This window comes from Spea bombifrons, chromosome 5 (genome assembly GCF_027358695.1).
Source record: "Spea bombifrons isolate aSpeBom1 chromosome 5, aSpeBom1.2.pri, whole genome shotgun sequence".
NCBI classification, from domain to species: Eukaryota; Metazoa; Chordata; class Amphibia; order Anura; family Pelobatidae; genus Spea; species Spea bombifrons.
Window position 1 is genome coordinate 89,830,501 of NC_071091.1, and position 141,796 is coordinate 89,972,296.

The window sequence follows — 141,796 nt, forward strand, 5'->3', positions numbered from 1 at the left end:
TCATCTATTTTATTCTCCTTATTGAAAGGTAAGACACATTACACTATTATCATTTTAACCAGCACAGAATTATGTCAAATTTTTACTTACATTTTTTTTATAGCTTAGTAATACTGATCTTTGTACACCAGTTCTTGGAAAATAGGACTGATTTTTTAAAATTTATATGTATTTTTTTTTTCTTTTTCAGATTCCAAGAAATCATTTTTTTCTTAAAGCAATCATTGTAAGGTCTGTGCATTGCCTTCCAAATATGATAGAAACATTTTCTATTGCTACTGCCCTTCTGTTTTGCTTTCTTTGTGAAACATGTGGTTTAGTGTTACCTAACCCCACAGACTTAACATTGCCTGCCAACAATTACACTGCTTCCAAGCCAGATGTAAGTGCTCAGCTGGACTCTGCAAATATCACAAAATCCAGAAGAAAGCGCTTTATTTCTCAAAATGATATGATTGCTATTCTTGAATATCACAACCAAGTTAGGAGCAAGGTCTTCCCACCTGCATCAAATATGGAATATATGGTGAGTTTGTTTTCATGATGCACAAATAGTGCCAATAGAAGGTAGCTAACAGGTAACTTGTCAACTACAACTCTCCACCTGTGCAAGAACAACTGAGTTGTATAGGACTTGTAGTTCCAGAACACCTGATCCCTACCCTTTAGCTATAATCGCATGTTATATTTAAAAACTATGTTTACCCGCAAATAGGTTGGTTTTAGTAATTTACAATATGTCAATAGATTTGCCTGATCCTATGTCTTTTCATGAAACATGTAACCACTCCAATGTTTATGTTCGATTGCTAGTGTTCTATTTTAAAAACATCCAAATAACCAGAAAATGTATACTTCAATAGTTGTTTGATTGTAGCCTTGATTGTATTGCATATGAATTTGTGACAGTATACTTCAGCAACACGTGCTTCCAAAACAGTGCGAATGATGACAGCAGTGTTGATAGCCAACTCAGTTGAAAGCGTATGAACCTGCTGCAAAAGAGAAGAAGCTTAAACTTATGTATGGTGCCCCATGTAACATATTCTATATAGTGAATCATTTCGTCTAATGTATTGATATTCATAATCCCATGCAATATTAATATATTATTATTTTATAGAAGGTATATATGACTATATTTCTGAGATACGTGACTGCATTCCTCTTCAGTACTAGCAAACATAGAGATCATTCCTCCCATACGATTTACCCATTGCTCTGTTGGATATCACTGTATGCCAGTGGATGCTGATATTATTCTAAGAAGAATAACAATAATGATACCTTTATAAGCAATTATCCTACCACAGTGTATATTTTTATTTCTCTCTGTACTATAAAGCTCCACCTTGTCGTATTTGCGTGACAGGTGCACCTTAACAGAAGAGGCATTGATAGAGATGGGTGAGCTGGCCTGGCACAACACAAACCATAGCTACGCAAACCAAGGGTCCATATGATTAGGCTGCACCAGGCATTCCAGTTGAATACTGGAAGCCCTCACAGGTGTCCATTAGGTGTCCATTAGGATGCATACAAACTAAGAGAAGATTCATTTTAAATGGCTTGGCTGCAGCTCTCACTCCCCCCCATTTTGATAATCTGGGTCAAACCAGGTTTGGTTTTAGCTGGCTCAGATCTATGTAGTAGGCTATGAGTATTATAAGGCAATAAGAATGCAGTGCTAGTACAACACTTGTGCTTGTGGCGCAGAGAGCAGTCATGAACCAATGCTTCTACAATTGTGCAATCATTCACTGAGCTAGTTTTCAAGCCATTGGAGCCACCAGTCTCCATTAGAGACATCTGTAATATTATGCTGTATTATTATTTTATTATTATGCTCTGTATTACCACACTAGTATTATAATCTTTGTAAATAACACATGACCAGCAGACACTACATTTACAAACTACATGGACTGAACTTTTCTTATATGCCACTAGATTATATTTTTCTAAATTAATTGGAACTTAACAAGACAAAAAACTGAATATTTTTTGCATCTCAAACAGTTAACTGTAATTAGTGCAAAAAATATTTAGAACTGGAAGGTTTGCCATGCAGTTTAAGTTTAGAGCCTTACATAATACTGGCCTCTTCCAGCTATTTATTGAAAGTCAAACTCAGCTAAGAGGGCATTTGTTATACACTGGTCAGTCTCGTCTGTTGTGCGCAATGACTGTTTTTCTTGGCATCCAAAAAAGCATGTTTTCCGAGCTGGTTCCTGTTTCCTGGACTTCATGAAAAGTTGCTTGCAGGCATATAAAGATGTTTACCTTAAACTTGGTTTCTTGAGATGAGCCACATTCTTACCTGTCTAGAAATGTTTTAAAGTTTCCTCTGACATCTTTACAATGCTTTCAATAGCAGTGTGAATTTGAATGACAACAGCTGGCGAACAGGCTTTAGAAAAAGTGGACCACCAACATGCCCTTTACACTACAGATGGTCAGGGCTCCTAATTGATTAACCATTTCCTAAGTATTTAGTCCACATTAGCTATAGATACATTGAAGTTTGTTTACTTTTAACTGAAACGGTTAAACGTCAGTGACGTAAACCTACCACAATCCTTATTAGTACGAGCATGGACAACCATGTAATGTTCATGTTTATGTGTTCAGAAGCAGCATCTGTTCACCTGACGTTTTCAGGCCTAGGTTGATTTACAACCGAAAGTGTTCAAGAGTAGCAATGGAAGTGTTTAGTTCCAACATGAACTATTTGGAGTTTATTTATAAGGCTTATTCTGCATATGTCATATTCCTATTCTTAACAGAATAAGAAGCTATTTAAAGGGAGATCTGAGGTAAAATGAAACCACTAATTCCATTCTTTAACACTGTATATAGAAATAACTTGCTAAAAAAACACTATATTTATACAATATAATGCTATTTAGAGAGTTCTATGTATGTGCCCAAAGTTACTATTTTAGTATAGATGTTCATACTGGAAAAGCCTTAAAATCTTGAGGTTGAAGACTTTACATCATCGTGTCAAGGTGTCTATGTAAACGCAAACCAAGTTTATTTTTATGTAATGACATCATAGATTTCCTTTAGCCAGGATCTATTTTGATGCATTTATGCTGGACCTATGTAGGGTAGGAAGAGTGCATGTTATTTTTTTTTCGTTATATTTATTTATTAAAAAAAAATGAAATATTAATTTTATTATTATACACAATTATCCAATAAGGCTGGGAGAGGTTTTCCTTTGGCTTTCTAGTGATATTTTCCTCAATTCACATGCGGGCGGATTTCATGGTACACAGAGATTAATAGACAAATGTAGAATAGCCATGTAAAGACTTGCAAACATGTGTTAGCATAGTTAGACGATTTGTAGTAATGGCAGATAGATAGACTGTAAGCTCACAAGAAAAGGGCGCTCTTCTCCTTCTGTAACCAGTATGTCTTCAGATATTTTAATCTTGTTGGCAAATTGTATATTATCACTTGTTAATTTTTACTCTACCCCTATTGTAATAGTGCTGTGAAATTTTCTATTGGCCTTAAATTAATATATCTAAATATTTTAGGGTGCAGTACAAGCTGTGGCCGTAAAAGTAAAGGACACTGCCCCTGTGGGCATTTAGCATTCAGGGCCTTTGTGCAGTTATTACATGGCTCAGATAAATGCTAGCTGTCAGTCTGGCACAAAAATAAGGCAGCAAAGCACTATGGTCATAAATAATCATGTTAGTGGATGTTATTAGTGTTAGCTTTGGGCACCCCCTAATAGTGTAGGGGTGGATAACATTGGCACAATGGATCGTCTTTTATGTCATCATAATCTACTTATGTTTCCATCCATAAGTAGCGTTAAATAACTAAATAATAAATAAATAACTATAAAATACATATTTATATTAGCGTACAAAACTGTTTGTACAGGCTGTACTGGATTTGATGTTGTGCAGGTCCAGAGAAGGGTATTGAGCTAAATGAATAGGCCCCGTTGTCTATAGCTTATTACAGTAGACTTATATTTTGTGCCACATTTCTTAGCAATGTTTACACTTTTGCTGGAAAACATCAACGGTTTTAGAAATGCCCAGACTAATTAACAGCGGTGAAACAAGTGCTCTGGAATAATCTACTTGTTCAATGATTTAGTCTAATCTCATTTCTTCTTATCTCTAACAAGGTTATGACTTTCGTTATTGTGTATGGGGATAAATGCCCTTATTGGGTCCGAGATCTTTTATAACTGTAGCAGCTCATGGTACCCATGGGAATCCTCAAGGAATAACAAAAGGAATGTTGTTGAATACACGTTTAATGTTTATAATAACACATTCCATGCACATTTTTCACCAAACCATGTGTCACAGGAAGCTCTTGCTTAGGTCAGTTGTTTTTTCTTTTTGTCAATGGGTTACTTAGAAGAATCCTGTAGGGTACCAAGCGAACGTCTTGGTCTGTCACAACACATATCGCTGTGTCTTGTTATGGGCTTATGAAACACAATGTTAGGTCATTGCATCCTATCTACTAAATGGTGCCAAGAGATCCACATATTCCTCCTCAGTACTAAGGAATACTAATAAATGAGAGTAATGTACCAGACTGTGTGTCCTATTATGGTTTTTTCAACTCTTGATTTATCTCTAGAACAAAAATTATATTTCTGATACAAACTATAGTCTTTTGATGAACAATAACAATACTGTAAATTTATTTTTCTGAGTAAGCATTTTTGTTTGCTTAAAACATCCTACTACAGTGACTTGTAAGTTAAACAATGGTTAGTAAAACATTTTTTTAAATAAACCACTAAGCCCCCGCAGAGTGGTTAACATGGAATGTGGAAGGTACAGGCTTACCTCCAACTCTTTATTCTCTGGATCTGCAAGCTAGATATAGAGATTTAGTTTTTTAACAAAGGGAAAAATAACCAGGAGAGTCCAAGAGAAACTGCCAGTCTGCCAGAACATCTATTCTTAATGTAGAGGTTGCCTTCTGCTTTTAGAGACATTAAACAGTTTTGCTTTAAGGAGAATTTTTTGAGGTTACATTTTATAGAGTAACTATGTTTGAAAATGTCTCCAGAAATAGGATGTATCAAAAAGTGTATCCATACCTTCATAGCAATTTAGATTGCATAGGTCACAAGTCCATCAAGTTCCACCTCACTGTTGGTCCAGAAGAAGGTAAAAACCCCACACTGACCACAATTTCCAGTGCCTGAAAAAGGAGACAAATTCTTCTTGACTCCAAAATCTGATTTCTTACTAAATCAACAAGCTATAACTAACCATCCCCATAAACATATATATGCCTTTTGTTCCATTCCTCTTATTAATTTAGTAGCTCTGCACTTTTACGAACTGTATAATGTCCTATTTTCGATCACGTTGCAAGATACTGTATATTCAAGATGATGTCTTACTATTGGCGTATACAGAGGCAAAATTATATTTTCCTCATGTGAGTCAACACTCCTTTTTATACCAGACAATCTTTTACATGCCATTGCAGCAGTTGACTAATATTGGACAATGCTGGAAATTTTCTATTCTAGCATGACTGTGCTCCAGTGACAAAGCAAGGCCCATAAAGACATGGTTGGATGAGTTTGGTGTGGAAAAACTTGACTGGCCCGCACAGACCCCTGACCTCAACCCCATTAAACACCTTAGGGATTGGAACTGGAACAGAAATTGCAAGCTGGGCCTTCTCGTCCAATATCAGTCCCTGACCTCACAAATGCTCTAATGGATGAATGGGCCAAAATTCCCACAGGAACAATCCAACATCTTGTGGAGAGCCTTCCCAGAAGAGTAGAAGCTGGTATAGCTGCAAAGGGAGGACCAACTACATATTAATGCCTGTGTATTTAGAATGCAATGTCATAAAAGTCCCTGGTGTACTGGTCAGGTGCCCGAATACTTTTATCCATATAGTACATGTGTGTATACCATGGGCATGTGTGTGACTATTCGTGCTTCTCTTTATTTATATTTATTTCATATGTTTTTATGTTTCTCAGGTCTGGGATGACACCTTGGCAAAGTCTGCAGAAGCCTGGGCTGCGGCTTGCATTTGGGATCATGGCCCTCCATATTTATTGAGGTTTCTTGGTCAAAACTTGTCTGTGAGAACTGGAAGGTATGCAAGTTGCAAAACCAAATCACAGATATGAAGATTTATTAATCAAAGATAGCATACCTATGATATAAAAAGAAAAATAGTTCTGTAAATTAATTAAATAATGCTGCAAAGTTGCATGCCACAATTTTTCTAAACAGAAAAATGCAAACAATAACGCATGCCAAAGAGCATATCTTCAATCAGGAGTTTTTACATATTAACGCCGTGTGATGAATTTATGGAGAACATGCATACTCCATCAAATATAAAGTCACTTAACTCTAATTTGAGACTTCCATCAATCAAAAAAATATAACGGGCCAATGCATGAAAAGCCATCCCTAATGATGATGAGGAGGCAGGCCATCCAAAATATGGTGGCAACATAAACAACTAATTATTTATTGGTATAAAACACAAACTCCAATACTGAGTAAAGGCTGCTGAACCAGTTAAAATATCTTTCCACACCATATTGATTTTTTATGTTCTGCTGTATAAGCAAAATAGTTGTTACATAACATGTGCTTTAATAATGTAATATGAATTCTATATACTTATTAAATAACTGCTACCATTATAATTATATGACATATATTCATAAATGTAACACATTTAATTAAAGTGTGTTTTTTCAATTTTAATTCAGGTATCAGTCAATACTTCAGCTGGTGAAACCATGGTATGATGAAGTAAAAGACTACGCGTTTCCATATCCTCAGGACTGCAACCCCAGATGTCCGCTGAGATGTTATGGACCAATGTGTACTCATTATACACAGGTTATTCAAAATCTACATTTTCTATTACAGTTGTATGGTATTAACTGTTTAATGAATGCTGTTTTGCTTCACTCTTTTTTAATGTATACATAGCTCCAGCCAGTACCTTTTGCTCTAGAATGATTTTGTATAACATTCTTCCCATGACACTATACTTGCAATTTTCTGATTTAATGTGAATCCCTCAAATACTCTTTTTTATGTTAGCATCATTTCTTCCAACAGCTAACCCATTGTTACCCAAAGTAACTCACTTATTGTTGGTAGAATGCAAATGTGAACACAAAATGCCAAGAAGAGTCAGCTCTTAAAGATCCCACTCTTGGAGGCTCCCAATTTTTAGCTGACCCATTATAGAGGAGGAATCTCTGCCTGATCATGAGAATTTTACTGCTCACAAGGGCAATCAAGATGTGTAAAGCAATGCAGATTGTCTGCACAAGGGAACCAACAACCCGGGACATGTGTTTGGCCTCTCCAGGGCCTCATCAGTGGGGTGCAGTAGGTGGCCCTCTAGATAGGTTGAGCAGGAAGATCCATGTCAGGACTTGGGAAACCCAAAGAGATCATCGAAGAAAAATATAGACACGCAAAGGGTTGGACTAGTGCAGTTGAGAGCTGAGAGCACCTAAATAGCCTGCCCTCTTGCAAATATCTGCTTTGAAAGCATCAAAGTTTAGCTTACTTGTGACATTATCAAGGAAAGATCAGCGTATCAAAGTTATCCTGTCCATCAAGGCTAGAACTGAAATACAAGGCAAATATGTTTTTGCCTCTTCTTGTTAGTGAGATGTGGTTGGTATCCCTATAGGCACAGTATGTAATGCCTCAGAATTTTTGTAAGATAAGGCAGTGGCCACCATTGCCAAGTATTCATAGGTTTCATTCATTTTCATTTTATCCATAAAAAATATATCAAGAAGCTGATTGTCCCTAAATGTGAGCGGGCGTTCAGTGAATGCAAGCGTGTAGGTAATATGGAATTCACCCAGCTAAGAGTTATATCACATGTAGTTGTGCCCTACAATATTATATTCAGCAGGTATTGATTATCTTTAACTCAGCTATATATTTATTTATATATATGCCTATTTTCAGATGGTTTGGGCCACCACTAACCGAATAGGATGTGCTATTCATACATGTCACAACATGAATGTTTGGGGAGCAGTATGGAGAAGAGCAGTCTATTTAGTGTGCAACTATGCTCCAAAGTAAGTTCTTCGGTTTTTCTATAGTAATAACCTAATTTGGTCTTGTTGTAATAATCACATAACAATGAATAATATAATTAAAATTCTTATATACTCAGAGCTAACATAAGTCTATTTGTGGTGCATCACTTTAACGCTTAATGTTGTGTTTTAGGGGAAATTGGATTGGAGAAGCACCATATAAAGTCGGAGTGCCTTGCTCTGCATGTCCGCCAAGTTACGGAGGTTCCTGCACAGACAACCAGTGTTTTCCAGGAGTAACATCAAACTATTTATATTGGTTCAAATAAACTCATCTATCCTTATTGATGTCCCAAAACATAGGCAAAGTCATTTTAATTTCATCTGCTATGTCCTGATACATGATTTGAATTGATATAATTCATATCTTCCTGGCTGCAAAAATGAAGCCGGTTTGGTGTGTTTGCTCCCAATAGCTGCTTTAAAAATCGAATTTCATTAACAGAGTCTAACTAAGGTGGAGAGTTATTATAGGAAAGAAATGGGTGTTGAAGAAGTGTGTTTATATATATATATATATATATATATATATATATATATATATATATATATATATTTCATATTGTGTAGATCTGGAATACCAATTTCATAGGCAGCAAATATCATTGTACTGTCACACTGCTGCGTCATAATAATTAAAATACTGTACAATCTATGAAAAGTTTGGTGCTGGACAACGTATTATGGTGCTATACCGATGCACATATTTATAACACTATAGTTCAAGTATACATACATTTATAGTGTAATCATCACATTTTATTCTTCAACACCTATTGTGGGGGGAGCCATTTGACTGAACATTTACATTGACCTGAGTGATAACTGTACTATAAACCAGATCTGACATCTGAACATAGGAACTGAACTCCTGTGGTTGAAAGTAGCCAAACAGCCAGATGAAAATTCCTTCCGGCAGCATGTTCTTTAATAACTAGCTTGTAACCTTGCCAGAAATCCCCCAAAACAGTTGGTCCTTATTGCGCCATAATTCCAATGGACCATGGTTTATGTAGCACACAGATTTGGTGCTAAAATATTAATACCTCTTCTGCCCTTTATTTTTGTTGTAAGAAATGTATTATAGATACCCTTAAAGAAAAAGACATACATTTCCGGTATATGATCGCCTACTTTCAATCATTCAAGAGCTTTGTTAAATTAAATCTTTTTCATTTTCAGTCTAGACACATGCCAAGCATATATATATATATATATATATATATATATATATATATATATATATATATATATATATATATATATATTGTTTAGAGAGCATGGATAAATGATCATCCAGTTTTTCCTATACACATCTCCATCCAGGTTGCCTTCACTCTGTGGTCTCCCTTAATGTCTTTTGATAGCATTAGTGCTTATATTTATCTAGAATGTAAATTAGGCCCTGGCTACAACTGCATACAAATATTGTGATTAACTAGCATATTTGTGTTATAAGTTCATCACATAAAAAAGCACTTTTACGGTTAATAATATAATGTATGAAAGTGCAGGGCTAATATTCTTAATTTTAGGGGTTTTTTTACCTTGAAAAGTAATGTATGATGTAAATAGTTAAAATTTGTAAGCATGTCTCATTTTTTGAATGTATAACCTACTAGCCCAGTCAGGGTAGCTGTCAGGGGGTTATCTGTGGCTCTGCAGTGGGCCACTAATTATAGGGGCTGGAGAGGGAGGCCTCACTAGTGCGAAGAAGGTGTCAGCCAATGAGGAGAGCTTGATTGGCTAAGAGTTCAGAAGCCTCTCCTAATTGGCTGAGTCACTCCACAGGCGCTTAGTGTAAGCTGCTGCCAGCACCGGGTAAGAAACCCATTGTGTGTATGTGATATGTGTGTGTATGTTACTGTATTTGTTTGTGTGATTGTGCGTGTAATGTCTGGTATTGGATGGGTTATGTCTGATAACGGAGGGGGTTAATTGTCAGACTGCTCATGTCTGGTAATGGAGGGGGTTAATTGTCTGAGGCTGCTCATGTATGGTCATGACTGTATATGATATTATAAATATATTATTAAATGTATTTTATGTGTATGTGATGTTGTGTTCATATGTGAATCAGTGTGTATGTGTATATATATGTATCTCACATACACACTGTTTATAGATATATTATATGGAATATAGGCCTATGTGTATAATCTCATCCACTCCATTCTGTGCCCTTGGATGGCAGAAATAAAATGTGTAAACAAATAAAAAAGATGCTCAGCAATAGGTGCATGTTTGTCAGTGCCCCCAAGTGACTTGTCTGTGCTATTTTTACGCCCAAGTGACTTGCCAAGTGACATCTAAACCCAAAGACTGCCATTTTTTTATATCTTCTATGGGGGACAGTGTTGAATACCTTACTGAAATCTACATAGGCTACATCAACAGCTCCTCCGTGGTCTATTAACTTACTTTGCTCCCAAACAGCTTGGCAGTGCTTATTAGCGCCATCTTTTCCACCAAACAAGATGAGTAGAAGATAAAATCCTGGTGGTGTGGAGAGGTGGTCATCTGGGGAGGTGGGCCGGAAAATTTGTTCTGTATGTGGCCCCAAAACTTCTGATGGCAGCCCTGAGTCCCGTAAACACAAATGTAAATTATTTATTGGGATTAGAACAATTTTTGTCAGGAATTTCAATGTATTTACTCATTTAGTACATGTATATTTGCTGTATTGATCCTTTATAAATGGGTGAAAGTCCTCTCTATATCTGCTTTATATCACTGTAGTTGTGTATATAAAATTCAAAAGCATATAAGATATAAAGGTGTTATTAAGGTAATATGTGAACAATGCATCAGTCACATATGTCTATTTATAAAATATATTTATACAGTGAATATATTAGGGAATTACAAATCATGAATCTATTAGCATTCAACTTCAATAAAACAATTTTGGTTGGAAAGTGTTTCACGGTTTATTTTATATTATATAAATATATAGTTTCTAAGTTTTTGTTGTTACACATAGAGGAGTCTGTTCCCTAAAAATCGAGTGGTTAGTTGAGTTAAGGAAAACATTGTTACTTATTTTTTTCAGGTCCCGTAATCAAAGCCATCGATTCTCATTAGCCCAAGGAAAGGGGTCAGTCAAAATATAAAAAAAGAAAGTTAACAAAAGTGATCTATTTTTACCCAATAACAGCTGGTTAAAAATGGCAGCTGATTGCTTGGAAGTGTGTTTATATACCCCGGTTAACCAACAACCCCCAGTATTTGTAAGTTGCATTGCATTGGGAGCCATTCAAGTCCATGAGGAGCTTCCACTGGGGGGGGCAACTGGTGCATGGGAAATATATATTCACACTCAACTCGCAGCAACTGTCCATGCTTCTTTCACCAAGAAGGTGTGTGGATGGACCCTGCCTCTCCTACCATGGGGTAGGTAGAGTTTTATTTATGATTTTTTTTGAACACTACTCCTCTCCATCCCACAGGCCTTCATTCCCCTCAAAAAGGGTTTAACTCCCTCACCACAGTAGGTTTAAAACCTCTAAAGGGATTCAAACTTTATTTAACCTCTCCCATTTTCTTGCAAGTAACTCATATACACTCATGTCTCCTGAGGTTTTTTGAGGCTATTGTAGACTATACCATCTCTAATCAATATTATACACTTGAATTAGTAAATCATATTAAGCTTCAATCTCACTACATAGTGCCAGTGGAATAAGAATGGGGTACATAATATTGTTGCTGTGGAACACCTGAGCCCTTCTCAAAGATAATGGGTTATATACACACACCTGAGAACGCAAATGAGTGCACTCACACCACTTTCAAATGTTGGCCATAATTATCAAGAACTTTTTAACAAGCAGACCCATCTCTTGCTATTACAAGTAATACAAGTAATGCTCCCAGCCTTGGATCAGAAATAATGGAAGTTAATTAAAAAGAAATGCACGCAGAATTGAATTTGATCCATATCTTAATGCATTCTGGGGAACTGGAACTTGTAATATACCTTAGGGACTTTAAGACGTGGATCTCACAACTCTTACATTTTTTTGGAAACTCCTGCGTTTTGAGTTCAGAATCAGGCAATAAAGAACACGTTATTCCTAAACACTGAAGGCAGTCATTCTGTTGATGCTGAAGTCAAAGTTTAATAAAAACATATTCTGTTGATGACCTAAAGCTATTGCTGATTTCAAATACTTAGGTGACAGACAAGTTGCTCTGTTAAAAAAAAATAATTTGCAGGATGCAAAAGCAGTAAGGGGCTGGTTTAAAGAATTGAGAATCCAATCTCCAGTGTATTGTAATAAACACATTATCTTGCAGTCTTTAATACTAATCTTTGGTGACATTGTATATGGCACAGCTCCCAAGACCCAGGGAACATTCTGTACAGTAACAGGTTTATTCTGCTAAGCTAGAAACATTGCTCATTATGATATGTTTGCTAAACTTGGATGATTACCTCTTTCAATACCAAATTTTTCTTTCTTAATCTCTAATAACTCTGATGGCCATATGCCAGAGAAAACTGGTACTGATTAGACTTGTGCATTCGGATTTGTACGAACTTGATTTTTGAAATTAGGAATATGAAAATTCCTGTTTCGTGTGTTTTGAGGGGATCCCCGACAAAACTGTGGAAAACAAATTGCAAAAGTGCTTACATTTCGTTAAGATTAATTAATTCGTTACTACATGTACCCTCCATTACAAGCCATTTTGGTGCCCTTACAAACCGTTTTGACCCTCCTTGATGAGATAGAGGGGGAAGGGACTGTGCGTAGGAGGAGTCATCAAGTAGCCAAAAAATTTGAGGTGGTCTCATTGATGGTTATGGCTGGGATTGATGGTTCCAACAACCTATGGGTATTTTTCCTTACATTTTTTTCACTCTGGCCAATCAGCATTTACAAGGGGGGGATATATCTTTTAATTACTTCTGTGCCTCTTTTTTCTGTGTTTTTCGAGTCCCTCTCCTCTTTTTCTAACCTCAACTTTTGTTCTGCCTACCTCTTTTGGTCTCTTTTCTCTTTGATCACTCTTTTTCTGTCCCTGATTCATGTACAAAAATAAGACAAAAAAAGAGGACAGCAAGAGAAAAAGGGGAGAGAGGCTTGAAAACCACAAAGAAAATAGGAAGTTGGGAGCAGAAAAAGAGAGATAGCAAATTAATTAAGAATCAAAGACAAAAAGAGAGATCAAAAGGAAAAGAGACTGCAGAGTCATGTCGCGAGGACAGGCTGTGGAGTTGTGTGTGACTGTGTGTGCATATGTTAATGTGACTGTGAGTGTCTGGGTATGTTGGTGTGTGTCTGCTTATGTGCATGTGTGTCTGTGTGTCTTAGTGTATGGGACAGTGTGTGTGTTAGTGTCTGAGTGTGTGTGTTAGCGTTGGTGTCTGAATGCGTGTGTGTCCAGTTGTGTTAGTTTCAGTGTGTTTGTTAATATGTCTGGATATGTTGTCAGTGTCTGGGTTGGTATGTGTGAGTGAGTGTGTCTGGATGTTACTGTGTCTGGGTATGTTAGTGTGTGTGACAGTGTATCTGTATGTTAGTATGTGTGCATGTTAGTGTTAGATGCCTAGTTGTGTTGATGTGCGTGATGGGTGTGTTAGTATGAGTCTCTGGATGAGCATGATTGTGTGTGCCTGTTAGTGTGAGTGTCTAGGTGTGTCTGCTAGTGTAGTTGTTTTTGTGTCTGCATATGTTAGTATGTGTGTCCAGGTGTGTTTGAATGTGGTTATATTAATGTCTCTGTGTATGTGTGTTAGTGTTGAGTACCTGGCTGTTGGTGTCAGTGACTGTGTGCATGTGAGTTAATGTGTTTGTGCTAGGTGGCAAACTGGGGCTTAAGTCGCCTTGATAAAGGCCCTGAAGGGTTGAATATATTGCTGGTCTTTTTTAATAGCTTATGATAATAAGGCTTAGAAGTACATAGAAGCCTGTGGTGTTACATAAGCTTTTTATACATTTAAGAAATCCAGAATAGCAAAATTTTGACACATGTACAGCATTCTTAAATATTTTACTGATTTATTTCATTTTTGGAGATGGTGACAAAATATTTATAGTTCATCACTTATCACTTTTTTGAAGTTTTCAAACATTTTACCCCTTAACGACAATTGACGTGCCTGGAACATCATGGTGTTAAACAAGTGTAAAAGGCAATTGGTGCTTTCTTTGCTCAGCTGGTGTTGCTGCAATACATCGACATTGAGGCATCCAGACTCACCATAAAAATGAAGGGACCCCATTTAATTGCTCTTAGGATGCTTTTAAAATAATAGAGCTCCCAGAGGGTCTCTCCAGACCCTCCTGAAAAGTTTGAGCAGGTACTGTAGCCAACCATGCAGGTCAATGGAGCCCAACTCACTAATTAGTGATCAGTGAAATAAAATATATAAAAATATAAAATATGTAAAAATAGTAAAAAAAAAAAAAAATGTAATAAATTTTAAATTAATAAGGACCCCAGTGATGTTGCTATGACATCATAAGGAGAATCATCCAGTTCAAAGTAAATATGTCCAAAACAAATAAAATGAAACATGGTGCTGTATATTACCAAAAATCCTGGCATGGAAAGAGTTAAAATACCAGCATTTGAAATACCTTGGAGAGTTTTCAAAAATGTATGGTTTGATGGGGTAACTTGAATAGGCTGGTTTCAAAGATATCTCAAGTAGGCCATAGACACAAACTGATGTCAACATTTTAGAAAAAAAAAATGTACTCCACCCAAATGTAACCTTTTACCCTCCAAACAACCAAACTCAGGAGATGTTTTTGAACACATGTTGGGGTGTGAAATATATCAGGAACCATAAATTCATACCTGAACTACTATGTGTGTGGAAAAAAATACCAAATAATTACTACTACAAACTTTGACAAAGGCTGGTGGTAGAATTAGTGCAAGGAAAAGGTTAAAATACCAGCATTTGAAAACCCAGGGGTGTTCAAAACAGTGGTATCTTAAGGAGGTTGTCTTTTCCTCAAAAACAACAAAATATAACTTGTGTGGGTTCAGTAAATAAGAAGGAAGAAAATAAGCTAAACACAAGCTCCGCACAAATGTTTAAAATAGCCATTGTCACAAAGGGTACAAAAAATAAAAGCAGCCATTGTCTGATTGGGGTTAAATCGTGGCATCAATATTTCCAAAATGCTAATCTTTACAGTGTGTTCATTACAATTCAGAGACTCCCCTTTTAAAGAGATTTTTAGCCAAGAGAATCTATGAAGGATTGTTTGAAATGAAAAATAATCCATTTGGTTTTAAAAATGTACACTGTGAAGCATGTTTGTGCCTATGCCTCAATAATGGAGAAATTCAGTCCTGGTCCAAGAGGCCCAGGACTCCTCTCTGACCAACGCAATACGACAACCATGGAGCGCATATAAATGGGGAGGAAATAAACAACAATCAGGGCCGGCCGAAGACTTAACGCCGCCTGGGGCGAAGTTTAAAACGCCGCCGCCCCCCCCCCCGACGTCGGGGGGGGGGCGGTTTTGGGCGCGGGATTTTAAACTTCGCCGACGCCATAATCTACGATTCCCCCCCCGGTACTTACCTTTAAACAGTCCTGCGGCGAGTCTCCCTGCTCTGCCACGGTGCCGGCTTGTAATGCTGAACGCCGGAAATTGACGTCACTTCCGGCGCTCTGCATTACAAGCCGGCACCGGGACCAAACAGGGAGACTCGCCGCAGAGGAGAGAGCGGGTAAGCGAAAACCACTCGGTGCCCCTCTCTCTCTCCTCCGCTTCAAAAAAAAAAACAAAAAAAAGCGCTTGGGGCGGCAAAGTGCCGCCCCTTCTAAAGTGCCGCCTGGGGCAATTGCCCCAGTCTGCCCCATTATAGGGCCAGCCCTGACAACAATAATAGTGCAATATGTAAGCACAACAAGAAAACATAAATGGGGTATCAGATCCACTCACAAACAAGCTGGATAAAGCAGGCTCGTCAAGAATTCAGTAGAACATCAGTAGGAATTTAATGGCTTCTAAAATCTATAAAAAACAAGGAAACCACAAATGGTGCAGTATCATCACAAGAATGAGTCAGGAAGTCTGGATACACTTACAGTTGGAAGAGGCACAGCTATATAGAAATAGTGTGCAAAAAACACAATGTAAACAAAGACAGTCCCGAATCAGCATCTATGGCGGTCTGCAGTAATCTCTCAACGCGTTTCGCCAATTGCTCGTTGGCTTCTTCAGGAGAATGTTAAATAAAGTTAAAACAACAACAACAAAAAAATGTTTTAATTTAAGTCCTGGACAGGGGCGCCGTGTGGTCTCTCGTGAAGTTTTCATCAACCGCTCAGTGCCCCTAACTCTCTGTGACTCCGTCGTGGTCCCAGCGTTTCATGCTGAGCACCGAAATATGATGACATATTGCGGCGCTCAGTTGTGAAGCGTCCACCGCGGCAGAGTGGGAAGACGGACGCCTCCCGCTCCCACCGCAGGACTCAACAAGGTAAGTAAGGATAATGAGAAGTGGGGGGGTCAGTGAGAAGGGGTAGGGAGAGGGGCAGAGGGGGGGCAGTGAGAAGGGGCAGGGGGGGCAGTGAGAAGGGGCAGAGGTGGTAGATAGTGAGAAGGGGCAGAGGTGGGAAAGGCAGTGAGAAGGGCCAGAGGTGGTAGATAGAAGGGGCAGAGAGGGGAAGGCAGTGAGAAGGGGCAGAGGGGATAGATAGTGAGAAAGGGGAGTTTTGTGACAAGATTTTTTCCCTTTCTTTTTTTGGGATGGGGGGGCGCCAGAGGAGTAGTCCGCACAGGGCGCCAGAACACCTAAGGCCGGCTCTGCATATACCTCTCCTGTTTTTAGTTTTTTTCTTAACAATTTAGCCCTCTCCATATGATAGGTCAGTGGTGAGGAGATCACAAAGGGCATTTTTGGTCAGTGGTGTTTGCCCATTATTCCGCTGATTATTCAACCTCTTAGTGAATGCATTCAATAGATTATAGTTGTACATTGTAAGTTCATTATGTTATGCTGCCACCTAATGGATGAATGCAACATTTATAATGTAAATACACCCTTCCCAAGCTGTGCTTTAGGTGATGAAATAACACATGCTAGCAGTTTTAAACTGTATTGGTACAGACCCGTTTAGTTATATTTGGATTTTTAAAAAAAACAAACAAAAAAAGCAAGGATTGTAAGTACGTTTCATGTGAATTACTTTAGAATGGGTGAGTTTGCTGACAGTCGGAAACAAGGATTGCTGCTGTGGGCAGACATGAAGTCTTTTCCAGTTGCTAGCTGAAAGTTAAGACTTTGTTCAAATCAGGAGAATCAAGCGACCGTCTATGCCATTTAAGTTGGAGACCAGGTAACAATCCATTATGGACGTGTATCAACACATTTTATAACTTTTGCTGGTCTTTTTTTGGATCTATGGGATGGTATGAACTTCAATATTCACCTTTTGTAGAATTTTTATGTATTGGCAATTATTTCAATAAGAGTTATTTATTATCATGATCTTCATCAGGCACTTTATCCACAATTCATTTATATGTATTGCTGTTTTTTTTCTAAATCCTTTATTGTGCATATATAATTAACTCCTATTACAGTATCTCACAAAAGTGAGTACACCCCTCACATGTTTGTAAATATTTTATTATATCTTTTCATGTGACAACACTGAAGAAATTACACTCTGCTACAATGTAAAGTAGTGAGTGTACAGCATGTAAATCTGCTGTCCCCTCAAAATAACAACACACAGCTATTAATGTGTAAACCCTGGCAACAAAAGCGAGTACACCCCTAGGTGGAAATGTCCAAATTGGGCCCAAAGTGTCAATATTTTGTGTGGCCACCAGGGCCGGCCTTTGGGGTGTGCGACCTGTGCGACTGCACAGGGCGCCACACTCCAGGGGGCGCTGCCACCGCGGAGTCCTCCTCCGCCGCCGCCGCAGGTTCCTCCTCCGCCGCTGCCGCGGGTTTCCTCCTCCGCCGCTGCCGCCGCAGGGTCCTCCTCCGCCGCTGCCGCCGCGGAGTCCTCCTCCGCCGCTGCCGCCGCGGGGTCCGCTGCTGCCCCCTCTGCACCTAAATGAAAACATTGTTGCTTTTTTTTGTTGTTGGTTTTTTTAACTTTATTTAACATGGAGGATGTCAAATAAAGTAAAAAAAAAACCAACAACAAAAAAAAACAACAATGTTTTCATTTATGTCCCGGGCAGGGTCACTGAGCGGTTGCTCGTGAAGTTCTCAGCAACCGCTCAACGCCCCTTACTCTCCGTGACTCCGTCGCGGTGTCGGCATCTCATGTTGAGCGCCGGACTATTCCGGCGCTCAACATGAAATGCCGGCAGGACTCCTCAAGGTAAGTTAGGATAAGAAGAAGTAGGGAGGGGGGGGGATAGTTTGAAGGAAGGGGCAGGGGGGTTAGTTTGAAGGGGCAGGGGGGTAGTTTGAAGGGGCAAAGGGGGGTTAGTTTGAAGGGGCAGAGGGGGTAGTTTGAAGGGGCAGAGGGGGAGTAGTTTGAAGGGGCAGAGGGGGGGTAGTTTGAAGGGGCAGAGGGGGGTAGTTTGAAGGGGCAGAGGGGGTAGTTTGAAGGGACAGAGGGGTAGTTTGAAGGGACAGGGGGGTAGTTTGAAGGGGCAGAGGGGGTAGTTTGAAGGGGCAGAGGGGGGTAGTTTGAATGGGCAGAGGGGGGTAGTTTGAAGGCACAGGGGGGGTAGTTTGAAGGGGCAGAGGGGGGTAGTTTGAAGGGGCAGAGGGGGGGTAGTGAGGGGGGCGCCAGAGGAGTAGTTCGCACAGGGCGCCAGAACACCTAAGGCCGGCTCTGGTGGCCACCATTATTTTCCAGCACTGCCTTAACCCTCTTGGGCATGGAGTTCACCAGAGCTTTACAGGTTGCCACTGGAGTCCTCTTCCACTCCTCCGTGACGACCTCACGGAGCTGGTGGATGTAAGAGACCTTGCATTCCCCCACCTTCCGTTTGAGGATGCCCCACAGATGCTCAATAGTGTTTATGTCTAGAGACATGCTTGTCCAGAGCATCACCTTTACTTCTTTAGCAAGGCAGTGGTCCTCTTGGAGGTGTGTTTGGGGTCGTTATTATGTTGGAATACTGCCCTGCAGCCCAGTCTCAATAGGGAGAGGAGCATGCTCTGCTTCAGTATGTCACAGTACATGTTGGCATTCATGGTTCCCTCAATGAACTGTAGCTCCCCAGTGCCGGCAGCACTCATGCAGGCCCAGACCATGACACTCCCACCACCATGCTTAACTCTAGGCAAGACACACTTGTCTTTGTACGCCTCACCTGGTTGCCGCCACACACGCTTGACATCATCTGAACCAAATAACTTCATCTTGGTCTTATCAGACCTCAGGACATGGTTCCAGTAATCCATGTCTTTAGTCTGCTTGTCTTCACAAACTGTTTGCGGGCTTTCTTGTGCATCTTCTTTAGAAGAGGCTTCCTTCTGGGATGACAGCCATGCAGACCAATTGGATGCAGTGTGCGCCGTATGGTCTCAGCACCGACAGGCTGACCCCCCCACCCCTTCAACCTCTGCAGCAAAGCTGGCAGCACTCATATGCAACCTCTGGATATGAAGCTGAGCACGTGCAATCAACTTCTTTGGTCGACCAATGGCGAGGCCTGTTCTGAGCGGAACCTGTCCTGTGAAACTGCTGTATGGTCTTGCCCACCATGCTGCAGCTCAGTTCCATGGTCTTTGCAATCTTCTTATAGCCAAGGCAATCTTTATGTAGAGCAACAATTCTTTTTTTCAGATCCTCAGAGATGCCATGTTGAACTTCCAGTGACCAGTATTAGAGAGTGTGAGAGCATTAACACCATATCTAACACACCTGCTCCCCCATTTACACTTGAGACATTGTAACACTAACGAGTCACATGACATTGGGGAGGGGAAGTGGATAATTGGGCCCAATTTGGACATTTCCAAGGATATATTGGTGGCTGTGTGTTGAGTTATTTTGAGGTGACAGCAAATTTACACTCAGAGTGTCATTCCTTCAGTGTTGTCACATGAAAAGATATAATAAAATATTTACAAAAATGGGAGGGGTGTACACACTTTTGTGAGATACTGTATATCTTCTTAACTTATTGAGGTAATGTTATTTTTGTATTTATTCTGGGATGGTATAAATTATCTTTATATTAGTTTTAATATATTGACACACTATTCTACTCAGAGTTATTTATAAATTATAAAGATTCCAATTAAGCACTTTATCCACAATTTATTTATTATTGTTTGTGTGCTAGTTCAATCTACTCAGAATTATATTTTTTCATTTAATTGTTACCAGACAGGTGAGGCTGGTATTAAACGTCTAGCTGCATTACTATAAGCTCACCCCTTTGTTTCTTTCTTTATAATTCCCGCCAGCCTTGTTGAATGTAAACATTAATTAAACCTGTCTTTCAAAGGCTAAACGGTCTCAAAAGGCAGTTCATGATACCACAATCTAAAGAAATTTAGTCTGTCAAGGGTAACAATACTTTTTTTCTATAGGGGACTCCAGAGAACCAATGTGAGATCATCATCTACATATGGAGAAAACTTGGAACAGTGGTGAACTTTTTTACGAGTGGCCAGCCCACCAAAATTCCTCCAAAAGCATACTCATCCTCTAGATCACAAAAGAACCTGGACTAACATGTAAAGTATTGCAGACCTCATTTATCTTTGTTTAGCTCAGTGTTTACAATTCTACTATTAGAAAAATGCCGCCCATGCAAGGTGAAAACCACTGCTGACCAAAAAAAAGGCTTGTCCCACATTTGCCAAAAAACATCATGATGACCCCCATGACTTTTGGGATAATATTCTCTCTACATTATTTCCACATGAGCCCCTGCCATGCCCGCATCAGGCCATATTACACCCCCATCAGCCCATGCTAAATCCCCATCAGCACCTGTATTATCCTCACAGTTCTGTCATGACCCCAACAGTCCCTGTATTGTCCTAATCAGCCACTGTCATGTCCCACCAGCCACTGCCAGGCCCCATCAGCCCCTGTTTTGTTCCAACCAACACCTATAATCACCCCCCAACTTGCGTACATTTATTCAAGAGAGGGGCACTGTTCGATCATGGTCTGGTGTAGAAGTCACTGCGCATCCCAGGCTACACCACATGCATCGCTTTTGATCCGGCCACGTTGAACCTACCGTGTCCTCACAGACTACAGAGTTTTTGAAGAAAGTTCAGAGCAAGCTGATTGTAAGCGTCATGAAATGTGTTTCCATGGCCTAGCAGCTGCACATAAGATGAAGATCTGTAAATGGACCAAAAATGATTCCGGCTAATTTTTTTGGTTTGTTTGTTTGGCCCATTTGTTTTTGGCAACAAATTTAGTTTTGACCATTCACCTTGGGCAAATTTTTTTTTTTAAATTGCCAACTACTTCCCACTTGTATCTTCTCCCTTCTCTTCAATCTGCTATCTTCTATCATCCAATCGGTGGAGAGGACGTGACCACAAGTGCCTCCATAATGCTCTCAGTTTAAGTGAACTTAGAATGTTACGTCTGGAACTTGTGACATTGCCTTCCACTTCTTATTGCCTGTCTTCAGAGATTTCGACTCCTTGTAGGTGTAAACTTTATCAACTTACACCACTTAATCAACCCACAACACCACTCAACCAACTACCACCCCACACACATCACTGCAACTAGTCAACAAATCACATGTTGTATCATCCCTTCAGTTGTCCCATTAAGTCGACCATGTTGTGCAACACCTCTGTCACCTCTGCCATTGCAGCCTATGTCTGTTAGCTCCCCCCAGCTATTATTGTGTAATCGGATACTCTACCCTTATTACTTGTTTATAGTACCACTTCCACTCTCAAAAATGGGGTTGAGCTTGCCCGAGTCGCATCGCAACCTTCTGCAATAGACTCTTATTCGCTCCAAATGTTCTGAATCAGTTGACAAGTGCTTAAACAATTATACATAGTAGCACCAGTCTCTCCACATTTAGGACACTCCTAAGACTAAGAGTCTCTGATTTTCATATTGAACTGTCATAGTGGGGACATGTATGTGTAGTGACTATGTTTATGGTGCATGCCCCTATATGTAGAAGCAGAAAAGAACTCTCAATGGCTTTGATTTTGTCTGCTGCAGTACAATGTTATATGCCTTTTTGCCATGAGAGAAAGTACATCCTCTTTGAACTCTAGGGTTTTAAGTATCAGGACATACTAATGATAACCTATTCCTTAGCAGGTCTAAAAATAAAGTAATTACAAACTCAGAAAAAAGCACATGACATATTACACCATGTCATGAATTATTTAACAAAAAAAAGCCAAAATGGAGAAGCCATGTGTGAAAAACTCAGTACACCCTTACTGCTTCCGTAGGAAGTAGTATACAGGTGCTATAATCAAATGCCCTTAATTCGTTGTTCATCAGCAACTGTGACCACCTTTTCTGGGACGTCTGCTCTTGGGAAGATTGGAAACTGTCTTGACTGCTTTGCACTTTTGAAAAACTGTAGAATGATAGACTTAAAGTTGTTTAGAAATTGCCTTATAACCATTCCCAGATTGATGGACACCAACGATTGCTTCTCTGGGATCATTGCTGATGTCTTCCTTTCTTGGCATTTTGTTAACACACACCTGAATGCTCTAGACCAGCATACTGCCAAAATGTCTTTTATAGAGGTGGTCACACTTACGGATGTTCAATTAATCAGGCCACATGATATTTAAGTGTACATATTAATTGCAAAGGATTTTGAATCCATAGACTAAATACCCTTGCCCCTCATTACCTGAATCAAAATTTCAACATGAGAAAGTTAACAAGGTTGCGAGTGTGAGAGAGTGTAAGTGAATGTGTGCCCATGTATTAAGGATAAATTCTGAGCTTTTTGCTTTGTTTTTTTCCAATTTGGGGGGGTCTGTCCTCGTTTTCGTGGCTTCATACAAATTGCCGGAATCCGAAAGCACAGGTCTACTATTTTCCACTAGGTAGCACTGAGCTGCTTCCCATTTCTTTTAGCACGCCTATCCAAGAAAAGTCCGTCATTTATTGTGGAGGCCCCTGCTGTATTCCACCTAGGCAGGGTAAATACAGAAATACAATAATTATGCATATTATTATTGCAAGACAAACAATCAACCTCCAAATATAATAACTGGCATCACATAAAACAGCTTACATCGCGGTGGTTTAAGAATCTATGGATTAATTCCTTTCTGTATAAGTGAAAATCACTCTCCAATATATTTTTCTTATTTCTTTCATATGCTTTTCTTTTTTCTTTTATTTTACATAAGCCACAGTCAATGTTTTTTTGCATGACAAGTAGAAAAGCAAATATAGTTCTATGAATACAAGTACTGTGGTTGTGCCACTGTGGGACTGCGGTTGTAGTGGTGATTGGTGTTTAATTTCACTGGCCAGTGTGCTTCTCTCACTACTTATACAAACAGGCTGATGTTGTGGTGGGGCCCACAGCCAAATGGTGCAAGTTAAATCCACTATGTAAAAAAGTACTTCTGTTTCCTAGCATATTAAGCTATAATTAGTCAAGGGCAAAAAAAGAGAAGCATTAGCTACAGATGACGCATTTCAGAGTTATAGTCGGCACAGTAGATTTCCGCACTTTTACTGTATTGTTATTTTATTTGCAATTGCCTTTCTCAGCTTTGACATGGTGTTAATTAGGTCAGTATGCTCTAGAGTCAATGTAAATGTTTAGCTTGAGAGTTAGGTTTTGTTTTTATTGTAGTATGTTCTACAAAGCTATTATTTCACCGTGACATTACATCTGAGAAGTTTACATCATTCAGATGCGTTTTCATTCATTCACCTAATGCATCCTTAATTCACCCTAATCCACTGGCCTCTAAGGTAAAATATACAGTTCTAAGGGAAAAAATGTCATGATTCACCATGAAAACCATAGACTGTGGGTGGTAAATAAAATTGCAGAGGCTGACAATATTGCAGTAAAACAAATAATGGTAAAAATATTCTACTGATTACATTCTGTTATTTTAATTATTGTAATAAGTGAATTAGTTTAAGACTAGGTGTAATAGAGTATGGAGCATAACTAAGTTGATCAGCACTTACAGTACAGATTTTATTACAGTTTTATTTCTGAATCAGAAATACAAGTATATTGGGAAATCTTTAACCCGGTAGGATTTCATCCTTTTTTATCCAAAGGCTGTTAGCAGCATCATTAACTAGATGTGCACATACCTATAAAACTGAAAATAAATACATTTTTAGTTTAGATTTGAAGTTATATTGCTATAGGGCTAATCATAATATAGTAAGCAATTTAGAAAGAGAAATGTTTCCTGGATTATTTTCTGTAGGAAATCTATAGGATTTGGGCTGTGGCTTCCTATTGTAGGTGTTCCCATTTAAATAGCTGCGAAATGACTTGGTCCTTGTAGACAAGTTTTAAAGTCCATATACTCCATAAAGCTGGCTGAGCTTTTGCAGGGCTGTCCCTGGGGTTTGTAGCACGCTAGGCGAAATACATTTTAGGTCCTCCCAAGTGCATGCACTCCATATTGGTATAAGAATAAACTCTATTAACAGAATTTTTAGTTGGGACAGTTCCCCAGTATATGCATAGAACCATTTTGTATTTTTTTAAGAAGCTATGAAGCAAGACAGTAATAAGATCCATCTAATGGTGTAATTATCTTGATTTTCAACAGTGGGGACTTCAAGAATGCACCCTTTTGCAAATGCGTGGTATGAGCTATACAGGATGGTTGGAGAAAAAGCACAAGTAAGGGTGTGACCCCATGAGTGAACTCAAATCCATAAGAAAACCAGGAGAAAAGCTAAAAGCTCAGAAGCTGGAGAAGTGGACAAACATCAGATCCATAGGGAATTAATGAGCGAGGTCAGGCAGGCCAAAGGATAGGACAAGCAACATAAACAAACAAGTCAAAGATCAGGAACTGCTGAAGCATGAACATGAAGAAGAAGGCTGCCACAAGATGTCTTGAGGAACTCTGCTGCAGAGACACCAGCTAAGGCATCAAAACATTTGAGAACCAGCTAGGGAACTCACTAGAGAATTACTGGGGAACTCTTATAGATGCCTGCAAAAGACTAGCCAGTATACAAAGATGCAACCACTCCCATGTCTGGCATTTTACCTAGGTAATGTCAGAGATTGTCTCCATTGTAATACATAGGTAAAAATAATAAAAATGCAACCTATTCTTTAAATGGAATATCCTTGTGGGAAACTACCAATGAGGAGGACATAGGAATGACGGTTGACAACAGACTTGACAATAGTGCCCAATGCCAGCAAGCAGCGGCGAGAGGGCCAATAAGGTTTTGGCATGCATAAAAAGAGGTATTGATTCAAGGGAGGAGGATATTATCTTGCCTCTTTACAGGTCATTGGTAAGACCTCACCTTGAATATGTGGTACAATTCTGGGCACCGGTCCTTAAAAAGGACATTATGGAATTAGAAAAAGTGCAAAGGAGGGCTACGAAATTAATAAGGGGATTGGGAGATACTAGTTATGAAGAGAGACTAAAAAAGTTAAAATTATATATGCTAGAAAAACGGCATCTCAGAGGGGATATGATAACATTATACAAATATATGCAGGGCCAATATAACGAGCTCTTCTGAGGTCACCCTCTGAGACTAGAAGAGCGGAGGTTTCATAGACGACAAAAGAATCTTTTTGGATCAAGAATAGGAAGGTTAGGTAGCCAGTTAAGTGGTGGTGGCCATGTTTCCAGATGGACATGTATTCCCTTGACTGGGAGAAAGGCAGGGTACTATCACTATGGAATCTAGCCAGCACAAAGCATGTAGTCTATCCACATCTAGTCTATAGCCTCTGTCAAATATTTTATATTTATATATTTTAGATGGTTGGGCTTCAGTGATCCTTATGCCTTGGACACCAGGGAATATATATATATATATATATATATATATATATATATATATATATATATATATATATATATATATATATATGTACTTGAGTTTCTAAGTATTGTTCCCATAGTCAGAATGTCTTTACATACTTGAAAGTATTGGTCTGTGATGAAATCTCAACTTTTAAACCAAAACATTACTCCTGATATATATATACCGTATCTATCTATCTATCTATCTATCTATCTATATATATATAGATATATATATATATATACACACACACAAATCCTAGCTCTATAAAACATCCATCCGTAATCAGACTATCCTATCACCATATGCGGTTGGAAAGCTCCTTGGCTAAATTATGTTTGCAAAGCACTCATCTGAACATTTTCCAGAAATTAAACAGAACTGATGGCATGAAATGTACTACTTATTCCTTTATGCATCTATGAAAGTGGTCAGGTTGACTCAACTCCAAAAATAAACTGTTCCTGTTTGAAAGAGACACTTATATATTAAAATCGACAGACACAGTACATTAATAACTTTTTCACATCAGTTATAAAAGATTAAATTTACATGCAGTAAATATTTATACACACAAGGGATGTAAGATCATCTGCTCTCTGTGAGCACTCATTACTACAAAAAGTATTGCCAAACCACACTGCTTATATTCTTTTTTTTTTTTTTAAGAAAATGTGGACAAAAAAATAATTAATTTTTTTCTTGAAAGGGGTAGATAACATTATTGTCTCCGAGATGGTATATTCATTAAATAAATGATTTTACATGTTTTTTAGGTGAAGTCAAAGCTTATTAGACTCCTTATCAAATTATGTTAATGTGTGAGTTGTAAAATGCAAGAACTATTGGAGTCATCTTCAATACAGCATAAAAACATAAATACAATCAATCAAACATATTACCTAGAGCCTCCAAAAGCAACATGCACCTCTTAGCCTAAATAATATAACATTAGCTAAGGAATGTTTGGCTCATTTTACTGCAACAAGAGAAAACATTACTAGAGCTCCAATACAGGAGTACGGTGTTATTTCAGCTAAGGAAGGAAGCGCTATTAAAGCAAAGGTGTTATCTCCAGCTCTTGGTTGCATACTTTACTCGATCTACTCCGTATTTAAATTTGGTATCTATTTGGCTAGAAAAGGATGACTGTAGTAAACAATACTGGAAAAGATACCCTGGCTGACATAGTTATTATTGGATCACTTTGTAGCTAATACACATTATACTAAGTATAGCGTAAATATTCTTACATATGTGTGATATTTACAGATTATTACAAATCTAACACAGAAACTAGTCAAGATCCATTTCACAAGTGTTGGCTCTGCTGCACTCTTATAGGTTGGGACTTTCAGAATTAGTTACCCCATCTAGAAAGATCTGTTAAATAAGGTGTAAGGTGTCAACTTACACTTATCTATTCCTCTCTCATGAAAAAGAAGGATCTGCTGATTATGAATTGAAGATTGCATGTTCTGTTGTTAGATGAGGTCAACAGCCATTTACAACAATAAAATGTATTATGTCATTTAGTATCTTCCCCTGCAACTGACTCTAAGACATATCGTATGTAAGTGATATAACATCACTGCAAGTTTCTGTCAGGGTCCACTTTTTCGCTGCCTGAACCATGGCTTTTTCATACCTGTGGTATATAAATCTGCTACCACTAGTGGCTACCCTCGGCCCTCTGGAACACTCAGAACTCACTTACCAGGATCAGGTGTACCTTATTACCTGAGTTAAGCCCTAATCATTCCATCCAGCTGCGCCTTGTTTCCAGGATTGAATCCTGGCTACTTCATCCAGCTCTGCCCTTCAGTCAAGGCCTTTGTATTGAAGTCTGTGGACCTTCCCGCCGTGGTTCTGCACCTGTACCATTCCTGGTTACCTGCTTTGTGCCCTTCCAAGTGGGCTCCATACCTTTCGTGCCCTTCCAAGTGGGCTCCGTGCCTTTCGTGCCCTTCCAAGTGGGCTCCGTGCGTTTCGTGCCCTTCCAAGTGGGCTCCGTGCGTTTCGTGCCCTTCCAAGTGGGCTCCGTGCCTTTCGTGTCCTTCCAAGTGGGCTCCGTGCCTTTCGTGTCCTTCCAAGTGGGCTCCGTGCCTTTCGTGTCCTTCCAAGTGGGCTCCGTGCCTTTCGTGCCCTTCCAAGCGGGCTCCGTGCCTTTCGTGCCCTTCCAAGCGGGCTCGTGCCTTTCGTGCCCTTCCAAACGGGCTCCGTGCCTTTCGTGCCCTTCCAAGCGGGCTCCGTGCCTTTCGTGCCCTTCCAAACGGTCTCTCTGCCTTTCGTGCCCTTCCAACCGGGCTCTCTGCTTTTCGTGCCCTTCCAAGCGGGCTCTCTGCCTTTCGTGCCCTTCCAATCGGTCTCTCTGCCTTTCGTGCCCTTCCAAACGGTCTCTCTGCCTTTCGTGCCCTTCCAAGCGGGCTCTCTGCCTTTCGTGCCCTTCCAAGCGGGCTCCCTGCCAAAGACTTATTACTGGTATTTATTTTTCCTGCTATACATCCGGTTTCTTGCTTACAAACTGTATTACCCTTATTTGCTTGCCCTGTCATATACATACAATACATTGCATTACCTAGATTTCTGCTTGTGGTGTCTTTGTTTGTATAATCATGCATCGTGGGTTACAGACCGAACCCCAAGTATTTACTGCTTTTTACATTTTAACAGGTGTGCGTAGACTTTTTATATCCACTGTGTGTATCAATCTTAATAGGTCTTTTGTATGCACTGTAGATTTTTTTTTAGCAGTGACAGTCTATATTCTACAATTGTAAACTTAAATTTAAACATGTCGTTAAACCGTAAATCACGCATTTTTTTTAATCGCCATTAACAATTAACATTCCAATTGTGCCGATATCTAACAGATGCTTATTTTTATACTTCTGGGACAAAAAACATCATATGTAATATATAGAGATGAAACTTGGGTCTGGAATGTAAAAAGTAATCTCTAAACATAACTATTCATCAAACTAGTAGGAGAAAGGAATTCTTTATATATGAAAATGTATCTATTTTACTCACCTTGAATGTTTCACTACAGAGAGTTACATCATCCATTCTGATGTTATTACTTTATAGTAAAAAAAGTATTTTCTGACATAACCTATGACTCAATATCCTTCAACCTTTAAATATAACATGTTGTTATGGCATTTTTGTTCCTCGCGTATCCTTTTTGAACTTAAAAGGAATATGAAAGTATTTCCCAAGTATAATTTTTTTCAGGTTCTTAGGCATCCTCACTTTTTCGCATAAACAATGTACCATTTTGTGCACTTATGGATGTCCTACAGTTATTTATTTTCCTCCTTGTGGCTTCATTAATCAGGCTTCCTACACATGACGCAAGTTGGTTAGCCAGAGAAGTTTATGAAGCCTCTGACATAATTGCTGTAGAGGTTTAGAAAGTAGGTAGTGTGTAAATGGCAGCAAAAGTTGTAAATGTCAATATATTACATTATAGTAACTGTATTATGTACGGTTTTCTTTTTATACTGCTTATATATTTTGGGAGAAAATATTAGCTGTTTTTTTTTAGAACAGTGCATTGTAAATACCTGACCCTAAAAAGGTTTCCCTAACATATTAAATCAGACTATTGTGACATATATATGGCTTCTCCCGGTCTAACATGTGAACTTGGCAGGATATCTTAGCAGGTTGGTTGAAATATATTTATAAAACTATCGTAAAACCTGCTGAACCATTTTTTAAATTGTTAACATTATGAATCTGAATATGCCACAATGTATATGATGACAGGTGCATTCATGTATGGATCACTGCAAACCACTCTGAAAGGACGACCAGCCTAATATCCCTACACTGTGAGGTATGTCTCAAATTATAGTCATCACCTAAGAAACTTTCCCTACATAATGCTGCACTACATCACAATTTACAACCACATCTCCACCTGTTTTCATTATAACCCCTATCTCATGGAGTCCAATGCATTTTGCTGCATGCAAATCAACAGGCCTGGAGTGGCTGTCAGCAAGCAGATTGGCCCTTGAGCACACTGGGCTAATGCCCAAAAGGTCAGTACCCAATGGTATATACAAGGTCCCTTCATTGACAAAAGTGTGCATGATGGTTTAAATGGTTTAGAGTGTTACCACCTGCTGGATGCACATGGCCACTGCCTGCAAAGGTGTAACAGCATAGTGTGTGGCTGCACACATATTTATTGGCTGCTGACCTCAAAGTGTTATAACCAATTTCCATTTCATGCAAATCAATGCATGCATTCCACGGTTATCAGAATTATAGAAGGACATATCGTCTCCTTTAACTCCACTGGCTGCTTCTACTGAAAGCTGGAAGTGTCAGCGGGAAGCATACTTTATGCTCTACCATTTATCTCATTGGGGGCTGCAAGCCGACAGGAATAAATATACCTCGTGTCAGCAAACTAGTTAAGGTCCTGAAATAAAATAACATCAGACACATGTTAATAAATATGATTTATTTTGTCAAAAGAACTTAATTAGCTTTGGTTAGTGTAGAAACATGGAGGTAACCTGTGTCGGCATCAGCCAAAGCCCATGATTGAGAGTGCCGAAAGGCTTGACATGAATGCACAGTCAGACATTACATGTTTTTATCCTCTCTAGATCGATGGCATTTGCACCTCAGAATGGACAGTGGTCCAAGAACCAGCAACCAATGGACACACATACTATGTCTGTAAAACTATGGACATGTACAAAGAGAAAAGAGAAATAACAGCTGAATGAGCACTAAACAGCCAAAGACAAAAACATCTTCCATCACAGGAGTTTAGCCTCCATTGAAATCAGTCAGAGTTGTAGCAGCCATCTAGCATACCATCAGGGTTGAGCCGCCATACATGCAATTTTCTGCTGCCACTCCTATTGATTTTTATAAGAGCGCAGTTCCCATTGAGTAGAATAGGAGCTACTAAGCATGTTCCAGGATTGTACTGAGAAATGCACCCTGTTTTCAGTAATGGCAGCCAGAGCAGAAGTTGAATGAGACTTTATCTAATTTTCTGACGCCGAAAGAATACATTAACTAATCTGCATGTGGTAAGATGCAAAATTGACTTCAATATGGATTTAACATAAAATAGGGCTGCAGCAGACATCAACTAAACTCAACAAACATTATTAACAACAACAACAAAAAAACGAAAAAAAAAAACATAAGGAAATGAAAGGGCACTAGCCAGCTAAGGAACATAGGGAAATTTACAAAAATGCACAAAGTATTCAAATACTCATGGTAAAAAAATACATAAAAACCTATTATTATCAGCCACTCAATATACTTTGAATGCAAATCTTTTTGCAAAAGTTTCTTTTTCTCTTAATTCAATCTCTCCTATAATGTAATAAGACCCAAAATAATTGTATGTTTTATACCGCAAAAATAATACAATGCACTTTTTATAGAAGTTATTGTTCTTGTAAACTAACTTGCATATAAATGTAGAATTATTTACAAATTCACATCACAGAATAACAGGAACCCCAATCTTCACAATTTGACTAAATAAAGTTATAATTATACTACCAATCACATACCACAGTCACCTGTACATAGGTTCAACAACTACTCTAGCACCCCTGAAACCAAATTGCTAAATGTCTTAGCTGCTACTAGGTGGCACTGTTTTCACAGAGACATAGAATATATTTCCATATCTTCATCTACTCCTTTTTTGTATGACAAAGAAAAAGACATTACTTTTGTGTTGCAGTAATGCGGCTAGTAATTCAATATAGGTGCAGTAAAGTCCAATTTTATTTTCGTTGATCAGAGGTCACTGTTCCTGTCTTCCTGCAATCTGAGCATTAACTTTGTACAGTTATACACCTGGTGGCTGTTGGTAGCAGTATAAACCACCTGTATGTGCACAGGCATTATTATTATTGTTATTATTATATACCTTATGCTATTAACAGCTGGGTTTAGCAATTATCCCAGTACTAAATCAGTTAACTAACTTGACAAGCTAAAGTGTCAGTGGGTGGAATGGGAATAGGTTTAAGGCATTAATGCAACAATGCTAAAATGTAAATATTGGAGGATTGCGGTAAAGTGACGTCCTCTTCCCAGATTGGAGGATCAGGGAGGACATCACTGGAGAGCCGCCATTTTAGCGGAAGTTGCCACCGGGTTATGGCCAAGGAGATGTGGACGAAGAAAGAAGATAGCAGTTGAAGGATGGAAGATAGAATTGTAGAGAAGAGAGAATGTAGAAAATGAAGAAGATGCAGTGGAATATGTGGAAGAGAATGAGAGTGTGAGTGGGAGAGAGTGAATGTGGGCACTGGGCAACACATTTTGTTCCCAAATCAAAAATGCCCCATACTTTTCAGCCGAAACGAATGGGCAGGGAATTAAATTCATTGCCCGAAAACAAATGGGCCAAAAACAAACTGAAAAATGAGTTTTTGGCTCATATATATATATATATATATATATATATATATATATATATATATATTTATTTTTAAGTGAGTGCGGTGCAACATAGGTAATAAACAGGTACAATAAGTAGGGACATATTGGTTGGTAAGGCAATAAGACCAATTTTCAAACTTTGCACCAGTATAACCACGTATACATAAACTCTATAGTAAATTAATAGACTCAAGATACAGCTGCATAGTGTTTAAAAAGGAACAAAGTAAGGGCGTACAAATGTAAATGTCAAATTATATACAAGGCAGTAGCAAAGCGGATATATTCTATACATAGAAAACTGTGCTCCACCCTTTTTATTCCAGCCTGTATAAAATAAAATGTCACTTAATTATAAAGTATACAAGAATTGAAAGTTGATGACAAAAATATTCCACTTTTACATATAAACAGTGACGATCTTTCAGCCTTGTGATTAAGCCAGTGCTGAATTATCCATTAGGCAAGCTGGACATGTGCCTTTGGGTTCTTGAGCTCTGTGCACCATCATCGGCCCCATAGCAGTAGCTGCACTGTGTAGGCTATGTTAGACATAAGGCAGTTGCTCGGTGGCGTCACGTAATATGTGGAAGCATGAGTGGGACCTGTCCACGAAAAAACTAAAATGCAAATCTTCATTGAACATTCATATTCAATTTGAAAAATGAAGTTACTCTGGGCACTAGTAAGAAGGCTTGTTTTGTAGACATATGAGCATGTCTACAGACTCGGGTGGTTCTTGCGTTAGATCCAAATAGTATACCTCAGTTCTTTCTGAATAGGCTTCAATGTGTGCTATGCAGTTTGTCCAATGCACTTTCCCAGAAGGAGAAGGCTCTAGAAACCCTTTAAAAAGTCTACATTATTATTATTATTATTATTATCTTTTATTCATATAGCGCCAACAATTTACGCAGCGCTTTATACAATACATATATTCAAAAGGTATGAAAAGACGAGAATTGACAGACTAAGACAAACTGATACATTAGGTGGAGAGTTTACAATCTTGAGAGGCAGTGTGGTGGTTGTATCAATGACAAGGATGTTCTAGCAGCTAAGATGGTATGCTTCTCTGAAGAAGGATCAAGTAAAGGTTGAATTGCTGTCTAAAAGTTACTGAAGACACCCTAGTGGTTATATACTGATTAGAAAGTAATATACAAAAAAACAGCTCAACGGGCGTTTTCCCCTTCTTTTCTTTCCTTGCTTGTCTTGCATATAAAAATATTGACAATGCCTTATAAGCATCTTAACAAACTATCCATCCCTACTTAACATACATAGTATAAGGTAAGAGCTTGGCACACTAGTGAGAGCAATCACCCAGTTGCCAAGAGGCTGCCGACCATTGGGTCTGCTGTCCAAAGCCTAAGCATAACTGGTCGAGGTTTTACTTATACTGCTCTTTTCTTCTTTTTAAAGTTACTAAAAAAGACTTTAAAAGTTCCTTCTCCTTCATCATTAAAGTTTACAAGGTGGTGAGAGGGTCATGACATCACCCAAAACTTTTCATGTTAACTCGTGGGCAATCCCGAAAGTAAAAACAGGTGCATAAACAAAATGTGGTCACCCAGAGAACACACTCCTTGTAAAGGGTCTGTTCATTCATTCACTTTTAGTTTAAACACTTTTGGTTGATGTCATATCAATTTCATCAATGTCATTTCCTTTAGGTAAGGTTCCTACATATGCATGCACATTATGAAAAGTAACCCTGCTGTTTAGAAATGTTCGGCGGTAATCTGCTCTAGGGTAAATATTTTTGGCTATGAGAATCTGTAATAACATAGAAGACTAATGGACAAATCATCTGATATTTATTCTTACAAGGATCTGATCTATAAGTCCAAAACAGCGATAGAAGCTCCAATTTACAAATAGATATTATGTGAAAAGTGTTAAATATCAAGTATTTATTTACCTTGGAAATCATTTGAACATTCCTGCTGACTTTGCCACGTTTCATACTTTGCAACACTATCGCTCTTATTACACAAGACCCATTATTTTAGGAACTCAAGTTATTTCTGGTATTCTTTCATAATAACATAAGCAGGAAACAGTAGTGTACGTACACCAGCCACTGCACTAACCCTGACCTAGGACAGTGAACCTAGCTGTCCTCTCTACATGTTAATTACTAAAATTTAGACCTAAAAGTATGATATTCCCAAAAAACAAGTCCCAATTCCAAAGGAGTTATGTGTAGAGGGATACATACCTTCTTAACATCCCAGTTTGTGTGGGACAGTTTTGAGTTCAGGCACTGTCGTTGCATAGCTGCCCTCATTTTGCAGTGGGAATCTTGGGTTGTTTGAAGAGATTCTCTGATCTCCTCTGCCCAGGGAGCTGTGCTATTGCACCCATGGGGCCACCTTGTGATACTCTATAGATGAGCACATTCTCAATAACCAGGAGGGAAGCGCTCACACATGTTCACTCTATTTCCCTTATACAGTCACTTACCTGGAAACTGTTGTATCTTGCATAGAATATGAGCAACCACAGGGTCATTTAGTTACGTGACCCTACCGTGCACTCACTTTCCATAGAGGGCTAAACCTGTAAGTAGTTGGACTGATCCAGGGAGAAAATGACCATCTTAGCCATACCACCTTGTATGTGCCATTTGTGCCCCCAAACAGCTTGTCTGTGCCATCTTTTGCCCTCAAACAGCTTGCCAATGCCATTTTATCCCCAAACAGCTTGCAAGTGACCCCCAAACAGCCTGGCTGTGCCTTTCCCCCCCCAAACAGCCTGCATGTGTCATATTTGTCTCCAACAACTGGTTGATCCCTTGAACCAGCTTGTCTGTGCTGTATTTGTCCCCAAACAACTTGTCTGTGCCATCTTTGCCACAGAACAGCTTTTCTATGCCACCAGTTTGTCTATGCCATCTTTGTCCCGAAACAGCTTGTCAGAGTACCCAAACAACTTGTCTGAGCCATCTTTGTCTCAAACAACTGATCAGTGCCTTAAAACAGTGTATCTGTGCCATCTATGTCCACAGCTTGTTCGTGCAATCTATGCGAGCAAACAGCTTTTCAGTGCCTCTGCCTGTGCCATCTTTGACCCCAAAAGTCTGCCTGTGCCCCTGCTCATACCCTTTATCTGCCAGAGTGGTGTTTCCCTGCCATCCCAGGTGACACTCAGGATAGACTCCTCCTCCGTACCTGAGATAGGGCAGGACTCAAAAACATAAAAGCCCCTCCCCTCCTACTAACCCCAGTGTTTTTTCTGCCCTACATCAGGTAGGGAGGACTCGTCATCCCTTTTATTTTCTCCGGCTCCAGGTGGAGCCGTGTTCCCTGGGCTAAGCCCCCTTCCTGGGGGATACCCTGCACCGTTAGCCGGATGGCTGGTGCTGCGCTGTCCAGCGCTTTTTACCTGTTCTTCCCGGCTGCTGGTTCCGAGCGGCGCCCGCGTCCCGACGGCTGCGGAGCCCGCGTCAAGGCTGCTGCGGCGCCCGCGTCCCGACTGCTGCGGCGCCCACGTCCCGGCTGCCGCGGCGTCTGAGTCCCGACGGTCATCCTGGTCTGCTGTTGCAGTCGCCAGGGCTCTACCGGTGCACCTCCTGCTTCCAGGGAGGCTTGCCGGTCACTGATTCAGCGGCTTGGTGCCGCTGTTGCGGCGTGCTGACGGCGGCCATAATGGCGGCGGCCTACTTCCGGTCCGGGCTCTCGCACTTCCTGTAGTGCGTTCCAAGCCTCGGTTTCATTCAAGATTTGAATTTCTGGCGCCAATCCTCCGCTGTTGCGGATTACTGCCTGATTTCAGCCTCCTTTCTATATATATATATATATATATATATATATATATATATATATATATATATATGAAGGTAGGTGATTTTATTTCTTTGTGTGTTGGCTTTTGGCTGGGTGCTCTTACATTTTCAGATATGTCAGCCCCAGATAACTCTGAGCCGCCCTCTGTTGAGGACAAGCCTAAGACAAGCCTAAGTCCAAGCATGCCCAATGTTCCGGATGTCACAAGGCTTTGCAGGATTCCAGGAAGAAGCTCTGCTCCGCTTGCCTGCGATTTGTAGCGGATTCCGAGCCGTCTGGGGGTAGAGAGTTCCTGACCTGGCTTAAAGAGGAAATGCAGTCTACCTTCTCTGCCTTCCGTCAGACCGTTCCTGTTCCTGCCTATCATCACCTTTCAGCAATGCAAGACCCCGGTCTTCTGGAACGTCAGCCTTTGTTTTCTGACTCTGAATTTGACTATCCAGAGGTTGAGGAAGGTTCCTCGGAGGAAGGAGAGATCCGGGAGGAGAGCTCCTTTTTGTTTCCCGTGGAAGAAATTGAGACTTTAATTTCCGCTGTTAGGTCAGCCATGCATTTGGAGGAGTCTTCCACCCAGAAGAGTGACCCTTTCTTTGGTGCCAGCTTCTCCAAACAGTCCGCCTCTTTTCCGGTTCATCCTGCGTTATCTGACATTATCAAGCAGGAATGGCACCACCCGGAAAGGAGGGTTAACCTGTCCAGAAGGGTTAAGCGCATGTTTCCCTTTGATGAAGACTTTACTCAATTCTGTGCTACCCCGCTGGTATACACTGCTGTTATGAGAGTCTCCAGAAAGACTGCTTTACCGCTGGAGGATGGCTCTCATTTCTCTGACCAGATGGAAAAGAAAGCCGAGGCTGCAGTAAAGAAATCTTTTGAGGCTTCTGCTGCTGTCCTTAAACCAGGTATTGCGTCTGCCTCAGTTTCCAGAGCTATCAAGATTTGGCTCTCCCAGATCGAGGAGGATATTGCTGCCAAGACCCCCATAGAGACTATTCTCAAGAATGTTGCTGCGGTGAGATTGGCCGTGGATTTTCTCTGTGATGCCTCCATTGAAAACATCAGAATGACAGCCAGAGCTTCGGTGCTTTCAATTTCAGCTAGAAGGGCCTTGTGGCTTAAGGCCTGGGCAGCGGATAATGCCTCTAAAAACAGGCTTCTTAATATCCCTTTTAAGGGCAAGATTTTATTCGGGGAAGATCTGGAGTCCCTTTTGGAGAAAACCACAGGGGACAAGCATTGGATGCCTCAGCGAAAGCCTCCTTCTAAAAGACGGCAGTCCTTTCGGCCATTCTTCCCGGGACAATCTAGGGGCCATAGTTCTAGGTTCTACCCCTCGTCCAGAGAACAGAACCTCCAAGGCAGATTCCCTCGAGGGAGGGGGAGATTTGACAGACTCGCCTTTCCCAAAGCGTTTCAAGACCCCAAGAACTCTGCATGACGCCTCTTCCATTCCGGTGGGAGGAAGGCTCCGTTTTTTCAGGGACAATTGGTTCTTGCTCACCCGAGACCCTTGGGTGAGAGCCATTATATCTCACGGCTATCGTCTTCAATTCAAGACCAGACCTCCAGACCGTTTTTTGATATCCCACCTTCCTCCAGACCATGCAAGACGGTCGGTCCTGTTATCCACCGTTCAGCAGTTGACAGATCTCAAAGTCCTGGTTCCTGTTCCTTGGCCAGAACTTGGCCAGGGGGTTTATTCTCCGGTTTTTCTGGTACCCAAGAGGCCCAGAGGTCTTCGTCTCATTATAGACTTGCGCTTTTTGAACAGTCACCTCCAGTTTGTCCGGTTCAAGATGGAAACCGTGAGATCCACCCTCGACACCTTATGCCTCAACGATTTCATGGCTTCATTGGATATGAAGGATGCATATTTCCACGTCCCCATCCATCCATCGCATCAATGTTTCCTGAGAGTGGCGATTCCTCGAGGTTCGACTGTCCAGCATTTCCAGTTTCAAGCCCTTCCATTCGGATTGTCGGCGGCCCCAAGAGTCTTCACAAAGCTTTTGGCAGTCGTGGCAGCGCATTTCCGGGTTCAGGGAATTTCAGTCATTCCTTATCTGGACGATTGGCTTATACATGCCCGGACAGCGCAGATTCTTCGGGTTCACCTTTCCACGGTGGTCGACACGTTACAAGATCTAGGCTGGATTCTGAACTGGGACAAAACCTGCACCATTTCCTCTCAACAACTAATGTTTCTGGGTCTTCACCTGGATTCCTGCACCGGGAAAGCTTTCCTTCCTCCTGCCAGGATCAAGGGGATTCGGCTCCTAGTACGCAGGGTTCGCTCTGCGCACCGAAGCTCCTTGAGGTTATGCATGTCCCTGTTGGGCAAGATGGTCTCCGCAAGGTATGTGGTGCCCTGGGCTCTGGCCCACATGAGAATTCTTCAAAGACTTGTCCTCAACCATCTAGAAGACAACCCTTGGGCTCTGGACAGGCTAGTCCGTCTTCCACCGCATGTCAGAGCCTCCCTCGCCTGGTGGCTCCAACAAAACATCCTTGCTGCAGGGAAAAGATGGTCTCTTGTCTCCAAGGTTCTTCTCACCACCGACGCCAGCATCAAGGGGTGGGGCGCTACGTATCAGGACCTATTCGTGCAGGGTCTCTGGTCTCCAGCTGCGAAGCTTCTTCCTTCCAACTGTCTGGAGTTGCTTGCAGTAGAAAGGGCTCTGCATCACTGGGAACATCTGCTCACCGGCAAGGACATTTTGCTTCGCTCCGACAATCAGGCTGTAGTAGCCTATGTCAACAGACAGGGGGGCACAAGAAGTCCTCGACTTCTCTGTATCTCACTCAGGATTTCCTTTTGGGCGGAGTCCCGTCTCATGACTCTGTCCGCTATCCACCTCAGAGGGACTCTGAACTCTCAAGCGGATTTCCTGAGCAGAACTCCTGTTCTGAGCGGCGAATGGGCTCTGCATCCGGCAGCCTTCGACCTCATCGTCCAACAGTGGGGCTTGCCCGAGATCGACCTGATGGCATCCAGAGACAATGCTCAGATTCCAGTCTTCTTTTCTCTCAAGCCTCAGGATCATCCTTTGGCAATAGATGCCTTCGCCCAGGAGTGGAATTTCCGTCTCGCCTACGTTTTTCCTCCGTTTGCTCTGATCTCCAGGGTCCTACAAAAGATCATGAAGGACCATGCCTCTGTGATCTTAATAGCACCAGACTGGCCCAAGCGTGTCTGGTATTCGGACTTGATCACTAGGTCTCTCTCCCCCTCTGAAGCTCCCGGCTTGGAGAGACCTTCTGCATCAGGGTTCATTCCTGCACCCAAACCCTGCAGTATTCCACCTGACGGCCTGGAGGTTGAACGTGAACTGCTGAGAGCACAAGGTTTTTCTTTTCGTGTGGCTGAAACTCTTCTGCAAAGTAGGAAGAGGATTACCTCTTTGCGGTACATTAAGATCTGAAAGAGTTTTCACGGTTGGTGTTGTTCCAGGGGAATTTTGCCATCTTCATGTTCCTCGGCCTCCATTTTGGACTTCTTACAAGAAGGATTCGACAGTGGACTTCAACCTTCCACTATCAGGGTGCATATTTCTGCCATCAGTGCTCTCCTGGGGTTTGAACTTATTTCTCTGCCTGCGGTTAGACGTTTTACCAAGGCCATTGTCCGGATGCGTCCTCGTTCTGTCACCAGAATGGTTCCTTGGGACTTGAATCTCGTCCTTCGTAGACTCACATTACCTCCTTTTGAGCCTCTTCAGTCGGTTTCTTTGTATTTTCTATCACTGAAGACGACCTTTTTAGTAGCCATTACTGCTGCTCGTCGGATTTGTGAACTTCAGGCTCTGTCTATGAAGGAACCATTTCTCCGTTTTTTTCCGGATAGGGTGGTTCTCTCTCTACCGCCGGAATTTGCACCCAAGGTTCAGTCGGCTTTCCACAAGAATCAGGAGATCGTGCTGCCTACCTTTTTTCCTTCTCCTGGCTCAGCTGAAGAAGAAGCTCTTCACACTCTCGATCTGAAGAGATGCCTCACCATCTATTTGGAACGGACTCTGCCGCTGCGTCAGTCCTCTCGTTTGTTTGTGGCCTCTTCGGGGCCCAACAGAGGTGTCAGCATCTCCAAGTCTTCCATCGCTAAGTGGATTGTCGCAACCATCAACTTGGCATATTCTGCGGCTGGCCAACCTGCTCCTGTGGGGATCCGTGCCCACTCTACTAGGGCGGTCTCCACTTCCTGGGCCGAAAGATGTTGTGTTTCGCCGGATCAGATCTGCAAGGCGGCTACTTGGCGAACTCTCCACGCTTTTGTCCAGCATTACCGTCTCGACCAGATGGCTCAGGAGGACTCTCTTTTTGGTCGGAAGGTCCTTGAGGCTGTTTTGTCTCCTTAGTTTCCCACCCTTCTGCTTTGGTACATCTATCCTGAGTGACACCTGGGATGGCAGGGAAACTGGAAGTTCTACTTACCGAGAGCTTCTTTTCCCTGCCAATCCCTGGTGACACATTTCCGTTCCCTCCCTTCCTTTTCAATAAATTTTTGTTGCATCAGATTGATTTTCCTGTGTGGTCTTTGGTATTCACTGGGGTTAGTAGGAGGGGAGGGGCTTTTATGTTTTTGAGTCCTGCCCTATCTCAGGTACGGAGGAGGAATCTATCCTGAGTGTCACCAGGGATTGGCAGGGAAAAGAAGCTCTCGGTAAGTAGAACTTCCAGTTTCTATCTCTTCCTCCACGCTGTGTCCAGACTGATACAGGATGCAGGAAGTCGATGTGATGTCACTTCCCACACGCTGGATTTTTCAGACACAGTATGCAGGGAAATTGTGTGAGAGATCGTCTGATCTCTACATTCTACACTTCCCGTGCCGCTAGTTGCGGGTATTATCAGCACCTAGCAGCTTTAAAGAGGTGAAAAAGTGGGACAAGGGATCGCAGGAGTCATTTGTTACCATGGGTGTCTGCAGGAGTTGTTCTAAGGCAGGCAAAATATCCTCCCCACCTTTCCCCTCCCCCAACACAATAACTGGTCCCCACTTTTTTGGCTCAAGAGAGAGGATTCCTGGTGGTAGGAAAATGTTAGTTACCTATTAATAGGAAAAATTATATGACCATGGTAGTAGTAGCAAACAGACTAGTAGGTACCTGAGCAACACGAGAATAATAGCGGGGCTGGTAACGATTCCTATGGTGCTCAGCCAGTAACGACTGACTCTATATCATGGGAGTTTCAGTCAACGACAAAAAGTTAATGTTTAACTGTATAGTGTAGGCCATCAATGACCTAGCAATGTTGCTAGCTCATCATAATGAGAATTACCATCAAGAAAAGTTAATGTTATGTAGTGTAGCTCTGTGATGTACAGCAAACATTTTGAGGTAAGACAAAAAGAGGACATAAAGGCTTGGAACCAAAATAGGACACTTGGTAGTTTTGCAACTGTTGTGGCTTACATTTGGCATTCGAAGAGCTTTAATTACATTTCTCATGATGTTCAGCCAACCAAATGGATGGCTGGTAATCAAGAAGTGTACATTCCACAGCAGCTGCAATATCAGCACATATTGCTATAAAAACTTACCTTTGGCACTCCTGTTGCTGAGTATTCACTTTTCCATGATGCTCAACATCAGACTGGCTGAGAGCATACCTGTTAACTTCTGGGCTCCGGCTACTGGGAGCCTTCCCTTGCGGGATGCGGCCAGAACTGCACGCTGACGTCGGTGGGTGTCCCCACTGACGTTGGTGGCGTTTCCGCTGACAGTAGTGGAAAATATTCCCATTTAAAGGAAAAATAGGCGGGGAGCGGGGCGTGTCAAGACCCCGCTCCCGCGACCCGGATGTCAAACCTGAAGAGTTCCCAGGTATGGCTGATAGTCATGGGAAATGTAGTCTCAACAGCTTAATTATTAACTGTAGCTGCAATATATATTTGATAAACTACCTAGTGTCTGCAGACTGTGTCTCTGCCCAGGTGGGGACTCTGTCTGTGAAGGCGAAGCTGCCAGAGTGAAGGGAAGGAGACTAGCTAGAGTGAGAGAAAGCGAGCACACCAAACCTGACAGCATAGGTTGTAGATAATTAACTCCCTTGACTACCAGGTGTTTTGCCTGCTCTCTATGTCCAGTTAACCTACTCTAAACAACCTACTGTTTCTTACTACCCTGCTAGTGCTCCAGTGGGCCTCTTTGAATTTCCGGAGGGGGAGCAAGTGCTTCCTCTTGCACCCCTTACTAGCACCATGTCTGAAATCCTTATGCCCCTGTGTTCAGACAATAATTCAGTAATAGTCAGCTCCGATTTGAAGGCAGGAACCATGCACACAAGCAACAGAAAAGTATTGGGATCCCAAATATCTTTCACATTAGCATTATTAGTCAATAAGGGCCCCAACACGTGCACCAACTCCTCATTTGTGGGTGGGACATTGTGGCTCAGCATACTAAGATTTATTCCCATTATTGTGTTTATATTTGCTTGTGTAACTGTCATGCTAGTAATATATGTAGGTGTTATCCTCCGCATGTGGTACCACTGTTATTTCTGACAGAAATATACCCCTACTCAGGTGGGGGCACTGCCATCCCCTCTTTTCATTTGGACCCCGACCCCCCAGAGTCAATCAGGCCCCAGAGAGACATCATGGAAAGTAAGTGTCCTGTGGAGACAGGAGAGGGCTACACAAGTACAGTAACAAATATAATACAAAAGCATACTGCTAATTTTCTCTAGGAGAAGCTGCATACATTTTCATACTTATTCCTTTCAGTGACAACTACATTTGAGACATGTGGTCGCAAAAATGGTAGTGGTGTCAAACACGTATTTGATTACTTTGTTTGTAGCTGCTGGGGGAGTTAATCTAAAAAAAAAACTGAATGTGAATAATTTAATGCCTCAGACCTCTTCTGGACAGAATTATCATGAGTCCTTATCGTGAAAGACATGACAAAAACAAGACTGTTCCAAGTGCTTCATTTTATGGTCCCTGTGTACACCTTGGCACAAGAAAGCAATATGTGATTTAGGATAACGTTTTTTCCTCCTTTCTTTTCTTGATCTCTCCCACCACCACTTTTCTCCTTTCTCTCTTCTCTCTTAGACCTGCTATCTCTTGCTGGCCTATAAAATCGATTTGTTTATATATCGTTTTCATTTGTTAAGATCACAGAATGCTTTTTACCATTATGACACTTGGCTTGACGCATATGCCTCGCTGTTGCGCATCTCTATTCTTTAGTACTGTAATACATTGCCTATGTTCTGTATTCAACTTGATTGTCATGAAGCCCACAGGGCTCAGAATGGGCCAGAGTGGGGCTTTGACTGGGTGCCGAGCAGGGCTAGGCCTTGGCAGTATTTTTTGAATAAGGCCGGGAAGGGGTTAATGGAGGATTATTTAAGGGGTGGGTGCCACTAGGTTACGCGCCATTTTGTTGTCACCTGTCCACTTCCTGGGGTATGTGTTTTTTGTCACTGTCGTGTGGAAGCTTACCAAGTATCTAGGGGGTTAATGCTGCTGGGAGAGCATTTGGTGGTACTTGTGGTGGGAGGTTTCCTGGCAGGTGGTGCTGGGAACCTCAGGTTTGGGTTTGGGCATCCCGGTATGTCCTTCCCTGTGTGGTACCTGGATAACCTTAAATGGTTAACCTTAATTATTCATGTTAATTGTTTGTTAATTTGTTATTTATTGGTTTTCAGTGTGTCCTGTTAACGCACCTATTTTCGGTTTTAGGTCTGCGTGGCAATGGCTGTGGCCTTTTCTAACCCAACCTTGGTTGTCATGTATTTATTGGGGGGGTTATGTGTTTCTGGGAAGTCTAGCACGGGAGTCAAGACTGCTGCAGTCATTGTCAATCCAATAAATTTCAAGTGATAAAAAACAAGACAGTTCTATTAGTAGCTCTGAGTGTTAATTTTAAATTGTTTTACTCATTTTACTACAGGAAACTAAGGGCTATTACAGAAATACAATATGTCAGGAAGAGTTACATGTTACTCAGAGTGCTGAAGTTGCTGAAATGTGAGATAATTGGCATTTGTTAGAAGTTACTGGCAAATTCTGACCCCTTGCTTTCCTCAGGTTAATGCAACATGTAAAAGGTCCTCGAAGGGGAACTTCAGCCATCATGTGCAATTTAATGCATATGATAGCTGCGTAATCACTTTACATTTTCACATGGTCTATTTTGCAAATGCATTGGGGGGGATTTTGCAGAATGTCCCCAAATCCTTGGACTCCTTTCTCCACCCTCCAACTAAATGTCCGACAGATGTGTTTGGTCAAACTTCTGCAACTTATGTCAGGGAAATGCTTTATTATATTTGGTTTTGGAAGAATGCATATCAAAGTACTCATTGAATACTTTAATATGCATTCTTCTTTAGTGGGGGTTTTAGAATAATGCACATTTTCAGCAGTTTTGTATCTGCTAGGACATGCACTATGCAAAAACAGACCTTTTTTTGACACTATATAATTAATAGGATGTTGGCACATAGTTTTTCCATTTGTTCTTAATACAAAAAAACCCACGATTGAAGGAATAAGGACCAAGCTTGGTTGAATATTGAGATAAATAATGTCTTAATACTTGCATTGGCATTCTTGAGAGGTCATACTGAATGTCAAGATACAAAATGAAATGTTAGCTGTTTACGTGTCTACAAAACACTAATTGCTTTCTTTTTTTCTCACATCAGCATTCGGCACCTTGATCTTCTTGCAGCCACCACCAGGTGAAAAAAGCTGAAGGAATTTGTATACACTATATGACCAAAAGTATGCGGACACCCGACCTAATTGAGTTTAAACTTTTCAGCCACACTCAATTGCTAATGGTATAAAAAAAAAGTAAACGCATCTCCATACACAAACCCTGGCAGTAGAATGGGTTGTACAGAAGAGATTAGTGACTTTAAACATGGCATACTTTTGCCACAAGTCAATTCATGAAATTACTGCTCTGCTAGATCTATACCAGTCCACTGTTAGTGCTATTATTGTGAAGTGAAAGCATCTAGGAGTAACAATAGCTCAGCGCTAGACCCCACACACAGAGAGCAGAAATATCACCTGTCCTGTGTAGCATCACTCAAATTGTCGGAGGAAGCAACATCAGCATAAGTACTGTGTGTTGAGGATGTCATTATTTGTGTTTCCATGGCCAAGCTGCTGAGCAGAAGCTGAAGATCACTATGTACAATGTCAGGTGTCAGCTAGAGTACTGTATTGCACATTGCCACTGGACTCTGAAGCAGCAGAAATGTGTTTCTGGAGTGATGAAGCACACTTTACTATGTGGAAGTCTGATGGACAAATCTGGGTTTTGAAGATGTCAAGAGAAGGCTGCCTACCAGAATGCATAGAGTCTACTATAAAGTTGGCTGAAGGAGGGATAATGGCCTGGGGGTGTTTCTCAGGGTTTGGCCATAATGGAGAGTTTGGAATCTGATTGATTGCTTCTGTGGACAGGTGTCTTTTATACAAGTGTATAAGACACCTGGGAGCCAGACATCTTGCTGATTGATAGGGCATCAAATACTGTATTTGCTCGATTATAAGGCGACCCTGATTATAAGACAACCCCCCAAAATTTTAATATTATACCCCCTTATATGCCACTGTGCCCCCAGAAATGCCTTATACCCACCTATATGCCACTCTGCATCCCTGATTTGCCTCTTGACCCCCTATTTGCCACTCTGCCCCCAGATATGCCTTATACACCTCTATATGCCACTCTGCCTCTCTATTTCTTTTAAACCCTGCCTCCCTAATATTCATTTTAACTCACTATATGCCACTCAGCCTCCCTGATATTCCTTTCAACCCCTTATATGCCACTCTGCCTCCCTGATATGCTTTTTAACCACCTTATTTGCCACTCTGCCTCCCTGATATGCCTTTATTCCCCCCTATATGCCACTCTGCCTCCAGAAAGCCCTTATACCCCCATATGCCACTCTTACACTCCCCCGACTTACCATTGCTTCCCTAGACTTCTCCCCGTGCTGCAGTTTCCTTGGTGTGCAGTGGGGGCAGCCAGTGAAGGTCTGTGCGATGCATTCAGACAACCTCCGCTCATGCCGGGGCTTCTATGAATGAGCACCAGAAGGTCATGTGACTGTAATAGAAGCCCCGGCAGAAGTGCCGGCAGCAGAGAAGGTTGTCTGCGCGCATTGCACAGACCTCCACCGGCTGCTGGAGAGAAGGATCCAGGTCCCCTGCAGCGCTGCGGGGGATCTGGATCTTAGTCTTGTAGTCAGACCTCTATTTGAGGTCTGATTAGAAGATGACCTCGAATATAAGACGATGGTTATTTTTCAGAGCCTTTGCTCTGAAAAAAACCTTGTCTAATAATCAAGAAAATACGGTACTTATTTCACCAGTAAAATGCAAATAATTTTATAACTTATTTGAAATGAGCTATTCTGGATTTTTTGTTGTTGTTCTGTCTCTCACTGTTCAAATAAATCTAACATTGAAATCATCAACTGATCATGTCTTTGTCAGTGGGCAAACTTACAAAATCAGCAGGGGATCAAATATCTTTTTTTTAATATTCAGAAAAGAAATTTGTTGCCCAAAAAATGTATCTCTTTCTGTCCCTCAGTCCTGTGTGTTCCCCCATGCATTGTACCTACCTCCCGTCTGCTCACTTATCTTCTCTAGCCTTTTTCTACTCTCCTCTGATCTCTCCTTGCAGAAGCAGAGACTATGCTGAGAGGAGTGGTAGGAGAGGAAATAAAGGGGATCAGTCTGTGAGAAAGTATCCTGTTTCAGAGAAAAAAAAAGACAGGTGAAAGGGGAGGGGATGTATTGTATTCAGTGTCTGCAATAGAGGCTGCCCTAAATTATAATATGACACTCTCTTGTCTGTGAAGGAAAATTCTTACTGACACTGAGATCATAATTATTTGCATATAAATTATGCCCCTGAGATTTTTACATTCTTCTTAATACAACGAAGGCTTACATTACTGCCGGGATGGTGAATATGTGAAATAGCTTCCCAGCAGAAGAAGCTTGAGGTCCCCTGTTATCTGTACTTTTATTTAATGTGATTAAGTCTTTGCTAATAGTTAATAAACAGCACCTGTTATATTTATTGGACAGCACCTGTTATATTTATTTGAACCTCAACCACATTTTTGGGGAATGCTTCCAAAAAATGCTTATCACAGCTTGTTTAAGCCTGCCTGACCCATCTTGGCAACGTCCCTGAAAATGTGTGAGTGTTCCAAACCTAATTAGAAATCAGAGCATGGGACAGAAAATCAGAGACCAGGTTGGAGTGTATTTAGAGATGTGTGAGGAGATGTAAATAGGGGAGCCACTATTAAGAGCTTTGAAAGTAAGAGTCCGAATTTGGAAATTACCGTATTTGCTCGATTATAAGACGACCCTGATTATAAGACGACCCCCCAAAATCTGAATATTAACTTAGGAAAAAAAGAAAAAGCCTGAATATAAGACGACCCTAAAGGAAAAAAGTTTTACCAGTAAATGTTAATTCATGTAAACTATTTTTTTTTATAAAAGCTATGATTGAGAAAAATATATTTTTTTGTTTTTATTTCTTGTATTTTCCAACCTGTCCCCCAGTTACGCACATCTGCCCCCAGGCTTGCCACACCAATATGGCACTGTGGCCCATGATATGCCTTTTAACCCTCTATATGCCACTGTGCCTCATGGTATGCCTTTTGACCCCCTATGTGCCACTCTGCCTCCAGAAATGCCTTATACCCCTATATCCCATTCTGGCATTTAGGGGGTTAAAGGGCATATTATGGGGCAGAGTGGCATATAGGGAGGTATAAGGCATTCCAGGAGGCAGAGTGGCATTAAGGGAGTTAAAAGGCATTATATAGAGCACTCTGCCTCCAGAAATGCCTTATACCCCTATATGCCACTCTGGCATTTAGGGGGTTAAAAGGCATATTATGGGGCAGAGTGGCATATAGGGAGGTATAAGGCATTTCAGGAGGCAGAGTGCACTATTAAATGCCCCCTTAACGCCACTCTGCCTCCTGAAATGCCTTATACCTCCCTATATGCCACTCTGCCCCATAATATGCCTTTTAACCCCCTAAGTGCCAGAGTGGCATATAGGGGTGTAAGGCATTCCAGAAATGCCCTACACACACACACACACACACACACACACACACACACACACACTTACTTACTTACTTACCGGCGCTTCCAATTTCCTGCTGTATTGCCGGGGCAGCGGGTTGACGTCTCATTCCGCGGCAGCCGGAAGGAGGTGGAGTTGGCAGCGGGGGTTTGTATGCGTCCGTCGCAAATACCTTCCCCGGCTGTCAGAGATCAGGAACTCTGGAACTCTGATCTCTGACAGTCGGGGAAGGTATTTGCGACGGACGCATACAAACCCCCGCTGCCAACTTCACCTCCGGAAGCACCGGTAAGTGGGGGGGGGGGGGCGACGACAGGAGGATCCAGGTCCCCTGCAGCGGTGCGGGGGATCTGGATCTTAGTCTCCTAATCAGACCTCTATTTGAGGTCTGATTAGAAGACGACCCCGATTATAAGACGAGGGGTATTTTTCAGAGCATTTGCTCTGAAAAAAACCTCGTCTTATAATCGAGCAAATACGGTAATCTTGAAGCATGCAGGCAGCCAGTGAAGAGACTGAAAGAGATCAGAGGTAAAGTGATGGGTGAGGAGGATAAGTCTGGTAGCAGCGTCCATGGTGGATTATAGAGGGGAGAGGCAGGTATGAGGAAGACCAGCTGAGACAGGGTTACAATAGTCAAGGCGGGAGGGACTTATGCAGGCAATGTTTTTAAGATGGAGGCAGTAGATTTTTCAGACTGACTGGATGTGAGGGGTGAATGAGAGGTCAAGGGTAACACCAAGGCAGCAAGTGTGAGGGGACAGGAACATTCAGTGATGTTCCCTGGCATATTGTTACACCCTCCTTGCTATTGATTTCTGCTTAGGCAATGATTTTGCACAGCAGCGGTTTGTGCAATTTTTAGGGGTTTATTTTCTTAGTGTACTTTATTTTTAGTTAATGAATTAGTCAAATTCATTTTTAATTAAATAAATGAAATATATATGTATGTGTAATCAGTACATAATTAAATACAATTAAAATAATGAAATAATGAATTTCAGCTGCATATTAACCGTTTGCATGTGTTTTAGCTATTATCTGAGCCCAATCTACTAAACAAACACAGACTCCTTATCATACTGTGTCTGTGGGAAACAAACGCTGACCCTATGATTAATGAAAGTCTATGGCATTAGCATTGCCATAAAGCATCATCTCATTGTGGTGTTTCAGAATGGAAAGTCCCCAAAATATCATAACTGAAAACAATGGTGTCATTCAGGTCTGCAATTATAGGAGATTTATTGGAACAAATTAAGATAAAAGCAGATGAGCCAGGTTTTTGTCAATGCTAACCTACATTACTATATATCATGGGCATAGGAACCGGGGGGGGGACAGATCGCCCCAGGAATCATGCGGGGGAACGGATAATGGAGAAATTCCCCCCAGATAAATTAGCAGGACTGTAGGAAGGGTGAGGCGAGAGAGGCGCTCGCCTTGGGCGCAGCTGCGAGGGGGCACACAGCCGCCCGATCAACAGCTGCAGCCTGTGACTGGTTAGGGAGATCACAAACCCCCTCTAACCGGCCCAACATTAGGGAGCGCGGGGTCTGTCACTTCAGACCTTCGGCTTCCGTGCTTCCTAATCACTACATGCCGGCAAATGATGCCAAGCCCGGGATATGAAATTGTACCCCCACGCTCTGCATTAATACCAGTGCATAGTGATTAGAGATTAGAAATTACAGACCTCGCGCTCCCATGACAGGATGGAGGATGAAAGATGAGAAAAGTAAGAAATGGGGAGAAAGGGGTGTAAGGGCAGTGTATTTGTATATATGTGTGTGTTTGTAAGCGTGTGTGTATGGGCAAGTGTAAGAGCAGTATAGGTATTTGTGTTTGTAAGCTGGTGTGTGTGTTTGTGTGTGTGCATATGTGTGTAAAGGCAGGGGTGTGTAAGGGCAATATATGTGTATATGTGTGTTTATGGGAAGGTGTGTGTAAAGGCAGCGTGTATGGGCAGTTGTGTGTAAGGGCAGTGTATGTGTACATGCGTGTTAATGGACAAGTGTGTATAAAGGCAGTGTGTATGGGCAGGTGTGTGTAAGGGCAGTGAATGTGTATATGTGTGTTTATGGGCAAATGTGTGTAAAGGCAGCGTGTAAGAGCAGTGTATGTGTGTGTATTTATGAGCAGGTGTGTGTAATGGCAGTTTAAATAAAATAACCTCTGCACTTCATTGAGGTGTCTCACCACGAGTTTTCTGCTCCTGTTGCTGCTTGATTTGCATGTTACCATGATAACGCAACCTGCAAAAACTACAGCTCATCGTGAGGCTCAAATTGCTTAGAGAAACACAGAGTCAGCGGCAGGATTGAGGAGACATCTGTATTACCACAAACCACAATACTTAGATTACATACCTGCCAACAGTCCTTAAAATAAAGTGTCTGTCTCAAAATATTTAAGTCATAAAGTCACATTAGAAGCAGCATTTAACATATACTGTAAAGAGGGTAATATTAAATAGAGAACAATAAACATAACGTCCTCTACTTCTGTACCAATATGTATTAATAAATGATTTACTGTTAAATTGCCCACTATTACAAATTAGACCCCCCCAAAAAATATGGTGTACACATACTGTATAATTACATACACTGCCCTTACAAATGCCTGCCCATACACACACATACAATGTCCATATACACTGCCCTTACGCATATACACATACACTGTCCTTACACACCCCTGCCCATATATGCACACATATACTGCCCTAACAAACACCTGACCATACACACATATATGCACTGGTTCCAATTTATACTACCTCTACTTGGTGGGCCAAGTCAAATACTGGACTCAAACTGCTCCACCAAAGCACACTTATCACTCAATATAACAATGAGAGAAAAAATAACTTTCTATATGTGTTTATTTTGAAAGTAACATTCCAGTTAACATCTACTGCAAACTGGGAGTTTGTTATGGTCTCTGAGCTGGACTCTATTTGCTTTCAAAACTGGCTACCAGAGGCAAAACTGGAGAAATACAACTTTTCCCAGCACGGATATTGCAACCTTCTAGCATTTAAAGTTTAAATACTTTTATTAAAAGAAAATCAAAATAAAGTTGTTTCTTAATATGTCTTTATTTAAAAAACATAATGCTGTTTTTTTTCAGCCCCAATATCTACTGAGATGCTCACCGGTTTTCCAAATTGTTCCTTTAATTTTTAACAAGCAGCTGTAGGACTAGAGAATACAGATCTGTATTTCTCCGATTAGCCCCAGGTTTGGAAAATGCTAGGGCTAATTCAGGTTATTTGACATGCATGGGGCCAGTTGAGAATGGAAAAATGTAGGTACTGGGATGTCCCTTTAAAGCCTAGAAGCCCACAGAGTGCATATTCTCACTTTACTTATCTGAATTGGTAGCTAAAACATATAGATATGTACTCCATCCATTTACTTTAATAAATGGCTAATATGCAAATGCTCTGAAAAATACCCCTCGTTTTATAATCAGAGTCGTCTTATAATCAGACCTCAAATAGGTCTGACTATGAGACTAAGATCCAGATCCCCCGCAGCTGCAGGGGACCTGGATCCTCCTGCCCCCCCCCAACAACGGCTGTCAGAGATCACCGGGGAACAACCCCCGCTGCTAACCGCACCTCCTTCCTTCACGTAGACATCCACACGCTGCCCGGACAACGCACCGGGAGTCAGCAGCACCGCTACGTTTTTTTTTTGGGGGGGGGGGGTTAAATAGGGGGCATAAGGCATTTCTGTAGGCAGAGTGCTCTATGATATGCCTTTTATCCCCCTTAATGCCACTCTGCCTCCAGAAATGCCTTTTAACCCTCTCTACGCCACTCTGCCTACAGAAATGCCTTATACCTCCCTATATGCCACTCTGCCCCATAATATGCCTTTTAACCCTCTACATGCCAGCGTGGCATATAGGGGTATAGGCATTACTGGAGGCAGAGTGGCACATAGGGGGTCAAAAGGCATATCATGGGGCACAGTGGCATATAGGGGGCTTAAGGCATTTATGGGGCAGAGTGACAAGCCTGGGGGCAGATGTGCATAACTGGGGGGCAGGTTGGAAAATAAAAGGAATTAAAAACAAAATATTTTTCTCAATCATAGCTTTTATTAAAAAAATAGTTTACAGAGTTTACATGAATAAAAATTTACTGGTAAAACTTTTTTCCTATAGGGTCGTCTTATATTCAAGCTTTTTCTTTTTTTTCCTAAATTAATATTCAGATTTTGGGGGGTCGACGGTATATAGTGTATATGTAGCATTTTACAATTGCCCCCCTACTTTGGTCCCTGTCCCAGACCTAAATATGAAAGCTGGAGACGCCACTGAATTGCACATCCATGCTCACACACAATTACACATCCAGGGCCGGCCTTTGGGGTGTGCGACCTGTGCGACCGCACAGGGCGCCACACTCCAGGGGGCGCCGCCGCGGGGTCCGCCGCCGCCGCAGCGCGGTCCGACGCCACTGCCGCCGCGGGGTCCGCCGCAGCGCGGTCCGACGCCCCTGCCGCCGCGGGGTCCGCTGCCGCCAGTATGGGGGCACCCGTACCCCGCGGCGGCAGGGGCGTCGGACCGCGCTGCGGCAGTGGCGTCCCTCCAGAGACGGACAGTAATGTCCGCCGCTGGAGGAGCAGGCTCGCAAGGGAGCAGTATCGGAGGTCTTTAACAGACCTCCGATACCGCTCCCTTGTGATCCCCGCGGCAACAGCTGCTGTGCGCCGGGGTTTGCTGTCAGATCCCGGCGCACAGCACTGAAGCCGCGCCCACCGGTCTCCGTGCCCTCTGACCCGGAAGAAGAGAAGACAGAAGAACTAAGAAGAAGAGCGAAGAGGAGGCAAAGAAACTGAAAGAGGAAAGGTAGGAAAGCATAGAGTGACAGTGAGAGTGGATTGGTGTATATGTGTGGTTTGGTATATATGTGTGGTTTGGTATATGTGTGGATTAGTATATATGTGTGGTTTGGTGTATATGTGTGGATTGGTGTATGTGTGGATTGGTGTATATGTGTGGTTTGGTGTATATGTGTGGATTGGTGTATATGTGTGGATTGGTGTATATGTGTGGATTGGTGTATATGTGTGGATTGGTGTATATGTGTGGATTGGTATGCGTGTGGATTGGTGTATATGTGTGGATTGGTGTATATGTGTGGATTGGTGTATACGTGTGTGGATTGGTATGCGTGTGGATTGGTATGCGTGTGGATTGGTGTATATGTGTGGATTGGTATATATGTGTGGATTGGTGTATATGTGTGGATTGGTATATATGTGTGGATTGGTGTATATGTGTGGATTGGTATATGTGTGGATTGGTGTATATGTGTGGATTGGTATGTGTGTGTGGATTGGTGTATATATGTGGATTGGTGTATATGTGTGGAGTGGATTGGTGTATATGTGTGTGGATTGGTGTATGTGTGTGGATTGGTGTATGTGTGTGGATTGGTGTATATGTGTGGAGTGGATTGGTGTATGTGTGTGGATTGGTGTATGTGTGTGTGGATTGGTGTATATGTGTGGATTGGTGTATATGTGTGGATTGGTGTATGTGTGTGGATTGGTAAGTGTGTGAGAGTGATGGGTGTTATGCTGTACCATTTCCAATGTATTTTTCATTATATAATTATGCTCTAAAGTACATCATAACTCCCATCACTCTATACTGTTCCATACAGTGGCAGAGCTGGGAGGCAGAGGCCTTGCACCCTCACCGCAGGACTTCTGAAAGGTAAGTGAACTTCAAAGAGGGAGAGGGTAGATAGTTAGGAGGGGGTAGATAGGGAGAATGGAGTGAGACGGGGTACATAGGGCAATCATACTCCTATCATGCCAAGTAGTCTACGAGTACATCCTGGAATCTGCGGGCATGATAAGAATGTGATTGCTGTTAATCATATATATATATATATATATATAAATATTGTTATTTAATTGTTTTGTTATGTGTTATGGTGTGTGCGTGGGGGGGTCATATTCGGTTTCGGCCAGGTAAATGCTGCACTTTTGGTTTCAGTCCAGAATTCGTTTCGGTGCATCCCTACTACTAAGCCAGACAATGAAGTGGTAGGCCTACACCACATCAATGTTTGGCGTAGTATATAGTGATTGGGGTTTTGTTACAAGTTTTGATTCCTTTCTTTTTTTGGGATGGGGGGGGCGCCAGACGAGTAGTCCGCACAGGGCGCCAGAACACCTAAGGCCGGCTCTGTACACATCCATGCTCACACAATTACACATCCATGCTCACAGACACACAATTACATACTTACACACTTACTCACACATACATCCATGCTCACACACATTCAGGCACAATTACACATCCATGTTCACAGACACAATTACACATCCATTACAGAGCACGGATGCCCAGGTCTGAAGTGACGGACATCGCACTTCCCTAATGTTGGGCCGGTTAGATGGAGATTGCGATCTCCCCAACCTGCCCTGTCTAGCGCCCTCCTCCTACCCGCACCGCTGGATGCGCACTGCCTCGGCCACCACGAGCGCTGATTTGGGTGGCAGGAACCCACAGGGATGGCCGCTGACCGGGGCTGTGTTGAGGAGATGACAATCTCGCACCTGCCCCGGCCCAGGGGAGGCGGCCTCACCACTCGCCCCCTCCCTATAGATACACTACTGTTCTAGGGGCTCCGTGGTGAACCATATTGCTGGCAGCCATGTGATTCACCGCGGGGCCCCTGCATTAAGACGGCGCTGTCTGCTATACACCATATGCTTTAGGTTAAGCGCATTAGAGAATCCATTACAGGAAAGGAGAGCCGGAAAACTTTTCGTACAACTTTTTTGTCTGCTCGCCCATCACCAGCCGGCGGGATAATATAACATCGCTGTCCCGTACTAACCGCTTTCGGTAAATTGCGGAGCGCTCGGTGCCCTTGATTTCGTATCCCCCGGTCCAGTCCCATCAGCACCAAAGCCCCGCCCCTCACACGGCTTGCCCTGTTTGAAAGAAGCGCTCCCTTGGCCGGTGCGCTCATTGAGTGACAGGCGCTCCTGCAGTTGGTGCTATTACCCCGAGCGAGCTCTGCGATCCCCCGGCACTCAGCCACTGCTCCCACTACCACATCAGCAGCAGTAAGTAGCAGGAAGCCGGTGATCTAGCATTACATTAAATACTCACTTGGCAGAAGCTACAGAAACTTCCAAGATTCTAATGCTTATGCTGTTTTTCTTTTCTTATTCCTGCGGTTACAAAAAAAGGTAATCAGTGTACTTCTTACAAATATGTGATTGCTGTGATTATACCAAATAATAAGCGTCCTGGCATTTAAAAGGTTAAATTGCAATATTGCTAGTTACACTTTTATTTTGTTTTTATATTATATTGTTATTACAGTTAATTGATTTCTTCAGGGGTTAATATACATTGTTTCTAAGTTACAGAATTATTTTGAATGCAAAAGAAAAGAAGAAAGCTTACTGGATTGTCTTTGCAGCCTGTGCTGCTCTTAGCACTGCATGCACATGAATTCTACTCCTGTGTTGTTTCATACCAGTGATCTCCTTGAATGTTTTTTTTGTCCTAGCTGGGATGTTTGATATTTCAGTTCTTTCTGTCTAGGTATCCTATTGCAACTGACTTTTTTTGTTTGTCTTGCTATCAAATCCAGGTAATTATGCTTAACATAATACCCTGCAGCAATGCAATGCACAGGACAAGTGTACTTCATATGTTCTTACAAGTAATTAAACCAGTCTGCCATATTTTTTTTACTTATTTTTTTTGTAAGATGTTGCTTGAATCTACTATACTTGTCTTCTCGTTCTTGTTTTTACGTAGACCAAGCCTGGAATTACCATCTTTTTGGAGCTGAAACCCAAATCCATAAGGACCCTTATAATGACTTGGAGAGCAGAAGAGTGGCTTAGAGTGACCGTCTTCCTATTTATAGCTCAAACAGTTGTTGCGATGGTTATTCCTAATGCCACACAATTAGAAGGGCTTCTGGAAAAATACATGGATGAAGATGGTGAATGGTGGGTTGCAAAACAGAGAGGAAAACGAGCCATAATGGAAAGTGATATGAAATTAATCTTGGATCTGCACAACAAATTACGAGGTGAAGTTTATCCACCTGCTTCTAACATGGAGTATATGGTAAGATAGCGTACATTTAGCTTTTTGTCATAGAGATTTTCTCTGTTGCATTAATAAAATTGTGCATCTACAGCTTGCTGGTTAAAAAGACTATTTGTAAATGTGTTTGGTGGGTAATATGTGACGCTTCTAAAAACAATGTATCAATGTATGTAGGACTGTATAACGCCATCTATGTAGGCCTTCTATGTTACAGGAGAGATTTAGTGATCTTTGGTGACCAGTAAAATGTCAATAAGACCCAGTCTAACTTTATGTGCCTTCGCACCCTTCAGCGGCATTAGCCAGTATATATCTTCAGTATGTCTCTAACACCCTGCTGAAAATTAACTCCACAAGAGACTGTTCTACCAGCTTCTTGGTTAAGTCTTTAAGGACCAGAACAATGCATTGTAACCCTCTGAGAAGAAAAAAAACTTTGTTAAGAATTCAACCAGCCTACAAGGCACCTGTTGATATGACATGGGAAGCACCGTGCTATGGATACATACAATATTCAGTTATTTGTTACATATTCTTTTGAAGCTAGGTAATAGAAAGGATAACCACCAGTTGCTTAGATATTACTCCAAACCCGCAGTGTATGGTTTGCACTGTATACCACGTGGATCATGCTGAAGGGGCTGTGAGGTTACTATGCTGACATGCCTGAAATATCTCTTCTATACACATGTTGCCTTTAAGACTTCTTAAGACTTCTTACATACGTCTCCCAAAAGCCAATTGGTTTTAAACTGTTTGATGTTCTGTTTGCTATAGTGCATTATTTCTAATAAACAACCATGCGATTGCCGAAGAGAAGTCATTATGAAAAAGTTGTTTCAGATGGTTGGACTTTGCATGTACTGAGTGCATAAACGTTCAGCTTTATGATCAATCTGTATTTGCTGGCTTATATTTGGTAGCATTTCCACTAGGAATCCAAAACACAACAGAAAAAAGTAAAAACCCCAGCCAGTCATTTCAGGGGTCAAGATTTTGACTTGTGACCCGTGGGAACGGTTTTGTGCCTTGATCAGTCTAGACTATTTCTTGTCCTGCTATAAAGTTCACTTGCAGCACTTTGTATTTTTAGTAGTCTGCACCACCATTGCATTTTCTTGACTTTGACATTGTATTCTTTGATTTGAATCTGTTTTTCCTTTAAATTGTGCATTTAAATGCTGTGTAGCATATAGCAATTGAGTAACTTTTTAGGATTTGTTAATTATTCCTTATATTTGGCTCTTCTACTTGCCTGTCAAACAATGTCTGCTTCTTCGCTGCTAAATCATATCAATATATCAAATTTTTGTGTCTTTGCTTCTTCAGCTATTTTAGATAGAAGTCAGTTGGGTATATTTTGCAAAAAGTAGGGTCATTGGTCAACATAAAGGAACACAGTTGATATGATAGGACTTAAGCCCCAATCACTCCCAAAATTCATCCTGTATGGCAACTTGAAAATTGAATGAAAAAGAGTTGCAGTTGAGTGGATGTGAGTGCTCGAGGGTCATTGACTTAAATTGAGAGTTTGCAAGTCACCATACAAATGATTGGCTCTACTTTACAATATAAGTTGCATTGATCTAAGGCTCGGTCAAGTCTTTGTGAGTCAGAGTAGTAACTCAGCTGGTGGTGAAATTGACATTGCTGACTATTTAGGTTGGCCATTTTATTACTACTCATGCACATTTGCCTTACAAACGCAACTGAACTGCCAAGTTGCGTTCATGTGGCCTTTGGTGAATAAACCTGAATGTGCTCTCTTTTGAGAATGGTGTCTTCTAGCAGGCTAGTATGCCAACAGGTCTGGTCTTACTGCTGTGGCGCCGTGCACTGTATGAGTAAACTCTTTTCCTCTATTCTGGTGGGGGGGGTGCCACATAAAGGATCCGCCCCCGGGTGCCAAATACTCTAGGTACACCCCTGATTTTAATATTAGACAAAGATAACAGAGTAAACACAAAATGCAGTTACTAAATCCACCAATTTAATTGATAATTGGGTTATCTTTCAATAGACGCACCCAGGCATGATTACTGCCAGCCCTGTTTAACTTAAGTATCATGTAGGTCTTGCAAAGTGAAGTAAGTAGGCTAAAAGGTCTCAAAAAGCAGCACACAATGTAAAGAAATTCATGAACTGATGAGAAACCAAAGTCATCTATGAGTTTGGAAAGTGTTACAAAGCCATTTCTTAGGCTCTGGGACTCAAGCGAACCATTGTGACAGCCATTATCTAAAAATGGAGACAACATGGAAAAGCGGTGAACCTTTCCAGGATTGGTCAACCTACCAAAATTTCTCCAAGAGCCCAGCGAAGACTCTTCCAGGAGGTCACAAACACTATCACGTAAAGAACTGCAGGCCTCACTTAAGGTCAGTGTTCACTAGTCCACAATAAGATAGATACTGTGCAAAAATTGTACCCATGGGATCGTTACAAGACAAAAACTACTGTTGACCAAAAAGAACACAAAGGGTTATCTCACATTTGCTTAAAAAATTCTTGATGACCCCCAAGACTTTTGTGATAATATTCTGTGGACTGATGAGTCAAAAGTGGAACTTTTTGGAAGACATGGGGAAACTGGCCAGCTTTTGCTCCAGTATGTCTTACAGACATACATAGTTTAAATGCAAAACACAGATTCATTTCTTTAGAGTAAATGGTTACATTTTCAACCAGAAAGTATGTGGATGATAGTCAACTTTGAAATGAGTTCTTTACCAAGGACAGGATATAATTTGACAGCAGATATACTGAGTCATATAGCGCATCTAGCCTGCCCATATTTCTGCTCTAAAAAAGGCAACCAAATTATACAGTTTTTCTGGAAAATCAGAAATGATTAATGTTTCTTGTGCATTGGTTGCTGCTTATTAAATACATTTTCTTCTTTTTCAATATATACTGTCCATATGTCTGTATGTATACATAGTACAAAAGCTGCCCTTGAATTTATCTCGCTGCTTATGATTTTTAAAAATAGAGTTGTAATCAAGTTCATGCAAGTTATACTTAACTTTGTTCTTACATGATATCAACTAGAACTCACTTTGTCAAATTGAATACCATCTCTAGTAACCAAACAGATATCTGCATAGGGTTGCCACTTCTTTTCTGAACCATTTCCTGAACACTCTTAGACAGGCTAACCCTGGGGTGTTGTCAGGTGTGTGGCTTTCCCAGTGACATCTAAGATGGGTTGTTTGAGAGAATGGAGAGGAGATAGAAAAGAGGGACAAGAAAGAAAGAAGAGAATAAAGAAACAGGAGAAAAAAGGGTAAGAGAAAGGAAAGAGAAAGATGAGGATATATATGGGAGTAGAAATTTGGGGACAAGATAGGAAACCTTAAGAAAGAAGAGAGAAAAAGTAAAGAGAGAAAGGACAGCAATGGGTGAACAGTGGAATAAGTGAGCGAGAGAGAAAAAAGAAGGTGAAGGAAGAAGAGCAAAAGTGAAAGGCAGAGGTGACAAAAGACAGAGAAGGTAATGAGAAACAAAAGAAGAAAGAGAGAGAGGAGAGAGAAGCGAGAAAGACGAAGGAGAGACATGATAGAAAAGAAAGGAGAAAAGACTAAAAAGAAAAGAGAAGAAAAACTGAGAATATAAAAGCAAAAGGGGAGAAAAGAAAAGCAAAAAGGTCATCTCAACAGGTCAGCCTTCTGCTAGCATGTGAGTGTGGCATACATGGAATGTCAGCTCTGTCCCACACTCACTCTGAACATTGTCCCTCCCGCCACATGTGTTCCACTGTGTTTCAAGGCCCTGTTAAGTGTGACAAAGCTGCAAAGTACCCCCTCTGCAAAATGTGAATTCACATGCATGGGGAGGACAGTAACATTCAGCCCAGCCATGTGGCCAAATAATAAAGCAGCCAAAGACATATCTGTCAGATAACACGCTGAATGTGTACTAACCAGTCCTGTCCAAAACAAATTTTCAGAAAGGGCATAGAAAGCCAAGATGGGAACAGAAACCATCCAGTCAGTATTTGGACGCTGCCTTAATTTGTTGTTGTTTTAGTGATGCTGGTGGCTACATGTGAAATCACAAGCAGAAAACAAAAACCCTTTATTGAGAAGCACCAACTCAGAGCAGCCCAGGGGGCAATTGCTCCTTTTGCCAGACCTGTCCTGCTCACATGACCACTGGCTCTGCATTTCCAGGGACATAAAGAGTTAAACCCTGGACTCAACTCTTTATTCCAGGACTGTTTAGTTGAAACTTGGACAGATACCAACCATAGTCCTATCTCTACTGTGTGTGTGTGTGTTTGTATGGGTAGTGGGTACTAGCAACATTTCTAACATGCATGTTTCTTTAATGCTGTGCCCTGTATTTGAAAATGTAAAGAAGCAAAATACATATAAACCAGGGAAACAAGCAACTTGTTTTATGTGCACTCCATCTTTGGCTGACACATCTTAAGCTTTTAGTTTTTCCTTTTTTATCATGACACTTGTTCCATTTGAACATGTGCATTTGATTTTGCAAAAATCTGGGCATAAGGGAAATAACACAAAACCTTCTCTTCCTTTTCCACTTGCACAATTTCAAGACATTTTTGATTACTTTTGGATCAGCTCCAATCGACATGTTTGCGACTGAGACCTCAAACCATTCAAAGTCTGCTGAAATTCTATTTCTAACAGAAAGCAACTTACTTTTTTATTTTTTTCTCTGTCACTTTCTCTTGCGTGTATATGAGTGTATTGGTTAGTATTTTTAAACATGTGTTTTGAAATGACATGTGTTTTGCATTTTATGCAGCTCCATTTGTCAAACTTGATAATGAGTGGAAAAATATTATGTTACACCCGTTGGCTGTTATTTATGGAATATATAGCGTTTCTGTTAATTGAAAGTGTGTTTAAGCATCTTTAAACTTTATTTTCTGTAATTCTATTCCCCTCTCTTCACTTGTTTTACTATTCACTGGGCAAATATTTAATTGAAATATACCTTTTGTGTTGATTGGGTCAGGAGCAAATTATTGTCTCGGTTTATATTGCTTTTACTTGGCCAAACATTACATTTTTCAATTCACATGCAATAATGTTAAAATATTGAAATAGGCGATCTATATGTATTAAAAACCCCTATTGTGTGCTTAGCTCCTGTTTCCAGGATTTGGATAATTATTCTTACCTGTTCTCCATGTTTCCTTTTCATGGTTCTGGTGGAGCAAGGGCCTTCACTAACATCAATTAGAAGTCTTCCTTTGATCTAATTGACTCGTAGGGGTTCAGAGGTGGATATCACTGCATGACAGGCTGTGATTAAGACATATACTCAGTAAATGTATAGGTGCATTTGAACAGATAGCAATCTTTTTTGGATTTGTGCCCAAGGAGTTCAATTTCTAACTCTTTCGTGTAATTATACAGTGCAATTTTTGATTTCAGGAAAAGTCTAGATTTTGGACAAGTCATTAAATAGGAAAGAATAAAGACAGTCTTTTAGAAAGTAATTCATTCTCTGCTTATCGTTCAGAAAACAATCATGCTTTTACCGTTAAGACTGATTCTTTACAAAATAGGGTCTTTTGTACTTGAGTTGTAATTGGAGCCACTTCTGCCTGCCAGCATCGGATTTACAGATGTCTAATGTGCAGCCCTGCTACTGAAGTACCATCAAGGTGATGGAAGTAGACAGTGGGGCATTGTAGTTCCTTGACAGTGGGCTTTATTTATAAGAAGGCACAAAGCCAATAACACAGCATTAAATCCCATTGTAAAAACTCTTTCATCCGAAATGTCTTGCCCATCTCCCTTGAAAATGTTGAAGCACACATTTCGTTGAGATAATTTTCTGTATTCTGCAGTATTATACATATTAAGATATATTGTGTAACCATTTCAGCTATTTGCTGTGCTACTGAAGAATGCCTGTGGCAAAATCGACAAACAATGTCATTCACGTTATGGAATTTTATTCGTGATATGGTGTTATCGCCATATATCATGGATGCCCAATGCTTGCACCTCTAGCACATTATGTATGTAGAATACACAAAAGGTACAACCTGTTAAAAAAAAAAAAAATCCTCAATGATTAGCATGTAACTCATGTTGAAAAAGGCCATCAAGTTCAATCCCTCCAAGAACATATACTATATCTATTCATCAAGAATAAAGCTAATAACATCTCAGAGGCTTTTATTTAGTTGTGTCCTAAAAGGGTAAAAAATATTCTTGGCTCCAAGTACAAATACACAATATAACATTTTTCTGTGTTGAAAGTCTCCTATTTTGTCTAAGACCCTATTCAGGTAGATGATACCCAGTTCCTATTTAAGGAGGAAAACCTTGCAAGTTCCACGTGGAAGCTTCGTCTCAAGTGAATGGAATTCTGCTGATCGGTCACAAACAGCTTCTGATATATTCAAAGTCTGATCCCTCTCTCTAGGCAGTGATCACCTTATAGAGCAAGGCAGACAAATGTAGCTAGTAAGAAAAGAATAGGGTGTATATAAGCGCAATAAGCTAATACCAAAACAACTCCACAATTTAAGTGATACATTGACAAAAGACCGTAAAAGACAAATGTAGCTGCTTGCGATCTTTTAACGTTTAAAAAGTAAAAGTGACAGTATGCTGCTGTCTAGTGTTAATGAAAAATGGCCTGATCCCTGCAAAAAACGAGATTTGTGATGTCACAAGTGCCCCCCCATAATAAAAAGGTTAAAAATAAAAGAGAATTTTTTTTTCTTTTCAATAAAAGATATAGGGTAATGAGCTTTTCTGGCCTACTACTCAAATCACCCTTAGCAAGGCTGGACTAGGGCTGCTAAATGACGTAAGTGTGGTTAGTATGTGAATCTGAACTTTATGTTTTTATAAATGCACTGTGCGGCTGGGCTTATCCACTGGAGCAGCAGATTAAATGCCGTTTCATTTACCACGTGTGCTAGATGGCTAGTCTAGCCCTAATCATCAGCCACAATCATAAAAATGAGGGTGATCAGAGTTGTAGCGCTTAAGAGTGGGTGAGCCAGAGATGCAAATTAGGGTGGCATACATATTACCACGTCCATTGGATACATGTGCTAAGGGGGGAGTAAAGGCTTTTTGGTTTGACATTCATGGGAAAATAATGGGGGAGTGAATGCCTTTTTTAGTTTGTATTTTTGTCATTATGTCATATGATAGCACATTTTGCCTTAAATCTGGTTTATAGGTATGATGTATAGGTTTTCCAAGTTTGACGGCAAGCACTCATTTACTTAATTTTTTGTGGATTATCTTTGATAGACGTTGCCTGAGATTATGGCTTCCAAACCCAGAAAATATTAGCTGCGAATGAGGAAGTATACCATATCAATTATTAATTTAATATATACAGCAATCGGCCTTCACATGACAGGTGAAGTGAATAACACTGACAATCTTGTTATGGTGGCACCGGTCAGTGGGTGGGATATAAGAGGCAGCTCTTGTGGGGTATTCCCGGTCTGCAGTGGTCAATATCAAAAGTGGCCCAACGAAGGAAAAGTAGTGAACCAGGGACAGGGTCAAGAGGGGCCAAGGCTCATTCATGCACGTGGGAGACAAAGGCTGTTCCATGTGATAAAATCCAACAGACGAGGTACTGTAGCTCAAATTGCTGAAAAGGTTTATGCTGGTTCTGGTAGAAAGGTGTCAGAGCACACAGTACATTGCAGTTTGTTGCATATGGTGCTACGTATCCACAGACCAGTCAGTGTTCCCATGCTGACCCCTGTCCACTTGTCAGCATAACAACTGGGCCATGAAGCAATAGAGGAAAGTGGCCAGGTCTGATAAATCATGTTTTCATTAACATCATGTGGATGGTCAGGTGCATTGCTTACCTGGAGAACTCATGGCACCAGGATGCATCCATGGAGGGTCCACCTCCCAACTTACAGGACTTAAAGGATCTGCTGCTAATGGTGCCCGATACCACAGCACACCTTCAGAGGTCTAGTGGATTCCATGCCATGCAAAAGGGGGACCTACACAATATGGAGCAGGGGGTCATAATGTTGTCGGTTAATATATATTACTTTATTATTTTGATATAATATGGCAGTTCTGCTTCTTAACTTTGCTGTCCCAGCAAATTCGAGACTGTTGGCAACTATGTAAAGGGAATCTGTCACATTGCAGATATCCCTGAGGCTAGCTTGTGCATCTCTATATAACATATTTACTATTAACCTGTTTTTGTTTTAGGTTACATCTGGAGTGTCTGTCTCCTTGAATCACTGCACAGTTATAAATAACTGTTTGTAAATAAAATAGAGTTATATGATGAAAGGAGGTTTGTGCATGGACAGAGTTTGCAGAATATGACTCCGAAACTCTACCTACTAATAAAGTCAGTGAGCAACAGAATGTCAGCAACTATATCATTGTATTTATGGATATTAGCGTTATTGGTCTAATGGATGCATGAAGTTGGAAAACAATTGTGTGGGTTTAACGAAAGGTTCTTAGACTTAACGAAATCAAACGTGATCCTATTTCCAAGAAAGTATAGAGTGGGCGAGCCACACATTTCAATCCTATTCCAGGGAATAGCAAGGGTTTGGCTTGTCTCTGAGGGCCAGAGCAAAAGCCAAGACATCAAAAACAATATCTTTCGAAAAAAAGATCAAATCATTTGGACTCTACATAGTTTTATCTTTTTTCCCTTCCCCGGATCATTTAAACATAAAGTGTGCCGAGTGCGTTCACCCATGTTAAATGGCAACAAATAACCAGATTTGTCTTGCTTGGCGTTTGGGGGGAATAATGAGGCTGGCAAGACAGTTGGGGACAGAACCTCACAATCCCTCTTAAAAAAGTGCTAAAAAAGTAACTATTTAATAAAACCGCATACCACTCCTCCATAGGGTCAGTGATTTCACAGCTGTCTTGCAGGCAAGCTTTTTCCTTCTGTGCTGTTTTTACTGGACCAACCTCCATGTGTTATTTGCTGCACTGGTTTACATTGCCATGTCTCCAAGACCCTAAATTAGTGGGCCTATTAAATTGGTTGGATGTCTCAGATCAGAATTGTTACATTTTTAGCAGCTGAGAATGCTTAGGTTCTATTATCTCAAGTTAAAAATAAACCAGTCAATCATGTTTGCTATAACATTGCTTGCAAAGCAAAGACTATTTTAACATGATGGCAAACATGTCTGCACGCTGGAAATTAAATGTATGAACATAGAAAACAGGAGCCGCACCTGGTAATGTTTTTCTAACCTGAATGGGTGAGGGCAGCTGGTTTTGGGTTTTTTTTTTTTTACACATTTTAGTGTAGTTGTGCTTTCCATGATGCAATTTACTAAGAAGACAAACTGTAAAAAAGTGAAAATGAAAAAAAAAGTTTAATTTTAGAAAAGGGAAAGCCGGAATATTACTCATATATGTGATCATGTAAGGTGCACCAATCAAGAAAAAACAAAACAATACTGCACTTCATGCACATAAAACATTGTATCATGATAGAGGCACTCTTACCCATTGGTAGCACTATACATATGAAGACGTTGGTGCACTCCTACCCATCAAGTGGGCCATGTGTAATATTCTAATAGCACTCAAACATCAATACTTTAAAACTGAAACCTCACGGTTATTGACCATTATCACAAATAGTACAGTTTTATGAGGTCAAATTCTTCCTTTAACTTTTCCACATTCTACCAGAGGCCCCCAGATCTGCTACTCTGATACAACTGATCACATTCACAGAGGGGAAACATTAAAAAAAGGGATTTCTAATTATTATTTATATTTTGTGGCTCCTGCTAATACTAGTGCCCGAATAAACGTTGGGAAGCTGAATTTGCCTTCCAATAAAACTCAAACAAACAGAGCACTCTACATGTTTGGAAAGGACACAGACCTCTCTTTGAAGCACATTGCAAGTATATAATTTGACCAGATATTTGCATGTTTTGCTTATTATTTATGTATTTGCCAATAGTAATTCTAGAATAAAGGGTCTAAAATATGAGAGATCTATAAATCTAATCCATCAAGTCATAATTAAAGATTTAATACCATAATCTTAATGTTTAACAGCTTCCTCTTATGTTCCTATTAATATAACTACATTTTTATTTCATTTATTTATACAACTAAAATGGTTCTGTCACCGAAAATTAACTTCTCTATTAAAAGAACATTAAAGACTTTGCCTGTAAGAAATTTGTGATAAATGTATCATATAGTCAAGAGACTGGAAACAAATATTTAAAGGCAATATCTATAAAGTGGTTGTATATAATGAGTTATAAAGTGTTAAAATTTGCAAAAAAAAATTTAATGGTTTAGTGAATGCTCCCTGTAGGCATTTTTTATGTTCTATTACTCATTGTGAAATTTTACAAAATGTTACCTAGAACCAAACTTTTATATTACAGATCATTTTTTGAATATTTTTAAGACTTTGAAAATAAAATACCTATGCATTTTCTTTTTATTGTATCAGGTTGTAAATATCGGAATGCGTGTTATGTGATCTGCATATAACATAACATCTGTGTTACTGTATAATGAAACAAGAAGCCTTTGTTTTTTTGCCTAAAATGTAAAACCATATGAGGACACATACTTTTTCAAGGTTGAAAGAACTCAGCTGAAGAGGTGAGAGAAGTTCCTCAGAGGCCAAGGTGGCAAGTCATATGTAAGGAAGGAGGGCCAAAATAAGTATAGAGGCGAATATAAAACCTTTTCCTGGATGAAGAAAAAATAAAACTACATGCGGGAAATCGCCTAAGAAAAATAGTGGAGAAAAGATTGTTTTATTTTAAGGTGATGTTGTATCATCCTTTAAAGTAGCAGCAAATGTAGCTGTTCAGCTTTTAACTATAAGGAAATGTTAAATCACCACCACTCAGTGTCTAAAACATTTCATAAAATGTGTGTTAATCGGTTACGATGATGTATTTTATCCTCCGACAAGCTTCCTGTATAATGAAAACTCAGGAAAAATATCTCACAGCTCAAGAAAATGGTGTTCATTGATGTTAAAGTTAAGTTTGGTCAACTTGTAGGAAGGACGGTAAAGAGGACCCTGCTCACAAGCTTACAATTTAGAAGGGTTTGGTCCAGAAAGACAAAGTATAGAAAAAAGGGAGATGCAGTGCCGTAGATGAATGTAGGAGTTGTATACGTGATAGATATGTTAGGAAGTCCTTAACCTATGAGAAGAGCATAAAGATCGAGTAGGGGAGTATTTTGTTATGAGGGCATTAATCTATGAGGAAAAGTACATGTAAGGCTTTATATATTAATATAAGAATTTTAAATGTAATTTGTGAAGGGCTTCCCAAAGTGGGGAAACAGAAGAAGAGAGCCAAGGTAGGAAGATAAGCCTAATAGAGTTAATTTGGATAGACTGCACACGAGTTCAGACAGAGGAATACCCACGAGGACGCAATAGGGAAATAGGGTATTTGTGGCTTCTTGGTGAGGGAAGAGTGGATACAAGAAATTGAAGGAGAGGTATGAATCAAAGATGACTCCAGTACTTAAGGCCTGGTTAGTTTTGGGTAGTGTTAATTTAAAATTGAGCGTCTGACTGAGCGGTAGCCTGCTTGTGTAGAGTCAGAGCCCAGCTTCTACCAATATTTTTTACTGTATTAGTCATAGTTGCCAAAAATGTTGGTAAGCGTATTTAAAGACAGGTATATTTTACCTCCATTTTTTGTGACTTGTTTAATAGGACCTTGAGTCCTCTCAATTCTGCTGGCTAACATGGGACAGCCCCTTTCCTAAATGCAAGGTATAGTATATTTGTGGGCTCTCAAGATTGTGTGACTCCCATATGGGTATCGTGTGTGATTTACAATCATGTCAGTAAAAAAAATCCAGTCTTCACCACAAGAAATGATTAAAAAAATGTAATGTTTAGTTTCATCACATACATGTTTGTCTCATTACCTTGCTTCTAGGTGTGGGATGTTGAGTTGGAAAGATCTGCAGAACATTGGGCAGAAGCTTGTTTATGGGAACATGGCCCTGCAAACTTGCTTCCATCTATCGGACAGAACTTAGGGGCTCACTGGGGGAGGTATGTTCCGTAGATTTGTTTCTTAATGTTACATTAAACATATTGTGAAGAAGAGCTTCATTAATTGAAGCTCTTTCCATCTTGCGGCCTACAGATTATTACATTGCAAAACACTCTGCAGGGCTACACCGGGCTGTCTAGCAGGCTAATGCTATTGCTGTTAAAGGGGCAGTCATGCCCAACATTTTTATGTCCTTAGAAAACCATTAATTATACACTGTAGTCCATAAGAGATCTGTCATGTTATTGTCACAAAAACAACACAAACATTTAAGAAGATGTTCAGTTTCTATGACAACAATCTGTCAATGGCTGCTTTTGTGTCGCATGCCATGCGTTCCCAATAAAACATGGATAAGGTAAACTTGTATATGATTAGAAAATTATTTCTAGTAAAAGTGCGGCATTCAGAAATAGTAGGAATGATATTTATAATGCTGCATTTAGTGATGATAGTGCCAAATTCAGGTGGAACAGCACCTTAAAGACAATGATATCAAATACCGTTTCTAGGGGTCTACTACTAATCAGTATAATAATAATGCTAATTAAGAATTGTGTAGTGACTGGAACTTAAACTGGAATAATTACAGCAAGCATACACTTATCAAGTATATAGTTATTTGTGAAAGTACTGTTCTTTTTTAAACTAAATAAATAAGTAAAAAAGTTACTAGACCTGAAACGATAAATATGCTGGAACCTCCTCTGTAATAAACAGTAATTACGTTTCTGTTACTTATGTGTTAATCTCTCCATAAAGGTACAGGCCACCAACTTACCATGTCCAGGCTTGGTACGATGAAGTAAGGGACTACACATATCCATATCCACAAGAATGTAACCCATACTGTCCATTTAGGTGCTCTGGTCCGGTTTGCACACATTATACACAGGTAATTGCCTGCAGTTTGATGGTTAAAAGGACCATTACTTTTGTGCATAACAGCATAATACTTTTTTTCTTCTTATGTTTTGTAGGTTGTGTGGGCAACAAGTAGCAGAATTGGCTGTGCCATAAACCTGTGCCATAATATGAATATTTGGGGTCAGATCTGGCCCAAAGCTGTGTATTTAGTGTGCAATTATTCACCAAAGTAAGTAAACAAATCCCTCTTTATGTATGAAATGTTTTAATTAAGAACAGATACTAGAGTGAAGCTTAATTTGAAACATTATCAAATGGATCAAGGTGGTTAATATAATAATGGGACGTAGTGTAGGTCAGGATTGGACCAGACTGGGACACAAGATGGCTCTGTTCCTTTTAGACCAGCTGCCCAAAGATCACAGGTGTGCAGCCGCCTGCTGAAAATATGCCTACATGTACAAGTGTAGCATACATACATGCAGATATTACATATTTTGGGGCACCAGCCCACCAGTGTCCCCGTAGCCAGTCAGGTTAGGAGGTGAGATATCGAATTGCATAGGAGTAAAAGTAGGTTCCACTCTCACTTTATCTTTTCTTCTTAGTGGATGTTACTCCACGTAATTCCCTGTCTGTGAAACCATATAAATTCGAGAGACAAAATATTGGATATTAAAATGAAAAAAAAAACCATACTTGGGAACTTGTCAGTTTTCTTCTGGAGTGTATGGGTCAAGCTCTCCGTCATCCTGGCTATCTTTAATCTCTGGGTCACATCCAGAAGAAGCCTTCTCAAGTACATCCATTCCCACCTTTAGAGGTGGTGGAGTTTATGGCACAGCTGTAAGGCTTTCCTGAACAGACATTAGATTAAGCAGGAAAAAAATGGGCAGACTGGATGGACTGCATGTTTATTTGTCATCACATTCTATGTCTCTGTGCTTCTGTATGGTTTGAAATGTTGCAACAGAATGGATAGGCCATCAAGCTGAAAATTCTGAATTCTTCTGTTTGCATAAACACAGTTTTTATTACATGTGGTAATACAAATAGTAATAAAATTAAATTATTTATAGAATTATCAACCATTTTACCAGCTTTTTGCCCGTTTACACTTACGATAAAGAATGTGGGCCTTTTTTTTTGCCATCATTAGCAAATACCAACATATTCAACACCTGCTCAAGTAATGTTTGCATTATGAAAATGAGCCAGGGTATCACTTCATGTAATAGAAATCTCAGTTTGCTGGGGAAAAATAGCCTCATATTTTAAGCATATGAAGAAAGCAGACATGCAAACACATGTGAAAGGAAAGTTCCTTCTTAAGACAAACATTCTAGCATCTTACATTTTAGTTTTTCAAGTTATTAACATTCTGATCCATGTTATTAAAATACAGAGGACCTGTTCCTGAAATGAAATTGCATTAATACATGTATTGTTACACTGCTCTGTTCCTAACTAGGTCTTTAGTTGTTGAACGTTTTGTAATAATACTCTCTTGTTTGGAACAAATGCTCCATAAGGCAAGCCTATGTTTGAACCTTAGACCAATTACAAGGCCTGGACTGTCCATCTGGCATACTGGGAGATGCCGAGTGGGTCAGTGCCCAGGAGTGACCCCCATGTACCATTATTGCTGCTCGCAGGGCAGATCCCTTTCTTTATTGTTGGATAAACAAGTCCACATGCTTTAAAAAATGTAGTAACGTGTATCCAGCATTTTCTGTTATTGGCTTTAAAGCACCAGGGTCAATTTTAATCCCCAGGCTGACCTTGCCCCTATCAACCCCACAGTTTAAAAAACCCTCAGGAAGTAGTTGAGGTTTTCATAGGGTGGTAGATTTCTTTCCTGCATACTACTCCCATTTCCCCATGCGCCCTGTACCCACACTATCACCCAATGCATTTTTTACTATACCTAGTTTAATATTATATATTGCGTACCATGTGTATCATGGTACACACACACACACATACTGACACAAACATATTTCTATATAGTATTGGCTTACTAAATGCAATGTGGAGTGCTGGGTTACTTATCTTGCACATTTTACTGAAAATGAAAATGGCTGCTTAGAGAATTTGATGATTTTATTAATAATTTGAAGATTGAGTCTTTAGACATAAAATAAAAGCTACTGTGTTTCATAAAGTTTATGGTGCCTCATTTGTTTGATATATTTTGCATCAGCAACAGTGCACACAATCGAAAAATGTCTATATATATATATATATATATATATATGGTAGAGAGGTAAACCAGTAATATGGATAAAGTTTTCATGAGTCACATATTAATGATATCTTCTTTTTTTCTTCAGGGGAAATTGGTGGGGCCATGCTCCTTATAAACATGGCCGCCCTTGCTCTAGTTGTCCACCAAGCTTTGGAGGAGGCTGCAGGGACAATCTTTGTTATAAAGGTACAGTACATAATGTAATTCACTTTTTAGCTAAAAGGGTGGGATTTCATTTTCAAACTCATGCAGAATACGTTATACTTATTGTAAATAATCATATTAATCATACAATAGTTTAAGAAGCATTGTTCATAAACAGATATGTCTGGAATGTTTTCTCGTCAGGAGCTTTATGCACAGAGGCTCCTGATCATGAACCATCATGCATTATTTGGTTCTAGAGAATCACCGTATATAATAATTGTAAAAAATATATATTATTTATTACAGATGTTTATGTGATTATAATAAAATCTGTATTTTTTTTAGTTCAGTTGTCTCTTGCTTGTTACTTGCGCCTGCAGTTAAGTTTTAAGTAGCTTACAATGTGCTAGACAACAAGATGTCTTAACGTGCTATTTTGAAATCCTAATTCCAGACGAGATTTTTTTAATATTTAATTTAAAACCTGGAAACACATTAAATAATGTTCTTATTACCTTACTAATTAACTGCCTTGGTGATGGCTAGAAGCCCAGAGGAGTATTAATCAGTGGTGATGAGAGATTTAAGGTTTATATCCTGGAATGTTAGTTTAATGTTGTAAAACAAATGATTAAAACTTATAACACTCCTTTAAAAGACATTATTTGTGGAAAATATATGCAAGGTGGCCTTTTAATATGCAAAATGAATACAGTTACTGTTGGGGTAATTTTATTCAACAAGCAGACTTTAAAAATAACCTGAAGAGCATTGTTTTTCCAAGTAGCTTGGTTATTCATTTGTGGAAAATACCATTTACCTCTCGCCATGAAAAGGCTGTGTATTTTCTAACTCTGTGTATTCATACAGGATAATACATATTTTGTCATATTCCAGAATTGGAATCATGCCTTTTGACACAAGGATTAATATCCATCTTGATGTCCCTTGGAGACATAGTTTGGTGGTCTCACCTCAGTCTCCAGTGAACCAGAGTCTTCTTTTTTAAACCACAACTAGTAATTAGGCAGAGGTTTACACAGTTGGCAGCTGTGCAATGAAGATGCTTATTACTGGTCTGGTTGGCTTGTTCCTAGAGATCAAACAAGGTCACTTGAGTGTATAAACTCTTAGGACAAGGAAACATGTACAGTGCTGAATATACAAAGACTAAGTTAGCCACATTTAACCACATTATGTCAATATACTGTGTATGAAACATTATCATGTAATGCAAACTCGTGTCCTTTTGTTCACTTTGACAGATGGTTCTGATTTACATTATCTGATTCCGGAACCCGAGGAAGAGACCAATGAGATTGAGAGACAGCGTTCAAATGTACTGGATACAACATCCCAAAGCAGAGCTAGAACCCATTCCCCTACCTCTTCAACCAGGACAGATTCTTATGATAACAATGAAGTTGTCAGTACAGAACAAATGTGTAAGATATTTTATTGAGTATTTTGTTGGGTATACATGAATGGGTGGAAAAAATCTGTCCGTCTCTGAAACATAAATCTCAGTTACATAAAGTAACGGTTTCCTTGTTCCTGCATCTGAATTTATGTGTCTAGTAATATCAGAAGGTGAAAACTTGAGATTTCTTCCCGCTTTCCTGCTCATCATCACTTTTGTGAGAACCAGACAAAAAAGCTGCTGATTCTTGCAGATGTAAATTTCAGTGCTTTACCCAGCACAGAAACTGTGTTTTTTGAGAGAAAGTTCCCAGAATGATTTATTTGATTAAAATAATTTTGTCATTACAAATCTCCCATTGTGTTTATATTCAATGCAGTGATTTTCTTTTTACCATTTTTACTTTATAGCACAAATTGTGTCCTGTGAAGTTCGATTAAGAGATCAATGTAAAGGAACGACTTGCAACAGGTATGTTTGTTTTTCTGAATTTTTTACATGCGACTGGCCCTTGGAGTATTCAAAGACTGGTATTCAAAGCCCCTTACAAGGATTCTAGAAGTGACCTTTGCTGCAAATATAAGGACAGTGTCCTATTATTTTTTTCCAATTTCATATGAAAAAAAAATGACATAGGGATATTTTACATTACCTCATCCTAAATGAGATGTATGTTTCTACAGAATTATAGCAATGAACTCTGGTTATGTTTAATTAATTAATAAACAATTAATTAGGGTTTGAATGGAGGCAAACTAGATACATATTTTATAGCAACAGCAGCTACATTGCTTGGAGCTAGTCCCGATTATGTATTATATAATTATGTTTATATGTTTTAGGTAATGATTCTCTAAAAATGGGATATGTAAAGAACATTTATCACTTTGTAATCAGTTGCAGGATGAATTTCTCTTTGTAATATCATTTGTTTAATTGCAAAGTGGATCTACCTGTTCTATAAGTGACTACATTAAAACAGTACATGTGGCTTGTATAATAATATTTAAATATTACTGCTCTTATAATCGTAGTATCCTTTTCATTATTATTTATGTTCACAGATATGAATGTTCAGCTGGTTGTTTAGAGAACAGTGCCAAGGTCATTGGAACAGTACATTATGAAATGGTAATTTTGTATATATGCATTTTGTAAATTTTACAGATATATAAAACAGTTGTTACACAAATAGATATTATACATAAACAATAGCCATAGTTGCTCCTATGAAACTGATACACATTTATATTTAATGAGCCATTTCTTAATTTCCCTAAAGGGGAAGCAGACCTTTTAATACAGATTTGTTTGTTTTAGCAATCAAGCATTTGCAAAGCTGCTATACATTCTGGTGTGATAGACAATGACGGAGGATGGGTTGATGTCACAAGACAAGGACGAAAAAATTATTTCATTAAATCATTAAGGAATGGTGTACAGTCAATTGGGTAAGTTTTATATATCACTTGTCATTATTGTGTCATATCCATGGAATAGTTCCTATACGCATTCGTTTCTTAACCTTTTTTTTGTTACAGGAAATACCAATCTGCAAATTCGTTTACTGTCTCCAAAGTATTGTGTAAGTATTTTCTGCAAAGTTATTTTCTGTATGCGTGAGGTAGTAAGGTTTCTAAATCCTACTACACAGTGCATAGTTATTAAGTTGATCTCTGACTGATAATGCATTAAGCAGGAACAGATCAGTCTTTCTTTAGGGAGATGATCATCAGGGTTGGCTCCTCATAATCACAACAGAGTCAGGAAAATGAGGGCATGAAAGGACATGATGTGAAGGAGGGTTTCATGTCTTATGCCCCATCCCAATTTCCTTTGTTTATCTTCTCTGTTCTCATCCCTTTGACCATGCTATTAGCTCTGACACTGATCACAGACTGAAGTGTGTAATTATGTAATCCATTACTCATACTCTTTCTATAAAGGTATGCAAGTATGGGTGGCAGCGTACATTGAAGAGAGAGAAAGAAAAGGAAAAAGAGAGGATTAATGAAGGGTGGTATTTCTGAGCATACATGGCAGAAAGGTGTATCTAAAAGAGTGTGCAGTAAGCAAAGAAAGTGAAATAAAATAAGGTTAATACAAGTGAATCACACCACCTGCCATGGGCATCTGGAGGACTCTGTGTCTGTGAAGGAGCAGCTGCCAGAGTGAAGGGGAGGAAACCAGCTAGAGAGAGAGGAAGAGAGCAGACCAAACCACTCTGGCAGCAAGGGGTGTACAGAATATAATAAAAGCTTTTTTTTTTGCTGCACCCCCCTGACTTCCAGGTGTTTGTTTCTGCTCTCTATGTCTTGTTAATATATTCTAAACAGCCCACTTTCTCTCCATCCCCTGCTGTTGCTCCAGTGGGCCTCTTTGAAGTTATAATAATGCACAAACATAATCTGTTTTAACTAATGACACACAAATTATTGTAATTATTGAATACATCATTCAAACACACATGGTGTGGATTGGTAAAAGTATGTGAGTCTGAGTTAGAGGCTACCTAAAGTGCTTGTTTGAGGTTATTGCTGCCAAAGAAGGTTCAACAACTTGTTAATTATAAGAGTTCACTTTCTTTTTCCACAAGCACTGTGAATTTCTAATGGGTGTGTTTAATGAAGTCATGAAAGATCATTTCTTGTGTGTTATAAGCTCGATGTTACAATGCACATTGTGTGTGTCTATATTTGTGACTTAGATGTAAATCGGATCACATTTTATGAACAATTAATACACAAAACCAGTTAATTCCAATGGGTTCATTTACCTTTTCTAGCCACTGTATAATCAGACCAAAATTTCAGAACTGATTTAGCATTTTCTTATATTGTTGTGTAGTTCAAGCCGTGACATGTGAAACAACGGTGGAGCAGCTGTGTCCATTTGAGCCACCAGCTTCACACTGCCCTAGGTGAGTTATATTTTCAGATTACATGAATGTTGCACAGTGAAAATATTTAGTCAATGCAGTTTCCTCTAAAATGTAATTTTATAGAAAGGCCACATTAACGTTCCTGCATGGCAACAACGGGCAACAAAGTGCAAATAATGTATGTGCAGAGAAGCATGATCCATATTTGCTCGTACTGGGAAATGGAGACCTCAAGCGAAAATGAAAAAAGAACAATAGTGCAACAACAATTGTAAGACAAGCAAAATAGTAAGGAATAATGTCATGAAACAGAGTAATGACAAAGATGCTAACATGCAGGTCACGTCTGATTGTGTATCGTTTGTATACCATATCACACAATAACCAGATTTGTTATTAAAGAATATGCTTTCCACAAAAAAGATGGATTTGTTAAACATGATTTGACTTAAAAAGAGAACCATTATGAAATCAGTATTGGTTTGTACCATTAGGTTAGAATATCAGTTACCATGCTAGATGTGTGCTAGTTAGGTCTATAAATAATTTCTTGTACTTTTTATTATCTCAGTAACTACTTCTTTTCTATGATGCTGAAAAAACCTTTTGCAGATACACATATTTTATGACCCGGCGTATAGCCATCCCACTATCATGGGTTCAATGTCATAATGTGTGACTAGCATGGCTGTGAAGCATCACTTGTGGCCGCTCTTAGCAAGGCCTTCGGGATAATCACATAACATAACCGTCACAATGCCCATGAAGTTAATGGCCATTGAAAGTCTGATGTGGAAACACTATTTCTGAGCTCTAAATGTATTGTGAGCCTGTTCCCTTCTTCCTCACTCCATCCAATCCTTGAACTTTTTAAACCTATTAGGGACCAGCTATGTAACTATACCCTGACTTCACTCCTCCTGGCCTACTTTCCTCTCCAATGTTTCCAGAAAGGGAGACTTGCAGTTGAGTTTGCGGGAGAGTTGTCAATTCTCTGACTTCACTATACATTATGAGGGGCCAACTCCAAAACCTTTTGCAGCAAGTAGAAATGTATTGGCCCTGTACAATGTCTCTCTCCTTCAGATGCAAATGAATACACATTTTACTGTATTAAGCTTTGTTTCACTTTTCTTCCATCTTCTCTTGTTCGGCTTCTGATGTTTCTTTTTTATTGTGCAACCTCTTTCTGTATTGTCAGGTGCACTTAGGTCTCCTTCCTCCAGAAAGAATTTGCTAAGTGTTTACTTTTAGTTGAAACCTTTCTGTGATCTCTACATGTGGTGTGTTAGACCGGGGGGGGGGGGGGATCATGATTTTTTTCATAGCTGTAATTTGAGTTTGGGATTTGTTTTCATCAGCTGCTGTAAGAGCCACTGCAAAAATAGGAAAAAAAAAAAACGTTTTAATCAAGGGCATGGTTTCAGTAGGGTTATGCAGGATGTATCGTGAACGTGTAATTCATTTTATTTTTGTAATTTCTTGAAGAGCTTCTGTAAGGTAGACTTGAAACTATAACTACAATTAAGAGTGGAAATACTAAGCTGTGCTGTTATGAAAAAACTAAATACAGATAAACGTTAAAAATACATCTAGGGGAAATTCTTAATTAGTTGCAGGTTATGTTAATTAATCATGCTGTGGTTTTGGGAGATGGGAGTCTTCTCTTCTGTGAATTTATTTTTTTGCTGGATGCATCTGATGCCGCTTTTTGTTAAACAATATTGTGTCTTGGTCTTTGCCTCAGAATAGTTCTGTGACAATTGAACTTGATATTCTGCTTCTGTACAAATTTCTTTTTAATGGGAAAGGACTGCAAGTGACCTTTGGTTGTATCGTACTTGACCACAAGCAGTGGTAAAACAGAATTTCACTAAAAAGTTAATAGTCAGTCAAGACTGATCAGACTTTACTGAAGTTGCCTTGCATGCTAACAATCACGAAACAATTAGCATAATCAACAACATGCGAGTTGTTTGTAAATGCATGCAAATTTACATTTTGTGAGTAAAGTCATGCAAGTTTTTATTAAACACTCTTCCTCCTCGAAACATACAAATTTTCTTTTCAAACACCCCCTTGATATATTTAGGTGTGATGAGGGTAATGAAGTCATGCTAGGTAGTATAGCGCCCAAGGGAGCCCATTTCATACCCTCCTCCTCATGTCTAGGCACTTACCAAATCTGGCCTCCATCAATGAAATATCTCTTAGACTTGTCTACCACAAATCCATGTATAAAGTGGATATAGAGGCAAAAGGTAATAATTGTTGACCTCATTTGCATGCGCCTACCCAGAATCCCTTGTGGTTGTGGCAGCACCATGAGATTTCTGAGGGAACATCAAGCCTTCTGGCTTGTCTGGTGTCTGTAGATGAGTGTTTAATAATGCTTCTTCTACCACAATATTAATCCGTTCACTTTAAATATCCTATCTGAATTACTGCAACTCTTTACTAATCAGCTTCTGCCTCTCCTGACATTCACCACTCCAATCCAGTTGTCTTTAACTCTTTATCTGCTGCCCTGCTATACCAGTCCCTCTATTGACTCCTCATACAAAACAGAATTATATTTAAACCACCGATCAGAGCCATTAGCGACACCGTGTCCCCCTTATTTCCCTACTTTTATCTTTAAATACTCTCCCAACCACCCTGTTTAGCAGCTTGTGGCTCTCTCCTACCATTATTACCTCTTCTCGTTTGTGTATCCAATATTTTACCTGTCCTTTTCCTTTAGTCTAGAATTCCCTACACTCTTCTGTTAGACTGTCCCATCCTGTAACTTTAATATAAGAGGCGCTGTATGTACGCATATATACTGTACATAAACAAACACTTATATGGAACACATGCCATGACTGTTCCTTTAAATGTATGTACACTGAAAGTTATCAATTCTATACCGGGAAGAAATGCATGCTGAGCAAATGTATGAGAGACATTTGATCATCTATACAAGAACTTTGGAAGGTTTAATATTTTTCATCCATTTAAACCCTTATTTAAAGTATATGTCAAAGTGAATTTCTCTGTTTATCTTTCATAGAAAAATGTGTAAATTATCCATGAAATGCCTTTGTGGCAGAGTGGAATGGATCCAAAATTCCCTACTAGATGGAATTTGAAACTGTGTTATTTGTTATGATTATATGTCTGCTCAATTCTCCTCCTACGTACAGGTTATTTTGCCTGTGGCTATATTATGTATTTTAACTTTCAGTTCATTGAAGACCGAAGCTTCAAATTAAGCATTTTTTACATGCTACAGTGCTTGTTTCTGTTGAATATAGGAACCATTTATTATAGCAGCAGCTGGCTTTCTTTTTCCATTTCCTAAAACAATTGATGTGCTTCTGCAGGAAGCAGCAATTCCTTAACCCTTTAATTGGAAGAGGGCTATACAATGTATTGGGTACAAAATATAACTTTTTAATGGTACCCAAAGGGATTGAAATGTATCTCGCCAAAATCAGAGATGGGAATTTAGGATCTCTTAGTGCTTTTCGGAGCTCTTCTGGAAGCTGAACTGCATCCTCAATTGACTTGAAAGGGCCACACAAAAATCAGTGGGGCACACTGAAGTTTAAGGACACCGTTGACGTATAGGGGCCATTCAAGTCAATCGAGGATGGAGTGCAGCTTCCAAACACCCTGACTTATGCACATGAAGTGGGGGAAACGGTCCCCTCCCCTTTGGTTGATTGTTTTTTAAATTATTAACTGACTTGAACTCACATGGCCTCACGTGAAAATGTAAAGTTGGATGCCCTTGAAAACAATTTGCATTTTAGTGAATCTGCAAGGTGTACTGCATGTGTTGGCAGGTGAAGGAATGAACTTCAGTCAAGTCTGATGGCTCGAGTTAACCTTTTGCCATTTGACTTCTTAGTGAATAGACCCCATTCTTGGTGGTGAAATACAGTCTTTCGCCTGATACTAACATGGACAAGCCCCTTCTAAGGAACTGTGTTGCGCAGCCAATGTTAATAACAGCCTTAGACTATGGAGACATAGTTTACCATTTCGCATCACAGATCTCTGTAAATTCTGTACAATGTACTGTGCCGATTTCCCCTCTGGTGTAATTATAACACACATCATTGTGAAATGTTAGACTGGCTGACGCTTGCCTCCAGGTGCACTCTCCACCTAGCTTGCTTAGTGCTTACCCACTGTTCCGGATGGACGCTCACTCTTACTCCCTGCACATCTTACAATTTCAGATCTAGCACTGGCCCCATACCAACTGTCCCTCACTTCAAAAAGAAAGCAGGTTATTCTGTTTTAGACCCCCACACTTGTGGAATATCCTCCCAAATTCCATCAAATCATCCAATAGCCCAAAATCCCTGAAAATGAGTGTCTCTAAAATAAAAACAGGATGTATCTGTTTTTATAATGTACATGTCTATTTTTGTATTTCTCTATTTTTCTAAATCAATAACTGTGAACTCTGTATGTAAAATAGTTTCTGGATTTGCTCCCCATGACAGACTTGAAAATGAGAGAAATCCAATTTATTCTCCCTGGGAAAATAATAATAATCAATAAAAAGAACATTCTTTTGCGGCAAATGTAGGGTTTGAGGTTGTTATGAAACTGTGTTTTGCTTTAAACTGTTCTGCACCAATTATGTACTTGTTGGATGTAATTGAAAAGACAATTATTGTCTTTGTGCACCTTTGTGTCCTTTATCAATATTTTGCATTTAAGAAGTGTAACATTTTCCATATGTGTTTGACCCGATGTTCATTTTTTATGTTACTTTGTTAATGCATTTTGTAATAATTATATTATGTATTGTAACCATTTGCTTTGAATATATTTAAGAACTATATATAATTATATATAGTAGTTTGAGATTTTGAGATGAACTTTTAAATCTAACATAACATAACCATTAATAAATCCAGAATTCAGTCTACCACATGTATGTTAATTTAGTGTTCCATATTAAGGTATACAAATGTATATTTTAAAGCTCTGAGCTCACATCTGTCTCCAGCATTGGCATAATATGAACATCTTCTCAGTCAAGGCTCCAATAACAACTCATATACCTGCTGTGTTTGGTAGACAGTTCATGGACCCTAACTAGAGATTGTTTACAACTGTGCAGATCCTATAACAACTGTGTATGTCTTATGTAAACCCATTAGAACAAATTGTAGCAGGGCATTTCACATATGAAATTTCACACAGAAATTTTTTTATATTATAACTTAAGAGAAATAGAAAAACAAATATTTATATAATGGATATCTTGACAGTTCCGCCCATTTTAGAGTGGATTGCAGCACACTAAATATTCTCATTTTTTAACAAACTATTTTGAAGTAAAAAAAATTCCCTATTTAAGCATTTCTTTTATTTCTATGTATGTGTATACACTTGTCAAAATAAATATGCTATTAACAGAAACATTACTTTGCTTAGGGTCTACTGTCCACGTAACTGTGCCCAAGCCAGCCCACATTATGCACGTGTATTTGGAACCCGGATTTACAGTGATGTAAGTTACCTGTTTATTTGCTGTAAAAATCTATCTATCTATATAAATATAGAATGTACATATATGAACTTTGGTACCCAGAGCTTGCACTTGTAATGTTCCCTGTGCTCCAGTCCATTGTAGTCATACAGAACTGTCAGTGCGTATTGCTATTTTCTAATCTGTAATATGATGAACATATGTGTTGCCAAGCTTTTAAAAATGCAGTTCTGTGAATTTTGATACATTACATGTGGCAGACCAAACACGCTCACACCAGGCAGCTAGACTACCTTCTTGGAGATACGCTTTTGAATTGGTAATACAGTGTATGGGTTATTGCTGGTTACCAGGCATCCAGTTTGCCATATGTTTGGGAGCATGCAAAGGACAGAGAGAGAGATAGGAGAGTTAGGAAAGCAATTGAATTATATTCTTCATAGAACTGTCAAAAAAAGAGCAAACATTGTGTTTGTTGTGTTTCTTTAACATTTGTTGTAAACTGAGATCCCAAACATCTTTTTTTAAGTGAGGAGAGAACACAGATGATTAGTACCACTAGTGGCAGCCTTGTGCCACCAATGTCCTGACTCAAAACCATAAATAACAGGTTAACATGTTTAACATGGGAACACAAAAATGGAAGAAAGAGTGAGAGCCTTTGTTCATAGAGGATACACTGAGATAATTTAAACATAGATGGGATAAGCATTTCGACAAGGTCAGGGACTGATAAAGGTCAGACTCTTTATATCAGGAAAAATGGGCAGACTAGATGGGCGGAAGGATTCTTATATACCATCAAATTCAATGGCTTTGGATTTAATTCTTATGTAGAATGATCTCTGAAGGGTCTCTTCTTCAGAATTGTTATGCATATTTACTTGATTTTCTATATTGGCCCAGTAAAAAGTATGAAATTACCAGAACTGAATTTGTGACAAATTGGGGTGAATTTGCTGAGCTACTACAAAATGGCAAATTTGATTTACAACATTTAAGATTATTTCTTTGCAAATATGACTGCACATTCTTTAATCAGACATTTATGAATAATTTCAAATAATGAAAAGTAATGAATGATGAATCCCTCGTCTAACCCCACAGAATGCTTCACCAAGCATTCGGAAAATATTTAAAAATACTGGTTTATCTGAAAAATGTAGACAAATAATCAAAATAGTGACTGTGTTTGAAATCTGCTGTGTGGAATCCAGAAAATGTAAGCTATTGGAAGTATGAAACTTAAAATATGTTTTATGCATATTAACCAATCCTTTACAATAAACATTGCAAGCATTTCACTTTAAAAGATTGTGCGCTATGCAGAACGGCGCTCACAAAGCGCGATCTTGATCAAGAAGCTCCTGTTGATCTTTTGTAGCAGAAATAATATGGTGGTTTAAATATCTGGTATTTTGCTGAGTTGTAAAAAAGAAGAAAAATCATTAAGCTGCTGGGTATTTAGATCCTATGGCCTGTAAAATACCGATGAATGCCAGTGGGTTTACTGCACAGCGCTAATGCAAAGTCATGTAATACCGTATGAAATGTTTATACTATCTTGCAAAATACATTAAGCTGCCTGTACCAGCTATGGGCTGAGCACTCAGTGAAAAGCACGGCCTGGTTCTGAATTTCATTAGTTAAATGTCTTACAGATGTAGGCCGCATTGATGTACTCTGTGATAAGAAGCAATCTCGCTATATTCAATAGGATGCATTATTCCATTCTTTTGACAAGTAATCCATTTAAGAAGGATTTTTGGAGAAAAATGCAATAACTTAAGACATATTGTATTTATTAAAGGAACAGTAAACCATTTGTTTAAATAAAAAAAAAAAATTCTGTAAATGATTTAAGCGAAATACTCTAAGAACGTATTACAGTCTTCAGTCCGCCTTAAAGCGGACTTTAACAAGAAGAGTCCATAAAAAACGGTATACTGCACTGCTACAATGAAATACAACATTTTATAACCACCTCTAGATAAAAGAGATATCTGGTCACCCTTGTCTAACATTACTTCCATAAACACCTAGGTTTCAGGAATTAAAACCCAGAGGTCTCTCATGACGCCATGTTATTAAAGTTTTGGCTGCCATATAAAGGAAATCTAAATAGGAAATTTAAAAGGACACCCATTTTTTTACAGGGATCAGTAAATTAAAAAGTTCCCGGTTTCAGTGCTTACGGTGGCCAGGTTCAAGATTGATACCCACTGCGGAGAGCTTGTCCATATTGTTAAACTAGCTGGCTGCCAATGTTCCAAGCTGCATGTTTCTTTGAAACCATGACAAGCACTCGGATCTTGCTCTGGGCAACTGGAGGTTGGAAAGCCAAAGTTAACAGTTTGGTAAAGCAACAAGGACCATAAATGCTAATGAACGTCTCCTATTTTATGTGAGATTTACCGTTCCAAGCAAGTCTCCACACCTGACCTCAATTAAAACCAATAGGTTAGAATAAAACCTCAGTGTGTCAGTGGGATTTACAAGTCCTTCGCTCTATAATAGCAGAGGCTACAGGTTTTCGTGAGTATAAAATGTTTAACCTTTTCAGTTCTAAAGTGAATTGCAAAGAACTGAAAAGAAGCCTTTGAAGGAAGAGTGTAAAAGAACACCATAGACCCTGCGTAAAAGAGCGATAGGTATCCAAGTATATGATGAAGCTAATAATATTAATATAGGATGCGTTAGAGGGAAATGCTATCTTTGAATAGCATCGCCTCCACAGAAATCTCTTATAAAAAGCCAAAAGCAAGCACATTAAAATATTTACCTTGTAACCAGTTGAAAGAGCTACCACTCAGAGACTCCTGGCACAGTTTCGACTGTTTTGACAGTGGGATAGAGTAATCTTAGAACATCTTTGACAGTTTTTTAGAGATTAGTTTCTGAAGCACCTGTTACACTTAAATTACAGGCTGTTTAAATAAAAGTCTGCTGTAATGATACATAATATCTTCCCTGATTAAATCTGGTAGTCCAACAAATATTTTCAGGGTAGTGAAAGTGGACCATGCAAATTTATGATCTGACATCTTAGGTCTTGCAACCCCTGGCAGTCAGCAAAACCACTTGCAAAGTCTTAAGTATTTTCTACACTGGGAGAACTTGAATGTGTGTGCGTTTGTGTGTGTGCGTTTGTGTGTGTGCGTTTGTGTGTGTGTGTGTGTGTGTGTGCGTGTGCGTGTGCGTGTGCGTGTGCGTGTGTATATATATATATATATATAAAACATAGGCTCAACTTTGACAACCATACACAGGTAAGGGATGCATATCTTAAGATCTGTACAAAACATTTTAAATATACTGTGTTTATCTTTGTTTCTTTTTTAACACAGATTTCGAGCATCTGTAAGGCAGCATTACACGCAGGCGTAGTCCGCAACCATGAAGGAGGCTATGTGGATATCATGCCAGTCGATAAAAAGAAACATTATTTTGCATCAATTCAAAATGGAATAAGTTCTGAAAGGTACAGTGTGCATAAAATATAAATAAATTTTGACTTTGCGTGTCCAGATTAAGATCATGAGAAATATGTGAGGCAGTGTAAGGGTCGTTGAGTGGCATTTTTGGGTTAATAGAACTGGTAGATAGCACCAAGAGGACCAGTAGCTTTTCTGGGGTCTAATTTATTAGATTTCAAAAAGATTTAATGGGGCCCCATCATGTGGAATAAAAATACGTTGATTATGCATACAGTGAAATACATTACTGTGAAATAACTTTACAGGGCACCTGTATCACGATTGTGTAGGTGTCTCCCCTTCCTATCATCTAATGAGCTGCTTAGACCAGTGGGGACCCTAAAAAGATACTTGATTTGCTTATTGGATAACTGCAGCCCCAGGTGCCCACTTCAGTTATTGTGTGATTAAAAGACAAAACCAAGATGGGAATCATTTAGGAAAGTGACTCCTGTATCAGTCTGTTATTATGGTGCATCTGTAACACCCATATAGAAAGGGTGGATTGCCTGTTTAATATACTTTACAAGGCACTAAAAGGTGTTATCGTGCAAATAAATGGGGGTGAGAAAGGCAAATTTAACTGATCATGGATCCCAATTTTAGCAGACAGGAGCGTAAAAGTCCTAGTTGTCCCATAAAGATAAGCTACAATAATTGTAGAAATAAAACAAACATATTTTATTCTGCAACTATTTTAGGGGTTGAACAGACTCACCATTGTTATTAAGCAAATGCTAGAACTGCTGGTATTAACAGCATCCAGGAGAAACTTTGGTACCATAACTGCCTGTCTCCTGTAATCTTATAAATCAGACCATAACAAGCTGCTTACAGGTCAGCACAGCTTGATTTCCCCAACTGTGCTGAATGAAATATTTTGATAACAAAACTTTCCTTTCTAATCTTAAGATTATATGCTGTAAGCATCCAAAGAATTAAAAAGAAACCCAAAAAACTATCAGACAGCACTGATATATTATTATTTCTCAAGCTGCTTCTGTTTGCATGTAATATCAGACAAAATGTATTATTATTATCAGTTTTATCTAGAAAATAGGTTGGTTAGATCATAAGAGCATTGTTTGTGTATTTCAATATTTTAAACCATGTTAAACCATGCAAACACTTGACTTCTAACGTTTTGTAAATATCCATTCTGGTTCCAAAGCCACATTTCTTTTTTTATTTGGTACAAAACATTTTATACAGCCTTATCAAACAAGAGGTTTTTAAAGTTAATACTGCATGCCAGCTACTGGACCCGCAGGGTCCTATGTCCTGGAGCTCTAGCTTTCTGCTGTTCTTATAGACACCTGCAGGATATTAGATTTCCAAGCAAACCTCCAGAATTCTGCTTCCAAAATATACAGGCCAGGAAAACTGCAAGTTTGTTAGGAGGGAATAAGAAAGAAGTGCTGGTACAAAGGACAAAGTGTGCTTTAGTATACAATCTCAAAAACATCTACAAAAAAAATCAACATTTTGGAAATTAAGAATTACCATAAAATGGCAAGTACAATATGCAATGTGTCATATTGATTAACTAAGAACTAAATTGTCAGGAAAAAAATCATTTTTTTTGTTATATATGCACCACCTAAAAAAGTATCCTAAAAGGGGGGGGGGATAGGTAGACAGATACATTAACAGGGATGACCATCCATGAAAGCAGAGACCAAAGTCTAGCCCCATTACGCTATATACAGTAGGAGATTATTTAGAAAAACAGATAAAATTCAGTGACAAGATTCCATAGTTAATATGTGATATCATTATGTATTTAATAGGTCTAGGAAAAAGTAGAGGTGGATGAGCTGGCCTTGGCATGATGAGTTGACCTACACCCTGGGCTCAGCTTGTCAAGCTTGGCTAATCTTTGTCCAGTTTTGATTAGACTACTTTGGCCTTGAAACACCCATGGAAGCTTCCCAGCTACATGAAACAGCCAGGAATATAGTGGTTAATTCTTAACAGGAATTTAAACCTGCATGTGTAGGTACTGCAGATTATATTGTCTAGAATTGTGTTATTTTTTGTGGAATTCTATTTACTACATGCATACACCAAATGTATTTTCTTGTTTTATTTTTCAGTTTACACAACCCACTGGGAACCAAAGCATTTAGAATATTTGCTGTAATATGAGTACGACTAAAAGAAGAATATGAAAATATGAATACTCAAAATCAAAGTTTATGTTTTAAAGTCTGTAAAGCTATATTGTTGTACAGAAGATAATATCTACATTATGTTAATTCAGAATAGGTTTGTAACTTCTAAAGAGCAGAATTCAGATGTATGGCATATGGAATAATCTGTCATGAAAATTGTGTTGGTTTAGACCAATACGTATCAAAAATGAATTTAATAACACCAGTACATTGAAATATGTGCACAACAAAGTCAGGTTCAACTAAGGAGAATTATATAACATTTTACATGTACATTGAATTTAAAAGTTTTGCCAAACCCTAGAACACAATTCTGCTATGTAGAAAAACAACAATTTAAAGATGCTGTTCTACACACTGTGTTGAATTAAACACGTTTGTAAATAAATGCTGCATTAGAAACTAGTAAAAAGTAAAATTTAAACTTTAAAAAAATATTAACCTTTTTTTTTTAAAATAATATTTTGCATAATTCATATTTTTCTGTGGAAACTTATATTTGTCCGGTGACACAAAAGCAGGCACTTTTTTGCCTTAGAAACTGAAAAAAAACAGCTTAACATGCCACTGAAGGAAATATGTTTTGTCTAAATGAACCAGCACGTTTTTATGCTCGTGTCTGTTATCATTTTAATAAACGGCCCTTCAGTTTAGACTGTTTTAGTGAAACATTTGCACTAACATTACCTGAATCTTGTGCTTATAACACAATTACCAGCATGCACCATAGAATTTGATGAGAAACGAGTCTCTGTATTTTGGGGCCTTGGCATATTATGTTTCATCATAGGATCCAAATCAGTATTGAATTATCATGTGAAAGGCTCAGCAGTTTTAACCATTGTAACATAAGTGAGAGTCTTTTTAGTCCCTAAAATTGTATAATGTATAATCCGTGCTTAACTTATAGGGGTTTGGGCTATATCCCCTAAAAGGAGTGTTGTCGTTTAAACTCTCTCACTTTACTATTCATTATGAACGACCAACACTGACAGTGGCGTACCTAGGGTATTTGGCACCCCAGGGGAATCCTAAACCAGTCTCTCTCAGTAACATATATACACCGGCACACATTTTTGTACACACTCTTACATTTGCACACCAACACAAATGCACATATTAAATAACACACACTTACACCCTACAGCCTCATGTTAACACATACTCCATCTCACACACACACTTACACCCTACACATTCATGCTCACACACCCACATTTACACATCCATGCTCATACACCAACATTTACACATCCATGCTCATACACACATACACAATTATTCTCACACACTGACACTTTCTCACACACTGATCCCAACCCCTATATACACCACTGCTGAGCAGGCCCTGCATTATGTATAATTTAATGGGTGAGCAGAAGCTCAGTGAGGTTGCACTTTCATAACATATAGTGAAGTCATGGAGCTGAAAGCACAATTCTGCAAACTCTCCTGCCAACTCCCAAATTTAGAATGTGATCTTTTATGGCAACACATGTTCTCTCTGAGGTTGCAATCTATAATAAGTGTTAAAAATCACTTTTCATTAATGTAACCTGGATTGAATATATCTAAATTCTCCACTATATAAATATAGTTATTTTATTTGAGTCCAAAATACCATTGAATAGATTGAATCCTCATCATTCAGGGGTAACTACTTTCTAAACAATACTAGCTAGTTGTATACAACTCCCATCACTTTCAGTCATCCCCCCAATGTGTTCATTTCAATGAAATGAATGAAGCCTTACTCTGGCATGTGACATCATCATACCTATGTTTGCCACATTGATGACATTATGAAATGACTCACTCTCAGTCCAATTAAAACAGTACTAGAACCTAATTTTAATTATATTTTAACTTACAAATGTATTGTTTTTTTGCTGCTAATTCATTTTCAGAAAGGAAAAACAGCTGACTTTTTGAAAGCTAATGGTTAAAAATTATGTAAATACTGTTCATATAGTAGTTGATAGGCAATTTGCATATATACATGAAATGTGTTTGGTTAGTTTTTTAACGGGGAATTAAAATTTGGTTTAAAATAAAATGAATATATAAGGCCCCTTTTTTATAGCCTGGCAAATGTTCCTGCAGGCCAGGAAATGTACAGCATAAACTTGTATAGTACAGTTATTATTCTTTTGGATTTAAAATTATATAGCCTTACAATTTTCATTGGATGTCTCAATAATCAACATTTGTATCATATGATTAAACGAAATGGACGGTCGTTATTCGGGTTATGATTATGAATACAATTGTTGTACGAATACTATTAAAATTTTTCACTGCTTCAAAATGTGTGTCTGTAAATCCTTGTATGTAACTGTTATGTAGTTCATTATTTTTGTCAAAAATTTTTACATGTAGTGTTGTAATTAGTCATGCTTTATGTTTCTCTTTTTGAAATAATGTAATAAATTCAGATTATCAAAAAGAAAATCAGATTTGTACATTGTTTCACTTGGGGGTAATACTTGGGTTCTTCAACTCAACTGCTTCTGGGCCATAATTTTACCAGATACTTTATAGAATTTCTTTAATTGACTTATGAACGTACATGCATTTCTTAATACCTGCTTCGGTGGTATGTGAAGAAAAAAATATTTTTAAAGAAAAAAATACACATTAGTGGAATGGTAAAACCGTATTTTATCTAATACACAGGAATACATGTATTTTAACATTTTTGGTATCTATTACGCAGTTAGTCAGCATATGTTATATACAAACAGGAATATGGAAAACCAATAGCCATTTTAAGGTCCCCCTTAATTCATGATGCACCTTACTTATAGAAATCCCCCTCTGCTCCCCTGATATGCCACTCTGCCCCCCAAGAATTATCAAAAATATATTGGGATATTCATGTATTAATGCCATTAATATGTATTAATAAAACATATACTCCATTGGGAATTTAGCATTTGATGTAATTAACTTCTAAGATAGGCTTACAAAATTTGGGGAATTCAGTCCTGCACCAAATAACTGGATGTGTCTTCCTGCCAGTGCCTGCCCTGTATCCTGCCCTACCACTGTGTCTCAATGTCCTTCCTTACCCTGGGTGATGAATTCTTGTTCTTTTGTCAAATATGTAAGGGGGGTTCAGTCTGTCTGCCAGTGCCTGCACTGTCGATGCTCTACCTCCTTCCTTACTCTGCGGGATCAGTTCTCTAACCCCTAAACGGCAAAGCCCGTACATGTATGGGCTGCTGTTAAACAGCACAAAAACGCTGTGATCGCAGGCTTTGCAGCATCCACGGAAGCCTCACAAGTGAGGCTGACCGTGGATCCGAGGAGGAAAGCCCTCCCGGAGGACTAAAACAGCTTAGGAATTGCTTCCTAAGCATAAACGGTGTTGCTGATATGCCTCAATATCGAGGCATGTAGCAACACAACCCTCCTACCCCGATAGCCTTGTGATTGCTCCGAAGAGCAACCACAAGTGCCATCATGCAAATGACGTTGCCGCCATTCACAAGATGGCGTCAACAATAGAAAAATTAATCAGTTCACAGAGGATCTATCCAGACCCTCTTGAGAACTCTCAAGCTCCTGCATTCAACCATGCAAGGTCAATGGAGCCCAGCTCACTAATCAGTGAGATAATTAAAATTCATGATATAGTTTCACAAAAATTCCCGCATGGAAAGAGTTAAAATATTGGCATTATAAATGCCCATAGGGTGCCTAGTTTAAAAAAATGTATGATTTGATGGGGTAAATTGGCTGGCTTCAAAGATGTCCTAAATATGGAACATGAGCACAGACTGACCAGATGTCTAAATGGCAAAAAACACACACCTCACATGGTGGTCTTTTACCTCCCAAATAACCCAACAAACCCATGCATGTGGGGTATCACTGCACTCAGGAGATGTTAGTGAACACATATTGGGCTGGTGGTAAAATTAGTGCATGGAAAGGGTTAAAATACCAGCTTTTGAAATACCTTGGGGTGGCTAGTTTTCAAAAATATATGGTTTGATGGGGTAAATTTAAAAGATAACTGAAATAGCACAAGGGGCAGAATGACCAGCTTTGGGGAAAAATGGTTTTGAAATGGCAAAACGCTACTGGTACTTATTGCCCCATAACGTGAAGAAAAAAGCAAAAAACATAAAAACATTAGATATTTCTAAACTCAGGACAAATAGTAGAATTTATTTAGCAGGTTTTTTCATTAGTTTTTGCAGATGAGTAAAAGTTGTTTTTTTTTTTAAGTGAGAAAAATTAATTTTTTAACAAAAAACACCATATTTTATCATTATTTTATAGTAACTTAGATGATATGATAAATATAATGGTATCTAATTTTTTTTTTTGCCCAAAAACAAATGCGGCAAAAATGAAACCAAAACTTTGTCTAAATTGATTTTGTTTTCCGTGAGTCAGATGGTTCCCTCTTGTTGATTAAAGTGTAATTTTATTGTTTGCAACAAATATGTACAATAAGGAGTCCGTACAACAATAGTTGGATTAAGATTACTGGATCAGATGGGATTCTGAAGTCTAGAACATTTGTAGTTGTGTAAACAGAAAAAAATAAAAATAAAGCACGCAAACACAATGACATCAGTACTTGTAATACATATTCATAACAAAATAATATACTTTATTCCTGGTGTACAGGTAGGCTTTCTTCATTGTAATTGACCATGACTTGTTGGAACTAAAATTTCCCAAACTGACTGAATATAATATTTAGTGTCTTAAATGTAATCAACAGAACTTGTGTTGCATTCATTGTATTTTTTTCATGTATTTTATAGTATTATTAAGCAATCGTTTGGATTTTTTAGTGCTAACATTTGTTATAAACCTTAAAATACTCTGTAATTATTTTAAACTATTTTCCATCTTCTTTCAATTATCTCTTATATTCACTACAATCACATATTGTACATAACGGAATTCCTACGTAAGCACCACACCATATGAAATCCTGAATAAATCTGAAAATTAACGGAGTCAAAACAAACTATATCAAAATGGACATTCGAATTCTTCAAATGTTTGTTTTTGTAAGCAGATCACTTCACTCTGCAACCAGATTTCTCTGTTGTGGTGGAACATCTTAAAAACCTAGTCGGTTAGCATGTACTGTGCACCTTAACCAAGGCAACGTTTGAAACTAAAATGTGGTGGAACATCTTAAAAACCTAGTCGGTTAGCATGCACTGTGCACCTAAACCAAGCCAACGTTTTAAACTAAAAATGACTTCTCTTTAAGACTCTGCTCTACTTGCTTGGTGTCTCACTGTATAACAGTGGATACATTTGTCTGCTACTAGAAAAAAAGCAATATCAAGAACAAATAAAAATTGAACAAAATCAAAAATCTTTTTAAATAAATTAGTATTTATTTTCTTTGAAAGTGACATATCTCAGTTCACATTTAAATCCAAAAGAATAATGTTAGTTTGGGGAGGATAGCCTCCTCGTTTAAGTGGAGTAGTACCTAATACCTTGGGTGGCGCCCTTACCCTGACTCTGGTCAACTTCCATAGCCGCTGAGATATGACATTATAAGACATTATGTTCTGGTGCTCCATCTTAAAGACACAATGCACCATTTACGACATGTCCTGGAAGCTGTACACAGTTCTTAATAATGTAAATATTACATTTTGGAAGACTTTCCGCCTATATAACTCTATATATATACAGTAACCAGTAGAGTGGTGTGTGGGGTGACCACCTCCTGTAAATATTATGGTCCAATTTTATGTAGTTCCTGATGTCCCATCATATGGGATTTGAAAGTTGCTTGTTGCTTTAGCAGTAGCAAATGTAGCAGCCCATAATCATCCAATTGGATCCAGTCCTATTGGCTGAACGGAGGGGCTACCTATGAGTAATGCTTCCATGAAAATAGCCAGGAAAGGAAAATTACAGTAACTAGGGATTAACTTTGTTATTTATTGAAATGTGCTGATAAATTAAAAAAAATATATTTGGAGTTTACTTACCTTTGGTAGAATACATTGGGGTTTTAGGAATATTTTTGCATTTTAGTAGAGATTGGTCTAAATGTTAATCTAGGATTCACATACTTTATTGATAGTCTTCCAACTATATTTTAGATTAATCATTTTGGCATAAATTAGTTTTTTTTTGTTTAAGTATTATTAGTTCCATGGAGCTAATTTCTGTTTTATATTCCTCTTAAAAGTTCTTAGAACTCCCTAATCTGGAAAATGTCTACAGCCCAGCCTTGGTGTCAGCAGCGTTGATAGCCAGCACGCAATGCATCTGGCACAAGTATTAGGTGCCACAAATTCTCTGTCATTTTCTGTGAACTACACAATTCCCTGGCTATGTCCCAAGACGTAATGATTACACAGGCCCTACCTTTATCAGGTCCACCCAGACATAAAATATAATCATTGTTTGCATGTACAAAAAAATAATGTATTAGATAAAAGCTTTAGCATTCCAAAGCTATTGTCTATTTTCTAATTGTAATTTTATTTAAATGGCCACTAAATAAAAAAGTTTGAACAAAAAAGGAGTCCAAACATGACCAGACACTACTTAAAAAAACAACAAATGGTGACAGTGTTATTCCGTTCACATTCATAGAGTGCACTTGAAATGTATAGTTCCCAGTCCTAGACGCAATAAAACAATGTCATTTTAAGAAAGTTCTTATATAGTCACAGATTAACTAAATTGTATGGAAACGTTGCCTATCCCTGATTGGAATTATCATGCACTAGAAACAAGAGTTCAAGTAAAGGCCAGAACAGCCTCACAGTTCTTTATTGAAACATGTATGGACCTTGGGGTAGTAGACCCAAAAATTAAAAAATAGGGTAAAAAATAGGGTTACATGGAATTATGCAACCTAGCAAGATTAGGTAAAGGAAACCACAACCACACCAGTGTATCAATTAACATGGCAGTGAAAGAAAAACACATGGCACGAAAGTAATTAAAGTACCGTTTGCCTCTACAGGAAATCAATAAAGGTCACGAAAAAAAGAGTAAGAGTAAGTGATGAGGCAAAAGGTATATTCTCTAACCTACTGACCTATATATATAGAAGTACATGTTATAACGCCATTCATAGCTAGCTCTGTGCAACCTTTTATATACATCAAAATCTACTATTCCACTATTGCACACTACTCTCTCATGTATTGGCATTATAAGTAGCCATATTTGAATGCATTAACCATGAACGTGTTGCAATGTCGGCATAATATGCAATTTACTTCAAAAAACACATTGGTAACATGCACCAAAAACCAAGGCTTTCTAGCACTTAAAAATATATGCTGTTACCACTTACACAAATCATTCATTGAGCTCTCTACCAATTTAACCATTGTTTCCCATAAGGTTTAATCACAGAAAGTCATCAAGAAGCAATCATTTAACCAGTGTCAGTTGTGTTATATGACAATGAAGCATTTCCAAAATAAAATTTACCATGGTTAATAATTATATTTTTGGGAAGGTTCTGGGCATTGCAGAGTGTGGTTAGCTTTAAAACAGGGTCATAAAAACCCAGGTCTTGGGGAGGTAGGGGGACAGGACATCTTGGTAAAGGGGACTCTTTAAAACTAGCCCTAATCTTCTCTCAATTACCGTATTTGCTCGATTATAAGACGACCCCGATTATAAGACGACCCCCCAAAATCAAAATATTAATTTAGGAAAAAAACAAAAAGCCTGAATATAAGACTACCCTATAGGGAAAAAGTTTTACCAGTAAATATTAATTAATGTAAATTATTTTCATGTTTAATAAAAGCTATGATTGAGAAAAATATATTTTTTAAATTTCCTTTTATTTGCCAACCTGCCCCCCCCCAGTTATGCCACTCTGCCCCCAGAAATGCTTTATACCCCCCTATTTGCCACTCTGCCCCATGATATGCCTTATACCCCTGTATGCCACTCTGGCATATAGGGGGTTAAAAGGCATATCATGGGGCTGAGTGGCATATAGGGGGGTATAAAGCATTTCTGGAGGTATATAGGCATATCATGGGGCTGAGTGGCATATAGGGGGTTAAAATGCATTTCTGGAGGTCCAGAAATGCATTTTAACCCCCTATATGCCACTCAGCCCCATGATATGCCTTTTAACCCAGCATGTACTGGCTGCCTTGGCTTGATAGGAGTGTGATTGCTGTTAGCAGTTTGATATATATATATATATCAAACTGCTAACAGCAATCACACTCCTATCAAGCCAAGGCAGCCAGTACATGCTGGAACCTGGGGATGATAGCAGTGGGATTACAGCCTCCATATGCCATGCTACAACCCCCACCCCCCTTACACATCCATGCTATCACACACACACTCACACTCATTCACAAACATTTAAATACTCATTCATTCCCTTAATCACACACACTTCACACATACTCAAAAACCCTCCCCCACCCCCTCACCTGAACTGCAGATCTCCCACTCGCAGACTTCTGCAGGGGACCGGCTGTAGCAACTTCTCTGGCCCCGCCCTCAGAGGAGGGAGGGGGGAGATAGAGTTCTGTGAGGACGCTGCAAGCTTCCTGCCCTGCTTCTAACAGAAGAGACGCTGCTCGCGACCGGTAAGCAGCATGGCGCCAGCATTTTTTTGGGGTCTGATTAGAAGACGACCCCGATTATAAGACGAGGGGTATTTTTCAGAGCATTTGCTCTGGAAAAAACCTCGTCTTATAATCGAGCAAATACGGTATATCTGTAATATTTTAGAACAAGCGCTAATTTCATAATTCCCAAAGATGGGAAGGGGCCCCTTAACGAATTGTGCGTTATACCATCACTATTTAAGTGTTAAATTTGCCAGAGTGTTTTGCGTAGAGTATTTTTGTGTAGTTTGGTACCTAAGTGGAAAAAAAAAAATTTAACATATATATATATATATATATATATATATATATATATATATATATATGAAAAAGGCACACTGTGGAATGTACCATTTCCTTGTTAATGCATAACTAATTAACCCATATTCATTTGCTTCATAAAGGAAAAGTGTTAACATGTTTTATATTTTTAAGGAAATCTTTCCTAAATAATACTATTAACTTATTAATCAAATGTTTCAGATACGTATGAAATGTTCTGTGTTGTGATGGCTGGTCCACTTCTTGAATTATTTACTTTCCTAGAAGTGCGATTTAATGTTAAAAATGCTATAAATAATGCATGAACAAAAAAAGCAACGTGTTTTTTTTTTAAAAAAAAAATAGGTCTGCAAATATGCTGACCAGAGATTCGCTTGAGAATTACACATTCTGGAAATTCTTTTCTAATGTTAATTGTGTGGTCTACAGAGAAAATACATCAAGAACATCTGTTTGAAATTATGACAGGAAACTAAATGTGCCAACATCAATACAACACAGCCAACAACATTTTGTTAAGAATTCCATAATCAGAGCTAGAGTATAGTTTTCAGCTGTACCTTCATTCTCTTGAAATAACATTTTGTGTATGTTACACTCCTTCTTCCTCTGTCTGCCAACCTCTCTATCTCTTCCTTTTTCCCTCTGACTATTCTCTGCCCCATATTTCTCCATTTCATTGCATATTGATTAAACCGTTGTCTTACAAATGTGTGAGTCAGCTAAAAAAGAAAAAAAAACACTGACTGCGCAATAAAACAGGGTTCCATTTCCGATGAAAATCTCACCCAAACGGCAACTTTTCTGTTTGACTTGTGGTTCGGTGACTTTTTTCATATTAGATCATGTTATAGAATCTAGGGGAAAGCATTTCGAAGACCTATCGTACTTGGTGAGTGTGTTCCTTTGGAATAAAATGGAATTAGGTTTTGCATATAAATGTCTGATGTTACCATAACTTTTAAAGATTTCTCAGGGAAATTAGAGGGGGTGTACAACAAAAAATCATGTTTCGCCTAGGTATCAAGAACCCTAAATCCAGCACTAGAACTAGTCACTGAGTGTGCCTGAATATCAGGGGCGTAACTAGAAGCCTCAGGGCCCCGGTGCGAGAATCTGTTAAGGGCCCCCCCACCCCGACTCCAGGGCCCGGTCGCAGTCGCGACCCCTGCGACCCCAGTAGTTCCGCCACTGCTGAATATCTATATAACAGAAAGTATCAAGGTAACATTAAACAAAGGAGCACTGAGCGTCAAACACAATAAAATCATATTCCCATTACTCATTAGACAATGGTTGCACAGTTGCTGGTACCCTTGACAAATCAAAAACAGATGGCTCATCATGTCTACATTTACTATGTGCTCTAGTATTTAAAACAACAATAAGGCTTGCACTTAATCTCCATGGGACAATGAAATTAATGAAGATGGATAATATTGAAGTCTTAGGTGTGTGTCTTCATCCAAAAAAATTACTGAGCCCCAGTCTTTCCTCCGATACTCATTGCCCTAAGGACTTGTGGTGCAACTGGTTCTTCCCCCAGAATGAAGGTGTAGTTTTCCCCTGGCTCCATGTGTTGGTAGAGTTGGTACTATGGGTCTTGGCTGACTTTTGTCCAGAGGAGGTAGGTCCAAAGGACAATAGAGCTGTCTTTATCTTTAGGTGTATGCCTTAGAATTAATGCTCTAATTTGGTATTTACAGTGTTTGATACCAAAACTGTCTAAACTGTAAAAAGAAAGTTGCTTTGAATGCCATGCCACAATGATTAATAATACTATTGATTCCACATCTTTCAGCCATGCATCGAAATATGGTAAGAAAAAAACCTGATATTCCATTCTGTGCCGGAAGGCCGTAGATTTTAAAATTAGATTTTAAAATTACCACTTTTTCAGCAAGAGTGTGTATTTATACTTCTTCTGTGGTCGGATGATACATCAGGCCATTTTTTTAGGCCATTTAATATGCCAGAAAAAAGGAATATAGATAGTCTTGAAAGCTTACAATCTGTTTATACGGGGTCTGGTGGGAGCGTCTGTGCAGGACAGACTGAGAGGCTTACTGCAGCAGACTTGATCCCTGTACACAGGGATAAGTTTTTGGTGCATCTTCCGTGTTATGGTCCACAATGAGGAGATAAGTGAGCAGGTTCAACATGGGAGGAGGTAACGGTAGCTAATATCATGTCGCAGATTGCAGAAGGAGAGGCAGATTTGCACAAAGATTGGACAAATGCTCCATTACATTGGAATTGGCCAGGAGGACCTTTGGACTGTTTAGCTACCTGAGGACCAAAGTAGTCATCTGTAAGCTCTTCTTCAGAAGATAAGTCCAGCCAGGAGCGTTCATCCTCTGAAACATCATCTAGACAAAGAACCATTTTTCTCAGTGTGATTGGTGCCGCCACTACCATATTTTGTTATACAGACAGACAATGCCTCATAGCAGGCAAAAATCATTTTATATGTGCATATGTTTCTGCCATCCACAAGACCAGTTTAATGGGCGCCTTAACCAGCTATTAATGTTAATATGATCGTAACCTCTATGTCTTGATTATAGTCAAGGCATATACTGAACTGATTAAAAAAACACACAAGAACATTTCATTATTTGGTGCGCGTTGCAACAATGTATTTTGTATAGTTTGCGTTAACCAGTCAGTGTATGGGACACTTTGGAGGTATGCCATTTATATTGATATGTTCGATAAATATTACAACAAAGATTTAATTTCATATCTTATTAATTGTAGCAATACTGTTATTACAAATGTGTCTTCTAGGGTGCAAACTAAATACTACAGTATTTTTAAGCAGTAGCACAATATTAGTGCTTAAAAAGTTGAAGGTGTAGACCTATTTCTAACATACATGAGGCAGTAATACTTTTTCCATTTGGCCTTAACCTGGCTTTTATTTTGTTATTGGAAATGGTGGAGCATTTTCTTGTGTTTAATGTGCCAGAAATAATTACTGTGTGCCTATAAAAATAACACAGTAAATTGTAATAAAACTAATTTAATAAATTATTGTGCCAATATTATAAAATACTTATGTGGAGAAAATGCATAATGGAAAATGGTCCCTAAGACAAGAAAAACAATGATAGAGAAAAAAGCAATAGAAGTTTACTTGGCTGGAGAGCATCTTGCTAATTTTTGTAGCAATAATTAATGTTGTTGCGTAATATTAATGATGTAGTCACGGGGCTATTGTATAATAGAATAGAACTGAAAATGTTTCAATGAACCAATCTGCAAATACTACTATTTGATGGCAGACATTTGGCTAATATGGTCTGCCATTGTTTTTCGTCTTTAAGATCTCATGCATTCTTGGTTTTGTCTGCTGTTTACTATAGTCTTTTACTTATCCATTGCTAACATTAATTGTATTTTTTGCTTTTTGTAAGCAAAGAGAGTAAATCAATAATTTCTGGAAGAGCTATTCCTTGAAGACAAACGACCTCCACAAATGCAGAACATTTAAGTTATCTATATCATTGCTTAATGATTGGATGTAGGATTACCGGTTCAGTGTCTCAAATTCAAAAAGGTCCTTTTCTCCGCTTCGTGAGGTAAAAATGCAACAGAAAATAGAGCGTATATTCACCGGAATATTGATCATAATAATGTTCTGCATTTATGTGCATTGTCCAGACAATCATTCTAGCAGCAGTAAATCATTAAGAAGAACCATACATATATATGTATAGTGTTTGCATTATTATTAAAATAATTTAATAACCAATTTACTGCTAACCCAATTTGCACATAAACCTTGTGGTATAATACACAAATGATTTCTTTGTTTCACGTTTTAGAACAAGAGGTGCATAGTATTCACAAAAAACCAAGAAACAGAGCAAGAAATACGCACATATCCATTGAAAAACATTCCAAAACACCTATTTAAGGCATAAATATTGGGGATTCCGTCACACTATATGGCTATATTCTGCTTAGCCCACCACGACATCAAATTACCCAAATTCTGTCGAGCCCTGTCTAATATTACATTTTATATTGCTTACCAAGGAACTGGATCAGTGAGACTCAGGGCCGAATTAAGCCATGGGCTGGCGAGGCTGCAGCCCAGGGGCCTCGACCATCTGGGAGGGCCTAGCATTAGCAGGGCCGGACTGGCCTGGACTTTCCCGGTGGTCCGTGGGCCCCACCTGTATGTCCAACAACCACCTCCCCCTACACACATACAAACCACTAACCCAGCAAAGGTAGAGCTCTGGGTAGCCTGGGCTGGGAACTTCCCATGTCATTTTTTACACTGGTTACACTTCCACAGGAGTAAAATATCATCTCTGTATTATACACATTTATATATATATATATATATATATATATTGCTGTAGTATTTTCTCTGTGTTATATAACAAATTAAAAATGTTGGAATATTGGTACAGATTTGCCTTTGTGCTAAATTATTACTTAGAGCAAAAAAGTGATCCATATGCGTTAAAGAAATATTGATTTGAGGTTTATTTGAGCTAAAATAACATAAGGAAAAATTATGAGATTTTCTCTTTTTTAATTTTCCAAATTACTATTTATGAATAAGAACACTGAGAACATCTTCAATAAGCTTGATTTACTTTAGCAGCAGTAATATCAAAAGAGCAAAATCAAAGTAAAATGACTGAAATTCAATATGCTTGGTTTTTTAAAGTTAATAATATGTACAAAATTAAGATTATTTTCCAGGATAACGTTGTAAAAGTTGGCAAGGTTTTTTGTGTCATCATTCAATATTTAGAGATGCAAACATCTACTGTTACACCAGCAAAGGTAGGTGAACTTGCCAGTATATACCGAAAGCCAATGATAATATTCTGTGAATCCCCATGGTCAGAACACTCTCCAACAGCTGATCGCTGTACAATGTTACTATTCAATATTTCTCTTTTTTTCACCTCTTCCTACCAGATAAACAAACCATATTTTCATGCACGAAGAACATTACTTTTAGGTTCTATACTGAGAAATAATACACCATGGGATACATTTATCAATGTTTCATTTATCGTACCGGTTAGACAACATAACCTGGTTATGGGAACATTTGCGTTTTTTTCTAATTTATTTGTATTGATATTAAAGTATGCATTTTCTTTACTTTAGTTAGCTGTGTATTTAATGTATAATTTGTTTTATACACTTTCTTAACGTAATTAGGCAGCCAGAGAAGATGATTGGGTTGGCTCTTCACACTGTGCAAGACATATGGTGAGATTAATGTTTTATTGCAACTTAAATGACCTACAACTCATTATTTAGTGAATAAACCATAGTTGCCAACTGTTTTGTTTTTCCTGGGACAGTCCGGGATTTGAGAACTCGTCTTGGTACTTTTCGTGTATCGGGAATAATTCACTCTAACACACCCAGGGGCACTATTTAGTTTAATGTTAAATAGAAAAAATAATAGCATCTTTGAGATGCTGTGCTGCACATGTATCACACACAAGGATGTTGGTAGGCACTTGGTGATATAAGCTGCACCATAACTGCACACTGACGTCAGCGGGCGGTCCTATGACGTCAGTGGGCGGTGCCATGACATTGGTGGCCGGTCCCGCTGACGTTAATGGGAGTTCCCGATGACGTTGGGGGGGTTCCAGCTGACGTCAGGGGCGTTCCCACTGACGGCAGTAGGAAACACCCCCATTTAAAGGAAAATAGGCGGGGAGTGGGGCGTGTCAAGGCCCTGCAACCCTGAGGATTTGGGTCTTGACCAGGAGGACCAGTGCTCATCCGGCAATCTCCAGGTTAAACCCGGAGAGTTCCCAGGTATGATTCTGAGTTCATAGAAAAGAGGGAGATGAGGGAAGGTTGGAGGCACAAGAGGAGTTGGGTCCAAGAGTGGGACTGGTTCTCCTAAAAAAGTTTAGCAGTGGTTTTGGGCTAGGCCAACTAGATAAGTAAAAGAGTCTTCTCTTCTTAGTAAAGACTATTTCTATTTACTACAATGCATATATAGTAACATTGCAAAGTTGTCTGAAAATAATAATACAAAAAAAAAACATTATGCCACACAGTATATACAACCTTTAATATACTGCTCAAGAAAATTAAACTAACACTCTCCTGGCAATTTGACTGCAAGAACCTAAGCTTAATATTATGTGAAATTCGGATGAATACATTCTCAGAGCTGGGAATGCAGTAGAAACTTCTAAATTTAGCAATGCCATCTTACTAAGCTATGCTAAGACAATAAGCAGATTTAGAAATTATAAAAAGCTTGTTTAATAAATTAATATGCAGACTAATGAATAATTAACTCTTTCTGCTGTTTAGGCTGGGCCCGGTGAAGGAATATCTTAATACTTCAGCATACCAAGACATTTTGGACAATGCTATGTTTCCAACTTTGTGAGCTTTCTATATTAACCTGCCTGTGCCCCAATGCACAAAGCAAGATCCATAAAGATATGGTTGAATGAGTTTGGTGTGGAAGAAAAAAACAATATGTAACTTCTAAACATGAGCACCGCAAAAATGTTAACATGTATCCTCGGCCACAAAGGACACAAAAAGAAAAGAACAGCCCGGTCCTTAAGGGGTTAATTAATCAATTAGTATACAATGGTTTATATTTATGCAAACATTTACATGATTATACAATCATAATTACCGTATTTGCTCAATTATAAGACGACCCCCCAAAAATAAATATTCATTTGGGAAAAAAAGAAAAAGCATGAATATAAGAGTACCGTATAGGAAAAAAAAGTTTTACTAGTAAATACTAATTCACATGTAAACAATTTTTTCATATTCAATAAAAATTTTGATTGAGAAAAAATACCTGCCCCCAAGAAATGCTTTATGCCCCCTATATGCCTTTTAGCATACACATTTTTCAATGTTGAAGTTTATTTGGTGATCCTGTGCCCATGACCAATTTGGTACATGTTTGAGCCCAGCCAATTCAGTGTGCCCAATAAAACCAAATCTTTTTGAAAAGTAGACGCCCCAGGGTATTTCAGATGCTGGTATTTTAACTCTTTCCATGCACCTATTCTACCACCAGCCTTTGTAAAGTTAGCAGTAGTATTTCTGTGTGTTTTTTTCCCACACACGTAATTTAGGTATAAATCTCCAGCTCCTGGTATATGCCACTGTCACACTACACCCCAATATGTGTTCAGCAACATCTCCTGAGTACATGGGTTTGTTGGGTTGTTTGGGGACTGAAAGCCACATTTGGGATGTGCATTTTTCAAATTGGAAATTAGATATATTGTCATCCTTCCCCCGGTGTTAATTGGGACATTGTTGAACCCACCCGGCCAATTAAATTTACTCCATCAAATCATACATTTTTTAAATGTAGACACCCCATGGGCATTTAGCATGCCAGTATTTTAGCTCTTTCCATGCGAGAATTGTTTTAAGATAAAGTGCTAATTGTATTTTTATATATATTTTTTTGGCCTTTTTTTTTTTTTTTTTTTTTACATTTTTTGGAACTGGAAGGTTCCCCTGATGGTAACATCAATGGAAAGTTATTTTTACATGTTACCTTTTTTTAAATATATTTTGTTAACTATTTTTATATATATTTTTTTTCATTTATTTTACTAATCACATAGTGGTTAGAAAGCTGGGCTCTATTGACTTGCATGGTTGAATGCAGTACCTGTATTTAACCTGCAAGTGGAGCCAGATTCTCAGGAGGGTCTGGAGAGACCCTCCCGAGGACTCTTTTCAACTCCATTGTTTTTTTGAAGGACGTCGCCATCTTGCGAGTGGCAAAATCATTCGCAGTGGGGGTTGTCACGTCGCGTCCTGGGGTAGGAGTTCGGTGTCTCTGAATGCCTTGTAATCGACACCATTTCGCCTTTAAACTCTTTTAAAACAGTGTATGGCGAACGTTGACGCTCTGGGGAGGGGCCAGACAGCCCCTGATGCTGATCTCGGTGTTGCTGAATTACGAGGCATTACAGCAACACCGTCTGGGTGCAGAAAGCGAACGTAGATCGCTTTCTGCACCTGTTTAAAGTCATGGTGGTCCTGGCACATCAATTGTCACTAACCGGATGTTAGCGCATGATGTGCCTGAACCGGCAATTGTCATTAAGGGGTTAAACACTTGTTTATCATATTGACAACATATACATCTGCCTCCACATTTATACATGCCTATTGTTTTTAACCAATTCCTTTTTGTTTGTTATCTCTTACAAATAAACTTGATGATAAGGACACAGAACCACGGTCACAACTGTTTGTGTGTTATGTCACATAAATAACATAACATACTCAAGTATGATTGACAGTGGAAGTGAGTGGGCACACCATGGAGAACTATATAATAACATGTGCTATGGATAGAAATTAGATGTTTCTTGTTTAGGGGTCATAGTAAGGGCTTTGCTGCAGTTGGGGCTATTTCAGGAGGGATGGTAACAGGGCCGCTCTCTTTGTCGCCCCCTGTTGTTTCCCAGGTTGTACCTGCCATTGCATGTGAGCTGGCCCAGAACCATGATGTGGCTGATATGAGAGAAAGGATTTGGAAGGGCGAATATGTGGACATACGGTAATTAGTACCTTTAGATAAAGACATTTGACAGGCCAAGGAAAGGTGGGGGAACTGGTTTCTGGGTTTTGCTGTATTTGCGGGTGTTTTGTGCATACGGTTCCCGCTTTGTCTGCTTACCTGGACCTGAGTCGGGGAGCTTACAAGATCTATGCCGGTCAGTGCCAGTTTAAGTATTACCAGCAATTCTGCCAGAAGATGACAATTAGTCCTGGGATGCGTTTCAATATGTAGGATGGCAATTTGTGGCTGCTTCTAATGACACCATCTCACCCTGCCCTTTCACGGGAATACCGTTTCTGCTGTTGTGATTAATTAAATTATTAGTATGAATAAAACCAGACATTGTTATTATTGTTTGATTGTCAGAATACTGTAAGAAAACACTATGTAAATACAACAATATCTACAGAACACTGTTCATTGTTTGAGTGATTCAGATAAAATACAGAGGTAATACCTTTTACTGTACATCAATACCCTACAAAAATGTTTGAGAACTCAGAACTGAAAAGGAGGAGTTTCCAATCTCTTGAACAACAAAAATAAAAAGATAAACTGGCCGACTGTGTAACTGTCATTTAATATAATTTTTAATTTTTGAATTGTCACATTTCATTACATATTAATTTTACACTCAAAAATTGTGAATTCAGTTTTAATTTGTACCAATCTTGACACTTCTTTCTTTACCCATGCCGAGACTCAACAAAGTCATTATGAATACTTAGTTGTTAAATGTACATTTGTTACCTAACCAATAAGTCCTACTTACCTGGTGGAGATACTGTAGCACTATAGCTACCAGAACAGATTGCAAGGTGATTGCTTTCTGGACGTGCAAATGAAGGTTCATAAGTACCTTGGAAATCTCATATGAGGTAGTCAAATGTATTTCTTAAACACTAAGAAGCTGGGGATAGTGAAACACTGCAAATGTATAGATGGGATTCTTACAAATCCCTCTATGCATTTACATGGAAAAAAAAGCTGAAATATAAGTGACGTTCAGCAATCATATTCATTGAAGTGCATACAGTATGATGGCTGGAGTGTATCATGACTCCTTGGCCTCACCTTTTCTGAAAACAGTATAGCTGGACTTATTAGAGATAATAACATCTACAGAAAAGGACGTTATATTACTGAATATAGGTAATACCAGGAACTGTGCTATATAGTATCTGAACATCTCTTGAATATACGAAACGAGCAGCTCCTTCACAAATTTCTCCCTATTATCAAGAAATGATCATGGAAAACTATGGGGTCTTAATTTGTATAGCTTGGAGATGAGAAGAGAAAGAGGGATAGGCGATAAAAATTTATATACATAAAGGAAGTTAACAAAGAAGAGGAGCTAAGTTTAAGGAGAGAAACATTGGAAGAAGAGGTCAAAATTAAAAAAAGATGGTCAGATACTTAGATGTAAAGTAAGGGAGTTGTACTGATATGGTGGTAGGTTATGGGACATCTCCCATCAGATGTAGGAGAGGTTAATACATGAATAGGCTTGGTGAATATTCTGAATCTAGGACAAGACCAAGGACTGATTAAGGTTTGATTCTTTACAGCTGGAAAAATGGGCAGATTAGATGGGCCAAATGGTTCCTATCTGCAGTCAAATTCTGTGTTTTTAGGTCTCCAGAACTGCCATGCAGAACTTTGCATGACAACAGTCCAGGATGGAAATGTACTGAATGATTAGTTATTCATGAGAAGCGTATAAAGTGCCAAGAGAACAAGTGCTATGTTGTAGGATCAGGTTTATTATGAAAATATCTTTCTGCAACAAAAACTTTGCTTGGTGAGGCTTTATACGGTTCCAACAGCCCAGGCTATGAATCCAGATGACCAATTAAAACTAACATTTTTGCCTATTTGTTTTCAGACAATTGTATTAATCTGATACAAGATCTCTGATATGATATCACAGAATATGCAATACAGTTCTCTCTATTTTAACAAAAAATATCCATCTGGTACATATTGATAAGGGCAGATGTTGTATAGATGCATGATTAACATTTTTTTTAGTAGAAAATAATACAATTATTGTTTTACTTTTAAAAACTGGTTTATTTAAAGTTATTTAAAGGTGTTTTTTTGTTTTGTTTTGTTTGACAAGAAACCCTCTCAAATTCAATAGATGCTTCCACTAAGTCTGCTTAATTTCCAATTTGGAAGAGAAGATATATAATTTCAGGAAGTGTTCCAGAATCATGGAACATTCAGCATTAAAACGCTCAACACTAGATGCATAGAGGTAGGTTTCTGGCTTGTCAGTATGCCACAAACATTACTACATTCTGTGTTTGCTTTGAGTATACGAGGATCGTGGTCATTTTAGGTCAAAAACAGCAATATTTGTGTGAATCAGCCACAGATGATTATTTTATTCCCAGGGCAGTAAAGGGAGATGATGATGCCTTGAGACTTTAATGATGGAAATAGTGTTTGCCTGACACAGCTTCACACTTACGTTACTTAGCATAGTCTTACTTGATGACACAGGACATATTTTGTTATTTTAATGCTAAAAATATAAAAAAAACAATGATGTGCCTTAATAAAGTATTATATTGATAAGGAAATATGCAAAAGAAAGAAAATACTAGTAATTACAATCCATATTGTTATTAAAGAGTGTTTTTTAGTTAACAAATCAACTGTTTAGAGTAAGACTTATTAGAACGACCAGTACCATCTATAATTTTAATGGGGTAGGCAAACCCCTGCTGTTGGCGTCACACACATATTTAATGTATTTGGGAAGACCATAAGTGGTTATTGGATTACATAAAACCGTGTTGGTGCATAGGGCAAGTGCATTGTTCTCACCCTCCTTTCAGGAAGTAGTCATGGAACAAACCACTTGAAGCCAGGGGGAGGTGGAATCTAAGCCCTGTTACATATGTTTTCTTCTAGCTTCTAAACACACCCTGAGACACAGGGGTCTCCTGGACTATTGAAAGACAATCAGTAGGAAAATATGGGCCTATGATGATATTTGGGCTCTAGGCATTTTCTATGTCCACGCTGTTTAAAACTGTCCATTGTAGACAGCAGTTGAAAGAAAGGAACAAATCCGCAATGCAGAGTTTAAGAACGCTGCCCTCTAGGGATGAACTGAGGGAGAACAAGTAGGCAAGGTAAGGTCAAATGGGTAAACTGGCAAAGGACTAGTAGCCAGCCAATAACGGTAACTGGAAGCTGGTAGGAGATGGTCCCCAACGACACCAGATGATTAGGCAAACAGATAAACAGGGTCACAAGCAAAGGTCTGAGGTAGGCAGCAAACCATGGTAGTCAGGAGTCAGACAAAAGTCGGGAACAGGAATCAAAAACTATGAATGGAACAAAAACGCTAGTGAACTACAGTAGGCACTATCACAGGCAATGCTTAGCCACAAACTGAAGGTTTAAAAATCCCTCCGTGCTCTAGGCACAAAGATATTATTAGGAGTGGGGGATATTTTACTTAATGGCCATAATAGGCCATAATACAACCATTTTGTATAATTTATTATTAAATCAGTGACAATTATGGAATGTCAACTCACTCATTAAATGATGCATTATGCAAAATAATTTCCCAGGGAAGGCCCTTAATAATGCAAAATTAACTTGTTGTGTGATGATTGGGCCACACTATAGCCATTTCTAAAGCCAGAGAAAGACCCTTCTAACCCTATGTCTCATAAATACAGTATTAAGATATACTCTTGGATAATTGCAAATCATATTAAACCATATACACCTACTCTAACACACCAGGACCAAGTGGGATTTTTTCTTGACGTGACTAATCTAGGAGGTTATTGGACACTCTTGATTGTGTCAGAATCAAGGGGATTTCACTTAATGCCGGGAAGGCTTTTGCAGAGTAAATTGGAAATTCCTGTATCTTTTTTGTGACTACATAAAATCAGCCATAATGGCTTTATATACAATACACATCCAGAAGCCAAAACTATAGGTCCTGGCATATCAGCTGAATGGTTTAAAATCAATAATGGTACAAGACGAGGTTGCCCCTTGGCACCTATGATATATGTTCTCAAATAAAGGAATATAATAACCTGAAAAAAGATTAAATGTCAATTTGCAGGTAGAACTTCTGTGACTTAATAATTATTCATACATGTAACTAAAAAATAAACAGAAATATAGTGTAGTATTTCAATCCAAATGTGTCTATATCTTTAATAGTTGAGCTCACATATAGTAAAAGAAAGACAATATTTTCAAAATATGTGATATGAAGAAGGGGACAGTCTTCAAACTACCTCCAGGTTTTGTATAAAATGAAAAATAACATATATATATGCTTTATGGGATCACTTATTTTACCTAAGTACTAAAATTTCTTATCCAAAATACCTCATAAAACAACTGATTTTCCTCAATGAACTGGTATATGAATGTCTTTTGTATCATGTCAACTTTTATATTCTCTAGATTAACCTTCCTTAAAATAAATCAACCTGGTAGTTAGAAAATACAACACAATGTGATACCACTCATCACTACTCCCAATCACAAATACCAAGAACTGTACACAAGGTGGCCACAAATTACAGGGTCCAATGCAATTTCTAGAAGACGTTTTTAGGAAAATAAATATTGTTTTAGGTATCATAAAAAATCTACCTCATATCATCCTCAAATATTAACTATTGCTTTTTATAGGATGACATTTTAAATTGTTAAAAATATAGGACTAGGAAAGTTGTCACAAAATCATTTCTCAATTGACATGTATGCAAGGCAGATACCCGGTGGCCCAGTAGTGATGCATTTACTGCCACTCTAGCAGTAGATAAGGTCCTAGAATAGTTTCTTGATTTGTGTTGGCACAGCCCAATAATGACTACCAGTGAAGTTTAACTTAACTGAGCATATGTCAAGTTAAACTGAGCACATATGCAGGTTTTATCCCATAATGTAGTGAGTAATACAACTCATGTGCTTAAATCACTGGGTCAGTTACAGTTATTTGAACAGAACATCCTAGCTTGTTAGGAAACTATTTAGCTAATTGCTATTTTCTTCCACTGTTTTTCACTGTGACATCCAATCAGAGGAGAGGGTGTTCCCGGAAGCTTTGCCATTTCACCCAAAAGATAATCTCCCATGAACTTCCACAAAAATGGCGGAGCTTCTGCTGACATCCTCTCTTCAATTGGGCAATGTCATCGGAAGTGCGACCATTATTGCAGAAGTCCACCGGAAGGTCATGTCTGTGGAGATGTGGATGAGAAAAGAGGGAGGTACATAAAAAATGTGATTGAGCGTGTGTGAGAGTAAAACTGAATGTAGGTGTTGGACAACAGATTTTGTTTTTCAAATTTTTGAAAAAAACGCTGATTTTCATCCTGTCGGGGTTCTTACCCATCCCCCGCTCCTACTAGCTTTCTGCTCAGTAAACAGGTACACACCTCTACCTGATCATTTGTTAATTAGCCAGCCCTTGTTTGCTGTGCTCTGGCCAAATAAGCTGCTAGGTTCAGTACCTCACTGCCCTTGCGTGTTTTCAGATCTCCTTGTGTTGAATACATCATTCAAACATTCACAGAGTGGATTGGAAAAAGTATGTAAACCTCTAGGCTAATTAATTCAACTGTCAGGCCCCATCCAGGCTGTGGAGCTGCTTATCTCTAGTTTCCCCTGTCTTGTTACAGTTCCCCTTTGCTGTAATCCGTTCCTGGATTTCTTTGTGCGCTGCCTTTTACTTTTGATACTTTGTTTCCAGTCTGCTCTTAGATTCAGCTTCTGTTTCCTTTATAACGTATGCCCCACCCATTATGTTTGTCTAAAGTTATGTCCTTCTCGGTTCTGTGTTTAGATTTCATGTTTAGTTAAAACCTATTTGTAATTCAGTAGGCAGGGTTTAGTGCTAGGACCCACCGAATATTGGAGTACTTTGGCGTAGTGGTGAGCTAAGCATACTATGGCCATAAGATCTCCAACTGTTATAATATAGTCCTAGGCTAGTCCTGTATTTATGTGTCAGTGTTTTATGTACCTTTGCCCTCTTTTCCCTGAGGATCTCTGTTCTTCTCTCCTCTCACCATGTCCCAGTTAAGATATCCTATCCTTACTTGAAGGAGAAGCGTCTGGTTATGTTTCATGCTCGGTCTCCCTGTCTCTTGCTCGCTCTGTCCCCCTTGCTTGCTATGTTTCTGCTGTCACTTTGTTTAGCTTCCCTACTCCCAACCTGCAGCATCCTGCTCATTTGTTTGTTGAGTTATGTTTCATGCCTGCTCCAGGGTGCCTGCAGGATATCACCAGGTTCTGTTTTGATCTAGAAAACATCCGCTTCCATGTCAGAGCCCTGGTTGTGGCCGCACAACCCTAGGTGCTCAACTCCCGGGTGAGTGCAATCCACCAAACGGAGGGCAAATGGGATGACAATGTATCAGCCTTATATTTCTCCTTCCATATTTGTATATAAGACAAATAATCAAATTTGTACATTATACACTAGAGAACTCAATGGATTTGACTAACAATCTGGTGAAGCACTACTTTCCTAGGTTTTTGCCTCATTTTTTTCTTTCTCTTACCCACTTCTTTCTACTAGGGCTAGCCTACCTTTATGTGCAGCTACCTCCACCTCCATGCCTTGCTTGCTAGTTTTGTACCCTAATGAAGCTACTCCCCAAAAAGATGGAGAGCTCTGGTTTGCCTAGCCTCAAAGCTTTTCAGGTATGCACACATAATTGCCTTTTTTATGTGCTATGTGTAATTAAAGGTATTGTACAAATCAATATCAGTTCATATAAATGAAACAGTAATACTATTTTTTCTAGTTTCAGAAAAAAGTGTGCTTTATCTGGTTGAAATTGCTATCTCGTTGCAATAAATGCTCACCAAGAACCAACATTAGGCAAACCTCAGAACCATTTACTAATGTTGACTCATAACCATAGTGTGGAAACCTACCAAATTGAATGAATTCATACACTGTACCAGTTTGATCCTATGACCACAAGATGGAAAAGACCACACATGTATCTGCAATAGCTCCGAAAGGCCATGTAACGAGTTTACTTGAACATTGTGGGCTTTGATTCACTGACCTCTGTAATTTGTAACGCAATAAACTACTGAAAACCTACCTGTTGTAGGCATAGATAATTATATCATTACTGTAGGATTTAATGTTAATGCTTGGTCTAGGTGCATCATTCAATAAATGTAACACTAAAGATAAGCTGTACCTAAAAAAGTATGGACATGCTGTTCAGAATCAAATTATATTTTATTATAAATGAACACTTTTTAAGGTATTTATGGTCTTTGTAGTTCTCACACCTAATCATACCGTTACCAAACCAATCATTCTGAATATAGCACACTGTTGCACATGATTAATCCACAAAGACGTATGTATATACACACAAGAGCCTATTGTGATGCTTCTCTACAATTATTTAAATTAGCCACTATCCTGAACTTGTATCATTTTTTTCTCTTCCTCTTCATTTGTACCTTATACTACAAGTAAGTCCCACAAGCTGCAGAAGCCTAAGCCCTATAGTTTGCTACATTAGCTCTGAGAAACTGTAGAGGAGGAGAACTTCCGTGGTGCTGCAGTGCTAACTCTTCACTAAGAAACCTGTCTACAACCACCAACTGTTAAACTTGGAATTAATATTCAATTAAGAACCTTAAGTTTCTCTTAAGGCAAAATTCCACTTGTTCTTAATGGCATGCAGCCAGTCATCCACGTGATGAAAATAAAATTAGACCAGGCCACCTTTTTCCATTGCTCCATGGTGCAGTTCTTTTGCTCACCCATTGTAGGTGCTTTCTACAGTGGACATGGGTTAACATGGGCAACCTGACTGGCAATCCACTTTTAGCAGAACCAGCATTAACTTTTTCATCAATGGGAGCTATAGTAGCTCTTCTGATGGATTCGACCACACAGGCCAGCCTTTGCCCCAACTTGAATCAATGTGCCTTGGCAGCCAATAACCTTGTGGCTGGTTCACCGCTTTTCTTTCCTTGGACTACTTTTGATAGGTACTGACCACTGCAGACCTATTGACCGCAAACGTTTTGGAGATGCTCTGACCCAGTCGTCTAGCCATCACAATTTAGCCATCACAATTTAGCCCTTATTAAAGTTGCTCAGAGTGTTACACTTTTCCATTTTTTCCTGCTTCTAACAAATCAGTGTTGAGGACGAAATGCTCACTTGCTGCCTAATATATTGCACCCACTGACAGGTACTATGACAACAAGATTATCACCGTTATTCACTTCACCTGTCACTGGTCATAATGTTATGGCTGTTTGTATATATCTATATCTATATCTATATATATATATCTATATATCTATATATATATATCTATATCTATATATATATAGATATATATATATATATATCTATATCTATATATATATAGATATAGATATATATAGATAGATATATAGATATATATATATATATATCTATATATATATATATACTGTATATATGCACCTAGTTCATGATGTTATATTCTATGAGAGTAGGCTTAAAAATTCTGAGATCCCTGTCCCTTGAAGGTTTAAGGACAAGGCTCTTGAGTAATACACATGAAAAAACCATTTTCCCCCTAATTTATATCTTCTCTCTCAACCTTTTACCCTCTCTTCTAACTCACCTCACTGACCGTCTTTCTGAAATTGCATCATGGATGGCAATGTATTACCTAAAACTCAACATCCCCAAGACTGGGTTTATGGCAATTCCTGACATCTCTATCACTGTTGACAACTCCACTATCCAACTGACAGACCAAGTTTGCTGTCACTTGACTCCACTCTTCCCTCCATCCCTCACATCTAGTCCTTCACCAAATCCTGCCACCTTCACCTGAAAAACATCTCCCAAATCCGCTCTTTCCTCACACAAGAAACAACCAAAATACTAATCCACATCCTGGATTATTGCAATTCCCTATTAGCTGGTCTCCCTCTCTCCTGCCTTTTACTGCTCCCATCTATCCTCAACACTGCAGCTCCTCTGTCTCTCCTCTATGCCAATCGCTCCATTGGCTCCCCTTAACCTTCAGAGTCAAATTCAAACTACTGACCTACAGAGCACTTAACAACCCTGCACCCACTTAAATCTCTACCCTCCTATCCAAATACGCCTCTAACTGCCCTCTTCATTCCTCTTATGACCTTCGTCTCTCTTCTACCATCATTACCTCTTCCCACTCCAGCATCCAGGATTTCACCTGTGCCGTAACCCTTCTCTGTAATTCACTTCCTCATTCTGTTTTTAAAGCTCTCTGAAAACCCACCTCTTTTGTGAATCATACAACCTTTCCTTTTAACACTCTCAGCCAGCATCCTGTCTAAACCATCTGAACAACCGACAACATCGACAGCTCATCCTGACTCGACCAACTCATCTCTATCCATCCTATCATCTCTCCTATTTTCTCACTTCCCCCACAACTGACTAGTATGTAAGCTTGCAAGAGCAGGGCCCTCTTCTTCTTTTGTACCAGTTTGTTATTGTTTGTGATTTTTAAATTTATCCTACTGACTCTGATTGTATTAAAACTGCTGGTGCTATATAAATAAATGTATTTTTTTTTCTTTTTTAATGAAAAATAACATATTTTATTAAATAAAACACACTAAGTGGATATTAATGGTATTCTTTCTGGAGACACAGACTACATTTTATTCCGCATTTATTGAAGTTTCAAGTTACTGAGAAGTTTCATATTTTCTTTTCGTGCTCTGAAATGCTGACTCAGAACCACAGGCAATTGTTTAAAGGTGCCAAAATAATCTGCATTTTAAAGTTTGAGTTGTATGATGATCTTTATTCTCGGATTTAATGAATGGAAAAAATACTGACCACATCACTAGTAATGGAAATAAGCCAGTTTAGATTTAGATACAGATTTCTTAGAAACTAAGTGGGTTAAAGAAAAGGATATTACCTAACAGGGGACACTGTGCGTAGGAGCGTATTAAAAGTATAGTATCATGAAAAGCACACTTATTTTTGTACGGTCACTCATGGATAGCTACGTGCACAATAAAATGTAATAGACATAGATTTTGTTTGCATTAATGAGCCTGAGTGGACTGTTTATGAGGACTGTGTTGATTTTAAAAGTCTGAATTTAAACTTACATAACAGACAATCAATTGTTTAAAGCATAACAAATGATAAAGCGTAGTTATAACATGAATTTAACAGAAGAAAACAAAGTTATAGTCAGCATTTTTGCCACCCTTGAATATTTTGTACGTCATGTGCAATATCTCTGGAAAAAACAATGTGTTGTGAAAAAGCTCTGATATATATACACTGATACATGTTATACAGAACAATAAAAAAATAATTGTAAAAAGTGTAAAAATGGAAACATTGCCATGTCATTCTTGTAAAATTAGACTCATCTGTGATAAATTGTCAGTGCTCATATAGCTTCAACTAACAAATCAATGATGGCTTTAATATTTAAAAAGGCCACTTTTCCCCGCGGTACTTATTTACAATGGTGAAGACAAAAGAGCTGTGATCCCCAAACATTAGAATTATAAATGGTACATAGCATCTTTGACCTTGGCAAGGAACTGCCAACAACCTCCTTGGACGTGGTGGCAAGAGGAAAATCCATCAGAGGGTTTTTTGAAGGTTGGTGCAAACTGTAGAAAAAACACTATGTAAGACATTATGACAGTTTAAGGCTGACCTACAGCAATACGGAGTGATGATTTTAACCTGTACCTTATGACCACACAACACCAGAAACCAAAAAGGGCAATAGCCAAGGAGTTTTTGCTCCAAAAACATAAAGAAGGTAAGGCAGATGTTTTCCAAAACCTAATGTACAGCTCCTTAGCAATGCAGACCATATTATATATAAAAACACCCTACCTACAGTTAAACAATGGAGGAGGATTTGTAATGCTGTGGGGCTGATTTGCTGCCCCTTGTACTGGAGCCCTTGAATGTATTATAGGATTCATGAAATAAGAGGGTTACCAATTTTATACTAAAATATACTACTCCACTCATCCAAAAGAGTGGTTGAAAAGGAAAAAATAGTGTTTTAGACTGGCCATCAATCAGTCCTGGTCTCAATATTATTGAAGATCTTGCAAACATTCAAGAGCTTGAACAAATTGCAATTGAATAGTGGGAGAAGTTTATAGATGGTTACGAGATATGTTTGGAGGCTATCTCTGCCAAAGTTTGTGCAACCAAATATATGGGTGCCTTTAATGCTGTCCTGGTCACATTTTCATCTGTGAAATCACTGCATGTCAATTGAAAATGCATATTTTTCTTGTTTAATACAATTGAACATCCCATTAAACTATTCTAATACAAAGCAGATACATTTCCAATTATTTCTGATGATATTATATATGATGTACAAAATATGCAAGGGTGCCAATAATGTTGAACATACTATAACTGTATTTTAGTCAGGCCAAATTCCAAGTAGGGATTCCCCTTTGGTACAAAAATCGGGTAACCGAGATGCAAAGAGTTAAAATACAACATACTATTAACAAATGTTGAGAAGGAAAACAGAAACTATTAGGAAAATAAAGTAAATAATTAAATAGAAATCAGAGGGTTACCAATATTAATATCAGACACTACAAAAATAGAACCCTCATAGACATAAAGAAATTGTTTAGGGGATAAATAAAAAAAACATGTAGGTTATGTAAAATTTGTAGGGAAAAAAGATTTAAAATATTTTTGTGAATGTTAGGTAGATAGGATTACTTTTGGAAAAAAAATTAAGATAAGTATATCGGCAATCTAAAGGTGCTCGTGAAAGTAAAGATGATCAAGAAATTAACACCATAGAATAATGTCCGTAAGCCATAGTATAAAACAAACACTGAATCAGGATTTTATGATCATTTGCAACACTAAAGCCTCAAGTTATTCCCAAATAATTCTATCTTGTGGGCAGGTTTCCTAATATTCACTGTTGGCAATCTCAATGTTATGCAAATCATTTGAGAATTTACCATTATTGAATAAATCTGCATTTCTCTCATATCCACCTTTTTTGTTTTTACCTTTTTAGGAAGAATAGCATCTAAACCTTAACTTAAAACTTATTTAGTCATTTAGGCAGGAGATTCATTCTTAACTAAAATAAAGTAAAATAAGAGCAAACCAGATATCTAATGCATCCTTTTCTGCGCACTTTAAAGGTAAAGTATTGTATTATTTTAAATAAAGGACTTTACCTTGACTTCACATTTTTGTGTGTATATGTAATATATATGGTAGCATATTATAAGTAGAATGTTTACTGTATGGTACAGAATGCACTATCCAATGTATAAGTTGCCATTAAGAAATCCTTAACAAACATTTGAGGCACTATTCAGAAGGAGATGTCTCCATGAGTTGTATTATTGACTGTTGTTAACCAGTGTTACTAAGAGAATATTTTAACATTTTCATGGATAATTTCCCTTACAATAAAGTGAAATGATCTTTAGTTCATTTGAACCATAAAGTGACAATGTTGTGCCACACATATTTCTAGACTATGTTCAGATTCTTCTACGTAACTAATCTAAAGCATAAACCCATTCAAAGACCCTTCAGACGGAATACATGTGTTAAACATATTGGGTAAACAAGCTTCGGCTAAATATTCAGACACATAAAAAGACACACCTCTATATGATCCAAGCTTTACCTTTATGTGGAAACATATCCATAGCAACTGAAATACGAACTAAGTTTTTCTACACTAAATGGATATGACTTATGACTCTGCTAGTCATTGTATATACTTCAATAGTACATACAATAATAAATAAATTCCAAACAGCTTTGGCCTGCAATGTCACAGAAGCTCTTTCAAGTTCTTATTTAGATTCATTTTTCATTTTGCAACAAAATATTATGTGAGGAGAAATTTTAGGGAAATTTACCCTGAATATGATTTTGGGCAACTTTAGGCCCTTTAACTTTTCTTTGATTTACAATTCATTTTTTCTTGGAGAAACACCAGCAGCAACACAGGCTGTGATTTTGAATCTAAAAAAGATATTTTTGGTGATAACATTTTTTAAATAATAGTCCATCAAAACACTATATAGTCTAAAAACTAATATTGTTGTGTTGGATTAGCTGTTACTGTTAGACTTGTGCATTCGTCTTCGGGCGAACATGAAAACCAACACGAAGAGTGTGTTTCGTGTTCGTTCCGAAGACACGCCGAAGAGAAGACAGCGGCGGTAAAACGTAGGCGAAGACGAAGACACACACCACGAAGATCTTCGTGATCGTCTTCGCCTACTAATCTCCCCGGTCCCTCCCCTTCTAACTTACCTTATCTTCGCGGCATTGCGGCAGTTCACGGAAGTGGAAAACCGTAGGTTCGCCGTCAGGGGTTACAGGGCAGTGCGAATGAGCCTATTGGTCGCCTACAGGGAGCGCAATGTCTGTCACTTCAGATCTCACTTTACTGCGCCCTAATCACTACGCGCCGGCAAATAATGCTGAGCGCGGGGATATGACGTCATCCCTGCGCTCTGCGGTGTACAGTGTACACGTATATGTGTGTGTGTGTAAGGTCAGTGTATATGTGTGTGTGTAAGGGCAGTGTGCATGTATATGTGTGTGTAAGGGCAGTGTATATGTGTGTGTGTGTAAGGGCAGTGTACGTGTATATGTGTGTGTGTGTAAGGGCAGTGTACATGTATGTGTTTGTGTAAGGGCAGTGTACATGTATGTGTAATGGCAGTGTATATGTGTGTGTAAAGGCAGTGTATGTGTATATGTGTGTTTATTGGCAGGTGTGTGTCAGGGCAGTGTATATGTGTGTGTAAAGGCAGTGTATGTGTATATGTGTGTTTATGGCCAGGTGTGTGTAAAGGCAGTGTATAGGGTCCTGGGATTTTTTAATTAAAAAAAATCTCTGCTGCCGAATGACTGAGCATCATCTTCCAATGATGCTCAGTCAGCATTATGGTGGACTCCTGGCTGGATGAGAATCATGGGAATTTTAGTTCACAGCTGGCATCTGCAGCTTTACTGTTGCTGCACTTCCCATGATACTACATCATGGAAGTAGTATGTCTGGCTGAGCCTCATGGGAATTCAATTCAATGTGTTGGTTATTTTTAATATGCATGAATGTGCTGACAAAAATGAAGCGTGTTTTAAGTGGCGATGCAAGCGGGACATTTTAAAGTGCAATTGTTTGTATTGGTGAGTTACGCAAGATTTTTAAAAAAATCACATTTTGAAATGTTGGGAGGTATGTAAAGGGCATAGTTTAAAGTTTCAGCATAGAAGACTGAGGGGTAATTGTTTGTAAATTCTACTTTACGGAAGGTGAAGCAGATACTTGTAATACAATTCCAGTAGTACAGAGAAACACAGCAAACTAACTTAAGAAAGCTTAGAATATGTCTAAAGCTATCCTAAACCATTAAAATAAAAAGTAGTTCAAAAAAGGGAAGATTAGATGCACAGAATTAAGATGCTTTCTGTTGCCATTAAATACAGTATAGCTTTCTATACCAGTATATAAGAATTATCACATAATTCCCTTACCGTCACGCTTCTGATTGAATTTACATGGCTGGCCAAACTTTCCATTAAATCAGTGGAACTTTGGCTCTGGTTGTATGACTCTGTGCAAAATATTGATGGTTACTCCAGAAACCATCAAACATGTTCAAACATGATTATTGTAAATGTGACTTCTATTCCATTTAAATGGGCTATTCTGAAATCCTTAAAAAATGTTTCCTAATACTAAAAAATAGACAATTTGCATAATGTCATCTGTCAAAAAAAATAGCACTGCAATGCCCACTTTAAAAAAAAGGTTATGTGAACTTGTCCTTGGTGTAAAAGAAAAGCAGCAGAGTTAAAGAGAATAGCATTGAATAAATTCCCATAGTTTACCAGATTTTGGAGAAATCTCATGGAAACAGATAAAGCAACCTATTGTTTCTAAATATTGTAAATAATATGAAACCATGAGCCTAGTTTGTGTTGTGTCAATCAGGGTGTGCTGGGCCACTCTGAACTAGTAAAAAAGGCAGCTTATATGGCATGTGAGCATGGCTGAAGATGACCCAGGTCACCCTAAGTGCACCCCTATATCCCCTTGGGACACATGCAGCCCAACATGCACCCACCAATAAAGATGCATTCACTCACACTCATACATGTGCCTTGTACATTAATCTATGCACATTGTCAGGGGCCTAAGAAATATAGTCTTACTAAGTAAATACATATAATAACTAAATGTGTTTATAATATAAAATGGACATAGCCGTATATTGCCTTAAAAGTGACTACACTTGTTTTCTAGTATATGTCAGGAACTATGACTCAGGAAATAGGTCAGCCATTTCACTTATTCCCCTCAGCAGGGAGCCAAGTTCACCAAAGGATGCAGCACATAAAAATTTGAAGTGTTGATATTATTAAGCAAGCATTTTTTTTCTGTGAAACCATACTAAAATATTTCACACTGTAAAGAAGTGTTGACTTCCTAGTCATAAAGAGGCATCATAAATTAATAAATAATTCTATGAAAATTACCAGTCACTTGTAGATATCATCACTGCGCGCACACTTCTGTGGAACTGTAAACGCAACAGAAATTTAAACTTCTGATTTACACCACCGCAGCAGAATTATATTTATTAGACCTAAATACACAACCTGCTCTGCACTTTTATTGTGCAAGAACTGCTATTCTTTTTTTATCAGCCAATAGAATACTTTTCATTAGGTTAATATATATATATATATTAGTCATATAACGTTAATAGTTATCAAACAAAATGATTTCATCACCAGCCTACATCTCATATAAGTTAAATTGTATTCATAAGTCTTATACATGAGATGGTGATGCCTAGATCTGGCCATATAATGTGACGGAATCCCGAATATGTATGCCTTGAATACACATCTTGAATATCGTTCACTGGGTATGCACTGAATACTTGCTTTATTTTGTGTATTTATTGGTCATTATTATTCTAGCAGCAACCTTGGAATCTGAATGTGTATGCCTTATTATGTTTTTTAGGTTGTGAGTTCCCTTTCTGTATATTTATTGCTGTGCCTATTTGCAGGTTCTGACCAAACCTTCGGGTTGAGCACCCCACCTGCCACACAGCTGCCTCAATAATGGTTTCCAGAGAAGACCTTAAATTGCACAGGGGTCTTCTTAAGTTTAAAACTTGGCGAAGATGCAAAGCGGCCCCATTGATTCAGCTCCTTGGTAAGCAATATGGCAATGAAAAATTAGATAGAACTTGACAAACTTAGGGAACTTTGACGTAGTGGTGGCCAATCAATACATGGCCATATAGTGTGATGAAGATGCCATTAAATCGGTGTTTCTTGGATGGTGTTCGCTGGGTATGCATTGAATTCTTACTCCGCATAATGTTTCTCTCTGAACCTATCATTCAAGATTTTGGCCTGCTCCTCAAGAGAGGATTTTTTTTCTAACCTGCGTTAATTGAGCCTTAGGGATATTTTGATGATAATCTGGGATGATGGCAACCTTTAACATTGGTAAATCCATTGGGGTCTGTGGATTTGGAGTATGTCAATGTAAATACTTTTCCATTTTCATATTACACATTTTAACCCCTTCGCGACCTTTGCCGGTTCAGGACCGTCATGACATGAAGGTCGCTAAATGACCTTTGACGGTCCTGAACCGTCATAAAATTAAATAAGCTTAGAAAGTGATCAACGATCACTTTCTTCGCTTAAACGGCGTTACTGTAATGCCTCGATGTCGAGGCATTCAGTAACGCCGAGATCGGCATCGGGGGCCATGTCTGGCCCCTCCCCGGGGCGTCAACAGCCGCCATACATTGTATGGCGGCGGACGCCCGTTTTTAAAGCGTTTAGGAGGCGATCGACGATCGCCTCCTAAACTTAAATGTCGCTGGAATGCCGGAGAGCGGTCACAGCCGCAGCTACCGGTGATCTTCGCCATCAAGTAAGATGGCGGCGGCCCGGGAAAATAAACAATAAAGATAAAAGAGTTAGCTAGACGGTCTCCAGACCCTCTAGAGAACTCTGGCTCCACTTGCAGGTTGAATACAGGTACTGCATTCAACCATGCAAGTCAATGGAACCCAGCTTTCTAATCACTATGTGATTAGTAAAATATTCAAAAAAAAAAAAAAAAAAAAAAATGTGCTAACATTTAAAAATAATTATGCAGTGATGTCACTAGATGAACCATCCAGTACATTGCAAAATGTGTAAAAAAAAAATATAAAAAAAGTATTAAAAAAATAAAAAAATTAAAAAAATAAAATTATTTAAAATAATTATTTTGAGCAAGTGCTAAAATTTCTCAAAAATCTCAACAAAGAGTTAAAATAAAAGCACTTCAAATACCCAAGGGGTGTCTAATATATAAAAAAAATGGCTGATGGGGTAAATTGGAGTGGCCAAGCTCAAAGATAAGGCATAGGTACAGACTGACCAAAATGGAGAAAAAAAGCGCACTTCCCAAATGTGGCATTTTAAATCTCAAACAACCAGACAAACCCATGCATGTCGGGTATCAGTGCACTCAGGAGATGTTCCTGAACACATATTGGGGGGTTGTTTGACAGTGACATATACCAGAACCTGTATATCTATAACTAAAGTACAATTTGTGTGAAAAAAAAATACTATTACAAAGTTTGACAAAGTGTAGTTCTATAATTGGTGCATGGAAAGGGTTAAAATAACAGCATTTGGAATACCCTGGGGTGTCTAGTTTTCAAAAACATATGGTTTGAATGGGTTAAATTGAGTTAACCGGCTTCAAAGATCTTCCAAAGAGGAGATGGAGGCAGAATGACCAGATTTGTTAAAAAAAGATTTGGAAATCATAAAACGCTGCTTGTACTTATTGCCCTATAACTTACAAAAAACAGCAAAAAAACATAAAAACATTTGGTATCTCTAAACTCAGGACAAGTAGTAGAATCTATTTAGCTAGTTTTTTTACTTGCTTTTTTAGGTGAGTAAAAGATTTTTCAAATAAAAGTCATAAAATGTGTTTTTTTTCAATTTTTCACCATGTTTTTTTTATTTTTTTTTATAGTAAATAAGATGATACGATCAAAATAATGGTATCCGAAGAAAGCCCATCTTGTCCTGAAAAAAACAATATATAACTTATGTGGGTACACTAAATGGGTGAGGAGAAAATTACAGCTGAACACAAGCACCACAAAAGTGTCAAAACAGCTGCGGTCCCACAGGGTACAAAACGAAAAATGAGCCCGGTCCTTAAGGGGTTAATCTTTTTTGAACAGTGCGATTCGTGACTGATAGGGCATTTTGTTAAATAAGGGTCATATGCTTATAAAAGTATGTAAAGAAATATTGTACCCAGGAACCAATAAACCTAGGTAGTTTTGCTGTAGAATTCATCTTATCTGTCTTCTAGTTCACTGTAAAAGTAAATATATGGTGACTATGACTTTATTATGAAACCTATATGCATTTCTTTAGTGGATAGACTTAGCGTAGTGAATAAAAAATCAAAGGTAAATAAGTAAATTTATTTTGAAGTAAATAACTTAAATTTGGTTAATAACATGTAAATCATGATAAATATCAGCACAAATATCAATCTACTGTAAAGGCAAAAATATAGACATTTAGTATATTTTATATTAATGGAATAGTTTTCTTTTTGTGTATTGCTCTATGTACAGGACTTCTGTTAAGATAATTAAGATTTTTTTTAAACAGGGTTAATTTATAGTTGACCAGTAGATGTCACCACCATATTTGTGTATTCATATACCATGCTATCAATTTGTTCCCTCACAATGCCTGTAATTAAATACTTAATATGATTGAGTTTTTAAAGACCATTTTCTATTCCAGCGTGACACATAAATGCATACACACATACATACATGCACACTCACTCTTGCCCTAACATACAAACACTTCTAAAACACAAACACACTCTCCTTCTCCCCGTATAAATATATCTCCTCTTACTCCTCATCACTCCCTTTTCATATTATTTATCTCTCTTTCTCCTATCTTTCATTATCTCTCTTCTTTATCATTATTTATCTCCTTTCTGTTTATCTCTCCCCTTTCTCTTTATCTCTCCCCTTCTCTTTATATCTCTTCTTCTTTAACTTTATCTCTCCTCCTCTTTCTCCCTATATTCCCCCTTATCTCACCTCCTCTTTCTTATTATATTTCATCTTTCTCACCTCTCATATTCCTCATTCTCATTTTTTCTCCCCTTTCTCTTTATCTACACTGTATTTCTGATCCACGTCATGTTATTTTAATGGACAAAATTTGCCAAAAGCTAGACGCTGGTATCATAAACATGCAACTGTCTTAAACCCAACTCAGGAACAGTATTTCAAGAACTAAAATACACTACGCACATGCACAGTCCATTGCCTAATTTTGACACCAATATTTAATAATGATTTATTGTTTTGTGTTGTAAAAAATTGTGACGTTTCGCTGGTAGAGTAAACACGCAACTGTCTTAAACCCAACTCAGGGACAGTATTCCAAAAAGTAAAGTACACTGCATGCATGCACAGTCCAAATGCCCTATTTTGTCCTCAATATATGTTTATGATTTATTGTTTTGTGTTGTGGAAAAACTAGAGGTTTTGCTCGTAGCATGAACATGCAAATGTCTTAAACCCAACTCAGGGACTGTATTTCAAGAACTAAAATACACTGCGCCCATGCACAATATAATGCCTAAATTTGTTACCAATATTACCGATTTGAAATGAGGAAATCAACTATTACGTAAAAAGAAGTAAAAAACACTTCTCCTGCAGTCCCAGTAGAACAATAATGAACTGTATTTACAACATCTCCAATTGACCTACCACAGAAAAGTTTCTACACCACAATACTGGCATGCAGTTGTGTGAAAAAAAGTACATCCTCTTTAAATCCTATGGTTTTACATAAGACAACATAATAACAATCATCTGTTCCTTAGCATATCTAAAAATTAGGTAAATGCAACCTCAGATGTACAACACATGACATATTACACCATGTCATGAAGTATTCAACTAAAAAAAAGCCAAGATGGCGATGCCATGTGTGAAAAACTAAGTACACCATTACTGCTTCTGTGGGAATTAAGATGCTAAGTAGCAGGCAGGTACCCTTGATTAATTGATTATCAGCAAGTGCCACCACCTCTTTAAAAGCTACAGTTTTAGCTGTGTGCTCGTTTGGAGCATTCAGGTGTGTGTTAACACAATGCCAAGAAGGAAAGACATCAGCAATGACCTTAGAGAGGAAATTGTTGCTGCCCACCAATCTGGGTAGGGTTTTAAGGTCATTTCCAAACAAGTTAAAGTCCATAATCCTGCAATGAGAAAGATTATTCAGAAGTGGAAAACATTCAAGACAGTTGCCAATCTTCCCAACACTGGATGTCCCAGCAAATTCACCCCAAGGTCAGACTGTGCAATGCTCAGATGTCCATGCCTCAGTTAGCATGTTAAATGTTAAAGTTCATGACAGTACAAAATGACTTAACAAGTATGGTTGTTTTGAAGGGTTGCCAAGAGAATCTTCTCTCCAAAAATAATGTGGCAGCATAGGTTAGATTTGTAAAGTTGTCAGAACAAACCACAAGACCTCTGGAACAATGTCCGTTTGACAGACGAGACCAAAGTGGAGATGTTTGGCCATAATGCACAGCACCATGCTTGGCGAAAACCAAACAGAACATATCAGCACATATACCTCATACCAACTGTCAAGCATGGTGGTGGAGGGTTGATTGTTTGGGCTTATTTTGCAACCACAGGACCTGGGAACCTTGCAGTCATTGAGTTGGCCTTAACTGCTCAGTTTACCAAAGTATTCTAGAGTCAAATATAAGGCCATCTGTCTGAGAGCTAAAGCTTGGCCTAAATTGGGTCATGTAACAGGACAATGGTCCCAACCACATCAGCAAATCTAGAACAGAAAAGAAACTAAACAAGAGAAGAATTGAGGTGTTGCAATGGCACAGTCAAAGTCCAGACCTCAACCCGGTTGAAATGCTGTGGCAGAACCTTAACATAGCTGTGCTTAAACAAATGCCTGCAAACCTCAATGAATGGAAGCTATGGGTAGAACACAACTCCAGCCTAGGGAACATGTATGGCTAAACCTACAAGAGATTCATGCGGGTGAGAGCTTTTCGATTTTTCATGTACACTGATGTAACTGCATTGGATTCTTTTATATAATCCCTTATAGACTGTTGGGCATTTCTTGCTTATTTTAAGAGACTTTCTCTCAGTGGATGTATATCATCAGGTCATAGAGAGATCCATTCGTTCTACTTAGTTATCTTTGAAGCTATTTACTATCTGCCAAGACTGGCTATGATTTGTTCTTTTGTTGTGGTATTCTTCTTTATTGTCTTTATCTTGAGATAGAATGAGGGCCAGTATGTAGGAGTATGTTCACATTATTTATACACACATGTAATGAATTCATGTATGTATTACGTATTAAGGATGAATGTTTGGAATTGATTATTCTATTTATCGGTAAATTCAATGCATGCATCTGATCAATTCTTCCAGTTGATCACCCTATTTATTAGTAATTTGATTGTACATACAGGGTACCACTTTCTGTTTGTTAGTGCTGTTGGTCATTTTTGTTGTTTTAAGATCAAGTCAGTACCTGTGGGAGAGGGATAGCTTGGTCTTCTGGCTTTTTTGTACTACTGATGATCACTTCTAAATCTCGCCAACATACCGTATTTGCTCGATTATAAGACGAGGTTTTTTCCAGAGCAAATGCTCTGAAAAATACCCCTCGTCTTATAATCGGGGTCGTCTTCTAATCAGACCCCCAAAAAATGCTGGCGCCATGCTGCTTACCGGTCGCGAGCAGCGTCTCTTCTGTTAGAAGCAGGGCAGGAAGCTTGCAGCGTCCTCACAGAACTCTATCTCCCCCCTCCCTCCTCTGAGGGCGGGGCCAGAGAAGTTGCTACAGCCGGTCCCCTGCAGAAGTCTGCGAGTGGGAGATCTGCAGTTCAGGTGAGGGGGTGGGGGAGGGTTTTTGAGTATGTGTGAAGTGTGTGTGATTAAGGGAATGAATGAGTATTTAAATGTTTGTGAATGAGTGTGAGTGTGTGTGTGATAGCATGGATGTGTAAGGGGGGTGGGGGTTGTAGCATGGCATATGGAGGCTGTAATCCCACTGCTATCATCCCCAGGTTCCAGCATGTACTGGCTGCCTTGGCTTGATAGGAGTGTGATTGCTGTTAGCAGTTTGATATATATATATATATATATATCAAACTGCTAACAGCAATCACACTCCTATCAAGCCAAGGCAGCCAGTACATGCTGGGTTAAAAGGCATATCATGGGGCTGAGTGGCATATAGGGGGTTAAAATGCATTTCTGGACCTCCAGAAATGCATTTTAACCCCCTATATGCCACTCAGCCCCATGATATGCCTATATACCTCCAGAAATGCTTTATACCCCCCTATATGGCACTCAGCCCCATGATATGCCTTTTAACCCCCTATATGCCAGAGTGGCATACAGGGGTATAAGGCATATCATGGGGCAGAGTGGCAAATAGAGGGGTATAAAGCATTTCTGGGGGCAGAGTGGCATAACTGGGGGGGGCAGGTTGGCAAATAAAAGGAAATTTAAAAAATATATTTTTCTCAATCATAGCTTTTATTAAACATGAAAATAATTTACATTAATTAATATTTACTGGTAAAACTTTTTCCCTATAGGGTAGTCTTATATTCAGGCTTTTTGTTTTTTTCCTAAATTAATATTTTGATTTTGGGGGGTCGTCTTATAATCGGGGTCGTCTTATAATCGAGCAAATACGGTAATTGATTGATGATTAACCAAAGTTGTTAAGTAACCCTTAAGTGTACAAAGAATGTTAACATGTACTCAATGGGATGTTATCAGGGAACCCTTGACCTTTCACATTTTTGCAAGGTTTCTTTCTTTCTTTCTTTTGTTTTGTTATTTCCAGAATTTCCGGTATGTATAGAAATGTTAGAATATGAAAAAGAATGAAGATATTCTCTTTCACAATAATAAAAAACAATATGTGTAATCATTATTTTGTTGAAATATAAATTATAAAAGGAATTTAAGGACATCTTCTCTTTGATTTTTACTTGCATAAATCTTACGTCAATGCTCTGTAATACAATTAGAAATATGCTACCTTTTTCAGTGATAGGTTCTAAATAATAAATGTATTGTCCTCCTTTTCTTTTCATAGACAACTTGTTATGATGTTAAACTCATTGTAAATGGTAGTGCTTTGTAAGTGAATTGTGTGAGACACTGGAAATGCACCTTATTTGTTTAGATCTGCTTCTTTTCTATTGTTAACTTGAAAAATCAAATGAAGAACATAATAATAATAATAATAATAATAATAATAATAATGTTTTGTTCCTTTTAGACTGGAAGCTACAAAATGGCATAACAACATAAATTGAAAGGTAACAATAACTCAAACATATTGTACTCAGTTAATCACCTAATAAATAGAACAAATCCTAACAGTATATAAGGTCAAATGTTTCTTTTTGCTCCCCTTTTCTGTTTTGTGCACCCATATTTTCATAATGGGGACTCTCTAGATTGGCCTTTGATGTTCTGGGTATTACAGCAGATAAACAAACCTTTAGGGCAGCCTTTAACCTTTGGGAGGCTGTCATTTGGCCCTTCCCATTGTAAATTCAGTAGTAACAAATCTAAAAGATGTGGCTAGCCTCTTCTTCTATGAGGAAATACAATAGCACACCTGGAAAGTTACTGGAAGTGGAAACACACATTTCTAATGATACACAATGTTTCTGAAACAAATAGGTGCTATACTTATTTTCACCAACAACCATGTCACATTTGGGGGACCTTTGGGTTTGTATGGCCACCTGGACTTTGTAGTCCTATATAAGGGGCAAACTACAACTCTTCAATCCACCCCACTGCAAGAAAGTCAAGTTGATGCAAGTTGGAAAGAGTAAACAAGTTGTATATTTGAATATTAACTCATATAATAGTGTAAATACAAGTTGCTTTCCTAATGTTCACAGAAAGAAAGGTTGGAATACAGCACTCAGTTGTGAGATGGTACACGAGCCAGGGTACCACCAAGTCCTTCAATAAATCCAAAATAAAGAAGCAGAGGTTCAGCACTCAAATGGTAAGGTGAGTTTATTTCACAGGCTGTGTATTTGAATATTAACTCATATAATAGTGTATATACAAGTTGCTTCCCTAATGTTAGCATGCAAGGGCTTATAGCTTTGGTAGAATCTGGTAAGCTGAGTTAACTTTTAACTTGACTGACCACTCAACTTTTTAGTAAATAGACTCAAGAGTCTTATAAAAAGTCTTGGTAAATCACTGCCCTATAGGCACACCTCTAACAAAAAAATAAATAAAAGGGTCCTTCTTAAGCAATTTTAAATGTGTTGCCGTAAGCCTATTTGTGCGAAAATTAAAATGTTTGTAAAAAATGTTTGTAAAAAAAATATGTCCACATATATAAAAATTCTAAGCTTTATTGATTAATGTAATGAGGTAACAAATCTCCTCAAAGCACATAACAGGTTTTTACAATTTACAAACACATTTTTATTATTATCTGTTGAAAACAAAAATGTTTTTATGGATATATAAAACAGGTTAAAAGTTGATTGATCTAATTACAATTTAAATTGCAAGGCAAATCATTTTTGTATTTGGATTTCATGATTACGTATGATATGCGAGGTCAACAGTATAAACTGTGTTCAGTATACACTAGAATATTGTACAACTTGTAAAGCATTAGCTTTGATTTCTAGGTTGAAAGAAAGGAAGGGCATGACGCTCCTCGTTTTATTTAATCTGGCAAATACTCAAGATTAGTTTTAAAATTAGCTTTTGGTGTAGTAGCATGGTTTACCATCAAAAGAGCATTATTCTAAAATACATTGAGAACATTCACTTCCATTAAAAAAATTAAATAAAAAAGAGCTGATCATCAGAAACATCAGGACTTGTGTGCAGCTCGCAAGCACTGAAACTTTTTTGCACAAAATACAAGATGATCATCTCAGGACAAGTATGGAAGAATATCCCAAAATATACTAGTCGTGTTCCAACATGACCTTCCTGTGTGTATCTACTTCAATGTGTAGCAATGAGGTCACTTCACCTTGTTTAATTTATAATAGCTAGCCTATACTGGCTTTTGCTTTTAAATCTGTAAATATATTTTAGAGATATCTGATAAAAATATTATAGAATATTTTACCACCCCAGCTACTGCTAGGGAATTATTTCACGTCACCTCAAGGTCTCTATAGGTCTCTGTATGCTGTGTCCATAGTTTCTAAAATCCTACCCAGCTGTAGGATTTTCTTAATGGTGTATTTAAGGGTGGTGGCTACCCTATGCTTGGCCCAGGGCAGCTCCTCCAGATGGCTCGATCCAATTGCTACCCCAAGCCTAAATTCTGGGTGCCTGGACATGATGGTGCTCTGCCCCTGAAGGATGTGCAAAGGAAGAGTGCTACAGATGATATCACAATCCTTCATAGTGCAAATGGGCTAACTACAGGGGAGATCAAAGATGTTCCCAACTGGCCCATTCAGCTAACAGCACTGTAGGAAACCTGATCTGCTAATAACACAATCTGGTCCCAGCAATCTCCTAAACCAGCACACACCACTGCATATTCATCAACTCATCTTTATTTATTAAGGTAGATTTATATCCAGGTGTAAAGGGGTATCAGGTTGCCAAGACTTCCTAATTTCGCAACTAGCATTTCTTAAAAATGAATGAAGTGATTACACAATCATGCTTATTTCAGTGGCATCCATATAGAAAAAGTATTGTTACTGCGTTAATTACATGTGTAGTTGAAGACATAAACACATAACCATCTCTCACTAAAGTGTCAAATTCATGGCTGAAAAAAATGCATTTACAATGAAATAGATATTTGGGAAATGGAATTGTATACACAGTGATTGCATGGAAACACGCTTTGTGGGTTTAAAACTACGTTTGTATATATACTAAAATGTTCTACGCAGTTAAGAGGCTATTTCCAATGAAAAAAAAAATTGTCAGGAGAAAAACTGCAACACAATAAAGTATTTCAGAGTAAATGTAAAGTTAAAATATTATAGAATATTTTGTAGGCTATGTTGCCATCTGGTGGATTTTAGTTGGATATGCAGGCAAAATCAGTGGTCATTTTAATATAAATCTGCAACAATGGCATCATAGCAACATTAAAGGTCTGTGAACTGCTTGGCACCTTTTTTAATCTGCATGCAGGAACAATAATGCAGGAACAAAAACTATGTATCACCTTATTCACTCGTCAGAATTAGGTAGTGTTTTACCTATATCCGTTTCACATGTCTTATATATTGTAAACCATTCACAACCATGAAATTCTTCAATTTGAACTGATCAATGGCTGCAATCTCTTAGTCTGGTTAAGCGCCAAATGTTTACCAATAAATGTTTTACTTTTTCAATGAGAATTCTTGTTAAACTTGACCAAATGTTTTAATTTGTTGGTTAATGACCACATTTGCCAGAGAGATAATCTCATTATTAACCCACAATTTCAGGCATACTCCATCGTTGTCATAACCTAATATATACACAGTAAGTTAAAAATCTTATCTAAGGTATTGTTTCTTTTCTTCAAGTTTTTCCAAACTCCCAAAAAGGTTCTGCAATATTAATGATCTATCATTCCTAACATTTTTTTTCCTATTACTAACTATCCACAAAAAGGGAATGAGAGCCTTAACTCCCCATGCATCATCTTAAATCTAAAACTATTCTTCCTGATTAGACTCCTTTCTATGGATAGTAAGTATTTGTAACACCATACATGCATCATGACATATTCAGTTGGGTATTTCTAATCCTCCTCTCCTAAGCTTGGTTCCTTCCCTAACTAAATGAACTTTGAAGAAGATGTTGGAATCATTGTTAGCCAACTATATGGGACTAAAATTCTTTTTTGCCCATGAAAAAGTAAAATTTTATTTTATGTCGCATATATCATCCTTTTAAGGATTCTAAGCTACATCAGTCATTTTCTCTCAGTTCTTGGGCTGTTACTCATGTATTGTGTAAATGGAGACGAGTAGACCCCCAAGCCCCCCCCATGTCCCCCTGTGGTTAAATTTGAGGCTGCTTAAAGTTGGAGGGAAACCATCAGTTAAGGTAAGGGGGTGAAGGAAGGACAGGGGTATGGAGGGAGTGTGAATGTATGTTAGAGTGTTTCAGCATGAATGTGCGTGTATAAAAGTGGAAGCATCGACAACGTTGGCATTGTTGAGCTGTTTAGGGACAAAAATGGCACTGTTAAGCTGTTTGGGGACAAAGATGTCAGCTGACAACTTAAATACAGCGCTGGTTGTGCATACATATAGATTGCACCTCAAACCAATGTTGGTGGCAGGGTTGAGACAGAAAAAGGTTAAGACAAAAAAGAAATGCATTCCACAACATAAAAACTAAATATAGGTGGAAATAAACATTTCTACAAAAATGACAAACATTTGGTGCACCTGCTCTTGAAAGTTACGACCCTCTTACGAGGGTAATGAGGGTTGTAGTCCACAAAAGCTCATCTGCCTGTTTTTTAATATAAAAATTATAATTAAATGTATTTCTATAAATTAATGTCTGTGTTTTTTGTTTTTTTTTATTAATCAGGGTACACAGCCAGGACAAGCGTCAGAAACAAGCCAAAGTATTTCATACATAATAACAGTTCTAAAGGGTAGGTCAGTGATGATAGACACACAGATAGAGCAAACTTGTAGTCCAGAAGACAAGCCAGAGATCAGAAAAGATAAGTATACGGCAACTATGACCAACTAGAATAGAAACAGCCACGGGTTAAAGCAGGATTAAAGAACACAGAGTAAACAATCAAGCTGCAGAGTTGGAAACAGAGAAGAACTGAGCCCCTTAGCAAAGTTACCATAGTTTCAATAGTCTTCATCATGAAGGCTCCTTATTGCACGAGCTGGACTCCACCAAATCCCCATAAACGTTTCAACAGGATGAAGACTCCTTCCCCACTGGAGGTCAGCTGGGATGCCCTCACCTTCTGCATCCCTGGCGAAGGAGGCGTTGATGTGTGGCAAGATATCTGACACTTGCCGCTGGGGTACTAGACGGAATGCCGCGGCCTAACCACAATAATCTACTATGGCCTGACTCTATACTTCTACTATGTTTGTTTTAGATTTGAAGATGTTACATTTAATTTACGGAATGCCAGCAACCTACACAGCCTTTCACAATGAAAGAAAAAACAAAATTAGCAATAACTTTAAAATTAACAATATACAAAGCTGACAATAGCATGAAACAACATAGGGTGACCACACGTCCCGGATTGCCTGCAATGGGACTTTAAGTCCCCGGCAGCCTCAGTCCGGGACAATGCATTGTGCCGGAATTGAAGCGCCATCTTTTTTTCCGCAACCGCTCGGTGCCCCTCAGTCTCCTCCGCGAGGCCTCTAGCTCAGTTATATATATATATATACACCTGTGTGTGTCATTTCATGGGCTTCATATTGTGTCTCTGAATGGCAAAAATAAAATGTGATCACCCTAGATATATAGTATATATAAGACATAGTGGTATAGAAGGAAACGTGGATCCTGCTCTTGCAAGTTTATAATAGATTAGGGGGCAGAGGAGGAGTGAGGCACTACTTGAGTAATTTGACAGTAGCGAGAGTCACAAACAGAATTCAGTGCCCTTGAGATATCAAAGATAGGAGGAACATATTGTTTCTTTCCAGAATGCAGATTGTGGGCTATTAACACAGACCCATATTCATCTTCCTGTTCATGCTTTGCTCCCTTCGAAAACGTACTAACTTCCATTTCGCAAAATCATTTTTTTATTTGCATTACTCATTTTACAGTTTTTACAAAAAAATATTTATTTAAAACTAGTCTTTTAAATGTATTTAAAAATAGACATTTAAATATTAGCCTTAACATTTTGAACAAGTCATCAGTGTCTTACGCATTAAAAATTGTTGGACTTCCTTATACCGGGTGTAAATCGTTTCCAGGATGATTTTATTAGTCACACTACCAAATAAACCTAGAACTACTAGACAGCAAAAAAAATGATTTGAATTCACAACTCAGAATTTCATTACTTTTTTAACTAGATTTATGAGCTGCGAGCAACCCCTTGCAATCTCCTTTTCTTATTTAGCTCCCAGTGGAATTTTATCTTTTATTGCTATCAGTAATGATTTTTTGATTTATATTTAAATATGGTTAAGACTGTCAAAGAGTGTACTTAATGTTTTTTTATGGTTTTGTTGGTCAAGCTTGAATTTATCTTTCAGTATTATTCACATCTACACTTCAAGTATTTTCTGTGAAAAAACACGCCTGCTGAAAGATAACCACACGTATATTACAACAAAAACTGGCGAGATATGTCACACAGGGAGTTGCAATGCACTTGCAGTCTCTAGTAATCACTATGCAGTGACAGCGCACACAAAATGTAATGAAATGTACATACAGTATTTATGTATATATTTTATTAGACTGGACTCAAGAGAAGTTTCATTTTTGCTCATGTTTAGTGATGATAAAACCATTAGGTTATTATAATCAGAATTGTATACTCAAATTTATAGAACTGTAAGGGTCCTCCTTATAAATGTGATTTACTTATAATAACATTAAAACTAAGTTATACCTAAACTCTATAGAAATATCATTAACTTTAAAACAATGTACTTAAAAGTCTCTTCTCTCTTATGTTTTTCACTATTCATCATTTTCCTTTTTTCACACTCCTCCCATCTCCTCTTATATTCTCTCCTCCCATTACGCACTTTCAATCCCTGTCTGACCAAACCCTGCCTCTACCACCTGTTATGTATTTTCATGTACATGTTATGTCATGTTCCTCACCATCTCTTTCTCTCTCCTATTCTTACTTTCTCTCTGTTCTTTGCCCATTGCCTTCTTTCCTAACCACGCCCACAATTAGCACAACATGTCCCTTTCTCACATGCCACAATCTCTACACATCACAAAACCAAATCCCCAGCCCTGCACACTGCTCATCATCCCACCTCAACAAATGTTCACATCATCATCGTTTCACTTTGCCAGTTGTGGGTCATACTGAATGGGGTTTATCATGACTATCCCAATATAGTCCATCAACTCTCTTAGACTGGACCTTTTTCTTAAGACCTGCCCACCATGACTGACAATTCAAATAGTGATAATCCTTTTACATGAATACAATTATAATATATTATCAAGCAAATTATCAAACACAGAAAATTTACAAAATTAAGATATATAAGTATTATTTAAATTTTGATTCTACCTCTTAATTTGATATTCACTTTCCAATTTATAATACTTATTATTCATTTTAATTCTTCCTGCACATGTTATAGTCAAATCAGTGACAATGAAGAAAAAGAGTTGTAAGAAATCATTTTTATACTTTTATTTTGTTCTGCACATTTTAGGCCTGAATGCAGCTTGAGTGCTAGGAACATATGGTATCAATTAAGTGACGTAGTTTAGAGGGTCTTCTGTGGAATGCCGGTGTATCATATTACTGTTCCAATAGGATTCCTTTACGTATACCCTAACCAAATGTAAAGGGGTATAAATTGGCATGACGACAAGGATAAGGTCTCTTTCCACGCTCTCATCTTCATCTCACCAAGATACTAAGCCAACAGTACCTTTTATCAACATTTGTTCCAGCATTGGTATTGTATGAATTGATAATTTGTCATCGAATAAACCTAATTAATAGACTTTGAAGCTGTGGTCTTGATTGCTGTTTGATCACTGGAGAAGCTTAGATATTCAAGACAAAGAATATTCTAACAAGAGTCCTCAATATATATTTGTTATTTTTAATTACCATATTTTTATAATAATTTATAATATGCGATGCACCAGCTACACCATGCCACCGGACACCAGAGCTTACATTCAAAATTGCACATTTAGCTCTTGCTGTCATATGTTTCTTTATAGCATTCGCCTTCAGGTTTTCTTTCTTTTTTTAAAAGCACATTCAACCACTGTTAATTCTTTAAACACATATTTAACTACAACATTCTTTCCGAAATTGCCCAACCTGTTTTAACTGCATTAGTTCAATAAAGATTTCTAGATAAGCTTCCACAATACCTGGAATGTCCTGTTACTAACATATAGTGACAATTACAAGTCATAAAAATCTGTATGATATTATTAGGACTACATTTTTACTTGACTAATGCCTTCTCTTACACTTTCCATGTTTTGTGTTACAAGTTATTGAGTTTCTTATATAGGTTGATTTTCTTACACGTTGGCTGCTGGATTTGCCCATTGGTGCATTAACTTAATCGACCAAAGGGTACCAGGCCCCCAGAATGATTTCTTATTAGGCTAAACATTCAATCCGGAGTGCAAATTTTCTGTGCAATGGAAACACATTACATTTGAATGCATATATCTTGATTACCATTTCATTAAAATTAAAACAAACCTTGATGAAAAATTAGTTGTTCCCTTCTTGGATCTATGTGCCTTTTTTGACTTCAAACCCAATAATATCTTGGTGCTGTCACGCTACCGGCAGGGAGATCCGCTGGGTCCCCCGGCCGGCAACGGCAACCGCCGCGAGGTAGGGGGAGACCCCCCGCTTCGGTCCGGCAGCCGCAGCTGCCGCGAAGAAGAGGGAGACCCCCCGCTTCTGAACGGCAGCAGCAGCCGCCGCGAGGTAGGGGAAGACCCCCTGCTCCCGCACGGCAACCTCAGTCCCCGCGCAGAAGGGGGAGACCCCCCGCTTCTGCACAGCAGACGCGGCCGCCGCGGAGAAGGGGGAGACCCCCCGCTTCTGCACGACAGACGCAGTCGCCGCGGAGAAGGGGGAGACCCCCTGCTTCTGCACAGCGGAGGCAGCCGCTGCAGCTTGAGGGAGGACTTACCTCATCCACGTCGCGTTCCCAGCAGCTTCAGCCGGAGCACAGGTCCAGCTCTGGTGTCCGGACGCGTTCTTCTTCACGCCACCTAGTGGCGCCCGTGGAAACTACGTCAACTTATATGGGAAGACTACGTAATTGCCAACCACAAGATGGCCGTGCAGGAAGTGACGTAACACTTTGAATTTTGGCGGGAAATCTCCAATTAGTGCCTAACTTCCTGTGCCTACTTAAGAGACTTCAGAACTCTGAGACCTGGCCTTCTGATGGTCGTGCCTATCTCGGTAGTGCCTTCCCAGTACGCGTATTTCCTGCTTGTTCCTGTTATTGACCTCGGCTAGTTCCTTGACCATCCTGATCTCCGGTATCCTGACCTCGGTTTGTTCCTTGACTATCCTGATCTCCGGTATCCTGACCTTGGCTTGTTCCACGATTATCCTGCTCTCCAGTATCCTGACCTCGGCTCTCTGGACCATCCTTTGCCAGTCCTACCTGACTTCGGTGTCTCCTCTGTACGCTGTGTCGTGACAGGTGCTAAATACAATTCATTTCAAAGGAGCTCAATACCAGCCCTGTGCCCACCTGTTCTTTTGGGACCGCCATGAGTGATGGGATAACTGGCATGGTCCTCACAGTACCATACCTGTTCAGAGATTCTGTATCTCCATTACCTTTTTCAATTTTGAACAATTCCCAACAGTTTATAGAGATAACCTTTCTTAGATTTGTATTAAAGGTGAACCAGGTAAGGGAGTGAGTGAACTTAACATAATTGATATTTCCTCCATTGGCAAGTAAAAGCACTCTTTTTTAGAACCCTCTATACTTACATCAAGATATTCTGTTAGCATAGTAATTTAGGTTGAAATACCCAGTAAATTAAAATCCACTCTCAATCTGTTATATCCATGTATAAACCCTCTTTGCTAAAAAATCATCTAGCTCATATTTGAAGGCATCCCTTGTTGTGATGGCACAATCTCTGTAGGAAGTAGCAGGACCAAAGCATCCTATTTTTTTTTGCTTTAATGACCACGTATGATAAAACCTCCAACAAATATAATAACAACCTGCATTTTGTTGTTAGATAAAGTAATACATGAAAGTGAAGATATGCTGCAACTTTGTTTACATCCTAAAGAAGAATAAGTAGATGAATCCTTTATACAACAGGAAACTGGTTCAAGGAAACACGCCATCTTTACTTTCATATGTTTTATGTATGTTAGGGCATTAACTTCCACTCTAACACAATTACAATTTAGTAAGCAGAGGTGTCCGTAATAAAGAATGCAAGACAACCAACATATATTGATGGATTATTTTAGTACACATCAGGTAATGATGTATAGAACTGAAAAAGTAATTTTGCAGAAGTTTTACCTGGGAAAGGTGTGTTCTGTAAACATGAGAAACACTAAGATAGTTGCTATGAACACCTAATACCTTTTTGCACTGTACTGTAAAAGTCTAAACTGATATAACTGATGTTTTATTACACACATCATAAATGATAATAAATTTATGTTTAAAAAAAAAAATAATGTCTAAGCTACACCTTGTTCCCAATTAAGAGAGCACAAATCCCTCTGCCCCCCTTTCCTTCCCTGATGTCCTTTTTTCTAAGAACTCAGAATGTGTGTGTGTGTGTGTGTGTGTGTATCATAGAGTTCTATAGCCATAAAAGTCACAACAATCTTTACATAATCTGTAGAAAATGTGTCTTGAAATTAAACTGTGGGAAAAAAAAGCATTTTTGTAAATGCCGTACAGGAGCAGCTAAGGCCACACAAACAGCTACAACAAAATTGTCCGCCTTTCGACATTTCAAAAGTTGGGAGATGTGTTAAGAGCAGAGGATAGTAGGAACATTTGTGCAATCTACCTGCTCAAAAAAATAGTCACATGATCTTTAGTTTTTTTTTTCCCAGCATGTTATCTTTTAGCTTATACCAATCTAGGAAAATAAAAAAAGAACTTCTGTCTGCACAACAGTCAGTGGGTTATAGGTCATTCCGGAGGTTCCATATACAACTGATAAAATATATTGCAAAGTAATATAGATAAATATATATATATACCCTTGTTTTCTAGTATATTTATGACGTATAATGCCATGTAGTTTCTGTTGTTTGTCTTGAGCTGTATCAGGAAGTGTAATACGTTTCTAAACTCGCTGCATTTTATTAATTGAATCAGACTTTCTATTTCGCGTCATGCTCCCTCGGGGTTAAAGAGCAACTACTGTAGTTACAGCTTTTACAATAAGTAAAATAATTTACTACAACGATCTATAGTTTTGTGATATTTTTAAATGTAATTTTTTGTTGGTAGCACTAAAAATGCTTTTAATTTAGTTAGAAAGTGTGTTTGAGCAACTGTTTCAATGCTGACACAAATAATGCATTTAAAAAAAACTAACCCCTACATCAGACTATGGCAGGCTGCTCTTTCCTTTGACCTTTTTAAATCCTTTAACCCCTTTGTGACCGGGCTGGTTTTAACATTTCTGCAGTGTGTGTATTTAGCTGTAATTGTTTTCTTTCTCATTTACGGTTTAGTTAATTACCCTTTAATTCCATTATATTGCCATACGTGCCAGGGTAGGAAACCCGCTTTGTGATGGAGCAGGGTTAGTCACCCACAGAGCCCATCTGGGTACATATTGAGGTGAGGCTAGCTGTGTGTGGAGGCATGATTTGCCCCAAAGTAGGTGGGAGTTTAAATCCAGTAGGCAGGGACAAACCCCAAAGAAAGATAAATATATTAGACTTGTGCATTCAGATTTGCCTACAAAAATTTTGCCTACTTAAATGTTAACGAAATTTGGCAATTTTGTCAATTCGTACGAATCTCTGAAAACAAACAGGGACTACCAATAATACAAACGAAAACAAAGCAAAGCGCTCTGAATTTTCATTTGAATTTCATTGTTTTTTTCAATCTCACTTACACTCTTTCACACTGTCACCCACATTCTCTCACACTGTCACCCACATTCTCTCACACTCTCATTCACATTCTCTCACACTCTCATTCACTCTCTCTCAGGCTCTTTATGAATGCCACAGTTGCTGGACTCAATGAAGGACACTATTATCTCCCCTCATTTTTATTTCTACCTCTCTCTCTTATTTCTCATTAGCTCTCATTTGTTTTCTTTTTTCTTCTTTCTCCTTATCTCTTCTTCTCTTTATCTCCACCTATCTCTCTTATTTCTCATTATCTCTCACCTTTCTCATTATCTCCCCCTATATCCCCCTTTTCACTATCATCTTTCCTCTTTCTCCCCATCTCTTACTTTTCTCTTGCTTCTTTTCTATTTTCTTAAAATGGTGGTCCCGTGGTTCCTGAGGTTTCTCCAGAGCTCTATTTCAGTGCTTCCCTACTGTGCGTCATCATATGCCAGAGGTCAGCATCAATTGCCGGCACAAAGTGTGAAAGAGCACTGAAGCAGCAGTTTATGTGAGCAGATCTTGTTTTCCCTTCATTTTGGGCCAGTTAGAGGGAGATCCATGATCTTCCCAACTGGCCCTGCTCCGCCAGGGTTAAGGTGCCCCTGGCAGCTGCCTTGGCTGCCGGTAGTAAGACTGGCCCTGTATATATTATTTTTGACAGACTTTAAGCTTTACTCTGGCGTCACATAACTTTCCAGTGTTCAGTCATAGAAGCCCCGGAGGAAGTGCCGGGCAAAAAGCGGAAAGGCAAATAGGGGGGTATAAGCCATTTCAGGGGCAGAGAAGAATATCAGGGAGGCAGAGTGGCATATAAAGGGGTGTAAGGCATATCTGGGGGGCAGAGTGGCAAGCCTGGGTGCAGATGTGCAGAACTGTAGGCAGATGTGAAAAACTGGGAGCAGGTTGGCAAATAAAAGGAAATAAAAAATGCATTTTTCTCAATCAATATTAAATATGAAAAAATAGTTTACATGTGAATTAATATTTACTAGTCAAACACTTTTCCTATATGGTAGTCTTATATTCAGGCTTTTTCTTCTTTTTCCAAATAAATATTCAAATTTTGGGGGGTCTTCTTATAATCAAGGTCATCTTAGAATCGAACGAATACCATAGTAAAATATTTTTTTAGATTACAAGTGATATATTTCATAGTCAAAGTGGTATAAAGCATCAACATAAATAAACGATAAGGGGAATAATACAAGTGCAAGTATATATTTTGTAATTAATGCAGTGAGTTGCAAACCACTTTGAAATCTATTGTTTTCATTGTTCTTGCATAACAAATATGGTATATATGGTTATGTGTCTTTCAAATGTTAGCCAAATAAAAAAAAACATATTACATATGATGTCTCCTGAAAAACAGAATACTTCATGTGTGGTATATTACATAATAACATGGTTAGAAGATTTCCCTAAATAATGAGTGGGTCTAAAGATGCACAGCTTTTTGTGACAAATGTTAAAATGTTTGAATGGATAACATCATGGTTGGGTGACAGAGGACAGAAGGTTATAATTATTTGTGTTGCTAGTGGGGTACCTTAGAGGTTGTTACTGGTACTCATACTTTTGGATATTTTTATTAGCAATGTTACAAAAGGTTTTAAGGGTAAGATATGTCTTTTTGCAGATGATACACACTTCTGCACTAGGGTAGAATAAACCAGGTGGCTAATGGTTTATGTAACTTGGCCAATCATATGGGAACTGCAGTTCAATACTGATAAATGTAAAATAATGCACTTGGAAAGACAAATATGGCATTACAGAGTACAGCGCTGTCTGCAACCACAGAAGAGAAAGGAGTGATTATTTCAATGGACTTAAAGTTAAGCAGGCAATGCAACAAAGCATAGGAGAGGGGAAGAAGGGTGCTAGGCCGCATAGCTAGAGAGATTAAGGCAGAAAGAGGTAGATGGTTATACCATATTACAAATCTCTATCCTGACTCCAGAAATGACCTAGAGTATTTCAAACAGTTCTGGAGACCTCATTTTAAGAATCATATATACATTTTGAAGAGAGTTCAGAGTAGGAGCACTAAAAGGGTGAATGGTTTACAGGATAAAAAGTATCAGCAAGTCT

General features: G+C 38.7%; 2 protein-coding genes across 2 annotated transcripts in view; both read left to right on the top strand.

Annotated features, from left to right (window-relative positions):
• Window positions 1-8,406, top strand: part of PI15 (peptidase inhibitor 15) — an 8,497-nt gene extending 91 nt beyond the window's left edge. The window contains exons 1-6 of the mRNA XM_053467478.1: window positions 1-28; window positions 191-526; window positions 6,005-6,123; window positions 6,755-6,887; window positions 7,986-8,101; window positions 8,256-8,406. The exon at window positions 1-28 is cut by the window's left edge and continues 91 nt beyond it. Of these exons, the coding sequence (XP_053323453.1) occupies window positions 254-526; window positions 6,005-6,123; window positions 6,755-6,887; window positions 7,986-8,101; window positions 8,256-8,391 (777 nt within the window). The 5' untranslated portion in view covers window positions 1-28; window positions 191-253 and the 3' untranslated portion in view covers window positions 8,392-8,406. The remainder of the gene's footprint in view (window positions 29-190; window positions 527-6,004; window positions 6,124-6,754; window positions 6,888-7,985; window positions 8,102-8,255) is intronic.
• A 47,791-nt stretch (window positions 8,407-56,197) lies between these two features.
• Window positions 56,198-87,431, top strand: CRISPLD1 (cysteine rich secretory protein LCCL domain containing 1). Its single transcript, XM_053467932.1, has 14 exons — window positions 56,198-56,511; window positions 68,414-68,532; window positions 69,296-69,428; window positions 69,514-69,629; window positions 71,734-71,834; window positions 73,061-73,240; window positions 73,626-73,686; window positions 74,280-74,346; window positions 74,536-74,666; window positions 74,757-74,800; window positions 76,063-76,135; window positions 81,539-81,614; window positions 84,941-85,074; window positions 87,166-87,431. Exons 1-14 carry the CDS (start codon window positions 56,254-56,256, stop codon window positions 87,215-87,217), a joined length of 1,545 nt encoding a protein of 514 aa, XP_053323907.1. The 5' UTR covers window positions 56,198-56,253; the 3' UTR covers window positions 87,218-87,431.
• Window positions 87,432-141,796: the final 54,365 nt, after the last annotated feature.

Bases quoted from the DNA above. Each gene is read 5' to 3' on its own strand.
- CRISPLD1 (XM_053467932.1), top strand. From the start codon at position 56,254: ATGACTTGGAGAGCAGAAGAGTGGCTTAGAGTGACCGTCTTCCTATTT. The intron at 56,512-68,413 runs GTAAGATAGCGT...CCTTGCTTCTAG, and splicing joins CTTCTAACATGGAGTATATG to GTGTGGGATGTTGAGTTGGA. The intron at 74,667-74,756 runs GTAAGTTTTATA...TTTTTGTTACAG, and splicing joins AATGGTGTACAGTCAATTGG to GAAATACCAATCTGCAAATT.